This window comes from Notamacropus eugenii, chromosome 3, assembly GCF_028372415.1.
Source record: "Notamacropus eugenii isolate mMacEug1 chromosome 3, mMacEug1.pri_v2, whole genome shotgun sequence".
Lineage (NCBI taxonomy): Eukaryota > Metazoa > Chordata > Mammalia > Diprotodontia > Macropodidae > Notamacropus > Notamacropus eugenii.
In genome coordinates, this window is record NC_092874.1 from 426,609,100 (window position 1) to 426,739,587 (window position 130,488).

At 39.8% G+C, this 130,488-nt stretch overlaps 1 protein-coding gene and 1 long non-coding RNA gene across 7 annotated transcripts; one reads left to right on the plus strand and one right to left on the minus strand.

Moving 5' to 3' along the window:
• Window positions 1-945: 945 nt before the first annotated feature.
• On the plus strand, window positions 946-37,566 carry LOC140497408 (uncharacterized). 4 transcript variants are annotated; one of them, XR_011964670.1, is made up of 5 exons: window positions 953-1,271; window positions 29,173-29,280; window positions 29,996-30,077; window positions 30,753-30,933; window positions 36,601-37,566. It is a non-coding gene; the product is annotated as an uncharacterized lncRNA (long non-coding RNA). The 4 variants fall into 4 exon arrangements; XR_011964671.1 differs by lacking the exon at window positions 29,996-30,077 and adding an exon at window positions 32,550-32,615; XR_011964669.1 differs by having other exon boundaries at window positions 946-1,271; window positions 29,173-30,077.
• KBTBD12 (kelch repeat and BTB domain containing 12) lies at window positions 10,387-88,656 on the minus strand. Of its 3 annotated transcripts, none has more exons than XM_072598322.1 (6): window positions 88,568-88,656; window positions 72,909-74,086; window positions 68,932-69,202; window positions 62,398-62,548; window positions 23,735-23,932; window positions 10,387-13,180 (listed from the first exon to the last, which is right to left on the minus strand). In XM_072598322.1, the coding sequence occupies exons 2-6, from the start codon at window positions 73,988-73,990 to the stop codon at window positions 13,005-13,007; spliced, it is 1,878 nt and encodes a 625-aa protein (XP_072454423.1). In that variant the 5' UTR covers window positions 73,991-74,086; window positions 88,568-88,656; the 3' UTR covers window positions 10,387-13,004. The 3 variants fall into 3 exon arrangements, with proteins under 3 accessions (XP_072454423.1, XP_072454425.1, XP_072454426.1); XM_072598324.1 differs by lacking the exon at window positions 88,568-88,656 and adding an exon at window positions 88,263-88,477; XM_072598325.1 differs by lacking the exon at window positions 23,735-23,932.
• Window positions 88,657-130,488: the final 41,832 nt, after the last annotated feature.

Here is a 130,488-nt window from a genome sequence, read left to right on the forward strand (position 1 = left end):
TTCACCCTGTCCCTCCTCAAAAGTGTTTTGCTCCTGACTACCCCCTCCCCCAATCTGTCCTCCCTTCTATTATCCCTGATGCCTTTCTCTTATCCCCATTCCACCCTACTTTCCTGTAGGTAAGATAAATTTCTGTACCCAGTTGAATGTGTATGTTATTCCCTCTTTGAGCAAATTCTGATGAGAATAAGGTTCACTCACTTCCCATCACCTTTGTAAAAGCTTTTTCTTGCCTCTTTTGTGTGAGATATTTTATTCCATTATGTCTCTACTTTTCCCTTTCTCCTAGTACATTCCTATCTACCCCCTTAATTTTATTCTTTTAGATATCATCCCTTTATATTCAACTCACACCTGTACTCTCTCTCTCTCTCTCTCTCTCTATATATATATATCTATATATCTATATCTGTATCTATATATACATTCCTTCTAATTGCCCTAATAATGAGAAAGTTATTATGAGTTACAAATATCACAGGAAGATCATGTTGACAGCAGAATGGAGTATGGACTCAAGTGAGGGGAGATTTGTGGCAGGGAGATGAACCAGCAGTATAGTACAATAGACCAGGCATGAAGTGATGAGGGTGGTAACAGTGTCAGAGGAGAGAGGCAGGGGCAGAAGAGAGGACCTGGCACCTGAAGGGACATGGAAGGTAAGAGAGAGAGTGTGAGGAGTTGAGGATAAGAACTATTATATTTTGAGCCTGGGTAACTGGGAGGATGGTCATACCCACAACAGTAATAAGGAAGTTAGGAAGAGGGGAGGATTTGGGAGAAAAGAAAATGACTCAGTGTTGGCCATGTTGAGTTTCAGAAGTATGCAGGATGTCTGGTTTGAGGTGTGTAATAGGCAGCTGGAGACTTGAGACTACAAAGTCAACAAAGAAATCAGTCAAGCACAACTACAAGGTCAACAAACAAATCCCAGATGATTTGAGAATCATCGGCACAGAGATGATCATTGAGTCTCTGGTAGCTGATGAGGTCACCAAATGAAACAGCATGGAGAGATACAAGAAGACGGCCCAGGACAGAGCTCAAGGGGGCATTCACAGCTATCAGGGACAGTCTTGGTGAGAGCTGCCTCATTAGCAGTGGAAGCAATCTAGGTCAGATGTAACCTGGAGATCCAGCAAAGAGAAGGAGCAGTCAGACAGGAAGGAGGACACTAGGCTAAGGCTGCAGCCCAAAAACAGAGAGAAGAAAGTATCAAGGAGAAGAGAGTGACCTTGACAGTGTCAAATGCTGCAAAGAGGTCAAGAAAGGTAAGGATTGAGAAAAAGGTCATTAAATTTGTCAATTTAGGAGATCATTGGTAATTTTGGAGAGAGTAGTTTCAGGTGAATGATAAGGTCTGAAGGCAGACTGCGGAGTGTTAAAAAGAAAGTGAGAAGAAAAGGAAGTGGAGACCGTTGATTATAGATTGCGCTACACCTAATTTGTATCTTTGATTGGCTGATTGACTCTGTACCTCAATCAAAGAGTGTTGAGGGCAGCATCAGGTCATAAAACATCTTGTTAGTTAAATTAACTTGGGTTGAGGGGTATGGGGCATCCCCTCTTACATAAAGCATTTTGTAAACTTTAAGCTCTGTAAATATTGTTGTTCAGTCACGCCCCATTTGGGGTTTTCTTGGCAGAGATATTGGAGTGGTTTGCTATTTCTTTCTTCAACTCATTTTACAGATGAGGAAACTGAGGCAAATAGGGTTAAGTGACTTGTCCAGGGTCATACAGCCAGCAAGTGTCTGAGGTTGGATTTGAATTTAGGAAGTTGAGTGTTCCCGACTCCAGACTTATTACTCTATCCACTGTACTACCTTGCTGCTCCAAATAAATATTAGCTATTATTTAATGACTTGCTGTAGGTCACCCAGAGAATAAATAGCAGAGCTGGAATTTTAACTCCAAATCTTGTCTTTTTCCCACTGTACCAAGCCAAGTCTCACCAAGGGCTGGAGCTCTGAGAAGCTGTTTCAGTCTCTTGGGGACACTGAAAAATTATCACGATGGTCTGCTGAGAAGAAAATGAGGTGGAGTAACAAGTCTAGGCCACTGGATGAAATAATACTCTCTCTTCACTTCCAATGGCTGAGGCCAAAAGGTGGGGAAGAAATTTCTCCAATTTATAACTGAAGGATTGGGGTCAGATCTTTCCTCCCATTTTTTATCCCTTCTGGCACCCTCCTTAGCCTCACCAATACCATCTAGCCCACACAGGGTTTAGGTCCACAACTGAGCTCCAGTGACCACCAGCCTGAAGGAATATGGACTAGACTGTATACATCTGAGGAATCTCAGAGTTCCCATTGCTCAGTTAACTCTGACTATGTTCAAAGCATTGGAGTCTAGCACTGGACTAAAGTTCATACACTCCCTTCTAGGTGAAACCCACTCTCAAGTTCCTTCTAGTCCATTGACCTCTCCCTCCTTTAGGCTCTGAGTCTTGAGGATATGATTTTATTTTGTCCTGGTCACCCTAACTTCTGCCCTTCAGTATCCATCTACCTCCCCCATTCTGTTCTCTAGAGGAGAATGGTCTTGTTTTTTTTCTCTCTATTCTCTCCTTCTCTACTGGGATATAGGACCCTCTAGAAGCTCTCTCTTTCCTTGTCTTTGGAATAAAGCATCCTCATAGTCTTTTCTTCATTCTGTTTTGTCATCCTCTCCTTATTCATGGTTTGTAGCCATAGTCTCTGAATTCACATCATTCATTCATTCCCCTCTTCCTTCTTCCTGTATTTGTCCTGAGCATTCTCAAATAATTTTCTTCCTTACTTCACACCTGAGCATTGTCTTTCTGGCCTGGGAAATCAGACCCTGATATTTTCCCTATAATATCCCCAATACCTCCACTCAGATTCCCCTTTGATGCCTCACCAGGGGTCAGAGATGAGCCTGGATTATTGAAAGGCAATTCTGGGATCATGCAAGCTCTTGGCAGGACCTTAAAAGCTAGAAAGACCATGAGTAACAGCCAGTTGATTGGCTATGCCTATTATCTGAAGGCTAGCTTAGCTCAGTTCCCAAGTTACAAATGTTATGCCATTTGACCCTCGCAGTGACCCTGGCAGGTACTCTTTGTTCTTAACCTCATTTTATATGTGAGGAAACTGAAGCAGACAGAGGTTAAGTGAATTGCCCAGGGTCACACAACTAGGAAGTGTTTCAGGTGGCATCTGAATTCAGGACCGTCCTGACTTCAGGTCCAACTCTCTATCCATTGGCACCTACCTGCCTGAGACTTCTAAAATAGTTAAGATTCCCAATTTGCATTTTAATACTGATCCTTTCAGGTCATTTGGGGAGTATATTACCTAAATTCATAATGCTTTTGAGGGGTTGATGAATTCTTTCACCAATTCAGTCATGAAAGTTCAGTCGGATGAAATAAGAGTTATGTTTACACAACATTAATTTGAAAGGGATTCTGTTTTGATTTCTTCCAAATTCACATGGAAAAGAATGTGTCAATTGACTCCTCTGTTACTCCATTCCCCATTCTTGTGACTTCCCAGACCAAAATACCTTTCTCTGGCACCACTCATTTCTATGTGTTGTCTTCTCCTTTGATTTAGAATACAAGATTCTTGAGGAGAGGTACTGTCCTGCTTTGGAATTTCTATCCCCTGTTTAGCAGTGTCTGGCACATAGCAAGCCCTTACATAAATGCTTTCATTCATTCATTCATTTATTTTTGCTTTTGTTCATGAATGCCTGCAAGCATCCATTCATTTATTCAGAAATTGTCCAAAATAAGTGAATGACTCTGTGGCTCTCTCATGCTCAGAGCAGCGGGTCAACTCATTGAGGAATTGAGCATACTGTTCCTTTGGGCTATAGTATGGATGTCACAACTCTAGGATTACAGTCCCCAACACTCCCTTCCCAGTGAACTTGTCTTTATTTGCCTTTTATCCAATCTCACCAAAAGCAAACTTCTGGGAAAAATACTTTGTTCTTGGAAAGTAACATCTGGAAAGACACACTGGAGAGTGAAGCCTGGAGTGAGTTATCACCCTATTTTCCCATTGACATAAAAGTGGGGTCAAGTCAGCTCTGGGCCCCCAAGGCCACTTTTCCCAACAGTTTAAAAAGATAAACAAACCAAAGAGCAGATAAGCGTTTCAGAGTTTATTTAAAAACAAAGTTTTTCATGGGAAAAGCTATGTTTGCAGCTGCAGAATAAGGATCGACTTCCAAAAGAACATTTAGCTGCATCAGCTAGGGTTGGATTATATAGTCATATAGCCTGAGAGTGACGGGTGGGAGAAAAACCAATGAAATCATTCCTTTGTCTTAAGAGTTCAGACTTAAACTATTAGGACCAAAATAATTGTTCAATTCAGACCTTGTTTTGACCAAGAAAGGGGGATCTGGACAGTAGCTTCCACATTAGGTTCGCTCCCCCCAACCCCAATGGCTGCTGACTCCTCTGCATTTTCATCTCCATCTGTTTGGAAATATTGGTTCCTTCCCTTGAGGGCTACCTTAAAGAGTCACAGAAAATCAAAATGATCTATTTTTTTTTTGCATAGGTTGATTTGATCACATACACATAGATAGGATATGATTCTAGGTAGAAATAAAGCTTTCTAAGCAGGGGAGGTCTAAGGAAATTAGCAATCATTGCTTTTGATTTAGGAGATATGCCTATGGAAGTAAGTCCAAGACTTTGACTGGGTTTAGAAAGCTTGTGTGTTCGCCCACTTTTGAAGAGGACCATGATGTCAGAGAAATGATGACATGACTTGCACTTGACTTTGTTTTGAGTGAGGGAGGGCTGTACAAGGTCACCAGCCTCATTTTCTGCTCCTGAGCCATCTGAATTCAGTGACTAGGTATTCATCAGGATGACTGGATATGGCCCAGGATGCAATGGGTGACCTTGGCCTTTTAGGCTAAGGCATTTTCAGGTACTCACTTAAAGTGAGATAATGCCCATTCAGTGAATAGTCCTCTTTAAAAAGTAGTCAGGGGGATGGTCCCTTTAATAGAAAAGAAAAAAAATAGATAAATCACACTGGGAGAGGCAGGAGCCTCAGGGTTGTTGTTTGGAAGAGAAACTGTTGCTATTGATAGTCACTCTAAGAGAGGAGAGTCCAAAACAGCCATTGAGTGGAGTTGGGCAGGGACGCTTTCTTGTTCACTTCATGGGCTTCAGGGTGCATGGGCTCTAAGTTTTTAGGGGAGATGAGAAAGAAGGAAACGAAAGGAAAGGAGAAAAGAAAGAAAAGAAAAGGAATCTAGCCAATGTACTCCAGGTTAACTGGGCAGCTTCTGGCCATCAAAATTTATCTTCTTTTGGAGAGAAGGAAAGGGAAAGGACTCTGAGTTACTTAGCTAGCTGGGTCCCCGTTTGGGCAGCTTGGTCTACTCACAGGTAAGTTTTAGAAAGCTAGCATCCCTTGGACCACCCACATCTAGATGACTCTGGCCTGAGATCTTGGTTATGTAGGCCAGGAGGGACACTTCTCTTAGCTCAGAATTTTATAGATTAATGAGTCTGTGTCAGTCTTTAGCTCTGATGGTCAAGGCCCTGAAAAATGAGGAGCTCATTTATAGGATGATAAAGAAACAAAACAAAATGACTCCATCCCCTTCATGATGGGGTTCAAACCCAAGCTGTACTCATATAAAATAGGGAAACTGGACTGATTCACAAGGGAGCCTGGCTACTGGGTGACCTCATTCATTGTTAGCTATCCCCCTACTTTCCTGGGGACACTTTGGTTAGAGCAAATCCTTTAATTAAAACATGACCTTGCCATGGGGATACAGAAGCTACAGTATGGTCCTCAAGTATGGAAAGAATTTGTGACCCAGAGAAATATAGGATATGTGCCTCAATAATGAGAACCACAATCTGACTTCAATTCTAGCCTGTTACTAGAATGAAAATCTCAAATTGTTTGAAATTAGGAATCATTTAAACTGTCTCTAGTGGGAATATGGGATACATCCTCTTGTAAGTGGTACAAGTTTCTGGACTGTATTTGACATATCTATGTTTCTCTCTGAAACTTCATCTGGTACTGGAAATTTCCTTATGCTAAAGTCCCATTGTGGTATGGCAGTGACCATGAGTAGAACACAAGGTCTAGTAGATTTTGATTCAGCAAGATTGAAAAGCCACTAGTATAATGTGGGTGAACAGAAAATTCACATATTGTCTGAAGAACAACCTATCTTATTTCAAAGAAGGTTATTGGTGGAAGGCTGGTTGCTAGGGGATGAATTTTTTGGCTACATCACTTCATGAAACATGCATGGGCTATGCCATGTCAATGGAAGTGGTACCCACTCTGGTGAAATCATGGGTTTTTCCAAGTACTAAGTATTTGAAATTTCCAAGAACTTGAAAAATATCCATGGTTATTTCTTTCTATAGTCTTAGGCAGAATGGCCCATGAAATAAAAAGGGGAAAGGAATGCTCTATACTACATAATTTGGCCACCTTTAGTAACTTCTCTGTAATTATTTTCTATGTGTTCATATCTTATCCTTCTTTTATATCCTCTTTCCCCTCCCCCACTTTAGTGTAGAGTACCTAGTTCAAGGGAAGTAGAGGGAGCAGTGAATTTGGAATTAGAAGGACTTGGGTTCAAACTCTAGTCCTGCCACTTACTACCTTTGTAAATGTGAGTAAGTTGCCAATTCTCAGTTTCTCTGTCTGAAAAATGACTGGTTGGACAAGACAGTCTCTGAGGTCTCTTCTAGCTCTAGGTCTGGTAATATGATATGGCAGGAGGAAAAGGAATAGAGTGGGTTTCTTCATTGTAGGGTTGTTTTCTGTTGGACCAATTGTTTCCTTCAAAAAGGAAGTCATATTTCTGTAAGGATACCCCTCCACTCCCAACCCCAGCCCTGCCCTATGCCTTAGTCTCATCCTTCTCTGGTCTTTGCGTTAGTCCTATCTCCCCCTAAATGTGATACCTTCTTAATTCAGATAATTTCCATCTTCTTCCAGATTTTAGAGTCTTCCTTCCTTCTATTCTTCCCTCCCTCTGTTCTTTTTCTTTCTTCCTTCTTTTCCTTCTTTCCTTCTCTCTCCCTCTCTCCCTTCCTTCTTTCTTTCCTTCCTTCCTTCCTTCTTTCCTTCCTTCCTTCCTTCTTTCCTTCTTTCCTTCCTTCCTTCCTTCCTTCCTTCCTTCCTTCCTTCCTTCCTTCCTTCCTTCCTTCCTTCCTTCTTTCCTTCCTTCCTTCTTTTCTCTCTCCTCTTTCTCTCCTTCTCCCTTTCTCTCTCTCTCTCTCTCTCTCTCTCTCTTCTCTCTCTCTCTCTCTCTCTCTCTCTCTTTCTCTCTCTTCCTCCCTCTCTGTCTGGCTGTCTGTCTCTCCTTCCTAGACCTAAAGCAAACTTTTCCAGAAGGTGGAACAAGGAAGTACTTCATATTTAGCAGAACCCTTAATCTTCCCCCTAGAGAAAAATGGTTACCTGAAAAAAAAAGTGAAAATAGCTTTATATCTAGCACTCAACTTCAAGCCCTGGCTGCTATTTCTGACCCATGTATACCCTCCCAAGATCCCAGATGACAAGTGTCCTTTCATCCTTCTAAGCTCTTTCAAGGTATTTTTTCTTCTTTTTAAACATCACCAACTACTTAGTGATTCTGAGTGCACTAAAAGGTACTGAAATTTATAGAAACAGAAAACTGTAAGTGGTTTCCCACTGAGCTCTATTCTCAACCCACCTTGCTGGGTCTTTAGATCAGTGGCCTCCTGCCCACTGATTCCTGTTGGTTATTCAGCCAGGAAGTCTGAACATGCCTTTGCACAAAAACATTTTCTAACTTAGACATTTCCCTGAATGTCAATATGACCAAATTACATTTTTTTTTGTCCCTACACTGAATGCCAGGGTTTAATTGTCTACACTTACAACCCAAGCTCTGTCCAGTATGGACAGAGGTACCTCTGATTCTTCATAATTCAACTCAATTCAACACATGCTTGTTAAGTGCCGGTTACATGTAAGGCACTGTGCTAGCAGCTATAAGAAACCATGTACTAAACTGAGGACCTAAGGAAACCACAGACTACATTGAAGTAGTGGTCCTAAATTGGATGTCAAGATGCACAGTGAAAAGAAAAGGGGAAACAGGAGAAAGTGGTGAAGGAAATAAAAAATCTAGTCTATTAGGTGGTCAGTATGACGTTTAATGAAGACATCCTTTGGGATAGTATTTGGGAATATTTGTGAGGTAACAACTATTCTTAACATATGACATTTGTCAAACTATCAGTGATTAGGGGCATCTTTTCAATTAAAAAAAAAGAGTCTTATTGGTGGCTCACATTGTGCTGTTTCTAGCCCTAGACTGGGATAAAGACTAACTTGAGATTTCTCTGGTATAAGAAGCTCCAGGGTAGGAACTTCCTCTACCAACTTAGAGTCTAGAGTCTAGAGCAACTGAGAGGTTATGTGATTTCCCTAGGGTCACACAGCCACTATGGGTCAAAGGTGAATCCATATCTTCCTGCCTTCAAGGTGAACTCTCTGGCTGTTGTACCACACTGTCTCTAGATCAGAAGTACTTAACCTCATGTCCATAAACTTATTTTTACAAAATATTTTGATAACTTGATTTCAGTTAGTTTCCTTTGTAATTAGTTTCAATTTCAAGTAATTTCAATTAGTTTCTTTGGTAATCCTATATATTTTATACAGTTTAAGATATCTTCCTGAGAAGGGAGTCTATTTGCTTCACCAGACTGCCAGAGGAGTCCATGACACAAGAAAGCTTAGGAACTCCTGCTCTAGATCCAATAGAACAAAAACAATAGGGCAGGCAACCAATTATTTTAATTAAATGTCAGCTTGTTAGGTTTCAAGTCTCTAGGTCTCTGGGAGCACTTGGCAGGGCACTTCCTCTGTTTGGTAACTATCTTAGAATGCTTCACTGAGCATTTGCTTCAAGATTTTTTTTTACAATATTTTGTCCTTAGTAGGTCTTCAAGAAATACTTGTTGAATGAATGAATTTCAGCAAACCCAATAAATATTACCTTGTGTATTACAACAAGAAAGGATGGCTGGATCATGCTTAAAAAAAGCCCCCAACATTTTTTCTCTATGTGATAATTAACTAAACCCAAGGGTCAATTAACAAGAACAATTATCTATCTATAGTCAAAGAGGAAAATGGCAGAATCCAGATGGACCAAGAGTAAGGGATACTGTAGAGCACTGGATAAAAGAGTGAAAGTCAGTGCAATATCATGGAAAGAGCACCAAACGAGTGGGTAAAAGACTTGGGCTTGAATTCTGACATTATCTCTAATTAGCCCTATGACCTTGTTTGAGTCAGAAGTCTCTGTTTTTATATTTGTAAAAGGAGCATAGTAATACTTAAACAACCAATCCTTCACAGGGCTGTTTTGTCACATTTTGCAAAGGGCTAGATAAATCTAAATTATTCTTATTATGTAAGCTGTCCCAGAAGTCTCAGTGCAGTTTTAAGCTTCAAAAGCTTTTAAAAAAAAGTTTCAAAGTTACTTTCAAAGTTGGCATTTTATAATTCTTCTATGAATTTACAGATGATAAAAGACTGCATGCAATCAGCCCTTATGTGGTATACAAAACCCGCTCTGTCCTCTTGCTCCCGATTGTAATGAGATCAAACGTGCCCTGGAATCCCAGGGGATGGGCAGTTGAGTGTATCATAGAAGAGAGGGGGACAAAAATCTCTTCTTCTCCTTCCTCAACCAGTGATCTTAAATCTGTTGTCATAGCTTATCATTTCCAGCTTCACAACTTTGTATCTGTCATGTACTTCTTAGAGTCTCTTGTACAGGCTTTTGTAACCTCAGGACTCCTGAAATAGCTTTTTATTTGGGTCTTGCTGACTCAAGTGTCTCCCCTCCACTCTCCCCCATCAATCTGAGCTGCCCAAGTGATTTTCCTTAAAGCAGGTCTGATCATGTCATCCCTGCTCCCCCACTAAGTTCCAGTGGCTCTCTATTATCTCTAAGATCAAACAGGAAATGTTATGTTTGGCCATGAAAGCCCTGGACCATCTGGCCTCTTTCTTTCTTTCTAGTCATCTTAAACTTGACTTCCATTCATGCTCTCCCTTCCACAAGTTCTGATACAGCTCCACTGGTTGACATCCTCGTCTCCCTTCTCTCTGCCTTTGCACTAGAGGTCCCCCATGCCTGAAATACTCTCTCTCCTTTCATCTCCCTCTTAGTTTCTCTGGCTTCCTTCAGACTCGGCTCAGTTCCCACCTTGTACAGGACTTTCTCTGATCTACTCGGCATATATGCTGTATATACCTACTTATTTACATGCTCTCTTCCCTATTAGAATGTAAGACAGGCTAGTGACCCCACCAGTGAGCTCTTCCTGAGCCCCCCAACTGCTAATGACCCCCCCCCCCATTCCTTTACATTCATTTTGTACGGACCTAAATATGTAACTGTTGTTTTCCCAGATCACATGTAAATGCCTTGAGGACAAGGACTGTTTCTCTTTTGTCTTTGCACCTCCAGTGCCTAGTATAGCTCCTGGCACACAGAAGTGCTTAATAAAAGCTTGTTGACTGGCTGATAGCATCTGAAGTTCTTATCAGCAAAACACAGTATCTAGTTCTATGACTAGTGATGCTACATAATGTGCCTGCTTTGGAAAGATCATGGGTATTCTGGGTGGGTATAGAGGATCATCTGGACGCCAAATGACTACGGAGAAAAATAGAAAAACAAAGCCTTTTCAATCTAAGGGAGATATGATAACAGCCTCTGGTGCTTTGGCTATTTTAGGTGGATTTATGGATATTTTAGGTGGGGACTGTGATTTCTTCCATAGGTACAAATGAAAGAGAAGACGATAAAGGCAACCTCATCCCTCTGCCTTGCACTGAGAGCTCACCCCACAACCCAGGGGCTATCCCATTTATGTCACAAGAAAAAGTTGCCCATCTCAATGTGCCACAGTAAGAAATTTCTTCAGATCATCTAGATATGCGAGCTATTTCCCAGGAGGCATGACCTCTGTGTTCAGAAGTACAGCATCAGGGCATATCTGGGAAATGCCACAGCAGGACATGTCTGGGAACTCAAACTGCTCAGCATTATGGAGAACAAAATTCCCTATCACCAGCCTACCATCTGTTCTCCTCATTTCCATCAATGTTGCTATAAGCAGATTCTCCCGAACATATTTTCAACTGGTCTAGGTCCCTGTTGAATCAGCCTCTGCACAGTGGGTCAGCACAAAGCTCCAAGCAGCATCTGCAATGAACCCCAGAAGATATAATCCCACGGGGGACTCAGTGCTATAATATCTGACCAAGAAAACTGCTGCAGTCAGATATACTTTCAGGGCAGAATGGCTACTGCAATTCACTGATTCTCTTTTCCTAAAGCAGAAGATCCATATCCAAACCCTAGCAATTTCCTCTAAGAGACACAGAAGCCAGGCATTGGGGCTGGCCAGGGCAAAGGGAAAGGATAGGACAGAGGGTGTCATGTGAGAGGAACAGAGAGAAGGCCAACTTGGCCGGATTCAAGGGCCTGGGAGAGTGAGTAATACGTGATGAAGTCTTAGAAAGATACGTTGGGGTAAGACTGTGAAGGAATTTAAAAACTAAATAGAGGAATTCATATTGTATCCTAACACAACAGGGAACTACTGGAGCATACTGAGCAGGGGAATCATGTAATCAGACATGTACTTAAGGAAAATCACTTTAGCAGCAAAGTGTAGGGTGGCCTGGAGTGAGGAGAAACTTGGGGAGACCCATTAGGAGGTCATTTTGACAATCTAGATGAGAGATGATGAGGGCTGTGTGAGCAGAGAAAAGAGACTGGATTTGAGAGACATTGTAGAGCTATAAATGGCAAGACTTGGCAACGGATCAGATATGTAGAGTGAAGGAAAGTAAAGAGTTGAGACTAACACTAACACTAGAATAATACTAGGAGAATGAAGGAGACAAATGGGGAAGATTGAAAGAGGGGAGGAATTGGGGGGAGGGAGACAAAAGGTAATGAGTTCCCTTTTGGACGTATTCTGTTTGAGATGTTTATGGGATGTACTAATTGAACCTAGAGTATAGTTGGATCAGGGGTTCCAGACCTCCTTGCCCTTGTTGCATGATCCTGACATAGCTCTCCAGGGGAAGGCTGGAGGACTCTTTAGCTCTAAGATGTGATTCCCATTTCAGTCTTCTCTAAGCTGTTTGTCAGTGCTGCCAAGGGGAAGACATAGTCTAAATAGGATGCAGATAATATTTGCCCAATAAAGACCAATAAAAAAGATCATCCCTGAAAACAGGGAAGGAAGTGATAGAATCCTCCTAAAATGTCCTATGGTAGTGTTCCCACCCTCATTGGCATCTTGTCATCTACAAAAAACTTAGCATCACGTTCATGACCTTCTATAACCAGGTGCCAATCTACATTTCCAGTCTTATATACAACTAATCCCTTGAGCTGCAGTCAATTTGACCTATTCAGCATTTCCTAAACACACAATGGGCTTTTCAGCCTTCAATAGTTGTGTTCATGCCATTCTCTCTGGTCTGGAATGCCATTCTAACCCATTTCCACATATCAAAGTTTTTCTCACTCTTCGAGGTTCCATTTGAATGGTCTAGTTCAGGAATGTGATGACCAGTCTTTTCAAATTCTGACATTGCCTCCGTATTGTCTTTTCCTGACCAGTCCATTTATAATGGCTTTCCCTGTCCCTATGAATGCCAAAACACTCAGTTTATTTCTCTCAAAGAGGTACTTACCATATTCTACCTTGTACTGCAGCTGTTCATTTGTGTACATGCCTTATCTCCCCTACTAGATTATAAACACAGTGAGGACAAGGTTAATGCCTGGCACATCCTTGAACCAGTAACAGTACTATACTAGCGCATTGCATCACATATAGCAGGCACTTAAAACCTACTGAATGAACAAAGGTGCACTTATGTGACTTTCTCTGTTCTAAACTCTTCATTTGCAGTTCAGTCTGGTATCTCTATAGTGATGGTATTTCATCTTTAACTTCTTTCATCTACTAAATCTGAAGGTGGGGGAATGAGATCCCTGGGATTCATCTTGGCCACAAGGCAGACATCATAGTTGTCGTGCATAAGGACATCGATGGCTATGACATTCCACTGATTTTCCCACGGGTTCAGCTCCAAGATTTCCTTGGAGATGATCTCATGACGATCTGGAAAATGGCAAAAGATATGATAAAGTGTTACTGGTTTTAGCCAAATTCATTAGATCAGATTTTAGAACAAATGTTCTCCTCCTCATGAAGACTGTAGTCTAGTGGGAGTCCATATTTTAAAATTTATGGTAACACTGTGCACATGTACTGGGGGTAACAATGGGAATTTCTTTTGGTCTCTTAGTAGGCCTGGGCCACTTCCTGAGAACTGGACATGAAATCTGGCCCCTTCTGGTAGGCCACCTGCTAAAGTCATGTACAATTAGAGGCTACTGCACATAGGTCCCCATGGTCCCTCTGTCCTTCAAACAGGGGTTATATCAAAGATAAGTGGCCACTGAGATTGGCCTACTTAGTGGATTTCAAGCAATTTAAAAGTGTTTGTTGGTTAATTGGTCAATGGATTCCTGAAATGTTATATGGCTGCCAGTCATGGAATCTGACAGTTTCCAAGGAAATATAGTTGAAGATAACTCAAAGGCTAATGAAGAGGCATATAGCGGGGACAACCAGGTTACAACACATGACAAATATGGTCTTACTCAAGAGGAGCAGGAAAAGGATGGAATCCAAGAAACATGCAACTAGAAAAAACAATGGGTGAGTTATATACAAAGAGCAAGGAATAACTGACGGGGAGTTTATGTGATGCACTGGTAATGACGTATTGTGAAGAGAATTCAAGAATTTTATGTGGCACAAAATGAGGGAAGTATGTGATCTCTTTGGGGGATAAATAGGAAAGTCAGTGTGGCTGGAATTTAGAATATGCGAAGGGAAAGTGTGTGAGATAGAAAAAGGAGGCAAGGTTTGAATCTGGACTGGAATGGATTCTCTTTAGTTATTTTTCACCACTTCCCCCTTTCTCCTTTTTTTACCTTAGTTTCTATTTATTGCTACAACTGACCTTTTTTTGTCAAGTGACTGTTTTGCCTTGTTTTTGAAATGAAAGCTCCTGGTATTTTTCTTCCAAGGAAAACTCTTCCAGATAAACTAAGTTTATCTATAAAACTCATTTTATCTACTAGGATAATGTTTTCTTACACCCTTCATGTTGCTAAATTCAGTTCTCTCAGTCATTCCAGGGAAGTAGAGGCAATCCAGTTTCTGTCCTGTTTTCTCCTTTGTCCAGCCTCCTCAGCTGTCACCAGCTTGTGTGTGAACCCAACGAGGAATGTCATTGTGCTTTGGAAGCAATCTGGGTAGGGCCAGGTGGTGGACTCTTGTACTGGCACAGGGCTACATGCCCTGCCCACCACTAAGACAACAAGCCCACCCACATAAAGTCAGGAAAGACTTTCCTGCAGCCCACCCAGTTTTTTCCCTGGGCCAGGAGAAGAGGACATAGAGGTCTCTTTGTCTGTCTGTCTCTGTCTCTGTCTCTCTCTCTGGCTTTCTGTAATGAAGGCAAATGACTCTCGTATGTACTTGGCACTAACCCAGAGCTCAACGCCAGCTGAGACAGTTCTGAGGCAGTGTCTTTACTCTGTTCCCTGGCTACACTGAGCCCGGGCCCTTCTAGTACGGCCTCCTTCTCTTGCCTTCTATATCCAAAAGGCCCTATTCAGTTAGTCAGTCAGTAAATATTAAGTAAACACCTACAAGGTGCTAAGCACTGGTTATACAAGGAAAGGTAAAAGACTGTCCTTGCCCTCAAGGAGCTCACAGATTATGGGGAGACAACATGCAAATAACTCTGTACAAACAAGCTATCTACAGGATAAATAGGAGATATCAACAGTGGGAAGGAAGGCACTAGAATTCTGAGGGATGGGGAAAGCCAACTTGTAGGTCAGATTTTATCTGAGACTTGATAGTAGCCAGGGAAGCCTGGAGGTGGAGATGAGGAAAGAGAACATTCCATGCATAAGATCGAGTCAGTGAAAAATCCAGGAAATGGGAGATGCAGTGTCTTTTCTGCCCAGCTAACTAGAAGCAACTGGGTGGTATAGTGGACAGATCACTAGGCCTGGAGTCTGGAAGACCTGAGTTCAAATCTGGCACCAGAAACTTACTAGCTGTGTGTCTCTGGGAAAGTCACTTAACTTGTCTGCCTCTGTTTCCTTATCTGTAAAATGGGGTTAATAATAGCATCTGCATTTCAGAGTTGTTGTGAGGATCACTGATACCTTCTCTTCCCTCCTTTGAAATGCATAAAATATGTCTCCGGCATAATACTGGTCCTACTCATTTGTCCCTTAAATATCTATTGACTTATGCAGCTGCCTGTCATTCACTTCTGGTAATTTATCAAAACCTTAATCTTAGGGGTCCATGCCAGATGACAGATGAGCATGTTAGTGTGTTTATTAACTAACACTACACTTTATCATTAGCTACTGATCACTTCCAGGCAATGAAACCTACACCATGTATACCTTTCCCCGACTTTCCCCTCTTATCCTGTCCTGGGAAGTTCTTATCCTTATCTTTCAGAACTTCAACTTTCACTTTTTTATGGTGAACAAAAAAATAAAATGAAAGATCATCATTAAGTATCATTTCCATGCAGTGAGCGTGGTTTTGATTTGTGAATCCGTGTCTGTCACATGGCCAGGTACAAGGGCAGAGTCCAGTCCTCAAACCCATGGATCCTTTCTCAGATTTATCAGTGGATGATATTGGGAGGACTTTGGACACTCACTGATTTCAACCCAAATTAGGTAGAGCCGTTCCAGTGAATGTCACAAGACATGGTGCTTTGATACCAGAGAAAAGATCTATCTTCTCATCCTATATCCTCCGATGTTTCAACAGCAGCATTCTCTGGGCCAAGTTCCATTATATGGCATGTCTAAATTTAATTTGTTTTCAGTAATGTACGATAAGTACTCTATATACTTTCGTATCTAAATCACATAATGGATGAGACTGGAGGAGAGCAAACTTTTATGGGAGATTAGTCAAAATAAATAACTCCTGACTCTGTCAGTATCAGAAAAGGATGATTCTGAACTGCAAACTTGTTAGGTCAGCAGGAAGACAGCAGTAACAACACTGGCTTATAAGTTTGCAAGCTAAGAGATGTCCCAATTTTTTTATTTGCTTCTGATGGGACAATTTATGTAGATGATGGCAGAAGATATATACATGTCCTGTTAACTGTTTGCAGACATATGTGTATATGAACATTTGCATATTCATTTGTGCAGAGGGACCCATAGTTTCAACCTAGAGGAGGCATGGATTCTCAGATCTCTTTTAGTCTGTCTCATAGGGAGGTTGGATTGAATAATCTTTAAGATCCCTTAAAGCATTAGCATTTTTCCATTCAAATATCCAAATGGAGCCCAACACTTTTGTGTTTTGGAATTTGCCACATGTGGTGGGTGGGGCCTTGAAGAAGGCTTTTGTGTATCTTAGATAAAGTTTATTACCAGCTATCTGGTAGACAATAATTAATACATGCCCTACCTTGGGGCAGTGGTTTGGAGCTTTCCCTGGCACGCATTGACTTATTGCAAAATACTCATTTGCCATAAAGAAAGATATTTTCTGGTACTAAAAATGTGCACTGATAAAAAGAAATATTAAGAAATACTCTATGTTTCATTCCCTTATCTGATGTGATCTGGGCAGGTCTCTACCTTGCCTGACTCTAGTCCTGACTCTTGATGGGATGCCTCTGATGAAAAGGGTCATGGGTCTAGAGGAACAACGTGATTTCAACCCAATTCTGGAGAGCTCTTGGATTTCCTTGCATATAGATTTAGATCCAGAGATATGGGAGTTTATGTATCACCATGAGTGGGTCTTCTACTAACCAGTACCACATTTGAGAGTGGTTGATGGATTCAGCTCAGGATCTCGGTCAAATGAAGTCACTAATGATTCCCTTACTGGAACAGCTTAGACCTTCAGAAAGGATCTTTGGAGTCTCTAAATATCCCAGTTCTGAGGATTTACCATCTAAAGCTTCCTGGCTTGGCTTTCTAGGATCCTCTAGATCCCCAGTGGTCCTCAGTGTAGACTGAAAACAATCTTTAACTAATGGGATGCTACAAGGAGAGCATGGGGTTCTCTACCACATCTCTACCTCTCTGTGCTACAGGGAAACATTGAGGAATCCTAACAACACTCCTCAGGGGAGATGACCAATTATCAGTTGTTGATGATACACAACATTGAATAATGTGACTGCTAATGAAATAAATAGCATAATTGGCATTTTTATAATAAGATGATAAATAAAAATGGCAAATAAAGAATAGGAATATAATATTACTAGTCCCCCAAAGAGGAACAAGAATCAGAGAGCTTAGTTTCATTTTCTTGTCTTTATATCCCTAGTGTCTTGTACATGGTCAGTATTTAATAAGTGCTTGTATGTTGAATTCAATGGAATTAAACTCTTAACTGAAAATGATAGTATTGTCTGCATTAATCAAATGAGATAATATTTGTAAGATGTTTAACGTAATGCCTGGCACATAGTAGGTGCTTGATAAATGCTTATTTCTGTTTGCCCCTTTATTCTCCACTGTCTGTCCAGTAAAGTTAGGAGCATGTGCAAAGTGAATGTCTCTGTACTTTTGTTCAGTTGTTTCAGGTGTGTGTCCAACTCTTAGTGACCTCATTTGGGGTTTTCTTTGGCAGAGATACTAGAATGGTTTGCCATTTCCTTCTCCAGATCATTTTATTGATGAGGAACTGAGGCAAACAGAGTTAAATGACTAGCCCAGGGTCACCTAGCTAGTAAGTGTCTGAGGTCAGATTTGAACTCAGGAAGATATCTTCTTGATTTCATGCCTAGTATTCTATCCACTGAGCCACCTAGTCTCTGTACTTGCCCAACTGGAAACTCAGTTAGCAAATCAAGACTCTTATACTTCTACCAGAAGTCAACTACTAATGTGTAAAAACATTTTTAGAAGGAGATACATTATTTCATGTTATCAATTGTAAATTCCTGTCATGTTTGCTTTTCTACTCAGTCTGGCTTATAAATTGATTAAGTACTTTAGAAATCAGGAGTCTAGGTCTGTCTTATTATGCTTCTAGAGAGTTGACATTACTGCAAAGGATGATGGATTAGCTAGACATTGGCTCTCCTAAAGGACCATGGAAAACTTTCTACCTTGAAGCAGAACAGAAAGTTCCTGCTCAGTTTACTGCACGCAAAGCCTATTAAAGTTACTGATTTTCAGAATGTTCTAGTCACAGCTCTGTCACTGCCCCAATAACTCAACTTTGAAATCCCTTAATTTGAAATCCCCCCTAGGCATTACTTCATTTATCTATTTGTCTCATTATTTTCAAAAGATCCACTTTGGTTTGCTTAATGGAGAGCTCGGCTATGGCACCTGTTAATGTAACTAGTCAGGCCTTTTCCTTGAAATTGTATAAAATAAAGGAATACCTGGAACTTCTAAAGCACTCAGTCAATTCATCAACATATTTAAGTAGGGACAATGTAACATGGCAGAAAGAGTGGTAGGCGAGGATAGAGGACCTGGGTTTGAAAGCAACTCTGCAAATGACTACTTTTCTGGTCTTGCGTAAGACACTCAACCTCAGTTTCTCAAAGTAAAATAAACAGGTTGGATGAATGTTTAAGGCCCCCTTTCAGCTCCAAATCTATGATTTTATGAGATGTTAAACATAAAGATATATTTAAAAATAGAAAATCATTGGATGATGCATAGAGTAGATACTTGATCAGTATTTGCTGAATAAATGGATGGAGGAAGTTTTATTGGCTTACCTTATTTTAAAGCCGTTGTAAATGAGATACATTTGTACGGAACTAAGCAATTCCCACAGCCTAAAGCAAGTAGGGGAACACCTCATAGTATTTATAATGATTTGGACACTATGATTTATCAAACCCCCAAAGAAGAGGTCAGATTCCACCAGGATCAAACACTCTTATGGACAGACTTCAGGGAAGAGAGTTTTCTGTTATTAGACATGAATAATAATGAGAGAAAGAATTATTAATAACCAATATTTTGGGGAGATTCAGATCTCTCCCCTTCTTCTAAATTCCTCATTTTATAAAGGTCAGTTTCTTGAAGGACATTACTGATAATGAGATTGCATTAACTCTCCTCTTCTTGGTCAGACCCCACCCAACCTTACATGGAATTTAATCTAAGGTGGGAAAGCCCATTGTGTTCTACTCAAACTTGGGTGGAGACAGATCCTTCTGTCCTGATAGTCCAAGGCTGGGGTGGTCTGGATATAGAGAGATTTTCTACTTGATGCCCAGAGTGAAATGGGTTGAAGGTTTGGTCTTTGAGAAAGAAATCTAGCCAGTAAACCCCAAGTTAACTAGGCAGCTTTCAGCCATCTAAATTTACCTTCCTTTTGAGAGGAGAGGGAGAGGAGGAGCTGAGTTACCCAATTGGCTGGGTCCCCATTCAGACAGCTCAGACTACTCACAGATTGTGTTTATCCTTCATTCTCAAAAGAGGATCATGACATTAAGGTGATGACATGACTTGCAGGTGACTTTGATTTGAGGGAGGGAGGGTTGTGCAAGGTCACCAACCTCACTTTCTTCTCCTGAGCCATCTGGGTCCAGTGGACAGATTCATCAGGATGGCTGGAGATGGCCCAGGATGCCAGTGAGACCCTGGCCCTTTCAGGCTAAGGTCTTATCACATTCTCACTTTGAATTCTTCACAATGAACAGGCTTCTTTAAGTTACTCAAGGGATGGCCCCTTTAATAAAAAAAAAAAATAAAACTGGGAGGGGAAGACCCTCAGAGTTCCTGAGTAAGAGAAGCAGTTACTATTTAGTTATTACATTCAGCCTGTGCTGGAGCCCATAGACTAGGCAGCAATAGATCCTTCACTCAAAGTGAGAACCTGCAAAGACCTTAGCCTAAAAGGGCCAGGGTATCCCATTGTATCCTGGGACACCTCCACTTGTCCTAATTAATATCTGGCCACTGGACCCAGATGGCTCTGGAGGAGAAAGTGAGGTTGGTGACCTTGCACAGCCCTCCCTCACTTAAATCAAAGTCATCTCTAAATCATGTCATCATCTCCCTGATGTCATGGTCTTCTTTGATGATGGACAAACACAACAACAATTTGGTGTCTCTCTTAGTCCTTCATTGAACACCTAAGGATATAAAAACTGTGAGCCCATCCCCATGATTGTTTATGGTCTGAGACAGACCAAATGATCATTCTTTTATTAATAACTTGTTGACCTTATTAATAAAATGATTAAATTACCCAGAAACTATGTCTCTCCAACCTTTTAAAATGTTACAATATTAGCCAAGAGTTACTGAAAAATCATGAAAAAATTGACCTACCTGTATAGAAACAAGACTCTGATATATCCCCAAGGTGATAGATTAGGATGAAGTCAATGATTTTGCTTCCACAACATTTCTTGAACCCACCCAATTCCAAGTTCAGACTCTTGACACTTTTTACCTGGATGACTATAATAATCTATTAATCGGCCTCCTTGCCTCCAATCTCTTCCTTTTTAAATCCATCCTCAATAAGTCATTCAATCAAAAATTTATGTGCCAGGAACTATGCTAAGGACTAGGGGAAACTGAAAAAGACAAAAGACCGTCCTTGCCTTCAAGGACCTTACAGTCTACTGGAGGAGACAACATGCAAACAAATATATACAAAGCAGGCTATATGTAGGATAAAAAGCAAATAATTAATAGAGAAAAGGTCTCCATATGGCTGTGAAATTGATATTTCTAAAGTATAGATCTGACCTTAGGGTCTACCCTTGCTCAAGTAGCTTCAATGGCTCTCTGCTGCCTCTAGGATTAAATAGAAACTCCTTTATTGGTACTTAATTACCTTCAGAATCTGGATCCGGCTTATTTCTCCAGACTTATTTTATATAATATCTCCTTATCCATGATACATTTCAGACACACTGTCCTAATTCCTGTTCCCCAATCATGACAGTTCATATTCACCTCTTGTTCAATTCATCCCCCACACTTGATTACTTTCCCCTCAAAGTTTATCCCAAGTACCAGTTCTTACACCTGGCCTTTTCTGATCCCCTGATTTCTTTGTGTTTATTTTTTTAATATGAAACCAGTCTTTCAAACAAGCCTGGATCACTTTACATTGAAACAACCTTTAGAAGGAGATGAACTTCAGACTGATGGAGAAAAAGCTAAGTAGGATGCTTAATATCTTTGTAAGGGATGTGATTGGTTGCAGAGCTTATTGGAAGAGAGATATGTATGGTACCAGAGAGTCTTTAGGGGAGGGGTACATAGATGGAGGACACTCCAGGGAGTGGAGAAAAGAAGACTTTAGAAGCTACAGATGTGTAGCTCCTCTATCTAGAGTCTTTAGAGAGAGAAACTTTATGCAGCAGTAAAGAGAAAATGCTGTAAATATCCTCCTCAGGGTAAAGCAACACTCTCAGTTACTGATGAAAAGCCCAGCTTGCTTGCTTCCTTCTTTCCTTCCTTCTTTCTCTTTCTTCCTCTCTCAGTCTCTCTCCCTACCTCTCTCTTTTTTCTCTTCTTTCTTTCCTTTCCCTCCCTCCCTTCCTTCCTCTTTCTTTTTCCTTTCCTTCCTTCCTTTCCTTCTTTTCTTCTTTCTTTTTTCTTTCCTTCTTTTCTTCTTTCTTTTTTCTTTCCTTCTTTCTTTCTTTTTTCTTTCCTTCTTTCCTTCCTTCTTTCTTTCTTTCTTTCTTTCTTTCTTTCTTTCTTTCTTTCTTTCTTTCTTTCTTTCTTTCTTTCTTTCTTTCTTTCTTTCTTTCCCTTTGTCTCTCTCTTCCTTCCTTCCTTCCTTCCTTCCTTCCTTCCTTCCTTCCTTCCTTCCTTCCTTCCTTCCTTCCTTCCTTCCTTCCTTCCTTCCCATTGGACCTTCAGGACCTGTATGCTGCTTTGCCATGGGCCTAGGAACCTTGTTTTCTTTCAGTGGACAGACCAATAGCCAATACACATAGCTGTCATGCAATGTTTTTATCAGGTCTTGTAAGAAAGTTGTTCAGTTCTTCAGAAAGTTCTCAGAAGAACAACTAGAAAACTTTCCACTTACAATTATATTTGGTTAGAATTCATTAACATGAACATGAGCATACAAAAAGGCCCTGCCTTGTCCCAATCACGGAGATCTCTTATCTGGCTCTCTGCCACAATGTAAGTGTTCCTGAGGCATGTTTCTCATAGATATGTTAGCATAGTGCCCCTCTTAGTGAGGTTAGAATTGAAATTAGTCATCCTTAATTTAGCGACCTCATTTACTGAAGCAACCAATCCATCTCTGGGGCTTTTTGCTTACTAGATTTTGCCTATTTTAAAATCTGAGTGTTACACCGAGAAACTAGACCCATCTTGCAAATACAATGATGGTTCATCCAAATTTGTGCTTTTTCATCACATTTGGCAATGCTAAAAATAAGACATTAAAGAAATTAGATTAAAGAACATATAAGTGCATTAGACAGCATTTAAAAATGAATTTTAAGTAATTTATTATAAGTGGTGAGGGGAATGAGGATTAAAATAATAATTTTAAAGGGATGATTCTACTTGCCTGAGGAGAACTGAGTTAAAAACAATGTGTGCCTCGTGCTCTGAATTCTATTTCTATACTACAGCTTGGGAGAACAAAAGCTCTGTTTTTGTAGCACAACAGGAATCCATCGGAGTGTTCAGATTTCCCAACATCTGAGTTAAAGAGGGTCTGCTTTCCAGACTTCTTGTATCTTACTCCCTTCCATGCACACTCTCTGATCCAGTGACAATAGCCTTTATCCCTATTCCTTGGACTCAACACTCCCTTGGCCATTTCCTATGCCTGGAACTCTCTCCTCTTTTATCTTTACCTCCTGGCTTCCCTAACTTCCTTCAAGACTCAGTTTAAATCTTTAGGCAAGAAGCCTTTCCCAATACCCTGTAATGAAAAGTACCTTCTTTCTGAGATATCCTTCCATTTATATACCTTGTGCGTTCATTATTGTTGGCATATTGTGTTCCCTGTAAGAATTTGAGTTCCTTGAGGGAAGGACTGTTTTTTACCTTCCTTTATTTCCTCAGCAGCTACTTAGCATAGTGCTTCACACATAGTAAGAACTTAATAAAGGCCTGTTGACTGACTCAGCCTCCCTTTTTACCCTACAGTTCTGAAATTCAGCCCAAGTCAGGATAAAGGTAAGAAAGAGCTTGGTCTCCAGCTCCTCTTTAATCCATATTACCAGTGTCTGGCTTCCGTGATGCTTTTTAGTTTGCTCCCTTTCTTTCTGATAGATTAGGTCATGGAGCCAGCCTTGTTTCCCTGGACTGGAAGATTCAACAAGGTTCTTAAAGGCTACCCAAAGTCCCCAGGGGTTTCAATGTAAAAGAAGGCAACCCAGAAGACAAATAACAAAATAGTTCTTGTGCAGGACCTTACCATCACTGATTTCATTGGGATTCTGCTCCTATGACTGGCCAACCCTGAAGGCTGCCCCATGGTAGCTCTGTGAGAACATTTTCACGGTCTGAATTTTGACCAGATGTCAATATCCAAAAAGTACTTAAACCACCACTCCACATGAATTTGGAATGCAAAAGCCGGATTGTGACAGCATGAAACATTTTCCATTTTAATCAATACCTGCTCCGTGAAAACCCCCGCAGACATACAGCTTTCCATCCACTGTTCCTGCACTGGTAGAATTGGTTCGAAGGGAGAGCAGGGGAGTTGGCATTGTGGGCCCCTCCCTCCAAAAATCCCCATCTGGGTTGTAGATCTCCACAGCATCAAGGCATTTTCGAACTTGACCTTTGTCTCGACCCAAGCAACCGATTCCACCTGCAGAAGATGACATATTGATCGGCGAAATGGCCAAGGACCAAAGGCAGAAACCCCACATTAAGCAGAACACTCTCAGGGAGATTCATATCACATTCTTAAGTGATTCCTGGTTTGGTTTTTTCCTTTCCTGCCAAGTGCTTACTGGCAAGATGATTTCTAGGGAAAAATTATGTGTACTTGTCTCCCCTATATGGTACTTCCTGGTCAAATCTAAATAGAGGCGGCTAAAGAAGAGATAGCTTGGCTATACTGGGTGACTTTCGTTCCTATCCTTTCATAAATTCTTCTTAGGAGATCCAGGGGCCTTCCTATGTATAGATCCCTTGATATTATGTGGGTACCAAAGGGAGATTCAAGCTGTCTGGTGGCTACCCTTTGCTTTCATTACCACCTATAGAATTTTCTAAATATGCTTTAAAGAGAAGCATATATATTTTTATTAAAAGTACAGCAATATCTATGGTGACCGAGGAGACTTGCCAAAATTCCTAGCTATTTTAAGGACCTAGTTCCCCTCTGTTTTACTTGCCCTTTATATCTCAACCGGAAAGAGGTTTTATTTGTGGTTTATCCTAAGTGACTGTCCGAGGCACAGAGAGCATTCTGGTCTTGTTTAGTGTGACAGTAAAGGTTTCTGGTTCCCTTTCCTCCCTGTACTTTGTAATGTCAGTATTTATGTGAACATGATTTTGATTTGTTTTTCAAAAATAAAGATGCTATTAATCTAAACAAATGAACAAAAACTCACCATCTTTTCGAGATATACATTTCTCTGAGGATATTTTTTATGAAGTTTCCTCTGCTTCATTGATCAATAACGTATTATAGTCTGCTCACATCATATAGTTGACCTCCCCATTACTTTTAAGGTGGTCTTAAATTCTCGAATTTTTCAGAGATTATGAGATTCCATGACTTGAAGCCACACAGTGTCTCCAGATTATTGTAGCTAAAAAGATGCCCCTCTGATTGTGAGAGAAACTTGGAGTTATCCCATGTTCTTCACTCTGGCCATCTTGCCTTCTTCCTTTCTATCATGTACTTTCTCTGTTCCTCCTGTCCTCACTTTCTTCCTGCCCTTACCTCTTGCTTGGGTACAAAAGTTAAACCAATATTACTGTAACTTTAAAGGCATGGGCTCTTTAGGGGGACCTGCACCTCTGGTGTGAGGGCTTGCTGAGCCGTTTTCAGGGCTTCTCATCCACCTTTGATGTCCGCCTGATTCACCTGACTCTTACCTGTGACTCTGATAAGCTATAGCTTGTACAGCAGCAGCCACACCCCGGTAAACCTTTTTCAGCAAATAGACTAAAGAAGGTTGAGGGTAACTGACAGGTCTCAAACCTGTTGGTGAATTAGGGGGATGTCTATCCCAAGCATGTGAAGACTTTCCCTGCAGAGTGGGCAGATGAAAACAATTTATTCTAACAGCCATGAAGGCCACTGAAGTAGGGGTGTTTATTTTTTGTCCTTCAGTCTCCAAGAAAACCAGGACATCAGGGAGGTGATGTCATGACTTGCAAGTGAATTGGATTTAAGTGAAGGAGGTGTGCAGTCACCAGCCTCACTTTCTCCTCTGGAGCCATCTGAGTCCAGTGGCAAGATATAAATCAGGACAACCTGGAGATGGCCCCACATGGAGTGATTAGAGCTTGGTCAGACATCAAAGACACCAAGACCATCCACTACATCCCAGGCCATCGCCAATTATCTTGACTCTTGTCTTGTCACTGGACTTGGATGACTCAGGAAGAGAGAGTGAGGCTGATGCCTTCGTGCAGCTTTGCCTCATTTAAATCTAACTCACGCGCAAGTCAAAACATCACCCATGATATCATAAGTCCTTTTCGAAGATGAAGGACAAACAACGACTGTTACCTTTAAGAAAGGATTGTGACTTCCCTGACCACCATGTGTATTCTTCCCTTATTAGAATGCGAGAAAGTCAATTCCTTGAGGATCCCAGCTCAAACTCTAATCAGTATTAATTGTTTGATATGGTAGGGGTAGTAATTTTTATACATATATGTAGATACATATACATATGTGTATATGTAGACACACATGCATATGTAGACATATGCATATATGTATATACAGACATACAAATATATAGACACACATACATACATATACACACATATACATACATGCATATGTCTGTATGTATATATTCATATATATACATACATACATATATGTATATGTAACAGTTTTATATATTTGACCCCAGAGATGTGAGCTGCAGATGGTAAGATCACTTGTGTAAACATAGGAAGCTAGCTAGAGGCCCTCCACCCTTGTTTTTCCTTATCATGGTGACCAAGACCAGTGATGCAGAGTTGACTCAAGTTATTTTTGTACTTCTGGACCATTTTCTCTTGTCCAGCATGAACAGGTATCCATCTTATGACCATCTTTTGACCACCTGGTCAGTGGAGATGACCTATGCTTCACCCATCTTATGAGGACCGTATGACCGCCTAGTTAGTGGAGATATTCCTTGCTTTAGTCTATATGTCATATGTCAACCAATGGAATTATTCTGTATCTTGTATAGCTATTCTTGAATGCTTGAGTATCTAATCCTATAAAAATAGGTCTCTGGAAGGAGGGGCCATCTCAGATAGTGAGGAAGATCTGAAGTTCACTTCATTAGGAGGGACCATGGACCCTTTAATAAAGTTCCATTGGCTCAGAGTTCTGCCTCAGTTTCTCTTATTGTAGGCTGGACAATTTTTATTACCACAAATATAAGCTCCTTGAAGGCAAGGACCATCTCACATTTGTTTTTATATAACATAATAAATGCTTAACAAATGTCTTTCTGCTTATTTATTCATTTATTATTCAGAGTATTGTACAATTTCTCAAAGATAATCCAGACTTTCCCCTTCCCCACTTCCTGTTCAACTCTGAGTCCAGCTCATGGATAATGATTTAGAGCATTTTTTCTATTTAGCCTGTATTTCTTCAGTTCAAAACTGCCTGTTTATATCCTTTTATCAACTGGAGAAAGAAATATTTAATTAAAATTCTTCTAGCATCTTTCCAATATGTGCTATTAGATTTGTTCCAAGGGTGGTCAATCCAATTGTATAGCCTAGTTAGGATAATTGGCAATTTTCATCCAGTTGAATTTTTCTGTGTGAATAGTTAGACCAAACTCTTCTGAATGACTATGTATCTCATTTAAGGGGCTCAGAAATGTTCTCAGGTTTGATGTGATCAGCATAATGGTATCTGCAAGCAATGTATTTTAGTAGTGTTCTCCTCTGTAGGATCTAACCATATATAGGGAAACTCTCTTCTACTTAGACTTTTGCTGGACATCCTCCATGATGACGGAGAGCACCTTTGGCAAATATACATTGTCTTGCTTAATATTAGTCATCAGAAGGTTGTTGAATCAACTTTTCTTTGTTATTGCATCTTTCAAGGAATCTTGTATGTTTTTAATAGGTATCAAAGATACTTCATTGGAAAAGAATCTTCATAAGGTAGCATTTTGCTTTACCAAATCAAAGCTTTTCGTTTCTTTGTTTTGTTTTGCTTTTTAGTCACTAACAAATAGTCAGCACAGTAGAATACCTTATATTCTACATGTCCCATTCCTAGCAGCAGTTATGGGATTTAGAGTTCCAGAAAGGAATCAGACAGATCAGTAATTCATAAAGCAATATTTTTTATTATGAAACATTTTAACTAATGGAAAAGGAGACTCTAGTCATAAAACAAAATGCCCAGAAGCAAGAGGATGAAGGAGGAAGAGTCAGAGAAGAAGATATAACTGGGGCTCAGTCACTAGAAAAATCAGTTGCCAGAACCTTGGGTGCATTGGACTGTTGCACAAAGAGATCATGGATCTCTTCTGTGGATGGTCATTCAGAGAGGCTGACCTTGGACTTGACACAATCAGATTCTGCTGTGCTCTATGATTCTCTTCCTCCTCATTGTGTTGGGACATTTATGTTTACTGAGTACAGTCTTGATGCTTATGTGGATTATTTTCATAAGAATTTTATAGGGATGGGTTTGTGGGTCAGTAGCTATGGATATTTTTGAGGTTACTTTATTTTGAGGGTAATTATAAGACCCAGATTTTTTTTTTTGGACCTTAAGCCTTTGATATTTTTTCTTTCCTTAGATATCTTGACAATCAGTCCCTCAATAACCTCAACACTAATCACCTGTAGCACTGACCCCCTTTGTGTATACTTTATTTAATGCATCTGCTTGCCTCATTTTGGTTTTCTGTCCTACCATTTTGACTTTCTTATTAAGCACTGTGTTGTTAGAATCCATATTTGGTGGCTCCATTTTTTTCGTTTCAGTGTATTTCTTACATGCTTTTGTTTAAAATGACTTTGGTTTGACCAAGTTTTTTTTTTTCCACCTAAATTTACTTTTTCTTTCTGTTGCTTCTTCATATTTTATGTAGTGCTACCGTTCACAATCTTTCACCATCATCCTCAACAAGATTTTACAAATGAGTTTATATGCTTAACTGGTTTTACCCTTGGCTGCCATGTTCGTCTACTGAGGGAGCCAGATGTTTGCAGACTAGGACAATTTCTTCAAGGTCCTTTAGTTTCCCTCTTTTGGTGGATAATTTATATCCGTTAGACTTCCATAGAAAAAGGGTGATAATCTGTGTTATTGTCTGTTCTTTTGTCTACTTCCCATGTTTTGGCATCAACAACTTGCTTAAATTAGTCTGGACTGGAGTTGCCTCAGTTTCATGCTACAAATTTTTATTGTTACTCCTAGTCTAGTTTATTCAAAAAAACAAGATTAAAATAAAAGAAAAAGTATGAACTCAAAAGTAGTGGTTTTTAACATTCATTTGACAGATTCAGATGTGGCTGCCTCATAGCATCTTTTGTATTATTTAACTTTTCATGTATTTATGTCTATTAAAAACCTCTAAAGACTATTGACCATGTCACATATGTTACCCATAGCCCATATTGAAGCTCTGGGTTTACTTGGATGGAATTCAGTCTTGGGAGATTTTGAATAAAATTATAATCATTTGTGTTCCAACATGGGGTATTTCCTGGTATCACCTGAACTGAACTTGTTTCTGGTCTTCCTCTAGATGTCCTCAGTTCCCTTGCAAGTGCCAAACTACTAAGGCAAGGAATGTAGAACAAATGCATTGTGCAGAAAACACAATATAAAAAGAATTCCTGCTTAAGCCCCTAGGTGACTAAAAAAGTTTTACTCTCTTACAGGTTCTCCTGGCAGCTATATAATCCCTGACTCTGGCCATCCTGGAGTTGAGGCACTCCACAGTGGGGAAAGAACTCATGGTTATTAAGGAGTCTAACAACCATCCCTGAGTGAGTATCACCTTCCAAAGGTACCTAGATACGTATAGTTCTTCCAGACTTAATCCCAGGCTTGAGCACTCACCTCTATTCTTTCTTCCCAGGTGAAGAAAGAATTTAGGGTCAACAAAGAATTGACCTTTATCTCCAACATAGCTCTTTTTCATTATCTTTATTATCTACGGGACTCTACGCTTCCCCGCATTGTTCTCATAGGACCTTTTCTATGCTTTATAATTATTTTTAGATGTATATGTATACATAATGTATATGTATGTGTATGTACACACACATATAATACATATGTATTATGTATTTCTCAGTTTCAGTTTCCTCATTTGTAAAATGGGGATAAAAATAGCACCTACCTCACAAGGCTACCGTGAGAGTCAAGAAAGATCATGTCTATAAAGTACTTTGAGATCCTTAGACAAATGCTGCCTCTCTCTTCACTTAGCCTCACTTTTCTTTTGTACATGCTTCAACAGGAGTTCACAGATGACATCACTGTGTAGTCATGGTCCTTTTTTAAAAATTAAATTATTATCCAACTCATATTTCATTTATTTACTGAGAGGCTATGTGGTTTGTTGAAAAGAGAGTGATAATGAAAGGAGGAGACTTCATTCCTTCTTGAGTCTCACTGACTCCCTATCTCATTCCCTAATGGTGAAAATTCCAAAATTTTCCTCCTTCGAGCCTTCACTGTATGTTCCTTTCTCTGCAGTCACTTAGCTGTTCGGTTCTTTGCTTACCTTTGATAAAACATGGGTTCTGTGACAGCAAAGAGTTGAATTCTCAACCATGGGGTAAGTGAACTGCACAACAGCTTACAAAGCTATAAGGAAGACATCTATTTCTAGTAATTAAAGCTAGCAGTCAGTCCTCCATCGAGGAAGTGCAGAAATGACTTCATTGCTGCTCAGCAGTGTCTGACACATAGTAGGCACTTAATAAGTATTTATTGATTATGACTATTGATTTTGAGCAATTTTTAGAGTGATAAAGCTGACTCCTCATTAGATCCTGAGTCAGAGAACCTGGGTTCAAATGCCAGCTTTACAATTGAATACCCTTTCTGGCCCTTGGCTTTCTCATCTATGAAGCGAGAGGGCTGGATTCGATGACCCTTAATTCTCCAAACCAGTGAGTCTTTCAGCTGTGGGTAAATGTTATCTGAACCATTTAAAAAACCAAGGTGCCAAAGCAAGCAGAGGTGAAGTAAGGGTCACCTTTGTGCATCAGGCAGAAAAGAGGAAAGCACTGAAATCCTGAATTCTGACTCAGAATATCTCCTTTAAGAATCCATTAGAGAAACTTCCCCCAATACAATACAGGCAAAGAATAGGGATTATTCTTTTGCTCTTCAGAATAATAATGTGCTTGTCATCTTCATTGTTCTGTTATGAAGGTGGATTTAATTACTGTGTACAGTCCTTATTGTTACAGTCCTAAACTTTTAAATATATTCCCTTTCTCTTTAGTTGGCAGGCATTTTGGAGAATCTACTCCTAGAGGAAAATAGGCCAGCAGGTCACTTCTGTCCGGGATTCTAAACACATTGATAATGAAGAACATCATTCTACTTGGGCAGGGTAGCCTGCAAGTGCACCCTATGACAGCAAACGATCTGATGAATGTAAATTTAACATGTAATCCTATCAGGTAAGCAGCTAAATTAAAAAAAAAATTCTTTATTAATAAGTTATGTTCGTAAGACATCTTTTGATGAGAGAAATCCCAGTCTCTGATCAGGTCGTAACTGAAATTTTAATATAATGCTTGCTGTGGGTGCTATATGGCACAATGGATAGAGCACTGGGCTTGGAAAATCAGGAAGACTCCTATTCAAGAGTTCAAATCTAGCTTTAGACACTTACTAGCCCCTCCACCCTGTTTGCCTCAGTTTCTCATCTGTAAAATGAACTGGAGAAGGAAATGGCAAACCACTTTGCCAAGAAAACCCCAAATGGGGTCATGAAGCGTTGGACATGACTGAAAAATGACTGCTAATGTCCTCTTGATGGTAATCTTGACAATATCCCCTCTTCTTTATGTTTCAGACCCTACTCAACTATATTATGGCTTAATTTGCTTTTAGCAAGACTCTTAATTAAAAAGTAGAATGAATGGAATTCTTTTTTTGAGTCTTGCTTAGCCCAAAACTTGTGTTCTAAGTGTATCTTGAAGGGCTAATGCTCTTACTCTTAAAAAATCAAGATGAAGGTGAACCACCCCCTCTCATCCTCCCTCTTTACTTTATGGCAAGCTAGAACCATTGTTCTATATTTAAGTGGGGAGGCTATAGTGAGCAGCAGGGTGTGAGAGAGAATGCCATCTTTTCTCATATACTATGGTGACACCTTTATGAATGCTAAAACTGTTAGGATGAATTTCTAGCTCATATGGGATATGGCTGAGGGGTGCTTGTGCTCAGACTCTAGCCCTAAGACCCTATTTCACCTCAGGCCAAATATCTGTGCCGTATCTCTGGCAATTATTCATGAGTGGGACGCAGTGAAGATAACATGTTATCTCTCCCTCTCTGGTACAATAACAAGCTGATCCTGTAAGAATTTACCTGGTATAAACAGGATTATCTGGTACTGGCTCCTAAGATATTTGGACTGAACTATTTGTATACTGCCTCCTTCTATCACCATATGCATTCCCATTCCTTAATTCTGTCAAACATGTCATTGACTGGTAACAGGCAGTACTGTCCTGACCTTAGTTGCAGGTCTAAAAACCACACCCCTCAGAATCCCCCTCCATTTTCTCTTGGTGTATTCTGGGTAAAATGCCTGCAACTAGATCCAAAATGTGACGGGGAAGGCACGAGAACATTGTTCACTCTCCAGAACCCAGGCAAACATACCTTCATGAAACTGAAATACAATGCTAAAGAACTTCTTTGGGCAACCAAATTTTGACGTAATTTTCCATAAGCCCTTCCCACTAACAGTATCAAAGGCCTTGGTCAGATCTACAAACGTTGTGTATGGACCTCTGTTCTGTTCCTGGTGTTTCTCCTGGAGTTGTCGTGCAGCGAACACCATGTCGACTGTTCCTCAACCCTTTCTGAAGCCACACTGGCTCTCAGGTAGATGGTCATTTTCCAGGTGAAGGATCAGCCTATTAAGGAGGACTCTAGCAAGAATCTTGCCAGCAATGACTGAGAGAGAGACTCTGCTGTGATTGTCACAGGACAATCGAGTCATCAATGAAATGAGACAAGGCTGTGTGCTCGCTCTCATGCTTTTTTAGCATGATATTTTCAGCCATGTTGTCAAATGGTTTCAATGAGGATGATGAACATGACATCAAGGTCAACTACCATACTGATGGTAAGTTCTTCAATTTGAAAAGGCTACAAGCCAAGACTAAAGTGGAGGGAGTGTTGGTGCATGATTTTCTGTTTGCAGATGATTGTGCACTCAATGCAGCCTCTGAAGCTGAGATGCAACAAAGTATGGACCAATTCTCTGCTGCCTGTGCTAATTTTGACCTAGCAATTAATACTAGGAAAACACAGGTGCTCCATCAGCCACCACCACACCATTCATATGTGGAACCATTGGTTACAGCAAATGGAGAAGTTTTGAATATTGTGGATAAGTTCATTTATTTTGGTAGTGTATTTTCCAAGGATGTATATGTTAATAATGAGGTTGATGCATGCATTGCCAGAGTTAGCTCAGTATTTGGGAGGCTCTAAAGGAAAGTATGGGAGACAAGAGGTACTGGATTGACTATTAAACTGAAGGTCTATAGAGCCATTGTGCTGAGCTCATTGTTGTATGCCTGTGAAACATGAACGCTCTTCCAGCGCCATGTGAGGAAACTGAATTGTTTCCCTTTGAATTGTCTTAGGAAGATTCTGAAGATCACCTGTCAGGACAAGGTACCAAACACTGAGGTCCTTTCTCAAACTAAACTGCCAAGCATTCAAACTGTGCTTCAGAGAGCTCAACTCTGATGGGTTGGCCATATTGTTCAAATGCAAAATGTACACTTGCCAAAAAGACTATTTTAAGGAGACCTGACACAGGACAGGCAATCACACGGTGGTCAGAAGAAATGACACAAAGACATTCACAAGGTCTCTCTCAAGAACTTTGGAATTGGTTGTATGGCATGGGAGACACCAGCATAGGACCGCTCAGCATGGTGTGCCCACATCAGAGAAAGTGCTGTGCTCTATGAGCAAAGCAGAATTGTAGCAGCTCAAAGGAAACGCAGGATGTGCAAATTTAGAGTATCCACCCCAAATGTTCACACGGACTATTTGTGCCCAACCTGTGGTAGAGCAATTGGTCTGATTAAATACAGTCAGACACGTTGACACTTGATTTTATCATAGTGATGTCATTTTAGTCCTCTTTGAGAATGAAGGACAATGGCCAGATACAAAATGTGAATATTTCTTTAAGAATTGACCATTCCCTAACCACTCCCTAATCCCTGACCAGACTAACTAATGGCACACAATTCACTGTATTTTATCCTATATAAACTTTAGCAGCACCACTGTTAGATTGCAGGTTCCCTAAGAACTTTGCCCTCTCCTTATAGCATTATAATAACATTTTGCCACTTGATTTAAACACTACTTGAGTCCACGAATTCATTCCAGATGACTTCACCCTGTACCTTGATATTTTGGGGTCTCTGCACCTCTAGAACCACATTAAAGAGAGGGGAAGAACATCATTTTCTAATATTTTCCAAGGACATTTCCCACTCCTTTCTACCTATGTACCATTGGACACACAGATGTGACCTTCTGTCAACAGTCAAGAGGTATAGACAGCTTGGCTCTGAGGAAATTGATCCTAGAATTTCAGAACTGGAAGTGACCTCAGAGGTCATTTAGTCCAAACCCAGTATGATCAACCTATATGACAGCCATCTATCTTTGTCTTATAGACTTTCAGTGAGGGGATCACACTTCCTCCCAAGGTAACACATTCCACTTTGGGCTACTGCTAATTTCTATGAATATTTTCCTTACATCAAGCTGAAATATACTTCCTCGCACATATTTCTGTTGCTCATTACTTATGCTTACTGGCCCCAAACCCTCTTCAGGCTTTCAAATATTTGAAAACAACCACCACCTTCTTCCTAAGCCTTCTCCACTCCAGGCTATACCTCCCAAGTTCCTTCCACCTGTCCTCATGTGACATGACCCATAGGCTCTTCATGATCCTAGTTGCTTTCCTCTGGATGTTCTGGGCTTTATCAATGCTTCTTCCTAAAATACGGTGCCTACAACCTAACACAATATTGTTTGAGGTACAGTGAGGCCAACACCTCCCTAGACGGGCAGATTAACCTTTTCTGTTCCTATAGCATGATGAAGACTCCCGTTGAATTTGTTGCCCACAAACGTCCCTCCCCCAGATCATATATTTAGAGTTAGAAGAAACCATACTGGTAATTTAGTTCACCACCACCATTTTACAAATAAGAAGGCCCCACAATGTTAAACAACTTGCTACAGTCTGTATTCGAACTCCAGTCTTCTGAATCAAAAGTCTGTGGTCTTCCCATTATATTATTCAGCCTTTTCGTTTTCAAATGAACTACTTACCATTTAGCCCCATCACTAATATCTTATTTGTTATAGAGTGGTTTTTTAGAACTTAAGACTTTATTATGTTAATCCTATTGAATTCCTTCTTATTACATTTTGACCCAATGTTCTAGCCGACCACAATCTTTTCTGAGACTGTGATCTGGGTTATCTGTCCCTTCTAGCTCTGGGTCATATGTAAATTGGATAAGTGGTCTTCCAGGCTATAGATAAAAATGACAAAGAGCACCTGTATAAGCACAGATCCCTGGGGCCCTCTTCTCAAGCTGACATTGATCCATTAATTACTATTCTTTGGGTTGGGACAGTCAACCAGCTCAGAATCTACCTAAATGTACTATTGCCTAGCCCATGGTTCTCCATATTTTCTACAGGACAGCTGTAGTCAAATACTTTTCTAAAATCTAGGTAAGTTAGAACTACAGCATTCATTTGTGTCCAACTTTATGACCCCATTTGGGGTTTTCTTGGCAAAGATACTGAGATGACTTGCCATTTCCTTCTCTAGCTCATTTTACAGATTAGGAAATTGAGGCAAACAGGACTGTTACTTGCCCAGGATCACACAGCTAGTAAGTGTCTAAAGCCATATTTGAACTCATGAATATGAGTCTTCCTGATTCCAAGCTCAGTGCTCTATCCACTGCACCACCTAGCTGCCCTTCCCCTAATCTCCCAACCTTCATTAATGTATCAGTTCAGTATGTACTCTCCAAATGGTGAATGAAGATAGCAATCCAATAGGCCTTTACGTTCCGTCTAGATTTGTTTATATTCTGCCACAAGGCAGAAACTCTACAGGGATTTTCCCCAACAAGGTGGTACCTTTCTCTTGTCATTTCATGGATACCAATGGAGCATGTGTATCACTATCTCTCAACAAGAAAGGCCCACTTCTTTTTCTGGTCATATATATCTCTGATGATATCATTTTATACCATCTTTCCTGGGCAATCATTTGTTGATAGTATGTGACTTAGTGATAATAATATTGACAATATATTGATAATACTTATGCCCACCATGAGAGAGATCCTTCACTGTCTTTGGTATTGTCTTCAACTTTAATTCTTTGGTGACTATAATATTCCATTACTCATCATTGTTTAGAATTACCAGAAGAATACTGATATTAAAAATCTGGGCCCTTGTTTTAGGGAGAAGCTTAGTACCATTAAAAGCATGGTGTAATTTCCCAAAGGTAATCCAGCTCACATTTCTCTTTCTCAATTCCTGCCCATTCCCAATGTCCTCTATTATCACTGGCAAACCCTTATGTATTCCTCTCTTGTGTCTCCCTTGATAGCAGTAATCAGAGGGCCATCAAACAATATTACCTCTGTTATATCTTTCAAAGACTCTTCTTTGATATATGCATGGGAAATGCCTTGTCGGAAGGGAGCTTTAAAGGCCTTTATCGAATCAAATGCTATTCTGTGGTCATCAAACAGTAAGCATAGTGGAATCTTGTATTCTGCATTCCTTTCAGTCAACTGTGTTAGTATAAAGATGTAGTCTACTGTAAAATGTCATTTGTGAAACCTGCCTGTTCTTTGATAATCAAGGATACCCTTAATTCGTGTGTAGACATTTTCATAAAGACATAGTAGGGATAGGAAAGTAGGCAGAAAGATCGATTCATAGCTTCTTGGTTTCCCTTTTGTTGTAGGGGTAATAGTGTCTAAAACCTTTTTTTCAAGTCTTTGATTTTCTGGTTTTCTCCTCTTCTTCAGGTACCTTGAGAATTCATCCCTCGATGCCCTCAAGCTGTTGGCTGCTGTACAGACCTTCATGCAGACATGATCCAATGCTTTTCCTGTTTTTTGTCTTCTTCAGAGACATTTCTTCTTCCTTATTCAGCACATCTAGGACTGTTATGTTAGAGGCCAGAAGGGATGATTCCATGGTTATTGATGGTGAAGAGAATTTATAATTATATCCTTTTCCATTTTTTATCCATGGTCCTCCCTTTCATTTCATCTTAAAGTGCCCTCTCGATTAGATGCCAGAAAACCTTGCCAACTTTTCTGAAAACTTTCAGTGTTCTAAGAGGCACTATTGCTCATCAGACCATCATCTTTCATCATCCTCTCCCATTAGATTTTACAAACACATTTATATTCTAAATCAAAGTCCTCCAGTGCTGCCTCTCTTTGCTTGGCAAAGAGGTAAGCCCTTCCTGGCTGAGGCAGTTCCTGCATTCTTCTGATCTCTTCCCTTTAGTGACTGATTGTCAGATTTCCTTAGGAAATGGAAATCATCCATGTCAGTTCCTGTTCGTTTACTAATTTGCTTCCCCCCCTCCCCCCCATCAACAGCTTAATTAAGTCAGGATGCAGTTGCCTCAGTTATGTACCATGGCTCCTAATTTTATTTCTTTCTTTTGGCATTGAATTTAATCTTGACTCTAAGAAGTCAATGGGCCAACTGAGCAGAGATAGTTCATTAGGGAATAACTGCCACATCGTTAACCAGTCATTTCGTGTCCATTATTTCTCTTCATGATATTATTTGCTGTTTGCCATGTTTTGTGCGTCCCTACTCTCTCCTTGAGGAAAATATCCACGGTGCACAGGTGTTACATTTCTGTATAATTCAGAAGCCTCTCTCATTTCTTATTCCTGAATTTTTTGTTGTCTTTGTTTATATCCACATTTGTCTTGTAGTCACTGACTATTAAAATATTGTTTGTTTGTTCATTTGTTTGTTTGTTTGATTGGACCTGTGAGCTCCTGAGGAGGAGCCTCTTCCCCAAATGCTGCTGCACCATCTCTGAAATGTGAAGCCTGTAGTCGTACAGAGACATCGACTTATAGGTCTATGTTTGCGGAGCAAGAGATGAGGTTTAGGAAGTTCATACATAGCCAGTGGCACTGACAGGTTAAAGTGATTTGTCCGGGGTCACATAACCCTATCAGAGCAAGGCCTGGAACATCATTTTTCTAATTGGGATTACCTCTTTAACCATGGCACCACATGGCCTCTCAGGTGTTAAAATCTATATTAATTTACTTCAGAGAGGTTTACTGAATCCTTTGTGGAATTTCTTTACAGATGGTTTGTGCATAATCTGTAATTATCTTCATAAAAGGAAGGGAATAAGGGTTTATTAAGTGCCTACTTTGTACTAAGTGCCACACTGAGTACTTTATTAATATTATCTTATTTGACTTCACAACAATCCTAGGAGGGGTGAAGTTTGCTTTTATTATCCCTATTTTACAGATTGAGGTAGAAGTTAAATGACTAGCATCACAGAGCTAGTAAGTGTCTGAGGTGGGATTTGAATTCAAGTTTTCTTAACTATGGGCCCAGTGCTCTACCCACTGAGCCATCTATCTGAGTAATATGAGAGCAAATGCTCCATGAATTGGTGAATGAATACAAACTCATATAATCCATTATATCTAGCTGGCATCAGATAAGATCATACTTCAAATGCGGTAACATTTTAAAAACATCTACCTGGATGCTATATGAATGCTAGAAATTATAATAAATAATTATAAGTATAATTTATTATTCATATCCCAGCCCAGTTCTCCACCCTGGATATTTTCTTGTCCTGTTCCTTTTCTCTCCCTCTCTCATCCTCCTCACCAATTTCTACCTCCTATTTAGGGAAATGTAATCACATCAATGCTACTCTTCTGGAAGGGCCATGTCAATCAGAAGTCCTAGGGTTCTACTCACTGGATTCCCAAATACCCATGCCTGGCTACCACTATGTGTTGTTTTTTCCATTAAAGTATAAGGTGATAGAGTATGGGATTATTTCACATTTCTATTTATATCCTCAGCACTTACCAGAGGATCTGGCTCATAGTAAGCACTCGATAAATACTTTCATTCATTCATAATAAATTCATGCATTAATTCATTAATTCATTTATTCATTCTTTTCTCAGCACATCAGTGAAAATAGGCACTTTCTCTAAAACTTCAAACTTTCAGTCTTAGAAAAGGTACAGGTATATATTCATAGAGGAGGGGTTGCCTGGGTCATTGAGAGTTTAAAAGACAATCCTTTGGGTCTGACCAGGCAAATGATTGTATGTGAGAAAGGGGTAGGTAAGTGTGAGGTTATAGCCTGGAACTTCACTCAAAACCTTTCCAAATTCCTGCCTTTCATATAGGTACCATCAACAAACCTCCAAGGCTTTAAGGCACCATCCACTATTAACCCTGTCAAAGAAGGAAATAAGTTTAGTTTGGCACGAACTAGTTTTAATAAGGCTATGCTGGCTCTTCATGATAACAGTTTCCTTTTTAAAAAGTTTCTTAACAATCCCTTTAATCAGCATCAGGAAGATTCATCTTCATGAATTCAAATACAGTCTCAGACACCCACTAGCTATGTGGCCTTGGGTAAGACGCTCAACTTTGTCTCAGTTTCCTCATCTGTAAATTGAACTAGAGAAGGAAATGGCAAACCACTCCAGTACCTTTGCCAAGAAAATCCCAAATGGGGTCATGAAGAATCAGACATGACTGAAAAAATGATTGAACAACAACAATTTTGTTGTTTTTGAGTTTTGTAAAAGATTAAAGAAAAGCTTATTGATTTAGGGCATGTAAAGTATACTCTTTTCTTTAAAAAATCAGGATAACATTTGCCCTTTTTTAGTCCTGTAGTACCTCTCTTGTTGTCCATGAAAATTCATTTTTCTCAAGTCCTTTGGAACTGGAGAATCATGCTGAAAAGATCATTATCTGTAACTCCATATTTATTTATGCATAGACTTATATATATATTTACATAACTATATATACATACAGCTACATATGTGTGTTTAAATATGTGCATACATATATATGTATATATGTTCATATATAGGTATATATTTCCTCTATGGTCTTTATGAGGAAGAGTTTACAGGTAACAATCTGTTAAATTCTCATTTTGTTCTTATTTTTGATTATTTCAGAAACTTGGCCAAGCTTGGCCAAGTCTGTTGCATCTGTACTGAAGGTATCACTATGGATTAGTTTTTACCAAATAAATACTAATCAACTTTATTCCATAATTTCAATATGTAGGAAATTACTGAAAGCAAACCTTTGCAGGGATATTTAATAATGAATAATAAGAAAAAACATTAAGTAAGAATAACAGGAAATGAACTTAAGAGAACAAACATGATGACAGGTGTTCAACAATACACTTTGTTTCTAAATTATGTGAGTTTCTTTTCAAAGTTTGACAATTTATGTTCATTTCCATATTTATCCAACTAAGAACTACTGGAAAAGAAATCAGACCAAAAAAATGAGCACAAGCCTGAACTAGGGTACCAAAGAGGAAACAAGGATATTTATACCTTAGACACGGCAGAAATTTATCAGTAACTGAAGGCTAGTTCTTTAAGAACTAAAACCTTTTAAAACCCCTTTTAAAATCTGAAGTTTTTCAAGATATGGAAATTTCCCCTTTATCGGAATTCATCAAACACTAATAATTAAGTAATTTAGATAGCAAGGTCATCATTATGATCAATTTGTAATAGAAAGAAATTTCCCTTTGGAGGAATTTCAGTAAGTATTAAGGAAGCCACACTGGAGTTTATTTCCCAGTTCTTCTTAGTCTTCTGATCAGGATGAGCTATGGCTAGCATTCAGCCATAATATTGTTGTTTTTTTTTTCTATCCTTACTCTTCCGTATATATGAGCAAATCAGGTGAATCCTAGGCTGGGAGTGAGGTAGACACGCTTCAGATACTAGCTGTGCAATTCTAGGCAAATTGCTTAACCCCTCTCAGTCTCAGTTTCCTTATCTAAACTAGATGGTCTCTCAGGTTCTTCCAGCTCTAAACTTTTGATGCTAGAATATATTGTGGAACTTCCTTTGTGGATAAAGTTTCATTGCTTACTCCTTTTTCACTTTAGTGGAGTGTAGAACATGATTTCTTAGATGACTTTGTTGCCAAATGCATTAGCGAATCAATGCCTGAAGATATCTTCTTCCAAGTTGTTTTCCAGCTCTTAATAATGTCATCACTCTACATCAGTGTCCTTGGACTTTTGACCAGTTTTCCAGACAATCATTTATTTCAACATTGGCTATCATGACTTCACTCTCTTAGTTCCAACCCATCACTAAGTTGTTTTTTGAGTATCATCTTCTGGTCTTATGTTTAGTAGGAGGTGTTACCTCCTCTCCAGTCATATGGAACTTGGATCTAGTTGATGAGACAAAACACCTACATAAACTACCGAAGAATCTGAATTGTACTCAAAAATGGTGTTGCAGAGGCAGCTGGGTGATGCCATAGTTCACAGAGCAATGGCAACTGTAGTCAGAAAGAAGAGTTCAAATCCAGACTCAGACTAATGTGACCCTGGGCAAATCACAAATTTACCTCAGGTTCCTCAACTGTAAAATGAGCTGGAGAAGGAAATGGTAAATCACTCCAGTGTCTCTGCCAAGAAAACCCCAAATGAGGTCATGAAGGATCAGACACAATTGAACAACCAAACAACAACAAAATATACTTGATGTATATGTTTTAAAATAATCAAGGTTAAAAAATGAACTATATAAATAATTGGAAAGCTGATACATGAAACTATGCTCAAAGTCATCTCAAACAGCCAGTCTCTATAGCTAGGTTTGACAAAAAAGCCTGGATATTCTATCATCCCCCCAAAGCGGGATTTCTTTTGGCTGAACTTTGAGCTCAAAAGATATTTCACCCAAGCCCAAAATGTTCATAGAACTGGCTTTTATTAATCAAAACAAAGATCTTTTTTTGTATGTTCTAGTTAATTGCAGATGCCAGGTTAAAATGGGAATTGCTTTGACAAAATGTCCATCCCCAACTAGGAACAATGAAGTACCTAGTAGGGAGGCAACACACAGCTGAACTGAGTATTTCAGGGGATATTATCAATTTGGAGGAAATTCCATTATATACTCATCCCACAATGACTATAAAGACCCGAAGCTGCTTGAATTCTTATTTTGAAAATGTGTTTACTTATAAGAAAGGAAAAAAGGATTTATCAGAAGGAAAGTGAAATCTAAGCTTTCTTTTCTTATAAAATAACTCACCCTTTAAGTGATCTTTGAAATGCATAATAACTATAATGACTCCAATCTTTTCTGTACCTTTTCCCTTCACTGCTCTTTAATAGCATTCAAGCTGAGAGTCAGACCATTTCTAAGGCTGATACTCTTTCAGTAAACTTAAACTAGTGCAGCAAAATGGATTCCTGGAGACAACAAACGGTAAGCCTGAATATCAGCAATCTTCATAGTTTAGGGGAAATGAAAAGACCCCGCCTTTTTGTTGTGGTTATTTGTTTTTGTAAATTTCCAAAGAGAGATGTAGTTTTTTTTATACTACCTCTTTTGACATGATGCAAAAACTTGCCTTCCAGACTGTCTCCTTTGAATAGGTCTAGGTCTTCAGAGCTGTCAAATGGACCAGATCTCTCAGAATTTGGGTTTTCTAGTTCATCTTTCTGATGTGAACTGTTCATAGAACATCACAGGGTTGTTGTGAGGATCAGATGAAGTAACCTAAGTAAGATGTTTTGTAAACCTTAAATTACTCTATACATCCTCTCTCTCTACAAAACGCTCTACGGCTATTATAGAACTGATCGCTTAGAGATGAACTCCATGCCTTTAAAGCTCTGTTCATCATCCTTTATCGTCTTCTCTGCTATCTTTGATAAGGAAGACTTTCTCCTTGCCAAGGTCAAGTCCTCCAAAAGGCCACAAAGAGCTCTTGATTTGACCTTTTCTTGATTCTTTTGAGCCTTTTCCTTTTCTATTATTCCTTCCTTTTCTCCCTTCTTAAATTTCTCCTTATGATTGGGTACTTTCTCACCTCCTACAAATATGACCAAATCTCCCTCATCCCTTGAAAGTCAAGTTTTCTTTTCAGCTTTGGTCTTTTCATCAAGAATGCTTGAAAATCCTCTATTTCATTGAATAACCATTTTTTCCCTTGAAGTATTATACTCAGTTTTGCTGGGTAGGTGATTCTTGGTTTTAGTCCTAGTTCCTTTGACTTCTGGAATATCATATTCCAAGCCTTAATGTAGAAGTTGCTAGATCTTGTGTTATCCTGATTGTATTTCCATAATACTGGAATTGTTTCTTTCTAGCTGCTTGCAATATTTTCTACTTGACCTGGGAACTCTGGAATTTGACTACAATGTTCCGAGGAGTTTCTCTTTTTGTATCTCTTTCAGGAGGTGATGAGTGGATTCTTTCAATATTTATTTTGCCCTCTGGCTCTAGAACATCAGGGCAGTTTGCCTCCATCTGTTCCATTCTAATTTTTAAAGAATTCCCCCATCCCTAAGAAGATTCTTGCTTGGAATGGAATCGGATGAACAATTTATAAGATAGCATTAACACTGTAAAGGCAACTTTAAAAGGTATAAATGTTCTGATCAAAGGCCAACCATATTTCTACAGGAGAGATGCTGAAGCATCCAGATGAACTTAGGGTGCAGAATGAGACATACGTTGTTTGGATATAGCTGGCACTAGGATTTTTTTTTTGCTTAACTGTTCATGTTTGTTACAAGGGTCTTTTTTTTTTTCTCCTCCAGTAGGGATAGGAGGAGGAGATGAGAGAGAAAATAGATTTTTGTTCATTGAAAAAAAATTAGATCAAAAATCCTCACTTCACCCTGCCAGTCTCTCAGGCTACTGTCCTGTACCTCTTCTAATTTTCACAATCAAATGCCCCAAAAGGCTGTTTATATTTGTGGCCTCCATTTTCTCACATTCTGCTTACTTCTGAGTCCCTTGCTAACTGGTTTCCAACCTCAATAAGTTACCAATAATCTTTTAACCACTAAGTCCAAAGGCTTTTTCTTATCTTCATTCTACTTGACTTCTACAGTTTTTGGCACATGAACCATCCCCTCCTTCTAGACATAGTCAAGTATTGAATTCAGTAATACTTCTTTAAGGAAGGGTATATGAGTCAATCAATTGATCAGTTACTCCCAGTCACTTACAGTAAGTATCTAGATGCTACATTTTGATACGTTTGTCAAATGAGATCTCAGTCAATCAGATGTGTGAACTAAGTGTGAACAAAGTCAATCCACCAATCATAGACTTTAGGCAAAGTTTGAAATGTACAGATAGGTGGCCAGTGGATAAAGTTTAGTCCTGGAGTAAGGAAGATCTGAGTTCCTATGGCCTCAGACACTTACTAGCTTTGTGACCCTAGGTAAGTCACTTAACCCTGCTTGTTTCATTCAGTCTCCTCATCTGTAAAATGAACTTGAGAAGGAAATGTCAAACCTCTCCAGTATCTTTGCTAAGAAAACTCCAAAGGTCACAAAGAATCAGACACAAATGAACAACAACAAATCTATCTTTTCAATCATTTGCTATTTTAAGTTGCCTTCAGACATGTCTGGCTTCAAATTGGCTTGCTAGCTGTCTCCTGGACCTCTCTGACTTTGTATAAGTGGTTTCCATGACTGAATATACTTCCCCTTTACTTTTGCCTTGTAGCATCCCTAGCATCCTTTAAGACACAGCTCATGTATCCTGTCCCCTGGCTTCCTCTTCTCTTTGAAATTACTTGATAAATATATTTTACACATACTTACTTAAGCTCATGCTTTCTTTCCTCCCCAACAAGAATGTAATTTCCTTGAGGACAAGCTATATGTTTAGTGCCTAGCCCAGTGACTTACTTAATAAAATGTGTCTTGAATCAATGAATGATTCTTGTCTAAGTTTCTCTGTTTTACTAGTGAGGAAACCAGTGAAATCCAATGAAGAGAAGTCCATTCACCTAGATGACAAAAAATTTTATTAGCCTTATTGAGTGCCAGGCGCTGTGCTAAGTGCTGGGAGTACAAGTATTAAAAAAACCCAACAACAACAACAAAAAAACCCCAAAACAAGACAGTCCTTGACGCCAAGAAACTTATGTTCTAATAGCACATAAAGAGACCTGAAAAACTTAGGGAAAGGGGAGAAGGCATATTGGTAAAGTCAGCAGAATGAAACTTGCCTGATTTGGGTCCTTCCTTTAAATAGAGGTGGTAGGAATTCACCAATGGGAGAAAGAGGCTTCAAGGAAGGAGAAAGAAAGGCAGCTGAGTGAGGACTGGCGGCGGGGTCTGGAGGGTAAAACACAGGGGCAAAACCTGCAGGACCTGAGACATAGGTGGGTGCTCTAGCCACTAAATCATGCTAACTGATGCGATTTCTGCAGAGAATTTGATAAATTTAATTACCTGATAAAAATCTCCAATACTATTAACTGTTTCCTGAATGTGACCATCTATCTCTTGCCTCAGTGCATTTGTAAGTGATAGAATGTGCACACTCACATTTCCAGTTGTCAGAATAATCCTTATTTTTCTTTAAGGATCTGCTGAAATACCATCTCCTCTATGAAGCCTCATCTGATTCTCTTTAAATAGTATTCTCTACCTCAACAAATTACTTCAGTTTGTCCAGTTCTGCTGCAGTGCTCCTCAAAGGTAGAGAAGGTTTTCCTTTGGTCTTTGCATCTTTAGTGCTTAGAAGTTTTTTTTGCACAGAGTAAGCACTTGAAAAATGCTTAAGAAAGTTTGAACACAAGCACTCACTTCAAAAGCAAACAATTTATTCAAATTTATGGCAAAGATACTGAAGTGATTCTACCATTTCCTTTTCCAGCTCATTTATTCAAATGCAGAGTCTGAAAGCTAAGATTTCTCCTGGTTTCTCTTATACAGATGTCCCCCATTCCAAGACCCCTGAGTACCATATTCAGATCAGTATTTTATAGAGATATTCAAAATTTAATTGAATTTCATTTAACTGCTTAAAACTTAAGAAGCTCCCAGTCAGACCTCAGGGGAGAGGTAAGTTTTAATGAGTTGGGCTAGGGCAGCAAGAGGCACAAACTGAGATTCTGTCATTAGCAAAGCAATTCATATTGCTTTATGAATAGATTTTCCCATTGGATTTATTCTTATACTTTATTTACAGAAACACAGCTAATATTTTCACAGTGATATAATACCTCATATGTCTGACCTACATTTTGTAAGCTGTAGTTCTTTTGAAAATGCTTTGAAGATTAGGAGTGGTGTTATTTTTTTGCTATAGTTGTTCAACTATTACTTATAATGAGTTTTCACAGTCTTCAATGAAAAGGACTTCTTTTTTAAACATATTAAAATGCATGACCTTAAACGAAACCCTTCCATCTGGTTCCTTTCCAAAAGTATCTCAATTGGTTCTGTCATTAAGGACACAATACCACTCTTTCTTGTACTTCTTAACAAATATAGTTATATTCCTGGGAAAATATTCTGAAAAAGAGCTGAGATCAGGCAACTGTAAATAGAAGGAAGTGATGTGAGCCTTAGGTAAGGGTATTTGAGTATCTGTTTACCTAGAAGGGCTACATATACTATATTTAAATATTCTTAAAGTCTCCAGGAAATTAACTGTCAGGACAGTTACTTCCCATATGCTAAATAAAGCTGATAAAATAGATGTGTGACCAGTTATATGAATAATGCTTAATTAACTACACAATGTCGCTCAGGGATGGGGAACCTGTGGCTCTTTGACTGAATCCAAACTTCATAGAACAAATCCCCTTAACAAAAGGATCTGTTCTGTAAAATTTCAACTCAGTCAAAAGGGCGCTCCCAAGGACTTGAAAGGCCATATGTGGCCTTGAGGCCTCAGGTTCCTCATTTCTAGTCTCATTTTACCCCTTATTTTTATTTAAGATTTTCAGGCTAGATTATTCAACATCTGCCCAATAAAGATATGCCCTCAGCTAGCTTGCCATATTCTAGAAGCTGTTTTCACCTAAATTCAAATTCTTCATAGGAAGTATCTTTGCCAACACATTCTCAGAAACCAACTTTCCACAACTGAAAACATAGCTCAGAATTTTGTGTAAGGCCGATATTTTTGGTTAATTGTGTGAGTCAGGTTTAAATAGAAATTTTACTTTTTAAATAATATGCACAAGTGAAAAAAAATTAAGGTCAATGTTAAATATCATTTTTAGCATTTTCTTTAATGCTATGAATTAATTTTCAGGTTGTGAGGAGGTAGAGTAAATGTCCTCTCTGAAGAAAGAGAAATAAAAGAAATAGGTAATATGATGTTATAGTATAGTGGTACCCAGCCCAAACTGAGATCCAAAAGAGGGTCACCAGAGTCTGCAGGATTTTTCCAGTGCTCCAAGACAGAGCTAAGTATCCCTGAAAGGGTGTTGCCTCACCCTGAGTGGGTACCTGCAAAGACCTTGGCCTAAAGCACACAAGGTCTCCCAGTGCATCTTGGGTCATCTCCAGTCATCCTGATGAATATCTGGTCACTGGATTTAGATGGCTCTGGAGGAGAAGTGAGGCTGGTGACCTGCACAGCCCTCCCTCACTCAAAACAAAGTCGAATGCAAGTCATGTCATCATCTCTCTGATGGCATGGTCTTCTTGTGCAATGAAGGACAAACATAAGTAGCCCTGAGTAGGGATTAGTCACCAGTGGCACCTATAAAGTCCATGTCTTTCCCTTCCTCTCTCAAGTCAAAATGAAAACGCTAAGGAGCTTCCAGGTCATTGTCCATTCTTCATGGTGCTGTCTTCTAGACCTATCATTGTTGTCATAAAATGGAAATACATTAAATCAGGAAGCACAGAGTGGAGTAGCAAAACCTGCTTCTCTAGTTGTCAGTTAAAGCTTTTATGAGACATACAAGGCACCATGATGGAATCGCAAGGTGCCCAGAATTTATGGAATTCTCTTGGGTATAACTTAATAAAAAAAGGATGCTTTTAGTGGTACTGGACATTTCACTCCAGTGGGGAAATCAGAATTGTGTAACTGTATGTTGGCATAGTAAGTACACATTAACTCACAGTGGATGTGGATGCTCAATGATCGTTTGTTGAATCATTGAGTGATCAAATGACTGTTTGCTATGTTAGATAAGTTCTTTCCCAACCCTGTAAATAAACATAAGCTAATTGGATACATCAAGATAGTTTCTGGATGGTTATATATCAGGAACCTTGGTCCTAGGATGACTATAATATTTTGGAGTGCCAAGTTGGCCTGAATGCTTGGTAAAAGTTCAAATTCTGAGCGCTCAAAAAAACCCAAAAACCCAAAACAAACAACTTTCAGAAAGGAATCCTTTGTTAATTATAAAACAAACATGTTTTCCTGAAGAATGAGGCCATTTCCTTTTGTGATTCTCCCAGGTATATCAAAGGTTCTTCAGCCTACACTCTACACTGTTGAAAGGAGGATTATAACCATGTAGACTAAACAATTGACATTAATTAAATGATATAAATTCTCTTTGGTGCCTAACTCACTTCCTGGTAATAGGTTAGATACATTAAATGCTCTTGGGTACCTGTGGCAGCAATAAAATTCACAATAACAACTACCTTTCAGTACATGGAGACCAGGCTTCCAATAATCTCCTCCATCTAGAACACTGCCCTAAATCCCAGAATAAATGAGAAAAAAGGTCCGTGAGCAACATAACTGTCACAAAACCCACTTACTTGGGAAGGAAAACTGTTGCCACCTTTAGGCCCTTAACCAGAGTCTATTGAGTTAGAATTGTGTGTAAAGGCCACACTGACTGTGGAGAGAAGTGGAAAAGTGATAGCTGATCATAAAGGGAAAAAGAGGGAAGATTATTAAAGCCTGGCAATTTAGGGCCATTTAGGTAAATCTGAATGAATAGCCTTACACAAGTTTCAATAGCTTAAGGACCATTGTATTTCAGCACAGCACAGTAAGTAATACTCATAAGAATAAACCCAAATCATCAAGAAAATGTTATGTTCAAGGTACTCTTTAATAAGACATGGGCATAAAATTATAATAGAGGATATTTCTTCTGTCAAGGATCACACAAGAAAAAGTCACAAAGTGAATCCCCTTAAAATGGAAACCAACATTTCATATCAAATAGAGAAAAAAAAGTTCAAGATTTTTAGCTTGGAAAAATGAAATTAAAAAATCTGGAAAGTTTGTTTTATCTTATGTACATGTGCTGCTAATTGAATAAATCAACTTAGTCTTCTCACTTAGAGTAAGGGATGAGATGTCTTTATATCTTAACCAGATGAGAACCAATCTTAATCATCCAGTTTAAGTCAAGTGAAAAATAGTCCTAGAATGAGCACTGTTAAGAAGAATGCTCAGATTGGCTGGGGAAACTGAGTCATGCCCCTTGGGTCATCTATAAAATAGAACAGTTCAAAACCCAAGCTGTTTGAGCATCTTGATTAGATTTGCCTTCCGGTGGAATTAGGAGGGGGACGAGGGGAATGAGCGCTTCAACCAAGCCCCCTGAGAAGGAATCTCTTGTAGAGAAGGGGAGCACTTGACCTTACCCTCAACCATGGCTAAAGGATCTTGTGAACTTTGAAGTACCAACTTTTCTTATTGTCCCATCTTAGTAAAATACTCCTTTCTAATAGCTGCTTAAGGCTGACTGACTCAGTTGACAACCATGATGGGAAACATACCAAAATGGGGCTAGAGAGGACAGTACTAGAAAGATAATTCCCAACCCCTTAGTCCACTTCTACAGCCCTGAGGAGGTATAATAACCATCCTCTGGGGGCTTCTCAGTGTAAAGTTGCTTCAGGGCATAAGTTGCAAGGTGGGGTTCCTCTTGCCTCGGGGAAGGATGGGGAGATCTCGGTCCATGTGAAGTGCTTCCTTCTCCCCCAAGGGACTCCTCAGGGGGTTTAACTGGAATATTTTCATTCCCTGCTCAGTGGAATCCAAATCTTCAGCTCAAATAATTTGGATTCTAAACTGGCCTTCTATTTTATAGATGACCCACAGGGCATGACTAAATTTTCTGTGCCAATCCAAAACTTCTCAAAGATCCCTCCCAGTTATCCAAGATCCTTTACACTTAACTAAGCTATTTGATTAGTTGATTGAGACTTATTCTCACCTTGTTAAGGATATTATTGGAACGTATCACTTTAAGTGAAGTGAGATGATTAATTTACTCAATCAACCCCACCCTTACACTTACATTTAAGAAAACATAAGTTAAAATCCCAACCATGTGCTAATTTTTAGAACGGAAAAAAAATAAACCAAGTTGTTGAACATTTTGGCATAATATTTCTGATAAGATTTCATGATAACCTGATGTATTTTTAATTTTTATGCTTGATTTTTGAAGCTTAGTCATAAAGAGGGTCATTGTTAGTATATATGCATATTTATATGTATATATGTCTGTGTCAGAAAGCTTCATCAATTTTCCCAAGGATCTCTCTTAATTTTTGGATATGCAAATCATTCTTTTTGCAGTAAATTGATAATCATTTGGAGACTGAGAAACTAGTGTTAAGTGAGGAAGATGTTTGAGTGGAGACTAATTTTAATAGTGAATATTCTTAGTGAGTTTTTTAATGTTACAATAATTTATATTTCCTTATAGGAAGGCAGTGTCTTATAGTGACTAGAAAGCTGGTCTTTGAGTCAGGAATATCTGGATTAAAAACTGCTCCTGATAGATACTGGCTGTATGACCCTGGGTGAGTCATGCCACCTCTCAGAGGCTCAGACAGTCCTCTAAGTCTATATTTAGCAGACAATTGATGATCTGACCTGGGCTGAGAAGCCAACCAGCTCCCTCTACAGTGGGACATCACTGTCCATCTCTCAATGTCAAGCCTCCTCTCCCCTCTGTACATCACCTTGGAGGAGGAGATCTGGGACATGTGCACTGCCTCAAGCAGAAACAGGAGCCAAGTTTGGTCCACAACCAGCACCCTCCGGTAGGGAACCAACTCCTTTCTTCTCCAGCCCCAATGTGTGAAATAGGTGAAGAAAAAGACCTATGGGCCAGTTCTCTCTGCAACACTCCTTGGAGACTGTGAACTTTTCTCCCGATCTGTAGATATTACCCCTGTGGCTTTTCCTATTTCTCTCCCTAACCATGTAATTAATGGACCACTGGTCATTTTGGAGAAAAATATTCCCTGCCTCCTCTATCCCTATTGTCCTCTTCCAAACTGACCCCACCCAAGTTCCAATCCAAACCTGCCCACTCCTTCCACTGTGGCCCCTGGAGTTCCTGTTCCATGGCAAAAATCTCCCCTTCATTCTAGACCTCTTTCTATTAGCTCTCAGACCTGATTCTGCTTTGAGAACTGTGCATCATGGGCTCCCTTTTAGCACTACCTAATCCTTCCAACCTGTCCCCCCCCCCGCCCCCACCCCCAGGTCGTGGAGGGGGCACTTCCAGGCTCTCTCTTTACTTTCTTCACTCAGTATTCTTTCCTATTTTGAAGGGAAAAAATTTTTTTTCTACAAATATTTGCAACCCGGTCAAAATTAGGGTAGCTACAGCATTCTGATCCCCTAGTCATTCTCTCTCCTTTCTCAAGGAGTTCAGCACTTGGCTTTCCACCTTCTTCTCCTAAGCCTGCTCTCATACCAAGGGACCTTAATATCTTCATATCAAAGTCCCTAAATCCTGTGACCTATTTCTTCCCTTCACCTCAACCAGTCACACACTAGAGCTTGCTAGTATGTACAAGCTTTCCACTTTTCCAATGAGAAACTCTGACATTCTTCTATCTGATTGCAATCTCCTGTCATTCCATCTCTCCCTAGGCTTCACCTTTCCTACACCATTCTCATCAAGCCCTCTATTCCCTTCACCCCTCAGTACTTTCTCAGGTCATTACCCCTGATTTCATTTTCTTCTCTCCCAAACCTCAACCTGATTGCTGCTTCAACTCAACCCCATCTCTGTTTTTTAATCACTTACCTGCTCTGACTTTATCCTACTATTCTTTTCTTACCAAACCTAACCCTCATTTACTTCCACTATCTGTCTGGTTGCTCTGATTTGCTGAATGAAGTCAGAGAAAGTCTTATAACTTTGCTGACTGAGCACATTATAAATTCACGTTATCCAACCTCGAGTGGATCCTCATAGCAACAAGGTAATCCTTTCATTCCTCTCCAATTTATTTCCTATTTCACTCCTCAAAGAAGTTATTCCAAAACTTCTCTTCCCTTCTCACCCCACTCTCTTAACTGAAGACCTTACTTCTTTTCTGAAAAAAATTGAGGACATTCAGAATGAACTCCATCTTTTCCATTTCCTTCATCTCAAAATTTCTTCCATCTTCTCTCACGCTCTCCTTTCACCTCCATCCCCTCTCCCAGTCTCTAACAAAGAGATGGCCCTTTCCTTCCTGAAGATCAGCCCTTCTACAGGGGTACTCAATCCCCTCCCCTTCAATTTTCTCGGAGGATTCCATCCTCAACTATCTCCAATCTCTCCCCATGGACTGGTTTCTTCTCTACTGTGTTCAAATATATCCAAACTTCCCCCATCCTTAAAAAATTATCACTAGGCTTTACCATTCTCACATGTTATTCTCCAAACCTTCTTGGTCCAACCCTTTGAAAAATCTGTCTACAATTGCTGCCTCCACTTTCTCTCCTCTCACTTTTTAATCCTTCGCAATCTGTCTTCTAATGTCTTCACTTAACTGCAAATGTGCTTTCCAAAGTTACTAGTTGATCTCTTAACCACCAAATCTGACAGTATTTTCTCAGTCCCAACTTTTCTGGACCTATCTTCTGTATCTGACAGTGCTGACTACCCTCTCCTAGATACTTTTTCCTCCCTAGGTTGTTGCGATACTGCTTTCTCCTAATTCTTCTCTTCCTTCTAAATTTCCTTTATTTGTTCATCATCTATATTATGTCCCCTAACTGTGAGCATATCTATTTTATAAGTACTTATATCTCTAGTTGGAATGTAAACTACTTTTGAGTAGGGATTGTTCTCTTTGTGTTTGTATCCCTAGGACCTAGTACAGCGTCTGGCACGTAGAAAGCACTAATCAATATTGATTTATTGGTTTGTACGAGATGAGAGGGTTTTTTTCCCTGGAATTCCCTATGCCAGTGAAATCTCAAGTCTAGACCAAAACAAAACACAACCTCATAATTGCAGGGACTTGGAAACTGATGAGATTATGTATATCTTAGAGATGTCTTCTTTTTAAAAAAAACTTTTAAAGTTTAAAGGGGGAAAGCAACCTTGAGATTACTTTGAAATATATAGCTTACTTAAATGGAACTTCTCATTCTGTAGTGATGCAGGAATTTAGAGAACACAGATTTTATATTCCATGTATCGATGATATATTATATATAACATGAAGAAAGTAAACTTTTATGAGCAGAGGCTGGTATACTTCTTCTGGACCCCACAGTATTAAGGACATCGATAGACAAGAAGTATGTGGTTAAGAAATGTCGAAAGAACAATGACCAAGCTTGGCCCAGAAGAAATAAGAAAATACACCTCCTTCCCTTCTTTCCGGAAGTGGAGGAATACCTATGTGGAACACTGAGTACATAGTTAGACTTGCTTCCTGGCTGTCTTGGTTAGTTTTACTGAACTGCTTTTTCCCTCTTTTTAAAAATTCTTTGTTACAAAGGATGACTCTCTGGGTTGGAAAAGGGAAAGGGATGTCTTTGGAAATGAAAGTAAAGTAAAAACAAAATGAAAATTAAAAATTAAAGAAGTGTTGGATGAAATACAGACTACATAATAAGCAATTTGAATGTAGAGCTGTCTGGGAATTCATGTATCATAATAGTTACAACTTATATAGCATTTTGAGTAGCTAAATGGTGCAATGGATAGAGTGCTAGGATTAGGGAGACTCTTTCTGAGTTCAAATCGAGCCTCTGATACTTACTAGCAGTGTGACCATGGGCAAGTCACTTGACTCTATTTGCCTCAGCTTCCTCATCTGTAAAATGAATTGAAGAAGAAAATACCACTATAATATATCTTGGCAAGAAAACCCCAAATGGGATCGTGAAGAGTCAGATACGACTGAAAAGACAACTCAACAACATGTAGCACTTTAAGGTTAACTAAGAACTTTACGTGTTATCTCATTTGATCCTTGCAATAACTCTCTGAGGTATGACCTCATTTTAAAGATGAGAAAATGGTGGCTAAGAGCAGTTAAGTGTCACATCTACACACTAGAATCTTCTGCTTGAATTGTAGCCTTGATACTAAAATTTGTTTTTTTTCCATTGAATTAATCATTTAACATCACATAAGTATGCAAACATGAACACTTGTATTCTTTCCTCTCATTTCTGAGAAAGTAACCACTGCCCTTCTTTCTCTTCCATTTCACTGAGGACTGTTTTCATTCACATCTGATGCATCTTCTCAAGCTTTCTAGGCTTTGCTGCTTCCTTTTTCCCACTTCCTACACAGGACTAATTTTGAATTTTAATACTGTTTTCTTCCAGTCATTTGTGCTTTTCCCCCTCTCAATTAAACCCTCACAGCACAGAGAACATCTCTGTCCTTCTGTTCCAATGATATGTTTTGTAACTCCAATTTTTAAAATATGGATTGTAACTATTCAGGATTTTCATGTTACTCTATTATCATCATATGACCAATAATGAAATTCAAGAAATTAAAAATTAATGTGACAGCACATAAGGGATAGGGAAATAAACTTGGAATTTCATTAGTATGGGGAATTCCCAGAAGAGAAAATTTCTTCTACAAATGCAGGTGAATGCCTTCTTTGTACCACATAATCTTAAACTGGGATACAGAGAGGTAAATGACCTTTCCAGGGTCACACAGATAGTATATACCACAGGTAGGGCTTGAATCATCCCAGGTCTTCCTGACTCTGAGGCTAACTGATCTCTCACACCCTTGTTCTAACTAAACAGCTAGAACTATAAAGTCATTTTTTCATTTCTCAGGCTAATCAGGGAAAAGGGAATAAAATAGAGATGTCAGAACTCAATACCTTATCCAAATCCCCATTTTAGCCAATAGCTGAATGCCCCTATCTAACCAACACTTCTACCAGATCTATTGAAAAACAAACAAAAAAACTCTTGGATAATCTGAATTTTAGATTCTTTAATTTTCCTTGTCGTAAGTGAAACGACAGGTAAGCAGGGAAGGAAAGCAAAGGAGCTTGAATCTACAAATTGGGTAATCAACTCCTGAATTCTAAGAACTGATTAAAGACATGGCTTGGACCTTAGGATTACATGACCAGAAACCACAAGACTTGTAAGTCTGTCTTAGTGCTAGTATACAAGTGACAGAGCTCTTGTCAGGGACATGAGGAGCACCTGCTTGTAGTCAGAGGAGGCGGTTTGGAATCTGGCTGTCGTCACTTAGTACCCAGATGATCTTGGGCAAACCCCTTCTTCACCTCTCTGGGTCTCAGTTTCCTCATTATAAAATGATGGGGTGGCACCAGATGTCCTCCAAGGTCTCTTCTGGCTCTAAATCTATACTCCTTTGTAGTCACAGAACTCATTCAAAGGGCACTGGTGATAAAGGGATTTCAGAACAGTAACTCAAATCCTTACATGAAATAGGAATCCTCAGTGGTTCTGGGCTTCTTTAGACATGTGAAGGTGGAACAGGGATTCCTGCCACCTCAAAGGGGTTGTAATGGACACTGCTTGTATTCTTGCCCTTTTGCTCTGTATTTTATAGACAGAGCCAGGGAAATGAACAAGTGATGTAAAGTGGTGGCAGATTTCATTCTGGTCTCTTTCTGTAGGAGAGGGTCATCTCCAGTCATCCTGCATCTTGTCATTGGACCCAGATGGCTCTGGAGGAGAAAGTGAGGCTGGTGAAGTTGTGCAGCTTCCCTCACTTAAAGCCAATTTACTTGCAAGTCCCGACATCACCTTCCTAATGTCATGGTCCTATTTGAGAGTGAAGGACAAAGAGCAGGAACAACTTTCTCTAGGATGAGTAGTCTTTCCACCTTGCAGAAGCCAAGCATTCAGTTGGTACAGCTCTTCTCTGTATCTCCCTTCAGGAAGCCCCATGTCCAGGTGTTATATCAACTCAAATTTTATGAAAATTTCTATTGTGTTTAATAGTTGCAAGAGTCTCCTTTATCTCTCAGTTGTTTCTACATTGTTAATTCCTAATTTCTTTGGATAATAGAAAAAACCTTCAAGGCCGTCTCCTCCAACTCCCACATTTTGTAGATGAGTAGTTGAAGCCCACAAAGGGAAGTGATTTGCCAAAGTCACATAGGTAGTAGGAGGGATTCACACTTAGGTCAATTAACAAGCATCAGTTAAGCACTTACTACTACATATGCCAGGCACTGGCCTACTACAGATGATGGGAATATCAAACAGCAATGAAATAGCGCCTCCCCTCAAAGAGCTTACATCTGTTCGGGGCGGGGGGGGGGGGGGGGGAACAATATAAAACTACATTTAAATAAATTTAAAACATATAGAAAATATAGTAATATACTTAAGATAAAATTTTTAAAGAGGGAAAGGGAAATAGCAGGTGGCTCAGTGGATAGAGCGCTGGGCTTGGAGTCAGGAAGACCTGAGTTCAAATCTGGCCTCAAATACTTACTAGCTGTGGGACCTTGGGCAAGTCACTTAATTTCTGTTTACCTACATCCACTGGAGAAGAAAATGGCAGACCAGTCCAGTATCTTTGCTTAGAAAACCCATGGACAGAATGTCACAAAGAGTCGGACACAACTGAACCAACAAAAAGCAGCAGAGGTAGGGGGACAGAAGAGAGGCTTTATGTAGAAAGTGGTACTTGAGTAGAGTTTTGAAAGAATCCAGCAAGGTGGAGGTGAGGAGGGAGTCCATTCTAGGGATGGAGAGCAGCCAATGTAAAGACACAGGGATAGCAAATGGATTATTGTGGGGAAGACTAATTTGGCTGGACTTTAGAGTATGGGAAGAGGAGTCATATATAATACACTGAAAAGTAGTTTGGCACCAGGCTTGTGAAAGCTTTTAAAAGCCAAACAAAGGAGCTTATATATTTAGTCCTAGAGTTAATAGGAAGCATTGGAGTTTATTGAGTAGGGAAGTCAAGCAATTAGACCTTCTTTTTAGGAAAATCACTTGGTTAGTCATGAGATGGATTGCAGAGGGGAGAGACCAATTAGGAGGTAATTGTCTAAGGGAAAGGTGATGAGTACCTCAACTAGGGTAGTGCCAATATGTGTGCACAGAAGGGATGGATGCAAGAGATGGTGCGGAAATGAAACATAACAATTTGGCAACTGATTGGATATGTCAGGAGAGGGAATGTGAAGTTACTGGAAGTGTAGTGATTGATAATAGAAAGAAATAGGATGGTTCAGCAGAGAAGTAGGTTTGGTGAGGAAAAATAATGAGTTTGGTTTTAGAGGTGAAATTTGAGATGCCTACTGGATATCCAGTTTGAACTATCCAACAGGCAACTAGAGATAAGTGACCAAAGCTCAAGACAGTGATTAGGGCTAGATATCTAGATTTAGGAATCAGATACATAGAAATGATAATTAATCTCAAGGAAGTCAATGAAGTCACCAGGAGTGAAAGACTAGAAGAGGGACAGAACCTTGGGAAACACCCACAGTTAGTGGGCATGATATGGATGATGAACAGGCAAAGATAAATTAGAAGGGGTACTCAGGGTAGTAGTAGGACAACCCAGAGAGAACAGTATCACATAGACTCAGAGAGGAGAGAGCAGCAAGGTCTTGATCAACCTTGTCAAGCGAGAATCGGATTTTCTAACTTCAAATCTATCCTACTTCCCACTGTATTGCACTGCCTCCTAAAAATGATCCAGTATTTAAAAAGCAAACACTCAGAAAATTAAATAATTGATCTCAAGTTCATTTTTAAGCCTGCACATTTAGGATTTGCCTCTTTTATTAATGAATGTGTAGTTAGACTAATTGTTTCTTGCTGGGTCTCATGTATTTCTCTACCATGTTGGGGAAAGTTGGCCATTACCGTCAATTTAGTTTTCTCACTATTCCCTCCTCATATAATACTTACTCCTGCCACTATACACTTTGCTCAAGCTGTTCCCTGGCCCTATCTCTCCAAAGTCTAGCAGTTCTTAAAGGGGTATCTTAGGTCTTATTCCCTTTATGACATCCTATCTAATAACTACAGTCAATATCAATATCTTCTTTTTCTAATAACTTTTTAGAGTTCCTATTACCTAGCTGTACAATGCACTTTGGCAATTGACCATATTCAGATTTTTACTTTATTATGTATTATCTCCTTTATTCTCCTTCAAGTGTGGGAATCTAGTCTCTTCAATAGTATTTTAAGCATTTTGAGAGGAAGGGTTTTTATCATCCCACTGCACTTAGCACGGTCTTGGGTGCATAGCTCCTCAAAAACTTAATATAATGAAAGAATTAAAGACATAGCTTGGACCATTGGCAGACACAGATCACAACATATAGATTTATCACTTATGTAAATCAAAGTTGAGAGGTGTTATAATGCTATAGAAATTAAGGAACTGACAGGGGCACTCAGAATATTTCCTTACCCACAGAATTATTTGTTTTATCTATCTTTCTCCATTAGGGTTGAATAGGATCTTTGGGGATCTATCTAATAATTTATCCCCATCCTATCCCTATGATTCCTCCAATCTTTAATAAGGTTCATTGGGTCAGTCTTCTTTGAGAAATCAGTCTTCATTCACTTAATTTCTGTTGCTGCATCATTGGAGGCCCTAATAACACACCATTTCAAGGTTAAAAAGTATTGATCACATGAATAATTTTAATTTTTAAATTAAAGGCAATTTTGTTGACAAAGGTAGCCATGACTTATGCAGAAACATATTTGTACTCTGCTTTCACAAATCATAAAATATCTTTTAATATTTAAGTGCATCTGTCTCTTCACTCTAAGCTGAAAACTGTCAAGTATAGCAAAAAAGAAAGGAAAAAAGGAAAAGGGAACAGAAAAGTTCACTCCTCTTCTCCAAACTAAACATCCCCAGTTCTTCCAACTGACCCTCAAAAGGCAGAGAGTCAAGGGCTGCACCATACTGGCTGTCCTCCCCTAGGTACTCTTCAATTTATCAGTGTTCTTCCTAAACTGTGCTGCCCAAAACTGGACTTATCATTCCATAGGTGGTATGACCGGGGTAGAGTGTAATGGAACCATATTCCTATTTCTGGAAGCTCTTCTCTTAGTGGAGGTTCAACATCACAGTTGAACCTCCCAGATAATACAAAACAGGGGATGATGTGATAGGTAGCTCTCTTCAACTATTTAAAGGACTCTTATGTAGAAAGAATGTAAGATTAATCCTGCTTGGCACCTTGAGAACAGAACAAGCAGCAGCAGGTAGATGGTGCAAAGTGGCAAATATTGGTTTAATGTCAGGAAAAATTTCCTGTTGATAAAAGTCATCCAAGCATAGAATGGATTGCTTTGGAAGATGATGAGTTTTAAGGTTGGATGCCTGAATGTTTCGTATATTTTAGTGTGGATACTTTTGGGGGACAGAGTGGATTGGACCAGATGATCTCTAAGGTTCAAAAGTGGGAGAAACCAAGGGGACCTATATTGGAGCTGATCCTCATGAAGGAATAATTGTGTGCTGGGAGGGAAACAATGGGAACCTTGGGGAAAAGTGAACACTCCCTTCCTAGAGTTTGTGATAGAAGAGTGAAAAGCTGGGCATAGTCTGATATATACCTGAGATTTTGGAAAAGCAGACTTTAAAGTGTTCAGAGGAAATTTTAGGTGGGATCCCATGAATGAAGAATCTACAGAGGCAGTCAGTCCATGAGTGATGGAAAACGTTCAAGAATGACGTTATGAAGGCAAATTTTAATGAAGAGGAAAAAACAGGAGTTGTCCAAAAAGATCGATATAGACACACAGGAAACTTATCAACTAATTCAGGTTTTAAAGACATGTACAGAGGTTGAAGCAAGGTCAGGCAATGGAAGATGAATGGAAAATCATGGTATATATGTCTGGAAAAATAGCATTTGGAGTGTTCACAGTTGACAATGTGAAATACACCAAAAGAATTAGTCATAAGAAATACTGGGGAGAAGAGGAGGAGTAAAGAAGATTCACCAAGACCACTTGGGGTAGGTAGGACAATGGAAACTGACAAGAGAGAGAAGCAGAAATTCTTCTTTAGCTCTTGGTATTTCTGCTAAGGAAAAAGACATTTACACTGGACACAAAAGAACAAAAATGCCTCATGGGAAGTAGTGAGGTGATGCAGTAGAGAGAGCACTGGGTTTGCAGTCAGAAATTCTTGAATTTAAATTTGACCTCAGACACATACTAACACAACCCTAAATGTGTGTGTGTGTATACACATACATATACATATATATGTATATATACACACACACATATATACACATGCATACACCAAACATATTCTCTCTCTATGTGTGTGTATATATATATACATACATGTGTATGTGTGTGTGTGTATATATATATACTCATATGTATAACAATATTAATGTAACCCTAAATGTATATACACACACACACACATATATACATATGTATACACACATATATATTTGGATATATAATTAATGTAGTACTTTCTTTTGCTTGACTATATTTGTTTGTAACAGGGATTTTGTTTTTCTTGCTTTCTTAGTATTGGGAGGGGGAGGTGGGAAAGAGAGAAGGCATATCTTCATGAAAATAAAATAAAATCTAATTTAAAAAAAAGGAAATAATGATCATAATGAGCCAGCCCAGTTTCAACAAGAGCAGGACATGCCAGACTAATTTCATTTTAAAAAAAGCAATGAAATTACTAGGCTGTTAGATCAGTGGAATGCTGCAGACATAGTTTACCTAGATTTTCTCAAAGCTTCTGACAATGTTTCTCAAGCTACTCTTGCAGAAAAGATTGAGGTCAAACAATAATACGGTGCATTTAGAACTGGCTGAACTTGACAGATCCAGAGTTTGATGTCAGTTTGGAGGATGGTCTCTAGTGAAGTGCCCCAAAGATGCTGTGCTTGGCCTTTGACATCTTTATCAGTGACTCAGATAATGGTGTAGGTAGTATGTTTATTAAATTTTTAAATGACTCAAAGCTGGGAGGGATAACCAACACACTGAATGTCAGAGTCAGGATCCTAAAAAATCTTGAAAAGCTAGAATATTAGGCTACATCTGATAAAATAAAACTTGGTAGAGGTAAATGTAAAGTCTTACACTTGGGTTTAAAATTTGAATTCAAAAGCACAAGACCAGGGAAGTGTGGTTAGATGGTAGTTTGGAAAAGTTCTAGGGTTTTGGTGGGCTGTAGCTTTGGAAATACATTGGTGATTTGTGGAGTGCCTTGAGGAGGACAACCAGGGATACTGAAAGACTTCCATCTACATCACTTAGGGATCAACTGAAGGAAGTGGGATGTTTAATCTGGAGAAGGGAAGACTCAAGGGTGATATAAGAGATGTCAGCAAGTAATCTGAAGGACTGTCATTTGGAAGTGGATCAGCCTTGTTATGTTTGGACCTAGAGTCAAAACGAAGAGCAATGCGGGGAAGTCACCAAAAGAGAAATTTAAACTTCATGTCTGGAAAAACTTTCAAACCATTAGAGTTGCCTAGAGGTGGGGTGGGCTGCCTCAGCATGGGTCCTTCTCATTGGAGATCTCGACACAGAGATTGGATGTTAAGTATGTCATAATGGGAATTCTTTTCAAGTATGGACTTGGTCGAGATCAGAGTTCTTAACTCTGTGTCCATTTTGTGTCATGGACCCCTTCAGAGTCTGGCAAAATCTATGAACATTTTCTCAGAATGTTTTTTAAATAATTGAAGGAAATGCTAATCAATATTCATTTAAATGGCAGGGAAAATAAAAATGTAATTTACTTCCCATTTAAGTTCATGGATATCCTGAAATCCATTCATGGAACCTGAGGTTCTTGGTGACCCCGGGTTAAGAACCTTCCATCTAGAATCAGGGGTGGGAAGTTTGTGGCCTTGAGGTGACATATGGCTTCTAAGTTATTGAGTGTGTCCTTTTGATTGAGTCCAAGTTTTACAGAACAAATCCTTTTATTAAGGGAATTTGTTCTGTGAAGTTTAGATTTAGTCAAAGGGCTGTATTTGAGGACCTACAGGGCTATAGGTTCCCCACCACTGGTAGATGGCTGTTCAGTTCCCATTAAACTCTATAACTGAAAAATCTATCCCTTCCAGCTCTGACATTCCATGTTCCTGGGTTCAGTTATTTATAATATTGATCTCCCTTTTTAGCACAGATAATTATGAAAGGACTTATGTGTCACTCTTTACTGACAAGAGACATAGACACATTCCTCGTTTAGTGTTGATAAGAATGGATCTCTGGTCTGTCTTTCTCTCTCTCACGTACCTCCATATTTTTTAGGGCATTTAAGAGCACCATTAACAAATAAAAAAATCACCTTTATTAGGACAATGGACTTTTATCAAATGAGAAAGCACAATAAAGGGTTTTGTAGAACCTTAAGGCACCATATATTATATAAATATGAGTGATTCAACTTCACCTACCTAGGTTCTAGAAAGTAAGAAAATAACCACTACAACAAATTCCACTTGTCCCTGCTTATGATACAAAAGGAGAGTTTTTCATTTTACCGAGGGGAAAGGCTAGAGAAAAGAAAAAGTGGTTATATTATCAGTTAAAAAATCTTTTTCTCCTTACCCAGAACATAAATCTCACTGTTGACTACAGCAGTACTGAATCGGTATTTAGAGTACTTCATCGGAGCTCGCTCTCTCCACTGATCTTGGCCAGGGTCATACTGCAACAGTCGGTTGCTTAATCGATCAGGCTCGTCATCAGGGAGATCCATCTGTATGAAATATGACAGCTCTATAACAACGTACCATTTAGAGACGGATGTGAGTACACGAATGCAGTTAATCAAACTGGACAGCCAAGTAGATAAATAGCATAAACTGAAGTGACTCATACTCACTAAAATTCACCAACTCTCCATGACTTGTGGTTATAAGTGCACTGTCAAGATCAGATAAATTTATATCTTAGCCCAGTGGGGCTGAGGTGCTGGATTAAAACCAACAAGCTGTGATTATACACTGTCACAACATAGCTTTTAAAAAATTTTTTTATTATGAAGCAACAACTGAGTCTTAAAAATGAAGCCAAACTACTTTAGCTAATTTTTAAAACACATTTCTATTTTGTTAAACTATATAGTAGTGTCCTTGAAGAAGGGATCTGAAAGGCTAAACTTTCATTTTGTGAAACATTTCTTCTTTATAGAGTCTATTTAGGCAAAACTGATGGAGTCACAAAAATATTTTGTTTTAATAATTTGCTAAACATTTTCAGACTATAATTTCTTATAACTGGAGTTTACTAAAGAGAAGGGCTTTATAGTGCTTCTTATACCTTGGCTCTACTGGTTTGTACATTCCTCGAAGAAAGAATTGTCCTTTCTGTTTTAGAATATTGTGTCATGAAGACTGTAGATCCTGAATAAGTAGGGAGTTGAGATTATTATTTTTTTTGACATGGGGCCTCATCAAGGAATTACCATGTAACTAAGGGATCATTTTAATGACTTTGGGTGTCTAGACTTGTCAATCCTTGAAATTCAGAGAGCAAAGGGAGATATAGTGAAGTTGTTAGGCCCAGTTTAAGATAATGATCACATATATAGCACAAAGGCAGAGGAGAAAGGGACTACAATCCAACATCGAATATCATATGGAGCAGAGAATACTCCTATTTAGTAACAAGCAGCTTATTCATTATAGAAGTGAACAAGCAAATAGATGAAAAGCATAAGTGTTTGTTGAGTGAAATGTTGAAGAATGGCAGAAACTGTTTTCTTTATGTCTAGCTCATCATACAAATTTTTATAAATTTTACCAAAAAGAGAAGTAGAGTCTTATACCTTCTTAATATAACCTGTTCCATCTCTCCCTCCAACCATTTACCTGTCCCTATGCTAGCGGAAGTGACTTACCTACAATCAGACCATTGGCAAGTTGGGACCAGAAGTCCCAGTTCCTTGTTTTTCACCCTCTCATGCTACCTATCCCCTTGGCTACCCCAGTACTCAAGGCTTCCTTCTGCTGGCAGTGTTGTATACTTCAAACCTTTGCTTCCCCCCTTTCCCACTAAAGAGGACTACTGACCCATCCTCTCCTAGGTAATGTGGTTGTATATCAACAAGGGCTTAATGCTAACCATGCCTAACCTTAAAGATAAGCCTATGGGAAAGGTTTGTTAAAAGTGAGATTTTGGATCACAAGTTCTGACCCATGAATCAACAACCAGGGATAAATGGATTACATGTCTAAATAATTTACAATTATTCATATACCCATACTTTTATCAAGGACACACATCAAACTGGCTGCATAGCTATTTCTACAGGGGCAATATTAAGGCTCCGTTACACTTCACAGACTTGGCAGGGCATTCAATCTAAGGGTTTCTCAACCAATCTTTTTCCCTTGTTTATGGACAATGGATGTGATCTAGGAAAACTGCCTGCAAATTTAATTTTTGTAAATTGTATAGATATCTAAAATAAACTAAATAGAGGTTGTTATATAAAATAACATTGTGGTAAATAAATCCTTTGATAAAGTATCCTTTTGTGATGCAAATAATCACCTCTTAATTTTTGTAAATCTGGATTTTGAGAAACCATGTTTGGATTTGCTTAAAATGAAAGATATTTATAATCTCTTTTGAAGTGCTATGGAACTTGGAGGTGGGGGAATAAGAAGTAGGTGCCTAATTTAATAACAGACTGTTGCATAATAACACTCTACATTTCTGCTTTCTAAAGCCAAAGATTTTAAGTAAACCAATATGCTAAATTTATTCTTATTTTAAATTTCTTTCTTTATTTAAGCATTTGATCTCTATTTTAGCAGAAGAATAGCTCCTGAATTGTTTTTCTGAGGCTTTGTCATGGAAATCTTGATATGTAAATTCTGTTTTAGGTCCATGATTAGTTCATAATTTTAGTTATAATCAACTTGAAAAATTTGACAGTGAGTTATCATGAAGACTACGTTGTTTAGTTGTTTTTCAGTGATGTGAACCCATTTGGGGTTTTCTTGGCAAAGACATTGGAGTGGTTCAAAATCTCCTTCTCCAGTTCATTTTGCAGATGAGGAAACTGAGGCAAACAGGGTTAAGTGCCCAGGGTCACACAGTTAATAAGTATCTGAAGCCAGATTTGAACTCAGGAAGACGAGTTTTCCTGACTTCAGGCCCAGCACTCCATCCACTGCCCCACCTAGTTGCCCTATGAAGATTACAATTTCAATTCAGAGCATAATTTTAAAATGTGGTAAGATTTTGTCATTCATAGCGGTAATTTTGTGTTAAGTGGTCAAATTGAATCTTTTTTGAGTAAGTCGATATAAAAGTTTGTTCAAGTCTATTAGGGAACAAAATATTAAGACAGAAAGAAATTTTCTCTATTGTTTATCATACATGTCTCCATTAAATCTGGGCCAGCAGGTTAGAAAATCTGACTTTTAACCTTTCCCACAAGCTTACGTTGGAGGTTAGGCATGGTTACCATTAAGCCCTTGTTGATATACAATTTGATTACCAATTACCTAGGAGAGGATGGACCAGTAGTCCTCTTTCTCACTGGTGTTCCAGTGGGAAAGGGGGGAAGGAAAGGTCTGAAGTATACAACACTATAGAAGGAAGCCTTGAGTACTGGGGTAGCCAAGGAGAGAGGTAGCATGAGAGGGTGAAAAAAGCATGAAATTGGGGATTCTGGTTCCTACTTGCCTCTAAAGCCAGTGGTATGATTGTAGGTAAGTCACTTCCCCTAGTCTATCTGATTCAAAAGGGGCAGGTAAATGGTTGTGGGGGAGTGAGGGAACAGGTTATATTAAGAAGATGCAGTCATGCGAAGAAACTCAAGTTGGTAGAGACCATTGGGTAAAGATCAGTGGAGGCAGAAACATGTTATGTTATCATTTTCATATACTATAGACCAGAATGGAAGAAATAGACAAAGAGTTTTGGGAGACAGAGCACAAGCCTGGCACAGAGGTGTAATATAATAGTAAATCTGGAATCTGTGGGAGTTCTCTTACTGCCAGAATCAGATCAACTAATAATTTCCTGACTTTCCTCAGTAATAATTTCTCCCTTCCAAAGGTAAAGCAACTAATAAAGGGAAAGGCTTATTCTGGATCTGAGTATCCTCAAAAAGGAAAAAGATTGGCTGCTAGGGGTGGAATTGTTGAGAAGAGTGGGGATAAGTGATTACGCCATCTAACTTTTTTCTAGAGAATGAGAGAAGAGATGGATACAATCTGACCTTCCCCCAAGATTTTGGGAGAACAGGTTGTAAAGCATTTAGAAAAATAATAGGTAGAATCCTATGAACAAAATTCTACAGAAGTTAGTCAAGGTGGGATGGGAGCTCTCAAGAATAAAATTCTAAAGACAAAAAAGAGAAAACCATTTCAGTGGGGAGGAATAGGTATACTGGTCTAAAGATGTGGATGCATAGAGAGCTCCTTGACTAATTTAGATAAAAAAGGATACATATACACACATATGTCTGTTATCTATATCTATATATATGACGGCAGGTAGCAAAGGCAAATAATAGAAGATGAATGAGAAAGTACAGTATGGTCCTGATTTAGTTGTACAAAAAATACCAAGAGTACTAAAGTTTAGAATGAGCTAAGGCTGGTTAGGAAAGCTAAGGATGACAAAGAACATTTCTTTTAAAGCTATATTGGAAATCAAAAAATGAATAAGATCACTGTGCAGGGTGGATGGGATTATGAGAACAGATTACAAAGAGAAAACAAAGATGCTTAAATCATAATTTTATTTTCTTTGCCAAGGAAAATTATATTTGGATTGAAAATAGAACAAAAATGGTTGATAGGGAGTTGTTATCCAACGTAAGCACACAGAAAATAAGATCTAGTTATCTTTGATAAGTTCAAGTTACTAGATCCTAAATTATAATCTATACTAATATAATCTATAAAATATATAATATAATCTAAAGTACAATCCTAAATTGTGGGAAGAACTGATAGATGTGATTGCTGAGACACTGTTAGTGATCTTTGAAAGATAATGATAAGTAGAAGAGGTACTGGAGGATGGGAGAAAAACAAGACATCTTGATGATTAAAAAGGTGATGGTGGGGGAGAGAATGGAATTAATGTGACTTTGTTTCCTGGGAAAATGCTACAATAAATCATTAAAGAGATAATTAATGAACATCTAGATAAGGAAGTAGTGAACCCAATGAACAGGTTATGACAGACTAAAATCATATACTTTTTTCAACAAGATTTTGTTGCTCAGTCATTTCAGTTGTGTTTGACTCTCCATGACCCCATTTGGGTCATTTCTTGGCAAAGATACTGGAGTGGTTTGTCATTTCCTTCTCCAGATCATTTTACAGATGAGGAAACTGAGGCAAATAGGATTAAGTGACTTGCTTAGGGTCACACAGCTGAGGCCATACTTGAACTCAGGAAAAGGAATCTTTATGACTTCAGGCCCACCACTCTATACATTCTGCTTCCTTGCCGAGGGTCACAGAGCTACTAAGTGTCTGAGGCCAGACTTGAACTCAGAAGATGAGTCTCTAGATTAGACTATTAAATGAAGGTGATGTGGTAGAAAGAGTTATGTTTTAGAAAAGCATTTAACAATGTTTATCAAACTATTCTTATGGAAAAGGAGAAATAGGGGCTAGATACGAGCACTGTGAATCAGAACTCATTGACCAGCCAGTCCCCAATTAGAGTTTAATAATCTAATGTCAACTTGGATGTCATTAATAGTTTAATATCAACTTGGAAGAAAAGTTTCTAGTGAAGTTGTCCAAGGAGCAGCACTTGGTTTTGTGCTGTTTGATATTCTAATCAGTGACTCAGATAAATGCGTAGTTAATGTGCTTATCAGATTGGTAGATGAACTGGTTAATAGATTTAGGATCCCTAAAGATCTTGATAGGCCAGAGTACTGGGCAGACTCGAACAAGATATAACTAAATGTAAAATCTTAGACTTGAGTTTGAAAAATAAATACTACAAGCACACATTGGGGGAGGAGTGGCAAGATATCATTTCTTGTGAAAAAGATCTGGAGTTTTTAGTAGACTTAAAGCTCAATCTAAATCAATATGATGATGTAGAAGCAAAAAAAAAGTCCAATGTAGTTTTTGTAGTAAGAAAGTCCCAATGTCCAGCACTGGGGAGGTGCTAGTGCTTCCATGCTCTGACCTGACAGGATCATATTTGGAACACTGTATGTAGTTTGGGGGATGTCTTTTAGGCGGTAACTGGAATTGTGAAGGGCCTTAAAATTCTGCTAAATGAACATCAGTGGAAGGAATGATGATGTTTATTTGGTGATATTTATCCTGGAGAAGAGAATCCTTAAGGGAGACATGATGGCTGCAAAGTTTTTGCAAAGTTTTCACAAAAAAAGAGAGATTAGATTTGTTCTGATCTGAACCCCAAATGGCAAAACTATAAGTAATGTGTATATTGAGGCAAAAAGTAAAATTTAATCTAGGAGAAATTTTGTGATGATTAGAGCTGTTCAAAAGCAGAATGGATTCCCTTGGGATGGAGTGGTTTCTCCTCAGTGGAGATCCTCAGAGAGTCCAGAATGTTGGAAAGACCTGGATTCAGATCTTCCCTTTGATACCTAATTATGTGACCTCACTTAACATCTCTAATATTGTTACCTTGCTTGTAAAATAGGATGAGTACCTTCTCTAACCCACTAATAGGATTATTATTAATGTATGTAGAAGTGCATTGTAATTATAAAGCATATGAGTTGTTGTTATCTAATCTATCTCCCCTTGTTTTTAACTATAAGGACAGTGATCTTGAAAGGTTCAGTGATTTGTCCAAGGTGATACAGTTTGTATCAGAGCTGGTCCTAATATCTTTGATAAAGAGCAAAAATTGGGAAGTAATCTGAAAAAAAATGCTTATATGTTAAGTGAATTCATGTCTATGTTGAATTCACTTTAAAATTTAATTAGTCTTCTATATTCCTATGTCTAAGCTTCACATTTAACATTCTTATTAGGCAAAACTTTTGTTTCTATGTGGTTGTTTTCTTAACCTAGTGAAGGCACAGTGTTTTAGTTTTCAAGTCAGCATTCTAAATTGCGAAGCCAGCTTGCATGCAAACATGCTGGTTAGGTACATAGGAAATTTCTTAACCTGTGGGGTCCATCCTCCAATCACATAAAGTTTATTATTCACTGTTACCACAGCATGACATGCTAGTTGTAATGGAAGAGGGGCCACCCTTTTCCAGTTGTCATGCTCCACTGAATACTTGTCGACACAGTTTGTAACAAGATACTGGTTTTTCAATTTCATTTGTCCTCCTATAACATAAAGGTCACTATAGACACTGCCTAGGGCATAGAGCTCCCGAAATTCAGTGGCGCATAATTTTTCCCAGAATTTGTTTCCTCGGTTGTGGTACCTGTAAGTGAATGGATAGAAAGTCTGAGATTAGAGATGACATTGCTTTTTAGAGGTCAAAACATCTTGCCCATCAAAACTACTTGAGTCCTTTTCCAAATCACAAATAATGTGCTATGGTTCTTCAAAATGAAGAAAAAAAAGGATTTTTTTTCAAGATTACCAAATTGTTTTTGGAAAAGACTGATGTAGAGAATGGAATGTACATAAAAAGTGTGATAACTTCTTTCTGAACAATTCTAAAATAAAAGCAACGTAATTGTGTCCAGCAGACGGCGTAGTGATTAATAAATATCTGTAGAATTGATGAGAAAAAAAGCCCAGACAGAAAAGCAGAAAGGTAGGAAATAACAATTGTTAAAGACCAGTTTTGATTTCCCAGTTGTGGGGAGAAAATGGCAAGAAACTCTATCAAGGTTAGAAAAATGGGTAGAGACCTCAACAATTCATCTGCAAAAGTTAACAGAAGACACTCGAGGGTAAACAAAACCTCAAATAACTTATTTCCCTAAAATCAAAGCCTATCAAAAAAAACTAGAAAGTTAACTAGAGAATAAGCACCATTTCCAAGCTGTTATCTGTATAAAAAAAAAATTCAGAACTTTCTTAAAGAAGACAAAGGAAATAGAGAGTTTCTATCTAACTCCTACGTCCCTATAGCTTTCACTTATCTGGCACTCAATTTTTTAGGAGGCAGAGTGGAAATTGCAAGAATGAAGACAAGAATACAGAGCCCCTCCAAAATGGATGGTTGGACATTTATGGCTATCCCAGGCCTAAACGGTTACCAGCCTTGTAGATACCATGGAGGAATTTCCCAGAATTCCCTGTCAACTTGGAAGATGTTTTTGCCCTCTTTCCCTCAGTCCCTTCCAACAAGTAGCTTGCAAAGGTGAGGGTAGGTGATGTTTGGCTACAAGACAAATAAATACTGATTCTATTATTTTATCCTTGGGGGGAAAAAGTTAAATACTTCATGTCTTAGTGTCAACCACATTTTATTCAGCAAAAAAGTGTGTCTAGTTGATTTAGTAATCACACTGGGTATAGTGATGGATTTACAGGAAGAGCTGGCTTCAAATCCAATCTGGGTCACTCACTAGCATAGGACCATGGGCAAATCAGTCAAGCTCTCTGATCCTCAGCATCCTCATCTCTAAAATGGGGGTAACCGTACCTGTAGCTCCGATCCCACAGGGATATTGGGAGGCCCACATGAGCAAATGTAGTTAAAGCACTTTGGCAAACCTTAAAGCCCATAGAAATTCCATTATTGTTATCATCATTAATTATTATTACGTTGTATTTTGTTTCTTTACATGTGAAGTGGCAATTATTATATCTGCCCTGCCTACCTCATGGGGGACCAATCAAATGAGGTAATGCTTGAGAAAGGCTTAAAGCACCGTGCACACATAAGGAATATTTGTAAACATCCAGCTGAGGACATTTGTGAGTAACATTGAAAAGTGGAACACGGGATGCTGGGCTTGGCTGCGTTAGGAGGCTATTGTACCACTGAAGGGCAGGACAAAGGGGGGAGAGGAAGAGGAGGAGGAGGGGAGGGAAGATTGAGACAGAAACACATAGAGAGACTGAATGAGAGAGAGACAGTGAAAGGAATGGGGGGAGAGAGACAGAGAGAGAGAATGAGAGAGACAGTGAAAGGGGAGAGGGAGGGAAAGAAATAGACAGACAGACAGAGAAAAACAAAGAGAGAGACAGAGAAAGAATGAGAAACAAGGAAAGGGGAGAGAGACAGAGCGAGGACAGACAGACAGACAGAGAGAGAAAGAGACAGAGACAGAGACAGACAAAGAAACACTGAGACAAAGACACAGAGAGACAGAGAAACAGAACACACAGAGAGAATGAGAGACAGTGAAGGGGGAAGGGAGGGGGAGAGAGAGAGAGAGAGAGAGATGAGAGAGAGAGAGAGAGAGAGAGAGAGAGAGAGAGAGAGAGAGAGAGAGAGAGAATGGGAGAGAAGGTATGTGCCAGTTGCTGGTCACTGTAGTTCAAAGTAGGGCATATTCTAATTCTCCTCTTAGTTCTCAGCTCCTTTCTCTGATCTCTCTCTCTCTCTCTCTCTTTCTTTCTTTTCTTTCTTTCTTCTCTTCCTTCCTTCCTTCTCTCTCTCTCTCTCTCTTCCTTCCTTCCTTCCTTCCTTCCTTCCTTCCTTCCTTCCTTCCTTCCTTCCTTCCCTCCCTCCCTCCCTCCCTCCCTCCCCTCCCTCCCCTCCCTTCTTTCTTTCTTTCTTTCTTTCTTTCTTTCTTTCTTTCTTTCTTTCTTTCTTCTTTCTTTCTTTCTTTCTTTACTTTCTTTCTTTCTTTCTTCCTATTTATCTATCTATGAAGACTTGGACATTTTCTAACTCACAGGAAACCTTTATTATGCTAGGGATTGTAAACAACCTGTTTGGTGTTTGTGTCTTATCGCCTTAAATGATTTTAAGCTCTGTGCTAGGCAGGTCTCAGGAAATATTTGCTGAATAATGAATGCCATGTAATGTATGCCATTCCTCCTCTGACTGATGTGTCAACCTTTTGGCTGGAAAATTTTATTCTGGTATTGCTACTCTTTTAAGATTAAATAAAAAAATTAATATCAGAAAAAACAAAGATCTGCCAACTAAAAATGCAGAATGAAAATTGGCTAAAATGATAAGGTAGGATAAAAAAGAAGTGTTTTTTTGGTCAGTGAAGTTTACATTGAACCATATTGGTATCTCCACAAAAAACTACATCAGGGGTGGAGAACCTGTAGCCTTGAGGCCACATGTGGCCCTCTAGGTCCTCAAGTGTGGTCCTTTGACTGAATTCAAACTTCACAGAACAAATCTCTTCATAAAAAGATTTGTTTTGTAAAACTTGGACTTAGTTCAGGTCACGTGTGCCCTTGAAGCTGCGGGTTTCCCATCCCTGAACAACACAAGTGCTTGCTTGCGGTGTGGAGGAGACTCTAGGTTCTCAAACCCTATGCCAGAGTCACAGCAGAAAATCTGGAAAGTTCGGAAAGGGCTCCAGTGACCATTTCATGGATAATCTGTGAGCTGAAGGCCAGTCTAACTGAGTTCAGGGAGGATCATTATCATCCATTGATGGCCACTTCTGAAACTGGTAACTGACATCAAAGAATTGCTCTTGGCATTGTCAGAAGTGGTTTACTTTTTCATCAGCATAAAAGACTATACTAAATAATAATAATAGCTAACTAATATTTGTGTAACACTTACTATATTCCAGGCCCTAGCTAAGCACTTTAATAATAAAATAAAATAGCAGCCAACATTTATATAGTACTGGCATTCTTCTAAGCATGTTACAATAAACATAACATAACCCTGGGAGGCAAGTGCTGTTATCAACTCCATTTTACAGATGAGGGAACTGAGGCATACAGATACTAAGTAACTTGTCCAGGGTCTCACAGCTAAAAAGTACCTGAGGCTGGATTTGAACTCAGGTCTTTCTGACTTCAAGCCCAGTACTCCATCCACTGTGCCACCTAACTGCCCTTAGAAACAATTAGTTTTAGTTAAAAAGGAAAATCAAATTCATAAAAGACTAATGCTATGATCGAAGCACATGACTGGAAGCTAAGAAATATATAAGCCATATTTTGGGTATGCCCAATGTTATCTATTCCAAGAAATGATGATTTAAACAAATTTGCAAACTGTAATGATTTCACCATCAGGTACACACCGATAGATCTCTACATTCCTGTTCTTTTGCCTGGATAATTTAGAGGCACTGGCTTCCCCTGCCACAATGATGTCATTGTTTTCCATAACGACCCCGGTGCACACAGTTCCTAAGCCTTCTCCATACTTCGGAGAGGAGAGGAAATAAGTCTTCCGTGTTGTGGGAGCATAGCAAAAACTAGCCTCTCCGTAGTTGCCATGCCTCGATCTGATCCCTGTGGAGTTGTTGCCAATACAAAGCAGAAGACTAGTGGTCTCCATTCCGTAACGGAGGTTTAGAGAAGGCTGTTTGGATTTCTTGATGGCATCTAAGGCGCCCTGGATGAGATCGATGCAATCTGAGTTACATAGAAGCGCTGTGTTCCTTTTCAATGCTTCTCTTAAAAAAGAAGGATTCACTAATCCCAGTCTCACTTGTTTCAAAAGTTCAACAAGAGACTCCAGACGCGATTCTCGGTTATGGTTTACCCATCTCAAAACCAAATCCAGAATACTCTCCTCTCGAGAAATATTAAGATCATCTGATTGAATAAGCCCCATCAGTTGGTCCACATCAATTTCTAGAATTTCTTCATGCAAGCTTGCCTCAGCAAAGTGCTGATATAAATATTTCTTGGCTTGATCAGACAAATCTTCTGCCCCAATATGTTTGGCAAAATAATAGATTCCTACGCAATTGGAGGCATCCATGTGGTCCATCATATATTTTTGGCATATGCTGAAGACTTCATCCATTTGCATAAAGTAGGCAGCAACAGCCACAGTCTGTACATTAGCGTTATTGATGTCCAAGTCCACATTGTACATATAGTTCAATATTATAGATACACTCTCTGCTGTAATATCATAGAGTATGACTTCCCTCTGAGCGCATTCAAGCAAACCACAGGTGAACATGGCTTTAAAATAAGGACTAAAGGCTGCCAAAATCAGCCGGTGGCAGGGAAATCTCTCCCCTTCTGCTACAAGCACTACATCTATCATTTCTGCTAATTCTTTCATGTTCTTAATTTTGCTTAGTAATGTCAAGCTATGCTGCTCTTTTTCTTTTCCCACAGTCTTGCTCTCCATGATACATGCCATACTTCTAAAGAGTCTTCTTTGAATTTAGTTTGATTTCCGAGGGACTATTTGCATGTTTAGTTGCTCACAAGGCAACAGAGATGCCACAAAGCGTTCCTGGGGAGAGGAAAAAGCACAATTTTTTAATGAGAAAAAAAATCTTCTATAGTTGAGTGTTAATGCAAATCTAGTTATCGTAAAGGATTCCAAGCGCAGGCGCAGGCTCCCCATAAGTGCTATTTGTTCTGACTTAAGAAGAATAGTTTTATTCCTAAATGAACTGATTTGGTTTGTCATGTTTTGCTTCATTCTGGGTTCTGATGCTTAAGCAAATGAAGTGTAATTTTCTATTTTTTGACATAGATTCACAGAATGCCAGAGTCTTTAGAGACTTTAAAGACCTACTACAGACCTAGGGGAGCTAGGTGGGGCAGTAGGTAAAGCACTCAACCTGGAGTCAGGAAGACCTAAGTTCAAATCTGATCTCAGATACATCCTATCTATGTGACCCTCGGCAAGTTACTTTGCCCTGTTTGCCTCAGTTTCCCCATCTGTAAAGTGAGCCAGAAAAGGAAATGGCAATCCACTATAGCATCTTTGCCAAGAAAGCCCCAAATGTGGTTATAAAGAGAAACAACTAGACCTCCACAACAAACACCTGTGGCCCTGACTTGACTAATGGCAACGTAAACATTTGAACTCCGGTCTCCTGATTTGCAGTCACGCTCTTTCCATCACCCTATCTTTTTTTCACTCTAGCTCTTAAACTACCATGTGAAATGTCTCCCATCTAAATCCCATCTTTTCTCCCTGATGAAAAGAAATAATTCCTAATGCTACTCCTCAAGACTCATTATACTCCGTAGTCCTCAGAGGTGTAATTCTTGACACCTCTGTCTGTGTACATTTTGAATGTCCTCTTTCCATTGAACAATTCTATTGGGCTAGAGCCTTGGATAATTTGGTAACTCTCTTAGACCATGACCATATTTTGTACACAATTCCATATCAGCTTTGGAGAACTCAGATGATATTTATACTTGCTTTCTGCTAGATCTCAAAATGAATATTTACAGTTTGCAAATGTTTACAATTGGAATTATGATGAAGTGATAACATAATACTTAAACTATTATAGACCTGGTTAACATAAATAGTACTCTATTTGCATATTTGTGTCCTATTGACTAAAAAAAATTCACCACTTCTTACGTATGATGTTGTATCATTTCAGTCATGTCTGATTCTTTATGAATCCAACTGGAGGTTTTCTTGGCAAAGATACTGGAGTGGTTTGACATTTCCTTCTCCAGCTCATTTTCTAGATGAGGCAAATGGGGCTAAATGAGTTGCTCAGGATCGCACAGCTAGTAAGCGTCTGAGGCTGGATTTGAACTCATGAAGATGAGTCTTCTTAATTCACATTCTATCCACTATGCTACCCAGTGGCCCTATATAGAGTAGAGCTTTTCTTGAAACTCATATTTCTGAAACCTAGAAAAGGGCCAGCCAAGGCAACCTTGTGTTGCCAGATCTGAACTAAGGGAGAGAGACAGAGGCATGTAGAGTATTAAAAACTTAGAATTCCTCCATAGGCCTCTCAGAAATCTGGATCAAAAGAACTGCTTCTGATCTTAGGCTAATTCATCACGGAGAAAATAATCCAGGCCTTTCACTGGGCTGGATTATTGCATTTCAAATGTGAAGCAGGCATGAAGCTATGTGTCTATATCTATCTATCGACCCTGTCTATCTGTCTATCTGTCCATATCATCTATCTATCTACCTACCTACCTACCTACCTACCTACCTACCTACCTACCTACCTACCTACCTACCTACCTATCTACCTATCTATCTATCTATCTATCTATCTATCTATCTATCTATCTATCTATCTATCTATCTATCTATCTATCTACCTACCTACCTACCTACCTACCTACCTACCTACCTACCTACCTACCTACCTATCTATCTATCTACCTATCTATCTATCTATCTATCTATCTATCTATCTATCTATCTATCTATCTATCTATCTATCTATCTATCTACCTACCTACCTACCTACCTACCTACCTACCTACCTACCTACCTACCTATCTATCTATCTATCTATCTATCTATCTATCTATCTATCTATCTACTCTACCAGTTACACTTCTAAAATACCATCTACCTAGTTGATTACCTTTCCTATCTTCTTACTCAACCCAACTAGCCATCAAGGTAGCCTAGTGCATACAGCATTGGTCTGGAAGACTTGAATGCGAATCTTGCCACAGACACTTACTAGCTGGATGGCCCTAGGCAAACCCTTTAACCTCTTTCAAGTTTCACTTTGCTCATCTGTAAAATGGGGAAGATAATAATTATACACTATATTTCAAGGTTGCTTTGCAGATAAAACAAAAACATTTTAAAATGTTTTGTAAACCTGAAAGTGCTTTAAAATGCTGGTTATTATTAATCATTATGAATTCCTTCTTCACCCCTTTCAATCTGAAATATATAACCACTCAACTGAAATGGCTTTTTCCTAGGTTGCCAATGTTCTAATTGCTAAATCTAAAGGTCTGTTCTTAGTGGTTCTCCTCCTTAACCTCTTGGCAGCATTTGGCATTGTTGATCAAACTTTCTCCAGAATATTCTTTCTTCCTTGGGTTTTCATGACACTGCCCGCCCTCTCTCTCTCTCTGTCTCTGTCTCTTTCTCTGTCTCTTCTTTCTTCCCCACTCTATCCCTTTCCTTCTTGCTTCCTTTTCCTCCCTCTCATCTCTCTCTCCCTCCACCATTCCCCTTTTCTCTTTTCTTCCCCTCATATCTTTCTGTCTCTTTGTGTCTCTGTTCCCCTCCTCTCTCTTTCTCTTCTGTTCTCCCCCATCCTGTTTTTCTTTCTCTCCATCTCTAACTCTGTCTGCCTATCTCTTTTCTTCTGATCTGTCCGGCTAATCTTGTGCTGGATCACTATCCATGGCCTGCCATCACACTGAAGGGGATTCCTGCATGATCTCTCTTAGCATCTCTTCTCTTTTCTCCCTCCATTCTTTTGGTGATCTCACCCATGCCTATAGATTCAGTTATTATCTTTATGCAGATGACTCCCCTTTATATCCAGCCTTCGTCTCTCCCAAGCCCAGGAGAATTATTGACAGCTCTGCTAGACACCTTGAAGTTTATGTCCCTGAAGGTATCTCAATCTCATCATGGCCAAAAACCAGAATCCACTTTTGGTTCCTCTACACCTGCCCCTCTGCCTAATGTTCCTATTTCTGGAGGGGATAGCACTACTTTTCCAGCCCATTCTTGTGGAATCATTCTCAGCTTTTCATTCTGCCTTCTCTCCCTGTCCTATTTTCCTGAACTTGCCAAGTCTTGTGAGTTCTACCACTACAACACCTTTCTAATCAATCCCCCCCATTCTACCCATCACCTCTCACCTGTACAGTGAGGCAGCAGCCTCACAGCACATTCTGTTTCTTCCAGCTCCAACTTATTTTCCATGCAAACGCCAAAATAACCTTCGAAAATCACCAATCTCACAATGTCATTCCCCTAGCTCATAATTATTCAGTGGCTCCCTATTACCTCTAGCATGGAATATAACTTCTTCAGTTTGGCATTGAAAGCCCTTCATACCTCCAGCCTGGCATGCTGAAAAGGTTGCTGACACAAGTTAAAGGGCCTTGGTTCAGATTCTGCTTATCATGTGTGTGACTGTGGCAAACCACTTAGCTTCCTGAGAGCTCCATTTTCTCTAAAATGGGGTTGAGCTGGATGGCTTCTGACCTTCATTTCAGCTTTGAAGACACAATCCCATGATGCTACCCTTCCAAACAGTCCACATTGTTCCCTTTCACATACTCAACATTCAGGCCATGCTGGCCTTTTTCTGTTCCCTGAATTCAGCACCATCTTCTACCACCTCCTTCTCTTTGCACAGACTGACCACTCATATCTGAAATGCACCACCTCCATGTAAGTTCCTGAAGGCAGGATGTAGTCAACTCATTTTGCATCCCCTGAACCTAGCTGTGCCTTGTATACAATAGGCAGCATATATATGCATGCACACACATATACATACATACAATACAATACATTTGTATAAACACACACACATACAGTCAGACATGACTAAAATGACCCAACAATATCGAATTGTGTCCAACTTTTCCTGACTCCATTTGGGGTTTTTTTGGCAAAGATACTGAAGTGGTTTGCCATTTCCTTCTCCAGCTCATTTTACAGATGAGGAAACCGAGATAAACAGGGTTAAGTGACTTGCCCAGGGTCATACAGCTAGTAAGTGTCTAAGGCTGGATTTGAACTGAGGAAGATGAATCTTCCCGACTCCAGACCCAGGACTCTATCCACTTTCTCACCTAGTTGCCTCACATATAACATGTGCATGCAGGCATCTACACATTTACACATATGTAGATACATGTATGTGTATACACCTTATTTCATGCACATACACATATAAATATATGTGTGATACATGCATGTAAATATACATGCATATATACATATATAAGTATATGTGTAATTTTAAAATACACATATGAAACACATCCTGGGCTGGGATGTTTCCATTGGAGCTGAGATCCAGAGGCAGTTCCCTTTGTACAGGGTCTAGATGAGCCTGGTTTGTTCTGAGATTGATCCACAGCTCTTTTCTGGATCCCTAGATGGATGAGGAAATTGAATCCAATCTACTCACTTACTCACTGACTCACTCACTTACTCATGCATATCTAAAATGTATATAAACACACGTACACAAAACTTGTCTTTGGCAAATATGTTCTGTACAAAACATCTTAAAGTTAATTGTGTACTTGGATGCACCCCAAAAACCAAAACATTCGTTCCAATAGAACTAACTTTCAAAACAGAAATAATCGCTTCCCCCACTACGTAGAAATGTTTGTGGTTCTATTTTTTTTAAATGACCAAATATGTGTATAAATATTCCCAAAGACTTCCATTCCTAAAATCTTTCCCACTTTACTGAGAATTTATGGAAAACAGTGATTTACTGTTGGAAATTCTTATCAACTAGGTCTGTAGTCAAGACACCCACAGGTTTTTAAAATGTACCTGGCAGTGCCTTGCTCCTAAAGGCAATGAATAAATACTGTTGAATCCGAGAACTTAAAATGTTTGACTGGTAAAAGCTGAGCAGCAATAATGAAAGCATCGAGACTCAGCTGCTAGCTCCGGCGCTGCTGCTGGCCATGTGAGCTTGTACAGGACTCTTCACTCGTGGAAGCCTCATTTTTGTCATCTGTAAAATGGGGAGCTGGATCTCAAGGCAAGTTTTCTGTCTGTGAGCTGATGGCCAGGCATTGCTCCACAGCGAATGTTGACTCATTACAAACTTTCTACTGTTAAAAAAGTCCTTATTTCTTAAAACTGTACATTTTAAAAGCCGGCTTCTCCCAGCATCTTTCTCCTTCAGCTTCTTCCTCTTCCCAGTTTATTTGTCCTCGGACTCTGAAATGCTGCCAGTACTTTTCTACAGAGAACTTAGATATTTAACTGGTCAAAAATAGTTTGGGTTAGGACACACAGGCCTAGGTGATCACTAAGGATACTTCCAGCTTTATAAATCTCCAGGTATACACACTAGTCCACAGGTACCCTCTGCGTATTCCTGGCTATACTCTGTGTATACCTGCATAGTCTAAACAAATGGGTGTATTTACACACTATTTTAAAGTATAGACAAAGCACAAGTGGATGATAGCTGGAGAATTTTTCTTTTGATGAGGAAAGCAAGGGAGTTATTTATTTCATCAGCAACATACAGCTAGATAACTACCTTTGATGACAGTCATTTTCTGCTTCAAGTTATAGCAGACTAAGCTTGGGCATTCATATTAATAATACAGTTAATAACAGAAAATAAGTAAAAATGTAAATTGCAAAGTTCAACACAAATCCAAAGAACGAAATCTAATTGCTTGCAATGTCACCAGAAAATGTTGTTATATCTACGTTTACTATTTTCATTTTTAGTTTTGATAAATGGATCCAATTACAAGTTTCCAAGGAATAGCACTTCAAATTGGAGCGAAACTGTTGATTTATTCCCAATGCTGATGTTTCGCTTTTCCAATAGTTTATTTTTATAATTCTTACTCAATCTCCAAACTTAATTTTTTAATGGTACAGAGCCTTCCATATAATAACAATGGTTGCATGTATGACTTGCCTACCCTTCCTAAATTAAAAGTCAGAATAACACTAGAACTAGAATTTAAAGCTTTGAGAACTCTAACCTCTTTGCATTCTATTATTTTTGGGCTCATTGTTATGGGGACCTTCTGTGGAAGGAACTCCCTTTATCAATGAGCTCAGCAACTATTTGCAACTTTGGGTCCCTGAGTTACCTGGATTAATGAGGGTTTAAGTGACCTGTCTGGTGTCATATGGCTAGTGTATATCAAAGGCAAAACTCCAACTCAACTCCTCTTAACTCTCGGTCTATCTTCCTACAGACCATGGTATGCTGTTTCTCATATCTGACTATGTATGTAGATAGACAGGTCTTATCTATCTATCTATCTATCTATCTATCTATCTATCTATCTATCTGTCTGGCTGTCTACCTACCTATATCTATCCAATCAGTTGTCAGATGCTTTCATTTCTACCCTTCACATCTCTCCTCTGACACTGCTACCACCGCCCTGGTTTCAGGCCTTCATCCTTGCATGTCTGAACCACTGCAATAACCCGCTGAGTGTTCTCCTTGCCTCATGTCTTTCCCCACTTTAACCCATCCTCCACTCACCTAAAGTTCTCTCTATATCACCCCACATCCCCATTCAATAAAGTTCAGCACCTCCCTGTTACCTCTCCTCCCCTCCCCTCCCCTCTGCTCTCCTCTCCTCTCTCCTGTCCCCTGTCCTGTCCTCTCCCTCTGGACCCTCCTAGCTTGAAAGTGATTGTCAATAGTAACTGTTGCTGGTTCCCACCCAGCCTGATGTTTTTCTTTTCCTGACCTCATTAAAGGGGCCATGCCCTGGCTACCGTCTTAAGTAGGCCTATTCAATGAATGGCCGTTGCCTTACCCAAAGTGAGTGTCTGCAAAGACTGTGCATCCTGGGTCATCTCCAGTCATCCTGATGAATATCTGGTCACTGGAATGAGATGGCTCTAGAGAAGTGAGGCTGGTGACCTGCACAGCCCTCCCTCACTCCAAACAAAGTCAAGTACAAGCCATGTCACCATTTCTCTGATGGCATGGTCTCCTTTGGCAACACAGGACAAACACACACAAGAGCAACTATAAAACCTTCTGGTTTTCAAAGCCCTTCCTATATCCCCAATCCTCTTACACCTTTATCTCCAACACAGACTCTTTGATCTGGTGACACTGGTTTCCTGGCTGCTCCACAGGAGGCTCAATTTTCTGACTCTTAATCCTTCTCACTGACTGCTCCTCCATGCCCCTAGCCTCCTCCAGGTCTTAGCTAAAGTCTTACCTCCTGCAAGGAGCCTCTGCCAATCTTTCTTCCCTGTGAATTACCTGCCTTCCCCAATTTGTCCTGTGTATGTTGTTCATACATAGTTCTTTACATACTGTTTCCCCTATTAGACCGTGAACTCTTGGAAACCAGGGTCTTTGGTTTTCTGGGGTTATTTTTTGTCTTTTTGTGAAACCCCCAACACTCAGAGCCTTGCACATAGTAGGTACTTTTCATAAATGCTAGTTGATTGACTATAGTTAGGCTCCCCTGAAGTTATTTGAATTTGCACTTCATATTCATCGGGCTGGAACTAATTACCGTATTTTACATAATTATAACTTAAATAGAGTGAATTCAAATACAATTGACCACTTCAGGGGATTCATTATTCCCATTCATCTGGATTTAGCTGTATAAAAAATGCCAGTACATCTCGTTAATGGGGACAGGAGTAGAGGTCAAGGTGAGTGTGGGGAAATTGCCCTCAGAGATTCTGTCTTCGCCTTGCTCCAATTAATTTCAGCTCTGCCTCAGCCCTCAACCCGGGACCTCCATTTGCTGTTTTGCAGGAGAGTAGATCTATTTTTCCATTGACAGTGAATTTAACTTTTCCTTTGAAAGTAACCATTAGGTTCCATTTATTCATATTATAGTTCAATTACTTCGATACTTTGAAATGTCATTGGCATGACATTTGCATGATATTAGCATGAAATGTCATTGGAGGGACCATTCCCTTCCCTGATGTAGGACCACAACCCCTCTTTGGTTGTAGATGGTCTTGAGGATGGATGTGGCTGAAACATTTATTACCCTGAAGCCAATGGTGGCGAATATCTTCAGACTTAGCTGGACTGGCTCTCTGGAAACAGACTAAAAGTCATTTCTGGGCTCTATCAAGTTTGCATTCCAGTGGCACAGCCTTGGAGGCATCAGAGTAATGAAGTATTTGAATAGGGCTTTAGTGGAGAAAGTTAGAGCATCATGGGCTAGAGCAGTGTTTGTTCATAGCACATAATCATTGCTTACAGAATGGATCCTATGGGACAAGGTGGCCATGACACACAACTGGTACTGGTTTAGAGCACAGTATATTCACGTTGAATTTATCTGGGAGTTCAAAGTTCTCAAAGGCCTAGCTATTTTTTTAACCAATGTTACCATCCTACTGCCTTCTCAAATACAATGGTTGGAGGACAAGCTTTTGTTTATTTTTTTTAGGTTTGCATTATTTAGGATTAGAGCTCTGTCACTGGTGATCTTTACCATATATGAAAGTCATGGTCAGTGCTTCACGTGGCTGCCTTCCTGTCTTAGTACTGTAGTGCAGTGTACAGAGCACTGGGCCTGGAGTTAGGAAGGCCTGAGTTGAAATCTGGCCTCAGACATTTAATAGTTTTATGACCCTGGGCAAGTCACTTAACCTCTGTTGGCCTCAGTTTCCTTATCTGTACATCGGGGATAATTATATCTCCTAGAGTTGCTGTGATTCTCAGATGAGATATCTGTAAAGTACTTAGCATGATGCCTGGAGCATAGCAAATGGTTCACAAATACTTGTTCCCTTTCCCTCCCTCCAATCATGTACACAGTCTGTGTTGACACTTTATTCTGTTGACACTAAGGGTACAAAGATAAAAATGATTTAGTCTCTGTCCTCAAGGATCTTATATGGGGAAGACAACATGTACAAACATAAGTGGATACATAATACAGGATGTCCTAAGCCCCAGTTTTAAGCTATTAAAGCTTAAAACTCCACTAAGACTTTTGGAACACCCTGTATATACAAGGAAAATAATACAAAGCAATTTGGGGGAGGCAGGGGAGGATCTAGAGGTTGTTGTTGTTCAGTTGTGTCTGACTCTTCATGACCCCGTTTGGGATTTTCTTGGCAAAGATACTGGAGTGATTTTCCACTTCCTTCTCCAGCTCATTTTACAGACTGGGAAACTGAGGCACACAGAGGTAAGTGATTTGTCCAGAGTCACACAGCTAGCAAGTGTCTGAGGCTGCATCGGAACTCAGGAAGATGAGTCTTCCTGAATTCAGGTCTGGTGCTCTGTGTACCATGGCACCACTTAGCTGCCCCTTCCAGCAGGTATGGGGATTAGGACAGGTCCCTTGTAGTGGTCAGTGATTAAACTGAGCTTCACGGGAAGCTAAGGATTCCAAGAGGGAAGAAGATGAGGAAGAAATGACTTACAGGCATGGGAGGTCATTGGTCAACAGACATTTATTAAATACTTCTTATATGTTAGGCTCTGTGCTAAGTACCAGAGATATAAAGTAAGGCGAAAGCAGTCCTTGCAGATGAGCTACATTCTAATGCAGGAAACAGCATGTAAGTAACTTAGTAGATACAAGAAATATGCAGGATGGATGGGAGCTTGAGAGGAGAGAGCACTAGCAGTTGGGAGAGGATGAGGAGGGTGGGTAGGGCCAGAGGTCGGATATGAGCTGAATCTTGAAAGAAGCTGGGGGAACCAACAGGAAGAACTGAGAATGGCACCAAGGTTGTGGGGCCTGTGGGGTGATGGGAGGATGATGGTGTCCTTAAACAAAAATAGCAAAGTTAGGAAGAGGGCAAGATTTGGGGAAAAGATAAGTTTTTTTTTTAACATGTTGAATTTGAGATGATTATGGGACACCCAGTTCAAGATGTCTAAGAAGTGGTCTTAAAAAGGAGCTCGGAAGAGAAACTAGGAATCGATAAAGATCTGAGAATCCTCATGGGGATAATAACTGAGTCCACAGGAATTAATTTAATTAACAAGTGAGAGTAGGGAGTGAAAAGTGAGGAGGGCCTGGGACAAAGCCTTGGAGGACAACCATAGTTAGTGGATGTGATATTGATGAAGGGCAAAGGCATCTGAGAAGAGGCAGATAGATGGGAAGGAGAACTGAGTGTACTGTCCTGAAGTCTCAGAGAGGAGAGTCTTCAGTGGAGGTCATCACAAGTGTTGAATGTTGCAAAGAGATGAAGGATGAGGTCTGGTAAAAGGACATTAGATTTAGTAAAGTAAGAAATCACTGGCAACTGGAGACGGAAGCTTCAATTGAATGGAGTGGTTAGGAACCAGAATACAGAGGATTTAATAATAATAATAATGATAACTAATATTTATATAGCACGTACGTGCCAGGCACTATACTGAGTGCTCTATAATTATTACCTCAAATGACCCTCACAACGACCCTGGGAGGCAGATGCTCTTATTATCTCTTATTTTACAGATAAGAAAGCTGAGGCGAGCAGAGGTTAAGATCATATAGTTAGTAAGTGTCAGAGTCTGGATTTGAACACGGGTCTTCTTGACTCCAACCCTGGTACTCTATCTACTATGCCAGAAGAGGAGTTGGAGGTACCAAGAAAGGCCTTCTTGAGCAGTTTGGCCATGGAAGGAGAGCATAGTACAGTATGAGCAAATGTACGGAGATAGGTCACAGAATATCACGTGTGAAGGGCAGCAAATAGGTCAGTTGAGCAGCACTGTGGAATATGTGAGAGGAATGTTGTGTAATACGTCTAGAAAGACAGGCTCAGCAGAACCCTTCCCTTAGAGTCCCTACAGGAGGATGAGAATGGATTTGGGGAGTCTGTAGGATCACATGTACTTCTGGTTGGCATTTAAAGCTCTTTACAACATGAATCTACTCTGTCTTTCCAATCTTCTTATACCTTAATCCTCTTCATGGACTCTATGATCCAGCCCTAACAATCAATTGTTAATTCCTTGCACATTATACTCTATGTCTTTTCATTGACCATCCTTCCTGAAATGATCTTCCTTTTCTTCTCTACCTCCTGCAATCTTTAGTCTCCTACCTTTCCATATTTATTACGTATTACTCGTCTTCACATTCTATATGATCCAACCAAATTGGCCTACTTCTTTGAAACTCTCAGAGGATGGTTCATTTTCTATCTCTCTACTTACTTGTATCTTATCTCTTTAATTTTGTCCCTCATTTCTTTCTCTTGGTCTCTTCCTCCTTGTTGTTCAGTCATTCATGTTTGACTCTTAATGTCTCCATGGACCATAGCACTGATTCAGGCCCTTTCATCCCTCACTATCTCCCAAAGTCTGCCCAGGCTCATGTTCATTGTTTCCATGACACTATCTAGCCCTCTCATCCTCTGCTGTCCCCTTTTCCTTCTGCCTTCAATCTTTCCCAACATCAGGATTTCTTCCTCATCCCCTTCACAACTTAGCTTCAGTGCTACCTTCTGCATGAAGACTTTCCAGGTTCTCCTAGCTCCTAGTACCTCCACTGCCCCCAAAACAGAATACCTTATCTTTTTCCTAAAGCCATCTGTCTTTCAGTAAACCGATTCGGGTCCTCAAGGAACTCACATTCTAAGGCAGAGACATTTATGCATATAAACACATAAGAAACATATATAAGAGACTTTGTTAAGAGGAGTAACGTGTACTAAGTCTGGAAAAGTAAGGTTTGTATGAAGGCCCGGGATTCCTAGCCCCAGTAGGTGAAGTTGATGAGGAAGAAAATTCCAGGCATTGGAGATGGCCACTGAAAAGGCATGGAGGTGAGAGATGGAGTGGTATGGTTTAGCAAGTGGCCAGTACAGCTGGACTATACAGCAGGCAGAGGAGAAAGTGATATGTAAGAAGGCTAGAAAGGCAGAGTGGAGTCATCTTGTAAATGCCAATTGGAGGAGTTTAGATTTGATCTCAGAGGTGATAAGAACCACTAGATTTTATTAACTGGGGAGGCAGGGTGACTCAGTAAATCCTGTGCTCTAAAAAACTCACTTTAGTGGTTAGGTGAAGGATGGATTAGAATGGGGAAGAGACAGTGCAAGGGGATGAACTACGGATCAGTTGCAAAGGTCCACACAAAGAATGATTAGACCCCGAAACTGGATGGTAACTGTAGGAATAAACAGAAGGTGAGAGACATATTGTGGACAGAGAAATGACAAGAATTGGCCAATGACAGAATATGCAGGCTGAGTTGCTGTTTGCCCTTCATTGTGGAAGAGGACCATGACATCAGGGAAGTGATGCTATGACAGGTTGAGTAGGAATGAAAAGTTGGAAATGACACCAAGTTTTCAAACCTGGGTGATTGCAAATGTGGCCCTCCCACTTAAGGGTAGTCCAGAAGAAGAGTGGGTTTGAGGGGAAAGATAATGAGTTTTGTTTTGGACTAACTGATTTGAAATGGCTAGGGGACACCTAGTTTGAAATATCTAATAGGTGGCTACCAGAATTCAGGAGTTCTTCTCCTTCAGTAAGGCTCCTAGAAGTTGTTCACATTCTTTGCCTTTACTTTTCCACCTCTGACTTCTGTCTTAACTCCTTACAATCAACCTTGTCACTACCACGCCACAGAAACTGCTCTTTCTGAGGTCACCAAAGGTTAACTTCCCATGCAGTCCAGTGACTTTCTTTCTGTCCTCATTTTCAGGACATATCTGAAGGAAGTGGCACTGCTGACCCTGTCTTCTTTCTGCATACTCTCTCCTCCTAAGGTGTTTATGACATTCTTCTGTCTTCCTACCTTTTGGACTGATGCTTTTTGGTGTCCTTTAGAGGACTTAGGAGGACAGCCCCCTATGTGTGGATGATCCTCAGGGTTCTGTCCTAGGCCATCTTTTTTCTCTCTCTCTGCACCCTCTTTCTTGGTGATCTCCTCAGCCCTCATGGGTTCAGTGATCATCTCTGTGCAGCTGACACAAATCTGCATGTACAATCCTCATCTCTCTCCTAAGCAGTAACAATGAATCTCAGATTATCTGCTGGACATCTCTACCTACATGTTCCACAGGCATCTCAAACTCAACATTTGTAAATCAGAACTCACTATCTTTCCTCTCAAACCCTTCCTTCCTGCTAACTTCCCTAATTCTGTTGAGGGTAACTATCTTCCAGTCCCTCATGTTCAAGACCCTGGAGTCATCCTCTCACTCATTTTCCAACTCTGATGTGTGGCCAACTCGAGTCGATTCTACCTCTTCTTGCCTTTGTCCCACTCTGTCTACTCAAGACACAAACAGCCTAGATCAGTTCTCATTATCTCTTGCTTGGGCTGTTACATTATCCTCTTAACTGACCTCCTTGAATCCAGTTATTTTCTTCTTCAGTACATTGACTCACCAATACCAAATCGATGTTCTTAAAGCACAAATCTGACCACGTTTTCTTCCTACTGAAGAAGCTTCTCTTTTCATTGGGATTACATATTATTCACTCATATATTATGTGTTCCAGACAAAATAGCCTCCTTATTCCCAATATCAGACATCCATTTCCTGCCTTTGCACAGGAAGCACCATCCATCATAGCTAAAGTGTTTTTCTTTCTCATCATTACCATTGGGAAAACACACACAGACACAGACACACACACAGATACACACACACAGACACACACAGACACACAGACACACAGACACACACACACACACACACACACACACACACACACACACACACACACACACACACACACACACACACCCCTCTGCATTTTAAGCATCCCAGGATTGTCATTCACTAGCCCCTACCCGCTTTCTTAGAAATTCCAGGACCTTCCATCTGCTTATAGCCACATTTTTTCTTTAATGTTACAACGTATCCGAATGTCTTATCAGGCAGTTTTAAGCTCTCAGAACTACACTAGCACTGAGATGTTAGGGACACTTCTCCCAATTACAGTGTGAGCTCCTTAGCACTATAATGCTCTTTCATTCACCAGAAGGCTTTGCAAACACAGTCCTATACAAATGTGAGTCGTCCCGTTATCATTTTTACCATAATCCAAGACATTACTAAATACCTTTCTTGAATGAGGAACTGTCCAGTTGCAGTCCCTGGGGTCCAACAAACTGTTACAACTTGGTCCGGCAAAAGAAAAGGGCTCTGGAGCTAGAAGTAGCTTAGGGTCCCCCATTAGCCACGGACTTGGCTGCATGGCACTGGCCAGCCCCCTCCCCTCTCTGGGCCTCTATTTGCTTCTGGGCAAAGTGAGCAGGTTGGACCAGATGCTGAGTAAGGCCCCCAAGGCCCAGCGGGCCGGCGTCCCCCCGCCCCTTCCCCGATGCACCCCACTCCCCCGCTTCCCCCCCTTCCTCAGGTCTCTACCTTCCCGGGAGCGGGGCGCGGCCGGGGGATCGGGGGGCTCAGGGGCAGCTGCAGAAGCCCCGCCTGACACTCATACCCAGACACGCACACTGCCCAATATGGGCCTCCCCGAGACTGCCAGAGATATAAATAGAAAGGGGGGAGGGGAGGGAATGAGGAGTTGACTGGGGGGCGGGGGGTTGGGGAGGAGAAGGGAGGCCGCGGAGGGGGAGGGGAGCGGAGGAGGAGGAGGTGGTGGCAGCGGCCCCCGGGGCTATGGCTCGTGGAAGGTCTGGCTCCTGTGTGACAGGCAGTGTGGTAGGGGCTGCTTGGCAGGAGAGGAGGGCAGCGGCCTCAAGGGCTGCCAAGCCCCAGGTTCAAATCCTCCCTCCTCTTCATCCTGGTTGTGCCTAACCAAGGGCAAGTATGTTTCTGCAGTTCTCTCGTTAATGCATTTGTTAAGCACCTAGTAGGGCTGGGCATGCAGGTTCTTTTTATTCACCCGTTATTAAACACTTAGTAGGACAGGGGATACAGTTTCTCTTAGTTCATCCATTTATTAAAAACTTACCAGGACTGGAGATACAGTTTGTCTTTGTTCACCTATTTATTAAAAACTTACCAGGACTGGGGATACAGTTTGTCTTTGTTCACCCATTTATTAAAAACTTACCAGGACTGGGGATACAGTTTGTCTTTGTTCACCCATTTATTCAAAACTTAGTAGGACTGGGGATAGTCTTTCTTCATTCATGTATTTATTAAGCACCTAGTAGGGATGGAGATACAGTTTCTTCTCATTCATCCATTTACTAAAAGCAGTAGGACTGAGGACTGTGTTCCTCTTTCCTTGCTGAAGAATACCATGCTATCAGAGAAATGATGACAGATATTCATCAGGATGACTGGAGACGACCCCAGATGCACTGGGTGATCTTGGGCCCTTTAGACCAAGGTCTTTGCAGGTACTCACTTAAGGTGAGGCAAAGTCCATCCAATGAACAGGACTGTTTAAGAAGTAGCCAGGGCATGGCCCCTTGAATGAGGCCAAGAAAAAGAAAGACCAGGTTGGGAGGGAAACAGCCGCAGTTAGTATGATGAATATCTGGTCACTGGATTCAGATGCCCTTGCACAGCCTTCCCTCACTCAAAACATAGTCAAGTGCAAGTCACGTCATCATTTCTCTGATGGCGTGGTCTTCTTCAGCAACAAAGGATGAGCACAGTAGAACTGAGGATACAGTCCCCCTCATTCATTCACTTATTAAGCCCCTACTGGGGCAGGGAACACAGACCCTTCCCTAAATATTGGGGAGGGGGACCGAGAGGGGAAATAATAGGTACAAACTTACATAGCCTACATGTTATATTCATGAAATAGCCTTTGCCCTCAAAAAATTCAACTTTTATGCAGGAGGAAGCAAAGTGTGAATATTTAAATTTATCCTATTTTCATGAAAAGCCCCCACTCTGAAAGAGCTAGAAGGTCCTGGAGGGTGGGGAGAGGATGGGGCGAACATGTACTGAGGTACAGATCCTAGAGGAGGCATTTTTCTTTATTTTTTCAGACATGGGACAAAATCAGTTGTTTTTAATGGTGGGCTTACCTTTATTTAATCAATGTTATTCATCTCTGTAATGGTTGACTAACACCGTACCTAGCACTAGATTGTCTATCTCTAACCATATTACATCTGTAACTGATTCCCTCAGGAGTCTTCTCTCTAAGACTGTTAAGTCATAGAAAAGCTGCCAAAGCTGCATCGATGGAGGGAATTTCCCTAGGGAAAGTTACCCACACATATGAAATTATATGTCTCAACCAAAAAGAAAAAAAGGAAAGGAATAAAAAAAAAAATGGGAGAGGGAAAATCTAGTTATCATGTCCTTATTTAATCTCTCTTCAAGAAGCTGTCAATATTAAAGATTTCTCACATTTTAATTATGTTGCTATGCAAAAATTCAAACCCAGAGACACAGATCTTTTTTGTCTTGAAATTCCATGGCAAATGTTCCCTGTCCTTGCTCAGGGACTGATTCAAACAACTGAATCTCCTTGCTCTTCAAAGGTGACTCAGACAGTTTTGCCTTGGTGTGGTCTGGTATTTGGTTCCCTCCAGGATCCATCTAAGTAGGGAGTCCTGGCTGGGGACTCCAATAGGGAATCTCAATCTCTCTCTCTCTCTCTCTCTCTCTCTCTCTCTCTCTCTCTCTCTCTCTCTCTCTCTCTCTCTGTCTCTCTCTCTGTCTCTCTCTCTTTCACAGAGGCAAGCAGGTTTAAGTGACTTACCCAGGGTCAGACACCTGGTGAGTGTCTGCGACTGGATTTCAGTGCAGGTCCTCCTGACTCCAGGGCTTCTGTTATATCCACTGTGTCACCTAGCTGCCCCCACGCTTCTCTTAAAAGTGTAAAAATTGCTACTGAATGCCAGGTTAAATTGGTGTTCATTAAAAGTACTGAACCTTGCATTGTACAACTGAGATAACAGGAAGGGCAGATTAGAACGACCTCAAATTTTGGAATGGCTAGAGAATGGGGAACTTTAGAGAGGGGGCTTTTTGTCAGCTGTAGACCTTCTCTTCAGCTTACACAGAGACTGTATAAAAGGTCCTCACTGAGTCATTTTAAATGCCAGTGGTATGCACAGCATTCTCCTATGTGTTGTCAAAAACAAAATAAAAAATCCTGCAAATTATACATTGGTAAAGTGCTTTTTTAACTTAAAAAATGAGTTTTCATCTATTCATTTTTAAACATTTTTTTTACAGTGAAATATATGCATTACCTCTTTATTTACAACTTTTTTCCACTTCTAACAATTTCTCCCTATGTATTCGGTTATACACCCAGTCCCCACAAACACAGAATGTCCAGGCTGGAATAGATTCCAGAGACCATTTTGTTTAACCCCCTTAGAGAATACGAAACTGAGTCCCAAAAAAGTCTTCAACTTCCCAAGGTTACATAGTTAATAAGTAATAAGTAGCCATAGTAAGGGTTGCAGTCAAGCCCATGTCTTCTAATTCTGAGTCCTGCACTCAGATCTTTCCTAGTTTTCTCTTCCCTTCTTTTACATCACTTCACTTTTCCTCAGAATTCAATAAACTGCACTTCTGGTGCTATTACTATTATGATATTCCTACAGTTAGTTTATCACTACTTTGGACAGACATTATAGACAATGAGTTGGGATCTGAGTGCATCATTGTTGGGGATATGCTACTGCCTATTTATGCCCATCATTCAGCTCTCCACTTCCTACTCTGTTCCAGCCAGGATTGTGTTTAGGAAATTGCCCAGCAGTTTCAGCTACTTCTGAAACAAAAGATAATCTTTTTTTTTTTAAAATAAAAAAAACTTGTATTCTTCTTCTGATGTTATAGAGTTGAGAATGATGGAACTTCACAGTCCCCAAAGAATAAAGATTGTCAGAGACCGAAATGACAATGGAGATATATATGGTTGGCATAAGTGAGCTACAATATATTACTAACAATGATTTATACAAGAAGTAGCAAAAAAGATATCCAGGCAATATTCTTTTAAAAAAGTTTTTATTGGTGTGTTTTGTTTTTATATAACATTTATCAATTACCCCCCTTATAATAAAGCAAAACAATTCAGTAAAAACTGACAATATAGTGACGTTACCTGAAAGCACATCTAGAGCACCTCTCCATTTTTTATATTGTTTTTAAATGGAGAAATATCTATTTTTCCTCCCTACTCCTCCTATCCCACTGAAGAAAAGAAATAAGGAAGACCAAATTCCTTGTTACAAATATACATAGTCAAGCAAAACTTTGGCTATATACAAACATACATACACACATATACATATACATATATAGTGCAGAATATACATATACACACACACATATAGTGCAGAATGAAATTGTATATTGGAATACAGAATGAAGCATACATAGAATATAATTATAGATTATAAATAGAGACAATGATAGATTTAGGACATAGAATGAGACATCTATATGTGTCTTTCTATTAGGAGATTGGCGTGTGTGTGTGTGTGTCTGTCTGTGTGTCTGTGTGCGTGTCTGTGTGTGTGTCTGTGTATGTGTCTCTGTGTGTGTGTCTGTGTGTGCGTGTCTGTGTATGTGTGTCTGTGTCTGTGCGTGTCTGTGTGTGTGTCTGTGTGTATTCTTCACCTCCATCAGGAGGTAGTTAGTATATTTCATCACTGATCCTCTGAAATCATGCATGGTCAGTGTCTTGATCACAGTACTCACAGCTTTCAAAGTTATTTGTCTTTTAAGTGTTGTTATTATCTAAATTGTTCTCCTGGTTCTGCTTATTTGATTCTTCATTTATTCATTCATTTATAAAAGTCTCCAAAATTGTTCATTTTGTAATATTAATATTATAGTGTAAATTGTTCTCCTAATTCTGCTTACTTCACTCTGCATCAGTTCACATGTCTGTCTGAAATAATTTATTTCCTCACTTCTTATAGCATAATAGTATTCCATCACATTTCTATGCCACAACTTATTTAAGGATATATGATTTAAAAAGATATGTCTGTCTCATAGAGTGAGGTATAACAGATGGAAAGTCTGAATCCTTCACTGGCACTCATATAACTTTTTTTAGTAGATGGGCAAGCCTGGTGATTGAGAGGATAGTGATGCCCTCAACAATATGATCCTGCTGCAAGATCATAGATATGTATTGGAGGACTAGTTGAGTCTCTCATTGGCTGGTCTCCTATGACACCTAGCAAGAACTGGATGGAAAGAGTCCTGGAATGAGAGATGGAGCCATTGGTCCTAAACCCACTTCTTCCATTTTCTGTCAGAACTTGGACAAGTCAACCTCTTCTGACCTCTATGTATTTATCTATAAAATGAAATGGTTGGACAAGATGATCTTTGAGGTCCCTTCTAGCTGTAGCATTCTCTGATTCTTCTTTCTGTCTTCTTGCTGTTAGTCTCTCACTAATTTTCTATTTTCCTTTCCTATTTTACCAATCTCAAATAGATGTATGATCTTGTTGATTTAGCAGTTTCTTCCAGCAATGCCCATCCCAGTTCTATCCATGCTTGTTTATCCTGTGCAACACTCATCCATTTCCTCCCCAGAATTTTCCATAGGAAGATTTATCCAACATGTGTGGGTTCTCCTGACATTGTGAGCTGACCAGAGGAGCCTTGGGGCTATCACTCTGTCATTCCTTGCTTTTGTCACATGACCAGTCTATCTTTTCTTCCTATCATAAAATTCTTTGATGATTTTCTAGCCTCTTGTTCTTCATATTTCCTGATTGGATATATACACACACACACGTGTACACACGTGTGCATATATGTATATAACAGGTATGTGTGTATATGTGTATATATATTTATGCCTACTCACACCATCATCTGCTTCTCCATTGTCTTCTCTGATACACACCTGAATTCTTCTTGGGCAGTGGTATTTCATGTCTCACTGCCATACAGCAACATTAGTGAAATGGTAGTATTGAAAAGATGAGCCCTTATTTTCATGGGAAGTTTGAAGTCAGTCAAAAAGCTTTGAAATTTCCTGAAAGCAATGCAGCCTGCTCTCCTCATGTTCAGCCCTGGGTTCAACCATTGTTCATCTGCACTTTCTTTCAGAGAAGCATACTATATTATCTAATGCCTCTGGAAATCCATCTGTTTTAGGTTCTCTCTTCAAAGTATCGCCTTTACTTCTGTCCTCGTCTGTTACCGCTCATAATAGGTTCCCTGTATTCTTTTGGGTAAAGGTCATCAGCTCAATTGTTTAATTTTCCTTTTCATTTCCTCAAACCTGGCCCATCTGCACCTGACTCCCCTGTGTGGCAGCAATTTTTACTAGTTGCCATAAATGAGTCGTTCCTTGCCAACGAGGTCGCAAAGAGCTTTCCATCATTCTTTTACCAAAAGCTCTATTATGTTGTCAGTCTGTAACAATGTTCTCAGTCTAAAACTATGTTCCGACGTCACATTGCATTCAGTTGTTTTTTTTTTTTTTTGAGCCATATGGTATGATATGTCTGGCCCCTATACTGCTTAAAATCCTCCCCTGTCCCTAGATGAAAAGCACCTGGCAGGTGGTCAAAGTCTCTTATGGCTACAGTTCTCTTTTATATTTTTATTCCCATCTCAAAAACCCAAATTGATTTACGTAGAATATAAATTGGGCGTAGCAATAGTTCTTTTCCTCCTCCCTTCCTCCTTCCCTCCTTCCCCCCTTTCTTCCCTCCTTCCCGCCCTCCCTCTCTCCCTTCCTTCCTTCCTTCCTTCCTTCCTTCCTTCCTTCCTTCCTTCCTTCCTTCCTTCCTTCCTTCCTTCCTTCCTTCCCTCCTTCCTTCCTTCCTTCCCCTCTTCCCTTTTGTTCTTTTTACTATACAGCCCTGGGTCTTGTTTTTATTGCTCCTCTCCTACAAAATTCCCATCTGCAGTTGACAGCTGAAATCATCCCACCCCCTGGTTAAAGTTGTGTTGGGAGGTGGGTAGATAGAGAGTTCTGAGCTCTGCAAGTAGGCCTCTCTCACTGTGGTTGTCATCGAAGCTTTTCTTTTAGAGAAGACAGTGTAGTGCCTTTAGAGAATGATGATGAGGATGCTGAGGGGACAGGAGATGATGTCGTTAGAGGATCAGCATCGATCAGTATCAGAACTGGAGAGCATTGAGGATGGTGAAGACCTGGGGAGGCATAATAGCTATCTTCAAGGATGGGAAAGACTATAATGTTTAGGAAAGATTAAACTTGCTTTGCCTGGCCCTGAACACAGAACTAGGAGAAAACGGCAGAGGCAGCTTTCTGCTCAGTAATATCATCAGAAATAATATCCCAGTAATTAGAGTCATCCTAAAGAGAAATGAGCCTCCTCTAAGAGAGGGCAAAGACAGTGGGTTTCCCATCTGGTCAACCAGAAGCTGTCAGGAATGTTATAGAAGTTACAATGTGATTTGGACTCTGATCTCTTCTTCCTCTTTCTGATTCCTAGCATGTATCACTCATTAGCACAGGTGAAACCTTGTTTGAGTCTCAAAACAACTCAGTATAGGTGACATTTTCTGATTTTACAGATAAGGAAACTGAGGCAAATAGAGGTTAAATAATTTTCCTTTTTACTCATAGCTTATATGCATTAAGGCTTATACAAAATTTTATACACATCATCTTATTTGATCCTCACAACAACTTTGTGTAACGTTGTAATTTTTACCCCTATTTTACAGATGAGAAAACTGAGGTAAAGATGATTACACAGAAAATTAGCACACTTGGCAACAGAAACCAGATTTCCTGATTCTTATCCCAAGTATTCTTTCTATTAGATGTAGAAGTATATTAAAAACCTGCATTTTAGTTCCTCTGGAAAGGTTAAGAAATAATATTTCTCCAGTCTAAACTCCTTTCCATTTTTCCTTTTAGAAAAGTGGGAAAAACAAAATCCAAGGCCTTCCTTAGAAATGGAATAAGTGTGGTAACCAGACTTAACTCTTGTCTTGGTAGAATTGTTTCCACTTAGAGGTGCCAAGAATCTCTTTTGTATTCAAAGTTAAGATTTTGATTATGGGAAGGAACTTCTTAATGGAAGTAGTCTAGGAAGAAACTAAATGGTGACTATTTAGGAATGTTACTATATTTTAACATTTTATGATCTTTTTCTTGTTCAAAATTCCTCTAAATGTTATCTTAAATTGTCTTGGAGCAAGGGAGTCATGTTGAAGGGCACTGGGAGACTATGTCATTTTAGATCTCTCTCTCTCCAAACTAGAAGTTGCTTGAATATAGATTAATGTTAAATTAATTAAATTGTTTCTGGCAGAGTTGAGCCTAAATTGCAAAGTATAGTATTAATATTAATTTCTTTTTCCTTAACATAGGTCATAAAGCCCTTTTCTCCAGAGTCCAGTACTGCTGAAGTTATACCAAAAGTATGAAAACTATTTGTCAGGTTTATTCATGTGCAAAGTGGTTTGTTTTTCACATATAAAGAAAACCCAAATACCTCATTTCCTACACTGAAGGAATTTCCTGTTGAAAATAACGGAAAAAGAAACGAAAGCATTTTCAGCTCTTCTTCACTTTTCTCCTCTTTTTTTCTTCATTTGATTTATGTTGGCTTCACTTTTTACATAAAGATGGAGAAAAAGTTTAGAAAAGTTCATTTTTCTAGTACTTTACAAATATAACCTATATTCTATACTAAAGGTCTGGGCTGACATGGATTGGATGTGGTTTGAAAACTTCTGTCTTTGGTTCAGTATTTTCCCGGAATTTATCAGAATTTGACTTGTCTAGAATTCCACAAGAAGAAAAGGGTCTTCAGCTCTCACACAAGCACTAAGGCTAACAAATCATCAAATATAGGACAGGCTTTATCTAACCTGACAAGAAAACATAAAGGATTTTGCACCCAAGCTTACAAATATTCCAGACTTTTCTCTTTCTCTCTCTAGTAATCTTCTCCCCCAAGTAACTTTTATACGGTCCCCTAGACTTAAGAGTATTATAGGGGCTAGGCCTCCCACAAAAGTAAAGAATTCAGGAGTCACTAGAGAACCACTCACTATTTCTGAACCTTCACAGTCCTTATAACTCACAGTACTAGTAAAAAGTAGCTACATTTGGGATCTACTCCTTGCTGTTCCTCACCTCTGACTCCTATATGGTGTAAGAACTTTCCCACTTGGTCTCAGTGGTTCCTCATCTGAACCCAAGAAGTTTGGTCCGGGAACTTACTCAGTGCTCTGATAGTGCCTCAATCCATTGAAATTCCTCCTGGTTCAGAACATTGTACACTGTAACAGCCTCATTGTGCAGTGACTGACTTTGATAGACTTAGCTCTTCTCAACAATGCAAGGATAAGACAACTCTGAAAGATTCCTGATAGAAATGCTATCCACATCCAGAAAAAGAACTACAGAAACTGAATGCAGGTCAAAGCACATAATTTGCTCTCTCTCTTTTTGTTTCTTCTTTCTCATGGTTCTTCTCATTGGTTATAATTCTTCTTTACAACATGACTAATGTGAAAATATGTTTAATATGAATGTACATGTAGAGTCTGTATCAGATTGCATGCTACCTTGGGGAGGGAGCAGAGCAGGGAGGGGGAGAAAATTTAGAACTCAAAATCTTATAGACGTGAATGTTGCAAACTAAAAATTAATTTATTAATTTTTAAAAAAGAAAGACATTCCTCTCGGTTCCCTACAGAAGTCACACCAATGTACAAGACTATTTCCAGGGGACCGAAACTGTACTTTGTGTATGTTGCTCATCAATACATGCATAATTCTTTTCATTATCTTTTCTTTTTCTCTGTTATTCACTTGTAATATTATTATTTTTATTGTTCTAGTTTTATTTTCTTTTAAATTTAGGTCTTTTGTTTTTATATGATTAATTTCTTTTCTTCCCACCCTTACCCCTGTGAACCTTACATTATAACAAAGAAACCAATCAACATGTTGTCATAGGTAACACTTGACACTTATTTTTTAATTTGACACTTACAGACCCTCACCTCTCCAAGATATCCCCTCTTCACTTCTCAGTGATTAAGTCTGGTCATTTTAATTATATAATTAGTCAGCTTATTATATTTTTTGCTTAAGTTGTAATAAATATTTTCCTGGTTTTGCTTATTTCATTCTGCATTTGATCAAATGTCTCCTCATGTTTCTCCGACTTACCAAAAGTCACCACTTGGCACAATAAAGTTCCATTATACTAATATACCACAATTTGTTTAGCCATCCTTCAGCTGATAGGTATCCACTTTGTTTCTACATTTTTGCTCCACAAAAATCAGATTATGAATATTTTTTTCTTTAAGCCTGGAAATTTCTTTCTGTTTTTCATCTCGTTGGAGTATATGCCTAGCAGTTCTCTATCCCTTTGTAAACTCAGGGCATAGCTCAGAAATTCAGACTGGCTGTGAATCATCCACCAGTCAACATTAATGTTGTCAATAGGGTAGCTGGTACCTTGGATAAGAAAAAGAATCTAAAGACTCACCATTTTCAGGGGAGTTCCATACCTTGCTAAGGGGATGTCATTAATGACAGAACAAAGTAAAGTGCCATTGGGCCAGTGAGGATGCAGGATAATACTCAGCCACACACACTTTATAAATCTTTCTAATGTACCTCCATCGTACTTTGAATTTCAGCGAAGGTAGTTTGGAAAGTTCCTTCCCCAACTTTAGATTCGGATCTCTGCCGGGTACTATTGTCAATCCCCCCTTTCCATCTCATGGTGCTCTTGTTCTAGAACACACATCAGGAAAAGAATGGCAGCCACCAACTATAAACTTTCATATATTTCATTTAGGAATTTGATAGTCACTGTTTCATTTTTCTTCCAACTCTGGTCTTTTTTCCTGTGATCTCAAAGCTTCAGAGGAATGCAAAGTTTGCTCTTGTTACAAAAAGGTTATGCATCCTTGACTTAAATTATTTTAGATTATGAGGTCCTTTGGGGTTCAAAGTAGGTCTGGATAATTCTGTTCATACAGAGTATAGTACAGAGTTGTGTGCAATTGAATGGCTAATCAATGCCTTTTGATGATATCTCCCTGCCTACCCTTCATTGCCCTCAGCCTGCCTCAATCAGCAGAAAGAAATGTTAAATATTCCTTTAATCAGTCCTCATTTTCTCTAAACTTTCCTTTCACTTGAAGCCCCTTGACTTCCTACCTCTATTTCTACTTTCCCACCTTCAGTAAAAAAAATCTGTTCATCACCCTCTTCAAAAGTAATCCTGCCACTGTTTTATACTTCAAGGCCCCCTTCTGACTACCATCATGTCTGATCTAACCCTGACTCGATTCCTGAATTCTTTTCATTCCCCAAAGGCTAATTATCCCCGGGGGAATTTTGATCTCAGTCCAATTCTGGGTTCCAAGGTGACTTTGCCCTCCCACGGTGGTCTTACCACACTGAATTGAGGAAGGACTGGCATAGGGACTGTGTGGGATGACCCTCCTTAGTAAAATTAGAGTCTTGACCAAAGGAATAAAAAGGAAAGATATTTATTCATTTTTTTCAAGAAAGAGCACTCCCGCCTGTGCTCAAGATGGTGATGGCTGAGTAGGGCAAGAGTGTGCCCGGCATAGCACTTTTTATGGACCCTGACCACAATACCCCCACGCTAACCCCCTTCCTCTTAGCCCATTGGCTGAACCTTGAAGGTACAATCAATCCATTGAAAATCTACCCCAGCAACAAGTAATAAGTATACAAGAGCCATTTTTGACAAAGGCAGGTAAGGGAGTCTGGGAAAGGAGATAAGGCAGTGAGCAAAGGCAGACTGGGAGTAAGCAAAAGCAGTCTCTGTAAAGGACTATCATGTAGCACAAAAAGAATTTTAAGAAAAACAGAATCTCTACTGTTTGGTTTCTCAGCTTCTCAGGGCTGGGTGAAACAAATGGGGCTGACACAAAGGGCCCTTGAGGGGTCTTCACTAAATATACCTGTTCCACTCAGGACCATTATGGAAGACCAGGAGCTAAGGAAGGTTAGAATGAGCAGGCTCTTCATTTCATTCTTAGTGCAAATAATACTAGTTTTGGAGTCATAAGACATAGGTTTACCTAAATCCTGGTCCTTCTACCTATGGAACCCTGGGTAAGTCACAAATGGACTAGAAGGGCTTTAAGACCCCTTCCATCTCTAATTCCTATGACCTTGAGCACGTGTTCTTTCTTCTCAATTCTTATGGCACTTTTTGTCCAAATCACTTATGTGGCATCACGCACTTTAATGGACTGATAATATCATATGAACATCGAAATCTATCCCCATCTTCTCTTTTTACCTGAATCCTGACCATAAGTTCTCCATTCACTGTATGAGGTGCTGCTCTGGGTCTTTTTTATAATGAAGTACCAATAACGCACTCTGGCTGTCCATCTGCTTTCCTTTGCTCTTACTCCATGACCAGCCCACCTCCTTCTCTGGTTCTATATTTCTTGAATGATATTTTTTATGCCACTTCTTATGTATGAATTATCCTTGGAAATATGATACAACCTAATCATCCCAACAGAAGTATCTCCATTGTTCTTTGGGTCACCTGTAATTTTGATCCTTCAGAAAGTACGGTGTTCCATGGGTGGCTAGGTGGTACAGTGGATGGAGTATTACACTTGGCATCATAAAGACCTGGGTTCAAATCCTGTCTCAGATGCTTCCTAGCTGTGTAACCCCTGGCAAGTCATTTAACTTCTGTGAGCCTTAGCTTTCTCATCTGTAAGATTGGAGACAATAATAGTGCCTGCCTCATCTAATTGTTGTGAGGACCAAATGGTATTACAGATCTCTGCAAACCTTTAAGACTATATAAGTACTAGTGATTATTTTCACTCATGCAGAAGAATATTGGCATTGAAAGATGAATCCTTGTTTGGGATTGTTGAAAGTAGTGTATACGTCCCCAAATGCAATCTGTCTGCTCTCTTCCCCCTGTTTAATTCTAGATCTGGTCACAGTTTACCTGCAGTGTCTGTTCAAGACACTGTACACATGGACCAGCTCATGGGCTTGTTAGCTACATTGGCATTCTTCACCCACTTGATGACACATTTAGCTTTGTAATTATAGTTATCTCTTTACATATCTATTATACCGATCTGCATTATAAACTCCTTGGGAGCAGAAGCCAGGTCCTTTCTTTATATTCCCCTCACTCCCTAGCAAAGTATCTCACAAGCAGTAGGCACCTAATGCATATTTGTTTAATTTTGATTTGCTATGGTTGAAAGGTAGTATAGTAGAAAGACCACTGAACCAGGAGACAGAATCCAACAACAAATATTTATTATTAGTAGTAGCTAGTATTTCAGGTTTACAAAACACAAATTTTGATCCCCGCAATCCTGGGTTATAGGTGCTATTATTTTTTGCATGAGGAAATTGAGATAGATAGAAGGTGAGTGACTTGCCCAGGGTCATGCAGCTACTAAGTGTCTGAGGTCGGATCTGAGCTCAGATCTTCCTGATGCCAGGTCTAGTGCTCTGTGTGCTATGGTGCTACCTAGTTGCCTTGTAAGTTGCTTTCTTTAAGAGGACCATGACATCAAGGAGGTGATGCCATGACTAGAAAGTAAATTGGATTTAAATGAGGGAGGGCTGTGCAAAGTCACCAGCCTCACTTTGTCCTCTGGAGCCATCTGGGTCCAGTGGCCAGATATAGATCAGGATGACTGGAGATGGCCCCAGATACAGTGGGAGAGCGTTGCCTTTTTAAACTAAGGTCTTTCCCAGGTCTCAGTTTGACTGACGCAATACCCATTCAGTGATTAAGGCTAGGTAAGAAATGAGTCAAGGAATGGCTTCTTTCGCCTAGTAAAAAAAAAAATCATCCTGGGAAGGGAAGACCTTTTGGGTTTCTGGCCAAAACCAGAAACAATCACTATTTACATTCATGGAGACATTATTTGACTGTTACGTGCCTCTTTAAAGGTACTATATTGGATGCTGGAGGTACATCGAAGATCTGTGATTTCATCAATGAAGGAATGCCTTTCACCAATACAGTTTACCATCTGTAACTTGGTAGATTGATCAAGATTCAGAGAAGTTGAGTAATTTGCCTATGGGCATAGAGCTAGTAACCTTTCACAAGAGGATTTAAATCTAGATCTTCCTGACAAAGCCAGTGTTCTATCTATCATGTCATACTGCCTGTTGGGGGCCAGGGATATAAAATAAAAAAGACATCTCTAATTTGGTTTAACTTCTAAACATACCTATAAAGTAACTGCATTAAAAACTTCCTTTTCTATTTCATCATGGTGCTGGGCTGCTCCATGGCTCCTGAAGACTGTCCCAATGGGACACAAGCTCTGATAGGTTCTACTAAGTTGGAAAGGCTTTGAGTTCTCGCATGGTGATGGAATATTTGTCTTCTGTCCAAGTCCAGCTAAGTACTGAGTGACATATCCATCACTGTTATCTGCAGAAAATTTTTGGCCATGGAAGCCTTGGTATAGGTAGGAAAAATGGACCTAGGTTCCAGCTTTATAAGTAACTATGCAATGTTGGGTAAGGCACATTCCTGCTCTGGGCCTCAGTTTCTTTATCTGTAAAATGGAAGTTAAACCTCTAAGGTCTTTTGTGTTGCCAAATCTTTAGTCTTATGAAATAATCCTTGACCTTTCATGTTTTGTTTTGTTTCTGTCATCTACCCATGTGACTTAAGATATATTTACTGCTGATTTTCCTTATCTGTAAAATGGAGGTAAAGGTATTTGACCTCACAAAGTTATTGTTAAGATTAAATGAGGTAGTGAGTGTATATTTGGTAAACTATTAAATGCAACAGAAGGCAGGGCCAGAATAGCATGGGTGACTGGAACTTTGTCCTAGGTGGCAATCCCTGAGGGTAAAACTTCCCCTTCCTGGTAAAACACTGAAAATCTCCAGGGTCTTGTGGTTTTTTCTTTCCCAGACCCAGCTTTCACTAGTGTTGACTGCTCCTGACAATCTACCTGGCTTGGGGACCCTTATGGGGAATACCAGAGATCAACAGTTGGAGTAGTTCTGAAGGTAGCATGGGTTGGCCACCTCCCCTTTTCATCCCACCCCATAGTAATCTTGGCACTACCTCTCTCAAATTGACTGTCCCAAAGGTATCTCAAACTCAGCTTGTCCAAAACAGAACTCATCTCCCCTCATCAACCCAGTTCCCAACTTTCTTATTACTTACATGGGCACTACCATCTTTCCAGTAACCCAGGCTCTCAAACTGAGTTTTTTCCTTGATTCTTCATGTACATTCACCCAACATGCATTCTGCTTTCAGATTTTGTTCTTTCTACTTTCACAGCCTCTAATAGATGGCCCCTTCTCTTCCCTCACACATCTACCACTCTTGTATAGGCACTCATCACCTTATGCCTGGATATTTCTACCTTCTAATTAATCTCCCCACTCCAAATTTCTCCCCATTCCAATCCATCCATGCAGCAGTTGCCAAAGTGAAATTATTCCAAAATAATTGTTCTGACCATGTCATCCCTGACTCAGTGTAAACATCTGTGGATCTCTACTTATCTCTAGGATCAAATAATTCTGCTTGACATTCAAAGGCCTTCACAACCTGACCCCTTTCTACCTTTCTAGTCATCTCCTTCATATACTCTACAATTCAGTAACATTGGTCTGTATTGTTCCTCCATCTTCCTCCTACTTGTCTTTTCACTGGTTGCTCCATGCCTGGAATGTTCTTCTCCCTCAGCTTGACCTCCTGGCTTTCCTGGATTCTTTCAAGGGATAGCTCAAATCCAGTCTTCTGTAAGAGGTTTTTCTTAGTCTCCACCCCACAGCTGCTGATGTCTTCCCTCTGAGATTCTCCTCCATGTACAGTGTATTTGTCTTATATGGATGTAGAGTGTATGTATTGCCCTTGCATGTCTCATCAGGCTGTCCAAATGCAGCTTTCAGGGAGGCCTGAATCTTTGGATCTTGCCTCCTCCTCTCAAAGGGGAACTTGGTTCCTGACTGAACAGGAGCAGGGGAAGAGACCATGAGGCTGCCAGTCTGGCCTCCTCTGAGAGAGAAAGGGATGCTGGGCTAGAATGATAGCTGTCTCTCCCGCTAATTATTGCTCATTGAAGGAAATGATTTGGTTTTTTTTTTTTTTAGATTCAAGTTGCTTTCCTGGCTGTGCTTTAAAAGGAAAGGTTACCTCAAGTTCATGTACATAAACTTGACTCCTCACTAAGTACCAGTTACACAAAAACCCGTAAATGATGAATGGAGAATAAACACGTTTATTCAAGTAGATAGCAAACAAAAATCAGAGAAGTTATGCAGATTAGAATATATATGAACATATACAGAATAAATAATTTCTTCCATTGGGTGTGAGATAGCTTAATCAGAGAAATAGGCTTTGATCTCATCCAACGGGAAATCCCCAAAGTCTCTAGGGAGGCAGGCTGAAAAGCAGGGACATTGAGGTGCTGGCTTTCCCCTAAATGTCTGCCTTCCAAAATCTGTTCTCTGTCTTCATGAATACCTCCCTGAAGAGATTCTCTCTCTCTCTCTCTCTCTCTCTCTCTCTCTCTCTCTCTCCCTCTCTTTCTCTCTCTCTCTCTCTCTCTCTCTCTCAAGTCCTCAGGTCAGTGCTGTTTCTTACAGTTGTTCAGTCATTTTGAATCATGTCCAACTCTTTATGACTGCATTAGGGGCTTTCTTGGCAAAGATACTCTAGTGCTTTGCCATTTCCTTCTCCACCTCATTTTACAGATGAGAAAACTGAGGCAAACAGGGTTAAGTAACTTGCCCAGGGTCACACAGCTAGTAAGGAACTCAAGGAGATGAGTCTTCCTGACTCTCTGCCCTCTGCTCTGTGCACCATGGCCTCACCTAGCTGTTGCTCACTACTTCTTAGACAGGCATGTGTTGAGTTATCACTCCAGCAATCAGGAGAATCTTAGATTCTACAAGCTTAAAACTCAGGTTGCAAATACATAATTATTTGCAAGTTGACTCCCCATCTAGAATGTATTCTTTGAGGTCAGGGACTATGTATGTGCAGGGTTTAGCACAGTGTTTTGTGTATAGTAAGTGCTTAATAAATACTTGCCTCCCTTGTCTCCTGCTTTCCACTGAGACTCAGGAACACTCCTGAGTGTTTCCTTCACACATTCCTTTCTCATCTTCGGGTGCTCCCTGAGATGCAGCTTTCTCCTGAAGATGCCAAAGCTGACCCCTCACTCCTTCTCTCACCTATGATGACACATAGGGCCAGGAGTCAGCTGATGGCTGGTTCCTCATAGCCACTTCCAGCCCTTCCCTCTGCCACCTCTCCTTAAGAGTCTTCTCCTGTCTAGCTGTCATTGTGGATGGCCAGGTCACTTGCCCTCCTCTCCACAAAGCTCATTATCCGTTTTGGTCTATTTTCCCACCTTACCTCCTGCTCCCTTCAATGAATGGCCTCCCAGTTCCTCAACCTCCTCAACTTCCATGATTTCGGTCTCCAGCCTTTCTTAGCCACAGACGGCAGCAGTTATTTCTTAACACTGTGGCCCCCTGCCCAGCTGAATTTGTCCCAAGTACTGGATTTCTGAGTTACGGTTCTGATAAAGAGCCATTTTATTGTTGTTACCGTTGCACTAATGTTCAGGAGTTATCGTGTGGAAAACCTTATTCTTCCTACTATATATAAACGCTGGCAGAAAGGCATTTATCAGGCAGCTGAATGGATCATGAAAAGATACTCCCATCCTCATTGATCTCTGAGATAAGACAGAAAACTACCTGCTACTGTCCTGTTTTTTGTTGAGGCAGAGGAATACATAATATCCCTTGTAGAGTTTGCTTCTGCATTAAAATGTTGTGATGGGATCAGGTGATGGAATCAGGGTGAAAGTTCACTGTCTCCAAAATATTAGTCATTTTTCATCTAAATCATAATTGTGTCATCGAGAGTCAGGGTGGTATAATGGAAGGTATGCTGGTGTTGGAGATAGGAGAGCCCTGGTATTTAGTTCTGTCTCTGACACTTACTAGTGACTATGTGCGTGAGTAACTTCACTTCTCTGATCCTCAGTTTCCTCATCCATAAAATGGGTTAATAATACTTATAGTATCTATCTTATAGGAGGAAATGAGTTTTAGATATATACATGTATAATATGAAATGCATATTATATATAATATTTTATATGACATATACATGCATGTATAATATATTACATGTAATATATATTCCTTGGTAAACCTTAGAATGCTGTATAATTATCATCATCATGCCAGAGGCCACATACACCCTATTACTGTTTTTTGATTCATGAAAAGTCCTGAATTTAACAGTTTTTGAAGGTAAAAATTTTTAAATGTTCTCTAGAACTTTTAGAAAAGTAACTTCAGCAATGCTGGCCTATCTTTCAATGTCTTTGAAAAGGCATGGTATGGAAGAGGAACTGGACTTTTCCCATATGACTTAGGGGAAAAGAACTGAGGTTGATAGCCCAAGACTCCAGACTCAGACTTTTGCCCCATGCACCAAAGCTGATCTAGATGAAGTAGGGGTTGATAAGACCATGGGCCTTAGGAATGTTTATTCCTGCTTCTTTTGACCCCATAGGACAATAACAATTCATCAATGTACAAGCCTATCCACACATCACACAGAAATGTGTTATGGCCAAAATTCTGTGTCCAGCTCATGTTCAGTTTCAGAGTAGCACATTCATAGCTTGTACTGCCATCAACCTTGCTTTTGGAAAATTAATGGTTTGTTTATTGAACACATATAATTGTGTTCTCTAACTATGGTTTGGCCTCATATACTGTAAATCAGCTTTATTATTTGTCTCTTTTGGACTTTGTGGCTCACTCTTAATATTCATCTTTTCCCCTGAACTCCTAGGACCTCTGTCTCTACCCTAAAACCTTCAATCACACCAAAGTTCTGTTTTGTTTTTTGACTATATTTTATCAAATAAAGTGAAGGAACTTGAAGGCATGTCATATGAGGATTAGTAGATGGAACTAGGAATGTTTAGTCTGGAAAAGAAGAAAAAATCCAGAAGGTATATTATTTAAGTCTTCAAGTATTTGTATGGAAGAAATATTAGATTTGAGCATGGCTCCAGTGGAGAGATTTAGGACTAAGAAGTGAAAGTTTGACAGAACTTTCTAACAATTAGAGCTGTCCAAAAATGAAATGCATCATAAAGGAGTGAGTTTCCTGTCACTGGAGGTATTTAAGAAAAGGCCAGGTAACCATTCAGGGAATTCTTGAGTAGGCATTTGTTTGGACTGCATGACATCTGGGATCCCTTCCAACTCAGCATGTCTGTGATGGAGACTATTTATTATGAGTTTCCCCAGTTTTTCCCCTTGGTACCCTAATATAACCTTTTTTCTGTGTCTATCTTTCCCCCCTCACAGTTGAAGGAGAGATATCCCATTCCTCTGTAAATCTAACTCTTTCATCTATACTTTGGATTCTATTACATCACCTGAGGAATTGTATTCTCCTATTTCCCTCTCTGTCTCTGTCTCTGTCTCTCTCCTTTCTTCAATTCTTCCCATTCCATTGAATCCTTCCTTTCTACCTTCTAACACACATAGTTCTTTTTAATCTTAATGCCCTCCTAGGTCTCATCTTAAATTTTTCCTTCTCTTTATGACTCACATTTTCAAAGGACTGTGATGTTACTGTCTCTTCTCTGGGAAGTTCCTCTACTACAAGAAACTAATGTAGTCTCAGAACACCATTCTCAGGCACAAGTCTAACCAATTAGTCTGAGGTAAGTTTTCACAATTTGCCGCAGCTCCTTTTATATTGACTAGCATTGAACTCATCCCTCGGTCCCTTTTACCCCTACCTAGCCCAGGCATGTACCTGTCAGGGATCCACATTCTCCCAGGAACACAAAGGACAAGATATGTGCTGTCTTTACAATGCTTTTGTTACATAAAGTGTTCTGATCTGCTACTTCATTCTGCACCAGTTTATACAAGTTTTCTTAGGTATTTCTGAAATCATCTCTTTGTCATTTCTTACATCATCTTAGGATTCCATTATATTCATATACCATAAATTGTTGAGCTGATGAGCACTCCTTTTGTTTCCTGTTCTCTGCCATCACAAAAAAAGCAGCCATGAGTCCTTTGGTTCATGTGGATTCCTTTCCATTTTCTTTAATCTGTTTGGGGTAGCATGATAGTGAGTATAAGACAGATTGCAGGAGGTTAAGAAAGCGTTGGGTGGATAAGAGATGGAAGAACAGAGACCACAGGTTTATGGAATTTTAGTAGTGAAAGAGGGATACTGGTTAGAAGCTGGGAAGCAAGGATCACAGTCTTATACAAAGTGGGTGCCCAGCAGTGACCTCCCAATCATTTTGTCCACTCTGTATTTGCAGTGCTTGAAAAGTTTGGGAGGAAGCTGGGGCTTCCATGAGATAGTTGGTATGAAAGTCCTTTTAAAACTATAAAGCACTATGACAAAGAAGGGTTATTGTTATTATTATTTTTGGACCATATGTGGGATTTCATTGGCTGAGGCAACTCTCAGGGAGGAAACTGCAGATCTGCCCCTGCCCTTCAAATTCTATTCTGAGAGCAGTGGTTCTCAACATGTGGAATCCTCGGGTCCCCAAGACATATTCATGGGATTCTTGAGGTTAAAACTATTTTCATAATCATACTGAGGTATTTTTGCTTATTAAAATATGCTTTTCTTTTCTATCTACATGTCTGTGTGCGACTAGGTTTTCTTCCTATACTTCAGTTCCAACAGCATCATGACAGACTGAAATGCTGAAGCAGACTTGAAAATTCAGCTGTCTTCTATTAAGCCTGTTTTCCTGAATCCCACCTACTGGTTGACAAGCCAGACATTAAAGAGATTTGCAAAATATGTAAAACAACACTACTCTTCTCACTATTTTTTTTTTTGTTTTGAAAAGTAGCTTTTTTCATAAAATTATGTTATTTAAGTTAACATACAGTAGGCTTAACTTATTTTAAATGAATTAATGTTATAAAATATTTGTTTTAATTTGTTGTTGTTGTTTAGTTGTTTCAGTCATGTCTGATTCTGTGATCCTCTTTGGCACTGTCTTGGCAAAAATACTAAAGGAGTTTGCCATTCCTTCTTCAGCTCAGTTTGCAGATGAGGAAACTGAGGCAAACAGGTGACTTGCCCAGGATCATATATCTAATAAGTTAGGTCTTTCTGACTCTGGGCCTGCCACTCTATCCACTGCTGTGCCACTTAGCTGCCCCAATTTCTGTTACAATAAATATTAATAAATAAATATAGCCTACATGAACAAAAGCTTTTCAGGGTCCTTAATTTTTAAGAGTGGTTCTGAGAGGGGGCAGCTAAGTTGCTGGTACATTACTAGCTATGTGATCCTGAGCAAGTCACTTAACCCCAATTGTCCCCCCGCAAAAAAAAGTAGTGCTGAGACCTACTGTCTTAGAGAGTTGCTTGAGCAGGATCACATAGCTTGTATGTTTCTTTCTTTTTTTGGAGAGGGGAGGCAAGGCAGTAAGGGTTAAGTGACTTGCCCAAGCTCACACAGCTAGTAAATGTTAAAGATTTGAACTCAAGCCCTCCTCACTCCAGTGTGGGTGCTATATTCACTGCACCACCTAACTGCCCTGCCTGAAAGTTTCAAAGGCAGGACTTGGACCCTGGTTTTTCTGACTCCAAAGCTGGGTCCTCTGTCTACTTTGCCACACTGTCTCTCTATTATTATACTCATGAAAAGGAGTATATCAAGTAAGAAACTAAGGTTAATCTCCTTACTATATTTAGCATAGGCCAGACATTTATTATTGCTACCAAAGGGACCTCCCTTCACTCTGCTCCCCCTTAACCCACACAGACATTCCTAAAGATTTCTGTAATAGGATAGGAAGGCATCTGTTGTTTTCAGCTGATGCTGTGGACTTAGTTGAGACATGAAAATTAATTAGATATTTTTTGGAAGTTCAGGCTGCACTTAGATCCTTTGATGAAAAATACAGTAGTGAGTTTAAAACTGGGATTCAAACTCACTGTCTCAGAAATTTTAGTCATCTATCTATCAATTCACATACACTTTTTGTGAAAACAAGTCATGTTAGTATATCATGAAACATATGGAATGATATTATATGAAATATAAATGTATGATATCAAATGTATGATGACAGAGATCACATAGACTTAAATCAGTCAACAAGGTTTATTAAGTATTTACTATGTTCAAGGCTGTGTACTAAAGATCTGGGGATACAAAGATAAAAGCATGGTTCCTGCCCTCAAGAAGCTCCATTCTAGTGGGGGAGACACTACGTCCATGCAAGATCTATGGAATAGAAGGGAGGTAACAAGAGGAAAGAAAGCAGAAAGAAAAAAGAAAGGCACTCTGGGGTTGGGGAGGTGGAGACTGGGAAAGATTTCCTACAGCAAATGGGATCTGAGCTGAAGGAAGCCAAGCATCAGAGGTGAGAAGGGAGAGCGTGGGGGGCGTTGTGACAGGCAGCCAGGGAAAGACATGGAGTTGGGAAATGGGAGTATTGTGTGTGAGGGAGGAAGTCCAGAGCAGCGGAATTACAGAATCCAGTATACAACTGGAGAAGCAGAGCCAGTTTCTGGAGGGCTTTAGAATCCAAACAGAGGATTTCCTGTTTGATCCTGGAGATAATAGGGAGCTACTGGAGTTGAATGAATAGGGAGGTTAGATCTGTGAGTTCAGAAAACCACTTGGGCTGAGTGGAGGAGGAAAGATGGAAGTTAAGAGAGACTTGAGGCAGAGAAAAGCACAGAAAGCTTTCGTAACAGTCTAGGAAAGCTTTTGCCTTATGATGGGTTTGCCAGTTCCTGGAGGAGGACTTTTCATTTATCTCCAGAACATTCAGAAAAACAGCCTCAGAAACACCAATCTTTCTGCTTTCTGTGACTCATGCTCCTCTCAAAGTAGTGAAAACAGGTAACAGCACCAGTATGTTTTTTTTTCTACTTCTTGCTATTAGATACAATAGCAATTCATAAATGCACACATATAGACCATATACATATGCATATGCCATATAGAGAGGCATTGTTAAGTTTAAAATTTGGCAGCCAGCTGAAAGCCAGCTGAAAAGTAAAACGTTCATAACTTTCGGCTACGCTGACCTTGTCTCTGCAAACTAATGGTTTGTTTATTGAAGAAATGTACAATCCTACTTTCACGTGTTGATTTGGCCCTCTTGTTGCCAAACGCTCTCATCATTAATCCCTTCTGGACTCCTTGGCTCATTCTCCAAACATTCTCTATACTGAAATCTTCCCTTCCCATCCTCCCAGTCCTCAATTTACAGCAAAGGATTCAGTATCATGTTTGATTTAGACCAGTGACTAAGAGGAATTTTCCCCCATGTGCTTTCCTTTGCTACATAACTCCTAGAGTTTAATGATTGTAGTTATCTAGGCCAACCCCTACTGGACAGATAACAACCCTTCCATAGTATCCTGGAAAAGCGACCATCCAGTCTTTACTTAAACCCACCCAATGATGGGGTCCCTACCTCCTTGTTAGGCAGAGCAGAGCGTTCTTGGATAATGATAATTGTTATGCTAGAATGCCTCAGAAAGAGGGAAAGCCTGTTTCCTTATAACTCCCATCTTTTGATTCTAATTCTCCCATCATCAAGAAGAATGTTATCCTCCCAAGTCTTTTCTCTTGGCTAAATAGTAACCGATAACTTCTACCAATTTTTCTGTAGCTTATTTTTCAGTCCCTCCACTGTTCTAATCACTGGTTATATCCCAACTTTTCAACATCCTTCTGGAAATATGAAACTCAGATCTGAACACAGTACTCCAGAGATGAGGAGAAAATTTTTGAGGAGCATGGTTGGATATGGCAAGAAAGAGGCTGCTCATAATTTTAGTATGAGAACTTGTTTTGATAGCATGGTAAGATCAGAAGCTAGATTGTATCAGGTTAATTCAGTGGGGAAAAAAGCCTTACTGACCCAATCATCTATTTTCAAGACACTATAGAAGGCAGTGGATGCATAGGCAATGGACTCATTCAGACGAGACCACAGATTTGATGAGTTGAAAGGATGAGAAAAAGGTTAAAGGAAGAGATGGGAGGAAAAGGATCCAGTGAAAAGATGGAGAGAACAGTGTCAAGTAGGGGATTTTTAAAAAGACATTTAGATATATTTGGAAATGGAAGGGAGAGAATTTCATAAATATAGAAGCTAGAGATAAAGAAGCTAGAGAGGGAGGGATATTTGTAAAACTGAGGCTCCAAATGATTTGAGGTCTTTCTGACCCGGAGTCCAATATGTTAAAAGTCCCAACCATAGGGATGTCAAAGGTACATCAGGGGCAGTAAGATTATAGAGGTCCCAAACTGAAAGGGGCTCTAGGGAAAATCTACTCAAATCCTATTATTTTAAAGCTAAGAAAACTGAAACCCATCAAGAGGCAAATGACTGGCTCAAGGGCACATAGGTAGCAGACCTGGGATTTAAACTCAGGTCCTCTGGTTTCAAATGCAGTGTTCTTTCCACTGTGCTGCAGACCTTCTCCATATGGTCATAGTCTTGTATAAGCTCAGTGGGAAGGGAGCTCATTTAGCCCAACCTCTACTTTACCAAGAATTCCTTCCCCAGCATCTGATTGCTACCTATGTGACTTTGGCCAAGTTACTGAATTTTCCTGCGCTTCAGTTTCCTCTTTTAAAATGAGGAAAGTAGGATCAGATGGATTCTATTTACCTTCCAGCTTGAGATCTTTAATCTCCAACAAATAATACTCTGTGATTCAGGGACTCTGGCTTCCTTGGTGTTGCCCCCACACCAAAGTCCATCTCTTGGCTCCCACCAGTTTCCCTGGCTGTCTGCTATGCCCAGAACGCTCACTTTCCTCATCTCCACTGCCTGGCTCCCTTCATCTTCCAGCTTCAAATCTCACCTTCTGCATGAAGCCTTTTATAATTCCCTTCATGATAATATCTTCCTTCTGTGATTATCTTCAAATATCCTCTACCTATTTTATTTGTACGTAGTTATTTGCATGTTGTATCCTACAATGAATTGTGAGTTCCTTGAGAGCAGTGATCTTGTTTTTGGTTGGGTTAGTTTTGTTTTGTTTTTTGGCCTTTCTTTGTGTCCTCAGTGCCTGGCACATCGTGGGGACTCAATAAATGCTTATCGACTTGTCTTGACTTAAATAGTTCCAGTGAATATGAGCTCAGTACCTTATGAGCCTGGGGTGCCTAGGATGGTACATGAGGTATGCCAGCACATCCTATGGGCCTATTTTACCATCTGCTTCCCACTCTTGTCTGGGCAAGAAAGCATTAGCTGTAGGAAGTGCCTCCAAACCCAGCAGACTCTCTGGGCTCACCTATACTCCTGAGGTCTCCCATTACTCTCATGGACAAGAACTCAAACTGTTAGTAAGTTTCTCTTGAGATTGAATGCAAGTCCATCTTTCACCACTTTCCATCCACTGTTCCTTGTTCAAGTCTCTGCCTGCATGCCTTTGGTACGTGGAGTATGTTGTCACGAGGCAGCATATTGCAGTTTTAAGGACCGGAGCTCTTTGTTAGGAAGTTTTTCTTTGTATTGAGCTGAAATCAAGCTGGAATCTCGTGTCCTGTCATTATGGCTGTTGAACTCCCAGTAACACAGGACAGTAGTTAATGTACAGCAGTGAGGTTTCAAAACATTTGCTTTTGAATTAATGCATGAAGGAAGCATCAAAGGCAAAGACAGGGACAGCTAACACATGTTTGGAGTCACGCATTCATGTCAGTTCATATCTCTATATGATAAAGGATATCAGTGACCTAAGCTGAGTAGCCAGTGTTAGGTGCCAAGAACAGCGTCTTCTGGAGCAGACTTGAGGCAGATTTTAGGCCTATGAGCTAGAGTACTCTCAAAATAATGGTACTGAAGCGTGGCTACAATATCTGAACATAAGTTTCTTTCTCTCTTCTGTCTTCCTTCCTTCCTTCCTTCCTTCCTTCCTTCCTTCCTTCCTTCCTTCCTTCCTTCCTTCCTTCCTTCCTTTCTTCCTGCCTTCCTCTCAGAAAAGTGGAAGGTGGGAAGAAGAAGAGGATTCTCACTAATTGGAAATAAAATTTAATTTAAAAAAAGAATATTTATGGTTCAATTAATGCATGGACTGTTTTTATAGAAAGAACTATTGATCACACACTGATCTGTCCATTCACCCACATGTTCATTCATAGTCAACAGCCATCCTCATTCTCATCACCCAAGTGCCTCAGTGCTGAGCTAGAAGGCATGAAGGAATGAAGGAATCATTGAAAATGAGGCCAACACTATCGCTGGCTACTCAGCTTAGGAGAGACAGCATGTGTATTGCAGTCAGGAAGCCCTGGGTTCAAGCCTATGTCTGACAAATACCAGCTGTGCATCCTTGAACAAGGCACTTAATCTCTCAATGTCCCAGACTGTATGTTGTGGAGCAGCTGTTGAGCTGCATTTGGTAGAGGGATTTTCTTCAGCATTCCACAGTATAAATGTGGGTCACTGCACCAGTGGAATCACGAGTCTCTTTCAAAAACTACCTCCAGCACTGTGTATGCGTGTGTGTGTGTGTGTGTGTGTGTGTGTGTGTGTGAGAGAGAGAGAGAGAGAGAGAGAGAGAGAGAGAGAGAGAGAGAGAGAGAGAGAGAGAGAGAGGTAACATAATGAAAAGATTATAATTTGGGGACCTGAATTTAAACCCTAATAAGAGGTGTGACCTTGGGCAAGTTTCTAGGCAGAGCTGTAACTAAGGAACTGTGACCTGGGTTTTACCCCAGGGAGCCAAAATGTAGTGTGTGCTGATAGTATTTGTGCTGCTTCCATGGATATCAACAACTAAGTTTAGAAAAAATATTTTTTTAAAAGAGGAAATTATATCGCATGGGTAGGTGTCATCCTGGTTCTACTTTTTCTCCACAACCCCTTACTATTGTCTCATGGAAACCAATGCCTGGGGTCTTTGTCTCCCACCATGGGGCAGTGTCCTGAGGAGAGTTTTTCCTTTAAGATCTCATGTTTTGAAGTTCAATGCTTGTCTTAATTCTCAAATGAGTTTCTATTAAAAATTCAGTTTGAAGGTATTTCTCATGGTACTTGCTCCAGATACTAGAATTGTTAGCCATGGCTATGCCTCTGAGTCTCAGTTTCCCTACCTATAAAATGAAGGATTGGGCTAAATTGCTTCTCAAGCAATTTAAATGAAAGAAAAAAACTGATTTTTCCAGGAATTCAGCATTTTAACCATATATTACAGAAATTGTGGTTGTTTTCTCAGTCCAGAGGGAAAAAAAAATCCTCAAGTCTTTTGATTATAGAGGACATTTTGCTAGCTGAAAAGTTGTCTTGCAGCTAGAACTACAGCTCAGCTATACACTTTTTTTTTGGTTTTAAATTAACTGGGCCTTCAGGGATAAATTGCCACTCAGGTGGTATGTCGGGACTAAAAAGAGAGCACAAAAATAGCTTCTCACTTGCTTTGGATTTCTTCCTCTTAGAATTTAAAAATTCAGAAACTATCACACTTGCTTATGATATGAATAAATTTTTTGTGTTTAACTCTGAATATGTTTATACCTTTGGAGACAGTATGCTGAGTTGGAAAGAGTGCTGGATTTGAAGTCAACGAATCTGGGTTCAAATCCTTACTCTGCCAATTACTATCTGTGTGATCTTGGATGAGTAACTTAACCTCTCTGGGTCTCAGTTTCCTCGTCTGTAAAAATGACAAGATTTGACAAGATGGCTTTACGCTTCCTTCCAGCTTACATCTGTGATCCTATGATCTCATTTTCCCACCTGGGTTGTAAATTCCTTGAGGAAAGGAACTATATTTCACCATGCTTTAGCCCAGGCAATGAATTTCAGTTTTTTCAAGAAGTACACCTCGTAATGAGATGCAGCAGGATGCTGCATATGGAGTTGGGAAGACCTAGATGCAGGTCCTACCTCAGACATTTACTAGTTTTGTGATCCTAGAAAAAATACTTAATCTCTGTGTGACTCAGTTTCCTCATCTGTAAAATGAGGGGGTTAGACTCAGTGATCTCCAACATTCCATCCAGCTCTAAATTCATGATGCAGTGAGTTCTGGATGGTTTCCTCAATTATTCAATTATCAGGATATCTGCAAGTCAATCTTTCTTCAGACTACCGCCTTATTTACTTAAGTGGATGCTATGGCTCAGAGTCTATCCCTAATGGTTACATTTAAAATAGTGAACACAGGAAACAAGGAATGATATCAGTGAAGAAATTAGACAAGAGGAAGAGGCTAATTAAACAAAAGAAAGGAAGAAAACTAAATATGGGAGGCAATGTCTGAGTGATTAGATTATGGAAAAATGTTTTGGTCATTTTCACTGACTTTTTCATATCAAATATGTCCTCCTTACAGTACAGTTACCCACTCATGGTAAGTACTCTCAGCATGATGCAGATACCGTGGAGGTCTGTATGAACTCCTGGCCTGAGCCAGCTCCTTCTGAAGCCGCAGAGAGGAAGAAATATATCCTTAATGAGAAGTTAACAAGTATTTGATAAGCGCCTACTGGATACCAGGCTCTGTCCTGAGAACTGAGAGCGCAAAGAAAGGCAAAAAATGGTCCCTGCTGTCAGGGAACCCACAGTTTGAAGGGAGAGATAGATAGCTTGCACATAATGGTGTCCTTTCCTTAGCCTGTATTTGGATTTCATGCAATGATAGACTACTGTCAAGGACCTTAGAGACCATTTAGACCTCAATATTATAGAGGACATTCAGAAATGAGGCCCAGAAAGGTGAAAGGGTCACATGGGAAGCATCAAAGTCAGGATTTGAACCGAAATCCCCTAATTTAAAGTCAAGTATCCTTTTAACAGAATAGGAAAGGTGTTCAGAGAGCTCACCAATCTCTTCTTGTCGTGTGCCTCAGGTCAAATTTTTCCATAGAAGCAAGATTTGGCTGGTACTCAAACTTGTCCACAAATGCTCATTTTGCTCATGACGTAGCCGAAATTTTATTAAGAATCCTGCCATAATCCGGTGCTATTTTTGCAATAGTACCATTAAGACTGAGGGGCAGTGTGGCGTAATGGGTAGAGAGCTGGCCTGAGAGTCAAGGGTCAGGAAGGCCCTGGGCTCACATCCTGACTCTGATATAGACAGGCAGTGTGATTCTGAGTCCAACTTCTTGGTGCCTCAGATAACTCTCAAAGACTGCAAATTGTCGGTCTGAATTGGTAGAAGATATTTTCTTTCTTTTTTTTATTTTTTATTTTATTGTTTTCAGTGTTCTACAGTCACTTCCATATATCTTAAATTTTTTTCCCTCCCTCCGCCTCCTTCTCCCCTACCTCCCCAAGCCCTCCCTGAGACAGCTTATAGTTTTATATAGGTTCTACACATACATTCCTATTAAATACATTTTTACCTTAGTCATGTTGCATAGAAGAATTAAAATGAATGGGAGAAATCATAAAACAAAACAAAACACAATACAAAAAAAAATGATCTGCTACATTCTGTGATCGAATTCTATAGTTCTTTCCCTGGATGTGGAAGGCATTTTGCCTTAAGAGACCATTGGGAATTATTTAAGTCCTTGCATTGCAATGAAGGACTGAGTCTACCAGAAAAATTCCTCACACACTGTGGTTGTTGCTGTGTACAAAGTTCTGGTTCTGCTCCTTTCACTCAGCATCAGTTCATATAAGTCTTTCCAGGCCTCTCTGAAGTCTTCCTGTTCATCATTTCTTATAGCACAATAGCATTCCATTACATTCATGTATCACAATTTATTTAGCCACTCCCCAATTGATGGGCATCCCTTTGATTTCCAGTTTTTGGCCACTGCAAAGAGAGCTGCTATAAATATTTTTGTACATGTATGTGGGACCCTTTCCCATTTTATGATCTCTTGGGGATACAGTCCTAGAAGTGATATTGTTGGGTCAAAGGGTATGCACATTTTTGTAGCCCTTTGGGCATAGTTCCAAATTGCTCTCCAGAATGGTTGGATCAGCTCACAGCTCCACCAACGATGAATTAGTGTTCCAACTATCCCACATCTTCTCTAACATTTATCATCTTCCTGTTTTGTCATATTTGGTAGAAGGTATTTTCTGTGCTCTATTAACAAGTATTTTTAAGTTACCTACTGTGTACCAGATGCTGTGAATATAAAAATGAAAAAACCTGTCTCAGGGAACTTACATCCTATTGAGTGAGATAGCAGGGACTATATAAGTGTATATATGTGTATATATATACATATATATGTATATATATGTTAAATAGAGAGTAATTAGGGAGAGAGGCACTGGCATTTGGATGGATCAGGAAAATCTTCATACTGAAAGTGGGGATTGAGTTTCCTCTTGAAGAAAGTGAAGGGTTCTATGAGGTGGAGGTAAGGATGGAGTGAATTGTAGACATTTAGGGTCAACCAGTGCAAAAACACAGAGATATACTGTGGGAGGAACAGAGAGAAGACCAGTTTAGCTGGACTGCAGAGGGCAGGAAGAGAGTAGTATATAATGAGACTGAAAAGGTAGCCAAGGTGAAAAGTTTCAGCAGTCAAACAGAAGATTTTATATTTCATCCTAGAGATGGTAGAGAGCCCCTTAGAGTTTATTGAGTAGGGCAGTGACATGGTGAGGCCTTCACTGAAGGAAAATCACTTTGACAGCTATGTGGAGAACGCAGTGGAGTGGGGAGAGGCTGGCGGCAGGAAGATCAGATTAGGTCGGTATTACAGTAATTTGGGTGAGAGGTGATGACCAGATTAGGAGACAGATGGAGCTGATTATCAGAGCTGTTGTGAAGGCCAAAAGTGGAAAAATACATAATTAGATATATGGGGAAAGAGAGATTAAGAAGTGGAGAATAAAGGTTATGAATCTAGGAGACTGGAATAGAGGTGCTGTCTTTGATAGGAAACTCTGGAAGAGAGTTGGGTTTGTAGGGTGATGTAAGCTAATGAATTCTGTGGTAGACAAGTGGAATTTGAGATGTCTCCATAGCACCTACTTTGAAAGATCCAAAAGGCAGTTGGTGATGTGGCGTGGAAACTAAGGAGAGGGGCTGGGGTTTGATCTAGGAATCATCTAAATAAACTCATGGGATTTGATGGATATCAAGAAATTGAAGAGATAGATAGAAAGATAGACACAGAAGAACAGAAGGAGAGGGAGAGAAGGAGAGAGAGAGAGAGAGAGAGAGAGAGAGAGAGAGAGAGAGAGAGAGAGAGAGTAAAGAAGACAGTCCAGGACAGAGATTTGGAGAGCATTCATAGTTGGGGGGATAGGATATGGATGATGAGCCAGCAAAAGAGACTGAGAAGGGAGCAGTCAGAAAGATGAGAGTTAACATCTAAAACCCTGGAAAGATAAGGTATCAAGGAGAAAAGTAGTCAGTAGAGAGGTCAAGAAAGGTGAAAATTGTGAAAATACCAACAGCTCTGGTAATTGAGAGATCACTGGTAACTTTTGAGAGAGAAATTTCAGTTGAGTGATAAGGTCAGAGGCCAGATTGCTAAGGTTTGAGGAGTGAGTGAAGAGAAAGTAAATGGAGGCAAGAAATAGACAGCTTTTGGTAGGAGTCGAGAAAAGGAGGAGAGATACCAGATGATATCTTCAGGAGATGGTAGAGCTTGTGAAAGTTTCTTAAGGAATGGGTAAGACTTTGGCAAGTTTTAAGGCAGAAGGAAAGTAACCATCATATAGAGAGAACCTGAACATTAGGGAGGGATGATTGAGGGACAATTGAGGGGAGAAAGAGGTGCTTATAGAGAATGAATTTAATTTTTTGAGTAAAGTAAGAGGTTAGGTCCTTGCCTGAGAGGGTGGGGATGTGGGGAGATATGGGAAGTATAAAGAATAAAGGAAAGGTTCAGAACAGTTTTGTAAGCAACAAGATATGGAATCAATTAAGGAGGAATAAAAATATTACCCTGCTACAGCCCCTGAGGTTAGATGTACAAATTTGTCCCGTGCCCAGCATGGACGTGTAACTTCTTCTTGCTCCATTGAACATTGAATAATTGTGGAAGTGGAAGAGGAAGATAGTGGGAGCAAATCTAGACTTGGGGTTTAGTAAGGGATGAGTGGTAATTGTAGAAAAGAGACAGACAGACAGATACTCCACCTCTGAAATCTTCCTGGAACTTAGATGAGCATTTGTCTTATCTTGTCTGGAATTGGGGCTCCACCTCTCTTCCTAGGCATCATCTCTAGACTCTGCTGTCTTTGCTCCCACCCTCATCAGGTTCTGTTTCAGCTTCCTTCCTGCTTTGTCTTCTCTCGTTGGAAGGTAAGCTCCTAGGTGTCAGGGAATGTTTTGCTTACTTATATTTGTATCCCCAGTGCTTATATAATTCAGTGCTTGGCACATTCAATAAATGTTCCATCTACTGAAATGACAGTGTGAGGTTGAATTGGTTTAATATAGGGTCAAGGTTAGGAGGGGAGGAAAGGGAAATCAGAACAAAGGCTATAGACCTGCGAAAGTAATGAAGGATGAAGGGGTTGGAAATAACAATAATGAGTGTGATGAACAGGTTTAAGAAAAGGGAGGAAAAGGGAGAGATGAAGTGATTGGAGGTTATGGTCAGATAGGGGAATGTCAGAGTTTTAATTTTTTTATATACTTTTTATTAAGGAGGTAGAACACTTGTGGGTATGATTAATCTGTGTGGCTGAGGAAAAGTCTAGGATTGGAAGAGACGAAGAAATTAGGGAGCAGCTAGTTGGTTCAATGGATAGAGCACTGAATTTGGAATCAGGAAGATTTATCTTCATGAGTTCAAATCCAACCTCAGACACTTACCAGCTGTGTGATTCTGGGCAAGTTATTTAACCCTGTTTGCCTTAGTTTCTTCAGCTGAAGAAGGCAATGGTAAACCATTCCAGTATCTTTGCCAAAGGGGGGTCACAAAGAATCAGATACCGCTGAAACAACTCACCACCATCAAAAGAAATTAGGAAGTGAGGGGGCATCGATGAATTCCACTAGACTCCTGCCTAAGAGCTGTCTTCTGGACCCTCCTGGCTTAAGAGTGATTATCTATAGTAACCATTGCTGTTTCCCTCCCAGCCTGATGTCTTTCTTTGCCTCATTAAAGGGGCCATACCCTGGCTACTTCTTAAAGGCCCATTCAATGAATGGGTGTTACCTCACCCTAAGTGAGTACATGCAAAGACCTTGGCCTGAAGGGTCCAAGGTCTCCCAGTGCATCCTGGGTCATCTCCAGTCATCCTGATGAATATCTGGTCACTGGATTCAGATGGCTCTGGAGGAGAAGTGAGGCTGGTGACCTGCACAGCCTTTCTCACTCAAAACGAAGTCTAGTGCAAGTCATGTCATTATTTCTCTGATGGCATGGTCTTCTTCAGCAACGAAGAACAAACACAAACAATCCTTTACAAATAATATCTCACCACAACTGTGGGAAGTAGGTTCCATTGTTAATTATATTTTACAGATGAGAAAACTGAGGCAAACAATGATTAGGTAACTTGCCACGTATTGCACAGCTAGGGTCTGAAGCCAGATTAGACATTGTTTTCCTGTTCCAACACCAGTACTCTAACCACTGTGAGGCACAAGCTGTCAGAGAAGGAGATGGCACTGTATAAGTCATTTAAGCTATGTGGGCCTCGGTTCCCTTACCTGTAAAATGAGAACCATGGACTAGATGATCTCTTTGGTTCTTTCTAGTTACTAAAAACAAATCAAAAAAATCACAAAAAAACCCAAACCTATAAATCTGTTTTTCCTATAGTCTCGTCTTGGGAAGCCAGGAGCCAAAAGAGGCAAAGTTCTTCACCAGGAAGGGCAGGGACACAGGTTAAATGCTTCTGGTAACCTTGAGACCCCCTAGATGCTGGAGGCCGTTAGGCATGTGCCTACTTTTAGATAATTTGGCATTGTTTTCTATGAGAAAAAAAATTCCAAGCTTCTAACAACTGACATCGAAATGAATGCTTGGAATGTGACCCTGTCTATAAGCTGCCCATGTAGAGAAATTTTCTTCTACAAAAATGTATAACGTTAGGAAAAGAAGTTATTACATGTTACATAAACTCTCACTGCACCAATATGTGTGTGTGTGTGTGTGTGTGTGTGTGTGTGTTTCATGGCTGGCCCTGCTAAAAATGTCCCTTGAAGCAGCAGCCGGTCTGCTAGCTTCAGCACCTGGTGGCTAGCTCAGTCTCATGCAGGGCTGCCTAAAAATAGCTGCTCAAGCAGCAATTGAAGCTCCCCCATGATACCTCCGAGGCTTAAAAAAAAACAACAACAAAACTACAGTTTTGTGGAGCTTACCCAGCGTGAACTTGGTATTTTGCAGTTCCCAGCCCTGGGCTCCATATTAACTCCTTTGTCAAAGGCAATAAGCTCATCATCTCCCTCCACCCCTCTTGCCAAACCTGACCCCTGCCTCCTGTCTTCCCCATTCCTGTTGATGGCTCCATCACACTCTCAGTCATGCTGATTATAAAATGTTGCGCCATCTTTGATTTTCCCTCTCCCTCATTGGCACCACATCCAATCAGTTGCCAAGTCCTGTAACTCTCATTTCTGAAACATCTCTTGCCTTCTTTCCTACATCTCTACTCACTCAGCTACCACTCTGGTTCTCACCTAGATTGTTGTTAATAACTTACTTTTGATTCAATTTATTAAACATTTATTAAACCCCTATGATGTACCAGGGATGGATGGGGCTGGGTATTGAGTATACAAAGACAAAAATGAATCAGCAGTCACTGTTCTTGAAGGTGTTTATATTCTTCTCTTCCACTCTTCACTGGCTTCTCTGACTGTCCCCTCTTCCTCTTCTTCATATAGATGACAAAATAATCTTGCTGATTCAAAGTTCTGATGTTGTTGTTATCCTCCTGTTCAGGGATTCCCAATTGTTCATAAGATGAAATAAAAACTCAATTTTCCTGACGTTTAAAGTACCCATAATTCTATGAATTCGCTCACATCTCCTTCACGATGCCTGCAATGTATTCCTTCTTTTCTGAGTTACTTTTTTCCTGCCTTGTTTTTCAAAATAATATCTTCTTCCATTAATAATGTCAATAGTTAGTATTTATATAACGATTTTGACATATATTATTTCATTTGAACCTCGAGACAACTCCAAGAGGCAGATGCAATTATTATCCCCATTTTACAGTGGTTAAAATGGCTTTCCAGGACCAAACAGCTAATAAGAAAAAGTGTTAAATGTAGGATTTGAACTCAGGACTTCCTGACTCCAAGTCTAGAACTCTTTCTACTGCTTTTCCTAGTCCTCTTTGAGTCCCTGAGGTCCTCAGATATTTCCAGTCTTTGCCTGATCTCTTTTCTTCCTTGCCTTGTGCAGTACTTGTCTGGATCCATGCTCTGGTTCTCTCCTTGAATCTTTATTCGAAGCTCTTTGAGGTCAAGGATTTTGTCATTTTTATCTCTCCTCCGAGCACCTCCCCAGTGCCTTGTATATAATAGCTACTCGATATTGAATTGAACTGAATCCTTTTTGGCAGAACCTTTGTGTCGCATGCAATGGTAATGTCTTTATGAGAAAATCCTCTGAGAAAACATGGATCTAAGGGATATTTTCCCTTCTAAAATTTATAGCATGAAATTATGTTACGTTTCAATTTACATACATGTGGTATGAAAGAAAAGGTTCAATTTCCTGATTTTGCTCCAATTTCCTCAAATCCCTCACCCCCTTAAGTTTTTGGCAAACCCACATCCCTAGAACTGCCCTTAGCCAGAACATTCAGATCTGGTCACTATATTTCAAACCCTCAAATGTTCCATGGGCAAAATAGTTCAAGAAGATGTCACACTAAGGGGTTGTTCCTATAAAACCCATTGCTTTTGCAATATGATTGGGGAAAAATAGCATTCATTCCATGCTGGAAACTTGCTTTATGTATAAGCTAAACAGGTTCTGAGAATTCAAGAAACAGAGAGAAGGGTGGAGGCACCATCAGCTGATATCAGTGATAAGGCTTGGGTTGGATTATGGAATATGACCATTGGTAACACTCTTTAAAAAGGCTTTGGCCTTACAAGGTAAATAAAGTTACAAGTCTATCTATGCAGCAGAATCCCAGGAAACAAGCTTGGTCCAGGTAGTTGACTGGTTCTGGAAGGTTGGAGCCTTTTACAAATATGCCAGTCTTAGGCTAAGCAGATACAACAGAATTCCTATGGAGAAAGGATCGTGCTCATAGATATTCCTCAGTCACTGCCTTTGTATCTCACTTACTCTGGGCAAAAGGGCCTAATCTAGTAGACTGCCGATGACAACGTATAGCTTTACAAGATTGCTTCTACAATATCTATTAAGGAATATTCCATAGAGAAATAGTTTAAATCAGAAAATGTACTAATTTACATTCTCATGCCAGCTCTACCCATGAGATGAGGGGCTAGGACAGGTGAAGAGAATGTTAAAAATAGATAACATTTACATAACGCTCTATCATTTGCAAAGTACTTTACAAATAATAACTCATTTTATTCTCACAACAATCCTGGTGTTATTATCTATATTTAGCAGATGAAGAAACAGAAGCAGAGATTAAAGGTACTCACCCAGCTAGTAAGGGCCTGAGACTGGATTTGAACTCACATCTTTCTGACTGTAGGTAGAGTACTCTATCTACTATGCCACCTAGCTGTCCCTGAGAAATTTGCAAATGCCACTAAGAAGACTTTGTTTCCTTGAAGGAATACTTCAGATTCACAATGTTGGGGCTGCAAGGGACCTTAGAGATTGCTAAAGCATAGCCCCTCATCTTACCAATGAGAAAACTGAGGACTGGACAAATTTAGTGATTTGCCTAAGGTCATGTAGTCAGTATGTAGCAGGGCCACCAGGAATAATTCCGAGGTCTTCTCATGCCTAGTCCAGCTCTTTATGTAATTTTGCTTCACATCAGTAAGGATGAACACTGCTTACTTGTCTTGTCAGTGATGCTTTCCAGAGAGATTAAGGGTGTATGATTGCATATACTTAAGCCCCCAGGTTACTTCCTCCATTGGGCAATGCCTTTTCCCCACACCAACACAGGGTGCCAGTTCTGAGAGCCTGTGAAATTCCATTTAATTTAAGCCTAAAAATAGTGTGAAAATCTACTCTTCCAGTCTGGCAAGCCAGCTATTTCCTCTGCTTGAAATTTTGCCTCAAAACAGAGCTTTTCCTGATTAACCCTCCCCTACTCTGATCACCCATTTTTAGTTTTATACGTACATAGTTTTTTATAGAATTTCGGAGTTGGACAAGACTTCAGGGATCACCTAGTCCAGAATATATCCTTCAAGAAGCCCTTCTGCAACATTCTCAATGAGTGGACAGACAGTTTCCTTTGGAAGCCCTGCTAAGCCACTTCTCAAGCACTTTTGGAGAGCACTAATTGCTAGGAAGTTTTTCCTGACATCAAGTCTAAATTTGCTTCTCTGACTTCCACCCCTTGCTCATAGTTCTCTGGAGTTCAGCAAAGCCAGCACAATCCCTCTTCCCTGTGACAGCATGCCCCAGTCTCTTACAGCTGCCTTGGGGCTCAGAGGACAGCACAGAGACAGATCAGCCAGTCATGCTAAAAGCAGGAGGACTTCATTATTGATGTGTTTTAGCTAGAACAAGGGAAGCCACTCAGTCTAGTCTCCCAATGATTCTTTGATCTGGAATTTCTTAGTTTTAATCTTTAAAGCTCTGAAAATAGTCACATTCCAATGGGGGGATGGACCAAACACAATGTCCTTCAGCCTCCCCTGTCATTGCTCTGCCTATAAACAGGACCTCTCAGTACATTTATCTGAGAGGCGGTTCTCCGCTAAATCCTCAGAATAGCCTGTGTCTCTCCTTAATGTTTTATCTGAGAAATTGTGTTTCTAAAAATCAGTTTTCTTTATATAAATGTTCTTTTTTGTACCCCTTTTAGCAGCTTTGGATGATTATGCAAGTCTCCCTATGGAAGAAGAACCCCCAGGTACTAAATACTTATATCAGTCTTAGTTGCCAAGGATTTTTCAGGTCAGAGTAAGAAGAGGGGAACCAGTGACAGTCTTGTCAGAAGTATGGCTTTGTGACCTTTGCTTTCTGAGCCTCATCTTTCTCATCTGTAAAATGAGGCTTTTGTTCAGTCTTTTCAATTGTGCCTAACTCTCTGTAGCTCCATTTAGGGTTTTCTTGGCAAAGATACTGGAGTAGTTTGCCATTTTCTTCTCCAGCTCATTTTATGGATGAGGAAACTGAGGCAGACAAGGTGATGTGACTTGCCCAGGGTCACACAGCTAGTAAACGGTTGAGGCCAAATCTGAAATCAGGAACATGACTTCAAACCTGGCACTGTGTCCACTGAACCAGCTAGCTGCCCCTATAAAAAGGGGCAAAAGGTTATTTAATAAAATGAGGAATAATGACTAAATAATCTCTACAATCCCTTACAGCTTCAACACTCAAGGACTCTGAAATTTTTGTCACTTTTCCTGTTTCAACATGGGGATACTTGGGTTCCATCTTCCCCACCAGGGCAATGGAAGCCTATGGGTTTTCTAGGAGGTAGGGTTTTTAGTAGGTATATTTGATTGGCTTCCCATCTCTGATATCAAAAGTAAAAGGAGAAAATGTGGGAGGAGGGTTTCTAGGAAGAAGTGGTCTACCATCATCTATCATGGGTCTATCTAGAAATTTCCAAATATAGAGGGTTCTAGAAGACAAGTGGAAGTCTAGGGGCATGTCTATAGCAGAGATACTCTGTGAAAACCTAACCTTATGGATCTCAAATGGGTCCTAAAAACTAGAGGCTTTCTCAGACTGCCAAAGAGCCCTTCAAATTCTTAGGGCAACTAACATATCCTCCCCTAACCTTCTTAGTCTTAACATCTCAAATCTCTTTAACCAATGCAATGTTCTCAAGCTCCCTCACCATTTTGGTTGTCCTTGACATGCTTCAATTTATCAATTTCTTCTTTAAAATATGGTGCCCACTTCTGAACATAGAACCCCAGATGTGGTTTGACATAGAACCACTACCTCCATTGTTCTGGTCTCAGTATGCCATATTGCTTTGTTATTTTCTTGTTTCCAACAAATTTTGCTTCCCCAACTAGATTATGAATAAACTTATCCAAGACTGGAACTGTGCTCTTCCCCAGTCTGGCTCCTTTTATCGTGCTCTGCACAGAAGAGATCTTCAATAAATATTTGTTGAATGAACAAATGAATTAGTTGATTTATTGATATCCTACCACTTGTGGTTTTTCCTGAACTCAAGAAGCTTGCAAGATTATATAAAAGTTTATGAGAAAAGTAATCAACTAATTATCTCTTATATGTGAAGTGTATTTACTAATTTGTTAATGCATTTACTTGCTTAGAAAACCTTGTGTTGAACATCTATCTTACAAAGTAAGGAGATCGATGACCGTCTAGTTCTATTAACTTCTACAAATCCCAGACTTTATTTTATGGTCTCAAGCCCCGACTATTGGCAGCCAGTCAGTAGAAGACTGGGTAAGAAAATAGATAGCATTGAACACTCCATTGTTGTCTTTGGAAAATAATAATTGCACATTTATTTATCATTTTAAGTTTTGTGAACTGGTTGCATAAATGCTCTTATTTGCGTCTCACAACAATTTTATGAGGTGGGCAAGGGCAATTATTATTGTCCCTATCCATTTACATATCAGGAGGGCCATCAACAGCTGTCCTGAATTTTGTCTTATCATTGGCCTCCAATGACTTAGGGAAAGAGAGTGAGGCTGCTGACTTTTTACAGGTTGGCTTCACTTAAATCCAATTCGCACACATGTCAAGACATGGCCCTTATAATGTCATTGGTCCTCTTTGAGAACAAAGAATGAACAGCAGCAGCAGATCAGGAAATAGGTTTAGAAAGAAAAATGATGAGTTGTGTCCACCTAACAGAGCTGAGATTAGAACCTCAGGCCTCCTTCTCCCTCCCCATCCCCCAACCCCAGGGTGTTTCTCCTTCACCACTTGTCTACTTCTAACATATAGCAAAACCAGTGCTGAAGCACTAGTGGACAACCACTTGGCCACTGCTGCTCTCACTAAGTGCTACAGACATAGGTCAATGGGCCCTTCCTATGTGTCAAGAGTTGAGCTAAGGGCTAAGGATCAGAAAAAAAAAACAAACCAAAAACAAGTTTCTTGCCTTCAGAGAACTCTGCTTTTAATTAATAATAAATTAATATAAATTTAATTTATATTAATACAAGATTGTGTGTGTGTGTGTGTGTGTGTGTATGTGTATAAAATTAGGCAGTAATCTGGAGAAGGAAGTGGGAATAGAGGAGGGTCTGGGGGATGGGCTTATCAACACAGCTGATAAGTTGGGCAGTGCCCAATGTAAGGTGCTATGAAGTCATAAAATGAAGTTGTTTTGAGATGATCTGCTTGTTTTTACAAATTGTCCCAGCAAGACATGAGTGGGGAAGGGAAATCATTGTTTCAGAGAAGAGAGGGCCATTAGAAATATGAGGGGAGGAGTCTGGAGAAGAAAAGAGTGAAAGCAGAAATTTCCAAGTACAGGTTTGATAACATTAGAAGGTTGGGGAATCAGAAAGTCAATGGAATTGCTCAAGTCAATTAATAGAAAGTCTTTTTTTTAACTTCTTGGAGAAAAAAAATGATCTTACTTTAGCTTGTTCCAGTGACTATTTGAAAACCCAAATTGCCAACACAGATCCTTCATTTTAAAGCTCAAGTGGTTGACCAACTTTCCTACTGAGGAAACTTAAGAAACTATTTGTGTAAGCAGGATACCTTTTTAAAGCAGACAGGATATTAAGCTGTATCTCAGACACTTTTAATTATTTAAATTAGTAAATAATTGATTTCTGTTTTCCCGGGTGCCTGTCATTTTGTGGCATAATAAAAGCTTTGTTAGCCAGTATGTTAAGAGAATGAGGACTCCCTGAATTAGTTGAAAACTCTAATTAGGTAAGATAATTCTTCAGGTAGCCTTCCTCTTACAGTTCCTGTTACTATTTCTCCTAAGATCTATAAATGACCTTTGTTAACCCTTAACACTGTTGCATGTCTACCACCTTGCTGAAATTTTCTCCTCTCTTGGCTTCTGTGATATTACATCAGTTTTAATTCTCCTGCTGCAACTCTGTACCTTGAGCTCACCTCCAAGCTACAATTGTCAGGTATGTACTATGACCTGGCATATTTATATTTGTTCTCCTTGTGCCCTTAACTTCCCTGGTGCTGAAGGAGTAACGCATCACCTCTCAGCTGTAGCTGTTGTCACCAAGTACTATGGAACAGGGTGGATCAGATAACCCACAGAACCTAGCAAAATGGCAGCTGTCCATTCATTCACTTGATGGCTGGTAGATAAACCAGCAGATGGAATCCACTTTTTGCTGGTTATCATCTCTATGTGTCTGGCTACCTCGACTCACTGAGCTCAATCACTGAGCAGGTGCTAACTTTGGACTACATTTGCTGTATAAGTATGTGGCAATAGTGAAGGATCTGAAGAATTCTGCTCCTGAAGCTATAAAGGCACCCATGCTGTCTTCCCTCTTTTCCTATGTTTCACATACTGTGCCCATGAATAAGGGACCTTGGTCATTGGTCTCTTCAGGATCCTGAACTGTGGATATTCCCCAAGACTCCTTCTGTTATCTCTTTACTAGGGATAGGTTAAACTGAGGGGGATGGATCAGGTTTAGTCTTTGGGATTTGTCTGAGAAGACTAGGTGAGCAGTTAAATATACACACCTGATTACCCTGAGGAAACAGGCATTATAAGAGAGAAAGGTGTGTTTCACTCTGGCTCTAACCTATTTCTCCAGGCTGATTTCACATTATTCTCCTCATCAACACTATTGCAGCCAAATGAATCTATTTTCTGTTCCCTGTACAAGTCATTCCATCCTCCACATTTCTGCCTTTGTACAGACTGTCTCCTATGCCTGCAACACTTTCCCTTTCCCCCTTTACCTCAGGAATCTCAGCTCCTTTCAAGGGTCAGACCACTACCTTTAGAAGGTCTTTCTTGACCCTGATCCCCTAGTTGTCATTGTTCTCCTTGCCCCTTGATATTATTTTGAACTATTTTTCTCTATATTTCGTATTTATTTATCTCTGTGCATGTTGTTTCTTCCCACTAGAGTGTGTGAGCCCCTGGAGGGCAGGGAGTGGTTCATTTTTTATCTCTTTTTTTTTTTTTCAGAACCTCGCATAGTGCCTGGAATGTAGAAAGCATTTAAAAATGCTTGTTGAGGTGAATTAAATTTCATTACTGCAGGCCGATGGCAGACACTTGGTCATAAAAGCTAAAGGTTAACGCTAGGGGAATCTGAGGTGGGGGAATTAGGTATGAGGTATGAGTGAGGATAAGTTAGAACCCAAGACAAGGAGAAGCAGGGTAAAGCTTCTCTACACAGTGGGGAAGTAAGTGGGTG

Bases quoted from the DNA above. Each gene is read 5' to 3' on its own strand.
- KBTBD12 (XM_072598322.1), bottom strand. From the start codon at position 73,990: ATGGCATGTATCATGGAGAGCAAGACTGTGGGAAAAGAAAAAGAGCAG. The intron at 62,549-68,931 runs GTTAAGAAATTT...TATTTCATACAG, and splicing joins TTGGAGGATGGACCCCACAG to ATGGATCTCCCTGATGACGA. The intron at 23,933-62,397 runs GTAAGGAGAAAA...CATCTTCTGCAG, and splicing joins CAGTGAGATTTATGTTCTGG to GTGGAATCGGTTGCTTGGGT.